Source organism: Pinus tabuliformis, chromosome 3_1, assembly GCF_031772625.1.
Source record: "Pinus tabuliformis cultivar Carrire ecotype Pingquan chromosome 3_1, CPIR1, whole genome shotgun sequence".
Taxonomy (NCBI): domain Eukaryota; kingdom Viridiplantae; phylum Streptophyta; class Pinopsida; order Pinales; family Pinaceae; genus Pinus; species Pinus tabuliformis.
In genome coordinates, this window is record NC_142301.1 from 392,207,193 (window position 1) to 392,311,087 (window position 103,895).

General features: G+C 39.1%; 1 non-coding gene and 1 pseudogene across 1 annotated transcript; one reads left to right on the plus strand and one right to left on the minus strand.

Annotated features, from left to right (window-relative positions):
* Positions 1 to 1,994: 1,994 nt before the first annotated feature.
* On the minus strand, positions 1,995 to 80,936 carry LOC149187368 (phosphoenolpyruvate carboxykinase (ATP) 1-like; annotated as a pseudogene).
* A 7,215-nt stretch (positions 80,937 to 88,151) lies between these two features.
* LOC149187369 (U1 spliceosomal RNA) lies at positions 88,152 to 88,312 on the plus strand. Its single transcript, XR_016256616.1, has one exon. It is a non-coding gene; the product is annotated as a U1 spliceosomal RNA (small nuclear RNA).
* Positions 88,313 to 103,895: the final 15,583 nt, after the last annotated feature.

Below are 103,895 nucleotides of genomic sequence, written 5' to 3' on the forward strand. Positions count from 1 at the left end.
GAATACGGATATGGATCCGGATCCGGATACGAATACGGATATGGATCTGGATCCGGATACGAATACGGATCCATTGGATTTTTGAAAAGCCAGGATCTGGATATGGCAAGGATACAGAAAGTACAAAAATATATGATAATATTTTTTTAAATTTTAGAACATACATTTGATGTTTAAAATCAAAACCATTCATGAATCACAACATTAGAACTAAAATTATTAGATAATTTATGAATCTAAAAACCAAAATGATGCATCTTGCCTCATACAAAGATTATAGTAGTAAATACAAAATTATTGTTTCATCAATGATCAGTTTATTAATATGATATAATAGAGTAGTCCCGTCTACAAATCATGAAACGGGTCTACATCATCATCATCTACATAGTTCAACTCTACATCATGAATAGACGATCATGCGCCAGGAATGTTAAAAGTTGTTGCAGAAGTAGGAAGTGGTTGTGTAGCACCCTCAAGTAGATTAAGGTGAGTTATGGCATTCAATGTCATGTTCAAGTCAAATATCTCAAGTTCCACATCCCACATCCTACTTGGACCATTTTTATACTCTTAAGTAGAATGTGATAGAAGGCGAAGGTTGGAATAGACATATAAAAGATCCTCAGCCTTCGCTGCTCCCAATATGTTTCTCTTTACTGAATGGATGAAGCCATATGTACTCCAGTTCCTCTCAATTGATGAGGAACTGGAAAACTACAATAACAACCTCGTGGCTAGAGTTGAGAGATAAGTGCTATCTCCACCATGGAAGCCCCACCAAGTAATAGGATCCATATGCCTCCAATCATCCATGGCTAGTGGATTTGAAAAAATCCCAGTGGATTATACGAATGCTCCAAATTCCTCACATACTTCCTTCGTGATTCCAACTTCCCTATAGATTTTCCTCAAAGTTGTCTTATATCCCTGTACCACTTAAGAATCTTTGTTTGGCACTGCTCTACCAGGTAAAGACAATATTTTGGAATGGTAATATTTGGGGTGTAGAGCATACGCCAAAAGGTGTAATGGTGTGGTCATTTTGTTCCACTGTTTTGTAACTATGTCTTTCACTTCAATGTAAAATAATTCAAAGGGGTCATGCTCACTTGCCTTGATAATTTTTGTATTTTCTCCAACATACTATCTATGTTTTCATAGACTTCCCCCAAGCAAGGCATATCTATGTCAAATGCCCTGATCATGGTTAGAAATGGTTGTGTGAAGTGCAAAAGGTATTGGACCTTGTCCCACCATGCATCATCAAGAATGATAGACTTTATTCTTTGTCCTCTACCAGAAGTTGAAGTCCTCCATGATTCACAAAGAGGGTTAATGACCATTGCTTGTAATGCTCATCTGATCTCCAAAAACCTCTTTATGACTAAAGTGTGGGAAGCAAAACGAGTTTCGGAAACCTACATAAACATATTGAAAAGTAAAATTTTAAATCAAACATAAAATAAATTGAACATTAAAATTGAGAACTCATAATGCATAACATTGATTAAAAATGGAGTACCTTCAGTAGCTCCAACTTTGCAAAACTCCAATATATGGTTTGGGACATTGAGTGATTGGTGATAAACATTTGGATCTCCTTTGATGCTACATATATTTCATTGATCCACTCAATCTCACCAATCTTGGCTAGCATAAGGTTCAATGAATGCACTGCCCATGGAGTCCAAAAGATGCGATTGTATTGACCCTCCACAATCAGGCCCGCTGCTCTACAAACCTTTGCATTGTCTGTGATAACTTGGACAACATTTTGTGACCCCATACTTTTTATTGCATCAATAAGAATTGTGGAGATGAACGTTGCATTTTTTTCCACTCCACTGCAATCAATGGCCTTCAAAAACATTGCTCCTTGGGGAAAAATTGCGATAACATTAATTAAAGGGTGATTTCTTTGGTCTCTCCATCCATCAGAAACGATGGACACCCTTGTTTTTGCCCATGTATCACGGATTGATTGTAATTGTCTATCCTGATGTTAACAATACAGTGTGTACCTTTTCATACTCGGAGCTCTTGTATCCTTTTGGTGCTTCATTAACTGCTTTAATCATTTGTTGCCAATAAGGAGAGGGCACCAAATTGAATGCTAGCCCATTTGCATAGATGCAACGAGCAACATGCTCATCTGCAACTTCTCTATAATGGTTATTGAATGTTGCTTCAAGAGGTCCTAGAGTAGGCTTTTTATTAATTGTCAGAGTTGGTGTAGATGGCAATGAATACTTGGTTGTAGAGGCTTGCACAGGGATTTTTCCCTTGCTGAATTTCCTATCAGCAGCATCTTGCAAAGATGCATAAAACTTAACTTTTGCAGGACTCAAACCTATCCCAAGTTGGCCATTTGGACCATTACATACTAACACACATGTTTTAGTTTGCCTAGTGAGATGGGCCTTCACCCTAGTGTATGAGCCATTTCAAATGTTATTGCATTCACTAAATCTCCATTTGTATGAACCACCACCAGAATTTTTGCCAAGAATTTTCACATACTGCCATAAAGAAGATCTTGGATTTTTATTGACGTTTATTTCTTCACTGGGTTCATGTTGTTATGGTTCCATGTTTATCACATCTACGTTTATAATCAAATATAAATTAATAAAATTGTCATTCTCAAAACAAAGTTCTAAATTATTATTCCTATGTGTGTGTGGGGCAAAATAAAATTACAAAAAAATATAAAATTCTAAATTATTATTTTATAATAAATAATTTAAAATTTAAATAAATAAATACATAATTTAAAAACTAATAAACATATAAATATTAATAATAAGAAAACAACAACAAACATATTGATATAAGTATTAAAATAAAGTTGTAAACATAAAATATTTTTTTATTTATAAAAAAATATTTTAATTTTTCACAAACATATATTGATATAAGTATTAAAATAAAGTTGTAAACATAAAATATTTTTTTATTTATAAAAAAATATTTTAATTTTTCACAAACATATAACACAAATATAGAGTTATAACTTATAAAAATAAAAAAATTAAAATAAAATACAAACCTATGGTTATTAAAATAAACATAAATAAATTTATTTAAAATAAATAGATAAATTTATTATATATATTTTTATTGACGTCAAAATTAAATTAAATTTTTAATACAAAAAACTTACGCCCGAAAGGTTTAATAAAATAAAATTTAAAATGTTCCCCGTAGCCTACTCCCTCAACTCTGCCCAACCCACGACGCCACAGAGAGGACCTGCGGATTGCTTCCACGACGCCGCATAGAGGACCTGCTCCCATGACGCCGCACAGAGGACTGAACTCCCACGACGCCGCACAGAGGACCTGCTCCCACGACGCTGCCCAACCACGATTGCTCCCATGACACTGCCAACCACGACTCGTCTCGATCACTTCTCCCATCACTTGACTCGATTTAATAAATTAAAACATTACTCACACTAAACACTATTGCCCACGCCAAAATCGATTTCACTATCGCCCTTTTATAGAATGCCTTGCAGCTAAACTGAAGCCACGCTAAGAGTCTAACCAGGAGTAAAACAGGTAACTAAAAGTTTGATTATTGCTAACCAGGAGTAGAACGGCTAACTGAGTTGGATCGACTGTTAACTGAGGTTCTGCGTGCGCTAATGTGTTTGTTGGCTAGATCCACCTCCAAAACCCACTGGAACTGCAGTCAACCGGAATCAAATGCCCGCAACTTCAACTTTGTGTTAACTAATCGTACAGATCCTAGCGTATTCGTATCCGTACCAGTTTCGGATTTGGGGATCCGCAGTTCCACCTCTTGCCCCCCGTGGATCTAGTAACGTAGCAAACCAACAATAGGTAGGGCACACAACAATCTTGAATTTTTCCCAGATATGGTGTAACAACCGTACCTTGCTATATCTCAACAAAAGTAACAAATGTGGAATAGCTTATGAGTTTTCGATAGTAATAACACTTTAGCGTTTGTGACTTTATACCTACAAGACTTCTTAATCCAATGCTCTTCATCAAATACAATATTTTGTTTAACGTATTAAGATTGATTCTCAAAACTTTGTTCTGTAATAGTATTATGCTTCAGCCCTGCAAAGACAATTCTTTTACCAAATTTAAGACATGACTTTGCATACAGTGCTTTATGATTTGACACTTAATCTTTAGAAAACCATGAATCAAGTGGCCAAAATATTGTATTTCAATTCCAGAGCCAAGGCACCAACAATTCCTTCACAAATATATTAATGATACATAGAAATGACATTGATTTTCTTACATCACTTATGCTTTTTTCACCCTTATTAACAAACCTTCAATGCACTAGTCACTCATGCCATAACAGACTATTACGACCCCTGCTTATAGTTTAAACTGTCCTTCAAGAACCCCTTGAGCAATCCTTAAAGTTGCCTTAAGATAGCATTGATGCAAACTTGAAAGGGTTGTGAGATACTTTAGTTTTCCTTAACAAATGATCTATGTTCTTACGAGATGATGAGATAAATGACCTTAAAAAACCCTTCAAAATTTGGCATAAATGATATTCTCATTAGCCTCTTAAATGAGTCTTTGTTTAGCCTTAGAAAATGCCTAAAATAGTGCCAAAATTATTACAAAAGGTCTGCTTTGGAGGGTCGAGAAAGGAGGCAGAGATAAGCCCTAGTTTTGATGCAAATCAATCCTCGTAGATATCCCAAAAAATATGCCACAGAAATAAGCCTTGGACTACTTTGGATTGGGCTCAATTAGGTGCAAAAGTGCTCCAGAACTTGTGCGATTAAATCTTAATCCAAGCCTCTTAGACTATCCTTAATCCACCTCAAAAACCACAGTAAACCCCAGATATAAGAAGCCTTAAAATAAGGATGAAACACACCTCAAAATATTGCCACAGAAAGCTACAAAATAAACCTCTTAGCGAGCCTTAGGAAGGGGTTTGAACGACCTCAGGACCTGTGAGATTTACCTCAGAGGGAGCCTAAGGAAGTGGGGGTGAAAATAGCCCTCAGAAGGTCTAAAATAGTGTGACAAAAAGATTTGCAAAAAAGGCCACAAAATGCGCTGAAACTTGCTACATACTAGCCTTGATACAAATTTGAAAAAGTGCCACAGAAGAACTCTGCATCAAGCCACAAAACAAGCCTTAAGAGTTTCGAAAGATCAGCCTCGGGATCTGCAAGATAAGCCTTCTTAGGTGCCAAAAAAGTACCATAGAATAGTCTCAGAAACAGGGTGAAGTGATCTCTGAATTTTCCCACAGATTCATCAAATATTTCTTAGATATATCCTACAATAGAGGGCCGAATAACTTCATGCATAGCCTGGAGAAGGATATGAATTTTGGACACAAAATAGCCCCCTCAAACTAGATGAATTTAGCCTCAAAATAGCTCGGATTTAGCCTGTGGATGCCTCTTCAATTTTTCCTTAGAACTCGTCCTTGCAAACTAGACTTAATCCACACAATATCTAGTGAATTCACATAGAAGATACCACATCTAAGCCCACCAAAATTGAATATAAATCGACCTCCTACTTCAGATACTCGTGATTTATCCTGACCTTGGAATTTCATAAAATAAGCATGAAAAGATAAGCTTCTTAATTTGATGTCATTGAAGGAAACAAGCTCACATATTTATAGTGGAAGAGGGGTCTTAAAAGATGGGCCGAATACCCCAACAAGTTATGTAGCTAACCTTAACTATTTGAAATTTTAAAAAGATAAATTTGAACTTTTATGGGTCGACCTGATCTTCAGTATACAAAGAAAATTTATTTTTGAAAGGGATGACATGAACCTCCTTTGGAAGTCATGTTGACACAAACTATTGCTCAATTAGAGGGCTAATTGGTCAACCCTCGACCCACACAAATAATCCAAAAATTTTTGAGTATTAATGCAAAAATTGTCTAATCATAAAACTAGCTTTAATCATCAATTACGGCACCATGACCACTCTTTTGGGGCTTCATATTTGATGAGGCATATCTCCTCATCTATAAGGAGTTCCATGGTTCGCCACCTACCATTGGAATCAGAATGACGAGGACTAAACAATGATGATGGTATTGCCTGGAAACCTAACAATATTTTCCTCCAAATTCCTCATCCAATGCAAGGCATTGCCTAGCTACTGCTTGGGTTGACATCAATGACATCCAATTTCCAACAAGATATAGTTGCACCCAAATTTCCAAATAGAGATAAAGGTAGTAAATATAAGATAATTTTAAAGACCCATGAATGCTAAGATAATTAATTGCATTGATTCCCCAACATAGGATCCCTCCAACGAATAACCCCCTGAAAGGGAGATGAAACTTCGTGTTTCCACTTGCTGCCAAGAAGTTCTGGCTATCTGGAATTCCCACAACATGTACTTAAGAGACTTTCTTTTAGCACAAGTTAGGAATTTTTCATTTTTGAAGCCACCTATCACTTGACAAGCTTCTATTGAAGGCCTTATGATGAAAAATTTCAACTATATGCTAGGAAATATTTGTATCCATGTACTCTCAAGGTCAAAAGAGGTCCATTGATCATTCAAAAGTGGGCACGACTGAAGATGATAACCCCTCGTGAAAAGACACCCAAGGATATATTTAAGCCATGGCTTTCATTATAGAAAAACATTATTCAATAATGAAGCATCAGAGCCTTGATATTGTTTGGTTTTTGACTTGTCGCTATTCGCTGCCCTGCTGAGTCCACCTTTTTTTTGTGTCCCACATCTTGTTGTCATTATCTGCCACACTGTTGAGTCTTCCCTTCATTCTATGTCTCCAATATTGTTGTTTGTTGTCTGCTATGATGTTGAGTCCTCCCTCCATCTGTATCCCCCACCTTGTTTCCCCTTTCCACCGTACTACTGAGTTTTCCCTTCATTTTATGCCCCCGATCTTACTACTCGTCAGCTGCCCTGTTATATCCATCAATTGTCGTCATTTCCCTTTGCCCCACTGACATCAGCAATTTTCCCACTACTAACATTCGCAAATTAGAGGATGAACCATTAGCAAAATTTTAATAGTTAGTTGTTAATATAGTTGTTTTGGTAAAAATATATTCAATAAAGAAAGTAATTAAAACACAATATCTCAAATAAGTCAATATATAACAGAACACACCACCAATTACCTGAACAATGACGATGAGAAACTTCAAAAAGAAATTGGATGAACTCGAGAAGAAACTTAACTAGAATGACAAAAGTTATCTGGAGCTACAAGAGAAACAAAGGGAGTTACAAGATCTGTTCAACCAAAATTATGACGCCATTCATATGAAACAAGAAAACCTACAAAATTTGGTCAATTAGAAGTATGCACAAGTTACTAATAATCACAATCAAGTGATGAAGGCTTTAATCCAACTCATGCAACCAAGAAATGACATAGTTAATAACAAGACTCTTCGAATACGTCAAACCTGACAAGCCCGTCTCACACTCCCAAGTCTTTTTGTTCAAAAGAGTACGTGGATGATCAACACAACACCTTAGTCAATCATATATTATTGTTAATTTTCCACTGCTCTATGCTATGTCAATTACTTTTTGTTGGAAATACTGAGGGGGGTGAATCAGTATTTCTTTTTCCGACTATTGTTTTACCAATTAAAATATATATATTCAGAACATAAGATGAGCAACAATAATAAATGCTTTTATTAATATAATCTTTGCAATAAAATAGATATAATATATGAGTGGTTGCAATCAATTTCGAAGCTCCAACTTGGACTTTGGTGAGGCTCCAACCTCCAGAGCACCAACTCTATTTTGCCAAGACACCAATCTTGGACTTAGGAGCACCAACTCCCAAGGATTTCAATCCTTCCATTTCCTGAGACACTAGTCCCAAAGACTTCTATCCTTCCTACTTCTGAGGCATCAACCCCAAGGACTCCAATCCTCCTTACTTCTGAGGCACCAACCCCAAGGATTCCTATCCTTCTTGCTTCTGAGGCACCAGCCCCAAGGACTCCAATCCTACTTACTTCTGAGGCACCAGCCTCAAGGGTTCTAACGCACTCTTGTCAAGGTTCATTTTATAGTAATGTTCTACTCTCAGAATTCTTCTCTCTTGAGTTTCATCTGTTTATAGCTTCATTGTAGTCTCCAAGCTACAGCATCAATGACAACCTGTCTTCTTATGAGGTAGTCTTCACAACTCTGCACACTTCCCACACATATTCTCCAATAGCCTTCATGCTTTTTGATAATGTCTTCACACAGCTTTAGTTAGTCTACTATTAGCTGCACTAAGCTTTGCATAAAGAACAACTTCTTGTTCAAGCTTATGTTCTCTGCTGGCTACTTCTCCCCTTCGACTGTCTATTGTCCTATTGGCCATTCGGCCCTCTTTCTGTTCTATTGGATCCTCTCACTGCCTCTGTCTCCTCCAGCTAATTTCCATAGCATTCAATAGCCTTCAGCAGTGCTCAACAGCATTTACAACTAAGCAACTCATTCAAACGATTCTTTATTTTCTTAAATCTGACACCCCTGGCCTTTGGCTTCCTTTCTCCGCAGGCTCTTCAGCTTCCTCAACTCTCACTTATCTTGTCAGTTTCCTCCTCAGTTGTTGTCATTCCCTTTGCGCTCGCTTGCTTCTTCAACTTCCCGGCTTTCGGTTTCCTATGTATATCCGAGCCTTCCAATATTCACAGGACATGTTTAGGAGGAAGAGAGGTCGTATACACAGAGAATACTTATTACAAGTTAAAACCTATAACAGCGCTCCTTTTATCCATCATTATTTGACATACACAGGGCTTTACAATGTAATTGACATGCCATGTCCTATCGCAATCGCAATCGGCTTGATTCTAGTCTTCTGAGCTATCGGGAGCGTTTTACATGCATCTTTGGCTGTAAAACTTCGCGTAATGCATAAACACAAATATACAAGAATATATGAGGAAAACAGGCTTAACACTTTAAAGGGCGGACTTCAAAAAAAATTAACCCGTAACTATACTGTATCGGGTCCGCAGTATGATCGCAATCAGCGCTTGTAGTCGAACAGCCCTCTATGTAGCATAGTGATGGGCGGATGCGACACATTATTAACCCATAGCACAATGTTGCAGCAGGTCCGCATGTATATGTATTGCAATCGGGGGTTGCCCTTGGTTGATGGCCGATGGCTGATGGATGCGATAAGACATTAAGCCAAATCACAATATAACATCGGGTCTGGTCTTCATCACAATCGAGGCTCAAGACTTTTCCACATAATCCATGCCTTTTCATTTTAAACGGAAATAATTTGAAAAAATACCCCAAAACACTATTTTTTACCTTTTCCTATCGGTGCACTTACCGTACGCCGAAGTCAACACACCAAGCATTTATGACCGTTGATCTAGAGTGATGAGATCTGACGGTCCAAATCAAATCGCCTTATTGGCGATCGGAGATGATTGCACTATCGGTGCACGCATTTGTGACTGTTGATCTGGAGCAATGAGATCTGACGGTCCAGATCAAATAGCCTTATCGGTGATCGGAGGTCCCAATGGACTGCACTATCTGTGCTCTACCTTTGGTCCGATGCGATATTGTTGATCGCAATCAGAAATTTACGATGGCGCTTAACACTTAACACACTCCCACTCCGATATGTTGATGCGATGTAAGTCCCGAACCCGATTGGATCCCAAAACTCCCGTGCATATATTTACAGGTTTGTAATCCGCCTTTGATAGTGTATTTTCCCTATAGCCCAGTTTTCTGCCTCCGATAGTATAAAGGCATATATACGTGAGTTTTTGGCCTCCGATAGTGTATTTGCCATGTATTTCATAGTTTTGCCCGCCGATAGTGTTAAAGCATGCATACATATATAAGCCTACGCCTCCGATAGTGTAAGTGCACATACATACATGCGTCTGCACCGCCGATAGTGTATATGCCATACGACTAAGTCTTTCTTCCTCCGATAGTGTTAATGCATCCTTTGCTCCTCCGATGGCTCCCGATAGTGTAATTTCACACATACATGTGATTTCTGCTCCTGACAGTGTATTTGCATGCATTATCTGTGATTTCTGCTCCCGTAGTGTTATCTGTGGCATATATGGCTTCGATAACTGTTAAATGCATGCATATATATATGTCTACGCTCCGATAGCGTATATAGCTCCACTCCTTTAACCCTGTATATATATATATATATAGATATACATATATATATATATATATATATATATATATATAGATATATATATTGCTCCTCTGTAGCTCCGATAGCTCTGTTTGTTGCCTCCCATGGCTCTGTTCTTCTTCGGCATATATATATTGCATATATATATATGGCTCCTCATGTAGCTCCTCTTACTCCAATGTGGATTGGCAGTGTCTTTCAAAGACCTCCTTGCATATATGAATGCCTCTCTTGCCCTGATAACCTGTGATATGCTTCGACCTGCCTCCTTTGGTAACTCCTCTTGCTTATGGCTTGGCTATCCTGATGGCCTTGCTCCTGTCTCTTCATGGATCTATTCTGCTTCCCCTTGGCTCCATATCATCATCTAGTATCTAGAATATTGCCATATTGACATCATTGACAACCTAGGTCAACACTTTTAGCCCAATTAATTTCTTCAATAGGAAATATTTTCAACAATAATTAATTCTTCCAATAATCAACAATAATTGAAGATAGAACAGTAAATGCAATGACAATAGGAAACAATCAAAAACATCAACAAGAGACACTGATTTGGTCAAAGACTAGGGAAAAACCACATAAGGGAGAAACGCTATGAAAATTTCTATTAGATTATCATAAAATGTTCAACAGAGAGTACAATGAGCCCAAATTCATAAGTGTAAAAGTCAAACTTTGACTATTCAAATAGATAAACCAATATCCAATCAATATGTGCTTCAAAAGTAACTTTAGTCAAACTGTTAAATTTGTTATATTGTCAAAGTCAACGGCAGTCAAAGGTCAAATAATTTGGCTTTGAATGCAAGCCAAAGCTCATTCAAAACAATCTTGAAATCCACAGTCAAACTTCGTCAACGAAGAGAGGACTATGGTCCATGCAGGTTTGAAATTTGCGGTCAACGGTGGTCAAACTTCCTAGATTACCTCGATTTTTGTGCCAAAAAAGTGGCCTACCCAAACAAAAATTCTCCCATAATATTGAAGTCAAATCAATGTCAAAATCACCCAAGTCAGTGTTGGTCAAAGTCCTCCAAACAGAAATGTCACTATTGCAGTCAAAGATGCTAAGAGACTAGGCACGCATGAGAGAGAGGAGGTTGCCTGAGACCTGTACGAACCAATTCGAGCAAGAGAGAGAAGAAATGTGTGTTGTGATGATGTCCAAATGAGCTCGAGGTCACTTGTATTTATATGTGTTGGAGTAGGGGCAATTTGTCCTTAGGCCGACCTTGACAATTTGTGTACTTCTGGGCTTGACTTCAAAAATACACTTACCCTTATCCAAATTTAGTGCTTCAAATGTCAATTTTGATCCTCTCAGAAAGTTGAATCTAGTCTAATGATTGGAATTTGTCAGTGAGTTTCCAAATTAACACTCCCTCTCAGCTAGGGAGAAATTCCAACTGCATCATGTGATCATCACAAGTATCCTGTCATCAAATCATGTCCCATCTCTGCTCAACTCTATCTATTGAATTGTTCTCAAATCTAAAGAAGAAGAATCATAGGGGAAATTTAAGTACCACCCTCTATATCGAGCAATAGGCAAGATAAAACTTACCGATCAAGGATCACAACCATCCTATTGTGCAACCAATGGGTGAGATACCACTTGTTATAAGAGGTAAGGATCACATCCATCCTATTGCCTACCGATCTTCCCAAAAATGACCCTCAAGAGTTATGTGGTAGAAAATCTGCATCATAATCTGAGCTTGGGTGAGATACTTGATTCACCAAAGGTAAGGATGACACACCCCAAGCCTCCTCAACTCGTTGGCGAGATGGGGAGGGACAATCCCAAAATTCCTTGACTTGTGAGTATGATTCCAACTAGGGTATATTCTGCTAGACCAAGATAGGGGGAGATACCCAACTTGTCATAATAGACAAGAATCACACGCACCCTATGGGTGAAAATATGGGAGAACCTAATGCAAGAGTAGGGATCGCACACACCTCTTGTCCGAAGATCCCTCAACCCCAAGAGCCCTCAACACTCCATTGTTGGAATTTCTAATTCTAACCCGTTAGAAATTCTTCCTGTACTATCTGGTTTATTTCACCTACTTGTTTAATTACTTAACAAGTTATTTAACCATATAAATACTGAAAATAAACACAAGTACAGTCTCAACATCTACAAATCATCAACTGAAAGAAAACAAGCACACAAGTGACACTGTTATTTTTGGACTAATGTCCCCGGAAAAACCCAATGCGAGAAAACTGGTGCAGCTATTCTGAGGGTTATATTATTATGATGTCTATCTGAGTACAATTGGGAGCCTAAACTAGCTCACCTGATAGAGAAAAATATACGATAGCAATACCTCTATACCCGGAAATAGGTATTCAGAAAACTTGTCCCACGAAACCCTCTCTGGCACAACTGATGCTCAGCTCTGGCTCTTTTGGCCTCTACGCCAGCCTTCTGTTGACCTGAGTCAACCCTAGGACTCTCTGCATTAGCCCTCTGAGGCTCTGTGCAGCCTCTGGGGACCTTTTCATCACTCGCTTTGCCCTCTACTTGGATGACGCGGTCTCTCAGGGCTTTGCACTTCCTCTACTGGGATCTACGTAGCCTAGACTGACTGTTGCTATGGATCTCTCCCCTTCTGTGTTTGTCTCCCAATATTGTCCCTGCCTCTCTACCTCATACTCACTGCCCCTCGTTGCTAATCATTGATTCACTTTTTCTTAGCAACCCCGCTCTAACAAAATGAATGATTGATCACTCTGGTATGTCTTCTAACTGACCCTCAAGCCTCCTCTTATACTTTTCTTTCTGGTCCTTTAATGGCAGAGATTAAATCTCTAATCAATGGCTAATATTAGATTTGGCTTGATCCATGACTTTTGGAACCTTCTAACCCAGTTTCATATTAATACCCATTAATATTTTATTTTTCCTAAGTTTAGACTTAGGAACTCCATTAAAAATATTAATTATTTTAATATCTCCCAAACCAGTTAGAATCTGCCCAAACCATTTCTTTGTATTAGAGATCTCATGGGCTTTAGCCTCTCCACCAATTTACATGGCTAGAGCACATCCGATGCTACCCCAAATCAACACTCCCTCCTAGCAAGGACTGTGCTCTAGTAATACTCGACACTAAGCATCACCCTGATTATCCGGCTTCGGTCCCTATCCTGATACTAGGCACAGAGTAGAGGTCAGCAATAGCGCAGTAGATTCAGAGGATCAGCGCAAAGACTAGAATCAGTCAATTCTAGCATTCACATGGTATCATGTCGAACACATCTAGTTCAGTAATTTTAGATGTTTTTCAGTTGCTTCTCTCAGCAACTAAGTTGTAGTATGGATGCAGTGTTAGCAATGGCAATGCTAGCAGCATAGTAGATGCAGCATTTGAAAGGGAGTTGTAGTACAGATGTAGCATTGGCAGTGGCAGTGTCAAAGGTAGTAGTATAGTTGCAGCAGCAACACAATAGTTTGTGGATAGCATGTCAGACAGTAGCAGCACAGAGGACGATGCTTTAGAGTCAAAGCAGTATGCAACAATAGTATATTGCTAGAGCACATTCCTTGCTAAGAGGGAGTGTTGATTTGGGGTAGCATCATATGTGCTCTCGGCCACAAATTATGTAGGGAGGCTTGGGTACATGCATTCCAAAGAGCCGATAAACCGTTTTGGGAAATTCCACCCAAAGACGATTTTATTAAAATAATCAATATTTTTAATGGAGTTCCTAAGTCAAAACTTAGGAAAGTTAAAATATTAATGGATATTAATCTAATTGTGGGTGTAACTTCTAGAAAAAGAGAGAGAACAAGTCAAAACGATCTGAGCCTTTGGTTAGGAGTTAATCTAGGTCATTGGTTGTCCAACAGAAAGATATAAGAAGGGGATTGAGGGTCATTTGGAAAACACACCAGGAGAGACCAAGAATTCGATTTTCTGAAGTGAGAATTTCTCAGGAGAAAAAATTCGATTGAGGAGATTTCTTGCAGTTGAGGGGTAGGGATAGCTTTCGGAGAGAGTGATTTTCTCAGCCAGAGAAGCATCAATAGAGAGAGGCAGAGAGTAATCCAACAATGGTAGTGCTGAGCTAAAGGGGTTAATGTAGAGCCACACAGAGGCAGCGCAGAAGCCAGTGAGGAGTTTGAAATTTGCAGAGGGATTTTGAGTTTCAGAAGTTGAGTTCTGGGGTGTGAGACCGAGAGGCAGAAATCAAATCTCCTAGGCAGCAAATCAACCAACCAGAGGATTAATGTAGTCCCCAGAGAGCTTGACGTTGGGCTGACGCAGATACTGCTAGAGGCAGCCAGAAAATCCGGGGGCAATCAGTCAGGGGTTGGATCAGTCAGGATTTCCAGTGATAGTGTGAGGTAACCTCACAATTATTTTTTCCATTATTTCTCTCTGTAACTGAATAACCTTGTGAGGTATTTAGAGATGTATTAAGAATTTTCTACTGCTTAATAATAATAAACCCTCAGAGTTGTTGCACCAGTTTTCCCACGTTGGGTTTTTCCAAGGACATTTGTCAAAAAATAATGGTGTCCTATGTGTTTGTATTTCCTTGCTCAGTTTCTATGTTTCAGAATCGTATTTAATTTGGTGTAGGTTTCTTCAGTAATTTGCTTCAATATCTTAAGAAGAAAGCTCCAATAAGTTTGTAATGTAATTGGCAATCTAGGTCAAGTAGATTCAGCTGGTTATAGTAGGATTCCTAAGATTTTTAGATCTAGGAATTTTCACATGGTATCAGAGCTTTTGATGTGAAATAGGAAGAGAAGATCTAGCACTGAAGCATGGGCCAACTTGTTGCAGCAAGAAGCAGTTTGAATCCCCTAGGGATTTCATAGTTCTAGTCATAAGGGTTATATTTTCGAATTTGTCTCTCTTTGAGTGATTCAACAGAGAGGTAAGACTGTCAGATCAAGAATTTTCCAAGGCAGAGGAAGCCACGCAAAGCCTTAGCACGGACCTAGAGGGATGCAATTTTCTACAAACTGAGTGCTAGGAAGAAAAGTCATCAGAAGAAGGAAGTAGATTGCATAGTGAGGGAATAATTCCTCAATGGTTTCTTACAAAGGAAATCATTATTTCTCATTTGTTTGGTAGGAGAGGAGTAGCATACTTACCAGCTCTATCAGGTTGTACGTAAGCCAGCCTAGAAGCTATGCAGTAGGGAGAAAGAGGGAGTTGTTCAACAGTTTTCAGAGGAGATGGCAACTAGTGGATTCAGGCATCAGGACAGGTTGGATGGAGCATCCAACTATGTCATCTGGAAGGCTAAAATGTCTTTCCTTCTAGATGATCATGCCCTCAAGATGTGCGTCGATAGTGTGGTAGTTGAACTTGCGGATGCAAATCCGCTAAAGAAGTACAAGTCTGAGATGGCGAAGGCCAAGAGGATGATCTTGGATGGATTCAAGGATCACGTGGTGTGCTACGTTGCTAGCAGAGTGACTATTAAGGAGATGTGGGATGCCTTGGCCACATTATATAAGGGATCTTCCAAGCAGCGGAAGATGTACTTGGAGAAAAAGCTGAGATCTGCTCAGATGCAAAAGGGAGAACGTGTGGATCCCTTCCTCGCGAAGTTTAAGGAAAACTGTGATGAGTTTTCGATTGCAAGGCATACATCTCGGGATTTAGAGTTAGTTAGACTGGCCCTAAATTATGTCTCAGATGGGTGGCAAGTCTTTGTCAAGAGTATCCTAGGCAGAGCAGCATCTCCTTAATGGGATGAGATGTGGGAAGCTCTAAAATAAGAGGAATTGAGAAGAGACCTAGTCAAGGTCAAACTTGACGAAAGTAGCAGCAGCAGTGGTTCGAATCCCAAGGAGGAGGAGGAGAATGCAGCCCTTGCATTGAAAGGATAGCAAGGGAAACAGAGATGAAAGAAGGATGTCTCCAAGGTGAAGTGTTTCAAATGTGGCAAGATGGGCCACTATGCATCCTAGTGTCCTTTGAAGATAAAGGGAAAGGATGAGAAGCATGATCCTAAGGTTGCAACCTCGAAGATTGAATAGGAGGAGTTCGCCATGACAGCTGAGATACCTCCAGGAGGGTGGTGGGCTGATTTGGAGTTGTAGTTCGAAAGAGCTACAGATGGGCAAGATCCTTGTGGAGTCCACCTCTCTAATCAATACCTTGCTACGGGAGCCCAGATCAGTAGTAGGAGGATGGACTAGTGTCGGATGGTGCCGACGAGTGTCAAGGAGATAGTTGTAGTGGCTAGGAGCATCAGAGACTGAATAGCGTAAAGCAGAGTTGGCAGCAGTGTAGATGGCACAGAGGAGAGGTCAACAACAACACAGTAGATTTAGAGGGCCAGTGTAGAGACTAGAAGCAGTTGTTGGAAATAATATTGAGAGGGGGGGTGAATCAATATTAGCAAGTCAATAATATTTCATTTCCATAGTTAGATTCATATACACTACTGCAGTTAATGGAACTTGCGTGTATACGCAACTGTATTTAAGGAAACTAGCGTATATCCTACAAACTTATGATTCAATTAATTTATCATATGTTGATCTTTACTCAGTGCATCAGAACCATATAAACAGTAACCAAGTGCAGTAAAATAGAACAGACAATCACACACACATGAACACAAGATATAAGGTGGAAACCCAATGTGGGTGAAAACCACCTGCTACAATCGTCTCTATCTTCTTTTAATAAGAAATTTCTTTTTACAATTTTTGTACTGGTGCAGTCTTATACCAGTACGCAGGCTTCTACCTGCAGAAGGCTACAACCTTCTCTCTATCTCTAGCTTCTCTTGGAAGGGAGCTACAACCCCCTAACTCTTGTACTAGCTGATATGTTTACTAGTACGTAGGTGCCAGCCTGCAGAAGGCTACAACCTTCTCTTTTCTTCCAGGGACCACGTTTCATAAATTTTCAGACTGAATCCATCAATAACATCATTCAAACATCAAATACATCTGCATCAATCAATCTCCTTTGTACTAACCACAACTGAATCAATCAATCACTTTTCAAAATGTTGTAATGATCCGGATTTAAACAGGAACGCAACAAATTACAGAGATAACCATATACACAAAGATGCAGCGGAAATAATACTTCATTTCATTAATGGAAAATACTGAAATATGCTTACAAACAGAAATGGAAATAAACTAGCTAGGGCGATGGTAGCTTATCTCTGAGAAGAGATGTGGTGGCTACATGCCTCTGAACTATGTTACAATGAGGCTCGAAGGCCTATTTATTGTTGAGAAACAATGGAAAAACCCTTAACATTCCAAAACCTAACCCTAGGAGATGAAACGCCAAACTGTGGGCCCCGTTTGGGGGTAAGTTGGTACATCAACTTCCCGGGGTTGTAACTTTGGCATATGATCTCCGTTTGACGCGTACAATAGCTCATTAGAAAGATCTATCCGAGCACTATCATTGTTGGAACGGGCAACACCAGTCCATTCCATGGACTCGTGTTGCCCCTGGATTCCCCAAAAAACGTCGTTTAGGGCCTCAAAACGGCTCCGGAAGTTTAGGACCCGAAAAACTGCTAAAAATAGTAAGTTGTGCTACAATTAAGGAAACTGAAAATGCTGAGAAAGACAATGGTGGGGGTCCAGGTGGACTTGGCAGCTGGCCACCAATATCCACCTGGATCATTCCTCCCCCCTTAGGAAGCAATGGTCCCCATTGCGTTGAGCTCCTCCATGAGATGAGGAAACTTCTGCTGAACTTGTTCCCTGGTGAGCCACTTGCCCTGCTGAAGGAGTTGGCCCGCTTTGACAACTCGATACAGTTGGATATTCTGTTGGCGAGTGTTCTTGATCTGTGTGTCCATGATCCGATCAGTTGTAGCTTGTTCCATGCAATCTGGATTTAATTCTGTGGGTTGGAGCTGTTCTGCAATGTCGGATGTGTCTAGCAATGGTGGAAAGTATGGCCGAAGGCGATCCACATTGAATACTAGGTGCAGGCCAAGGAATGGGGGAATGCTGCTCAAATGCATTGTCTCCCATAGCCTTAGTAATGGTGTAAGGACCATATCGGAGTGGTCTCAATTTCCGATAGGCTCCAGTAAGGCGTTCCTTTTGCAAATGCAACCAGAATTTGTCGCCCACCTGAAACTTGTGTGGCACCCGATGTTGATCATGTCGCTGTTTGTACTTGGCATTTGATTTCTCAAGAATGTCATGGACCTGCTGGCGAATATGTTGGATGCGTTCAATGAAGCTGGTGGCCTTATCTGTTTCGGACTGGACATGAGCTGAATTCATGTCAGTAGCTGCAAGTGGCATGGCCACATCAATGGGGCATAGTGGCTGGAATCCCAAACCCACCTGAAAAGGGCAATGGCCAGTGGAGCTGTGAAGAGCTCGGTTGTAGCTGTGCTGAACATAGGGGAGGCTCTCGTCCCATGTGCGTGGATGCTTTGAGTTATACATGCGCAGAATGTGCATAATCATCCTATTGACAACCTCTGTCTGGCCATCAGTTTGAGGATGGAAGGCTGTGGATTTCGTGAGTTTGGTGTCCAGCATTGACCAGAGACTGGACCAAAAGGTGCTGAGAAACCGACTGTCCCGATCTGAGATGATAGACTGTGGGATCCCAAAGTGCACCCACACTCGTTCAAAGAAGAGTTTAGCAGTGGCTTCTGCTGTGATATTCTTCTTGCAGGCCATCATAATGGCCATCTTTGAGAACCTGTCGACGACCACAAAAACACAGTCATTTCCATGCTTAGTGGAAGGAAGGCCTGACATGTAATCCATGGAGATGGATTCCCAAGGTCGACTAGGGGTAGGCAATGGGGTATAGAGGCCTTGCTTCTTAATGGTCGGTTTGGCAATGGCACAGGCAGTACATGATCGGATGTACTTCCCAACATCCTACCGAAGATTCGGCCAATAGAAATAGTTTTCCAGTACTGCCACTGTTTTCTCGACCCCGAAATGCCCAGCAGCCCGACTGTATTGTGCTTCCCAAATCATCTTGGCACGCTCGCTTGAAGGAACACAAAGGTGACCGAGGTGGCATAATAGGGCATCTTGGAGGTGAAAATCTGCAACCTGCCGACCCTCCAAGAGTGTCTGGTATGTGTGGTCGAATTCTGGGTGGCTTTTGTAGAGAAGTGGCCAATCAGAAGTCTCGTGCCCGCAAGAGTTGAGCACGGTGGTTAGCGCCATGATCGGTGGTCGACTGAGGCAATCTGCAACATTATTGGTGCTGCCCTTTTTATACTTGATATTCAAGTGAAATTGTTGCAGGTATGTAGACCACTTCTGATGGCGATCATTCTGCAGTTTCCCTTGGGTCTGTATGAACTGCAGAGGTCGGTGGTCTGTGTGGATGATCGTTTTCTTCCCCAAAATGTAATGCTTCCATTGTCGACAGGCTTGTACAATGGAATACATCTCTTTATCATAAGTGGGTACTTCCGGACTATGTCTGAAAGTGTTTCACTGTGATATGCCACTGGATGTCCATGTTGAGTAAGGACTGCCCCAATAGCATAGTCAGAGGCATCTGTCTCGACCTCAAATGGTTGTTGTAAATCTGGTAATGCGAGCACTGGTGCCGTGCAGAGGCGATCCTTCAACTCCCTGAATGCCTCCTGTTGAGATTCAGACCAAAAGAATTTTGCTTTCGCCCCACCCTTGGTGACTTGACTCAAGGGCCAAGAAATATGAGAAAATCCCAACACAAACTTGCGGTAGAAGTTGGCAAGACCTAGAAAGCTGCAGAGCTCTGTTAGAGTGGTTGGAGAGGGCCAATCCCGAATGACTTGGACCTTGGCTGGATCGACATGCACCCCCTGTTCATCAATGATGTATCCCAGATGCTGAACCTCGGTCATGCCAAAAGTGCATTTCTCCAAATTGGCACATAGCTTGTGTTGCCGCAGTGTTTGGAGAACCTGTCGGATGTGTTGGAGGTGCTCTTCCCAACTCTGGCTGAAGATCAGAATGTCATCCAAGTATACTACTACAAAGGAGTTGGTGAATGGCCGCAAGATGTCATCCATTAGCCTCATAAAGGTTGCAGGAGCATTCGTCAATCCGAAAGGCATGACCAACCATTCGAAGAGGCCCTCCTTGGATTTGAAGGTAGTCTTCCACACATCTGAGGGTTCAATTGGTACCTGGTGATATCCTGACTTCAGATCGATCTTGCTGAAATATTTCGCCCCCTTTAGTTGGTCTAGGAGGTCATCAATCCGCGGGATCGGGTACCTATTACGGACAGTGATCTTGTTCAACGCCCGATAGTCAATACAGAGTCTCCACGTCCCATCCTTCTTCTGTACCAACACTATCGGGCTCCCACAGGGTGAAGAACTCGAACGGATGTGACCTTTCTGCAGGAGCTCCTGAATCTGCCTCTTGATTTCATTGTTCTCCAGAACGGAGCGCCGATAAATTGGTCCATTGGGTAGCGGCGCACCTGGGGTCAGATCGATGGAGTGCTTGACTTGACAGTGCAGAGGAACCCCTGCCGGGGAGGTGAAGATGTCTTCGTACTCCTCCACAATCTTGTCCATCTGTAGCTGCCGTGCAGAGGGACCCCGTTTGGAGGCCGCGGCCACTGTCTTCTTCTTCCCTTGAGGGCATATCATCAAGAAAACAAATTTCCTGGTTTTGGAAATGATCTTACTGCATTGTTTTGCAGTAATCAAAGAAATGGCGGCAGGTGGTGCTACCTCTGGTATCCTGAACAACTTATTTCCCAATGTAATAATAACAGCACGGGGCCTTGATTCATACACAGCATGTCGCTTCCACAAGTATGGTTGTCCTAGTAATACATCACAAACTTCAAGGGGAGCAATGTCACACAATACCTCGTCCGTGAAGGGCTTGATGTTGTATGGAAGGCGACACTGCTGGCTCACGCGAAGATCTCGCCCTTGGTGAAGCCACCCAATGGTGTATGGTTGTGGATGTGCTGTGGTCGGTAAGCCCAACCGCTTCACGACCTCTGCCGAAATGAGGTTCTTTTGACTCCCGCTATCAACAATGAACTGTATCGGGGAGCCCTTTACCCACATCTGGGAGTGGAAGAGACGCTCCTCCTCCTCTGGATCTTCGGGTTCATTTTTCTGGATCTTTGCGGTAGCAACAGTGGCGCTGGGATCCGCATCAATGATCTGCTTCCCTTTTTCATACCCCTTATCGGGTTCTGACTCAGAGTCGGAACATGCATCTGATTCTGACACCTTTAGCTCAGCCACCAGTGACTGCTTGGCCCGACACTCACTTGTGTTGTGAGTGGAGCTCTTATGGAACTCGCACCATTTTCCAGTGTCCTTTCTCGGCTTCGCGGCGTTGCTCTTTGCTTGCAGCTTCGGCTGGTTGTCTTGGGTTGTCCCGCCTTGGCTTTGTCCTTTGTTCTGTGGTTTAGGGGCACCTTTCCCCTGCTTTGGATTCGCAGATCCAAAGTCTCGCTTCTTTTGTTTAAACTTCTGCTCGACCTTGACAGCATACCGGTATGCTGCGCCGAGCGAGGGGATGTTTAGGAACTGTATTTCTTCCTGGATGTACTTGTGCAGGCAGCCACGGTATTTGAGTATCAAATGTTGCTCCGAATCCTTGATACCCAACTTTGTGCGAAGGGTATGGAAAAGATTGGTGAACTCCGGCACATCTTGGTCCCTTCCCTGCCGCAACGTGGTCCACTTTATGTATTCGTCCTCATAGCTTCCGACAGGGTAGTACTGCTCCTTGATGGCCAACCGGAACGAATCCCAGGTGGGTGCGGCTGAAAATAGTGAGCCAGTACTTTCATCCTTCTGCTCGCAGTAGGTTTCCCACCAGTCCTTGACGTGGGGGGCTGCTTTGAGAAGAGCAAAAACAATCTTTTCCCGACTCGAAAATTCATGAACAGAAAAATAACCCTCTAGCAGATTTAACCATTTATCTACGGCATCGGCGTCTATCTGACCCTCGAATATGGGGATTTCAAAATTAACTTGTACCTTAAAGGGTGTGGCGTTTCCAGAGGAGCTGCTGAAAGCCGATGCGCCGCTTCTGGGTAGCCGCTGAAGGATCTGCGCAAAGCTGTCCATCATCGCGTTCCGTTGTCGCTCGAGCGCTTCTTCGAGCAAGATTTTGATGGGATCTCCTGCCCCCTCGTCTTTCTTCTCGTCCGCCATGGGAGGCTGTCGGGATTTGCGAGGCTGGTCTTGCAAAGGTTCAACCAGTTCAAGCCCTAACTCCTTATATCCCGACCTTGTTGGGGACATGCAAAGAAAAACAGAGAAAAAGCAGACCGCTCTGATACCACTAATCCGGATTTAAACAGGAACGCAAAAAATTACAGAGATAACCATATACACAAAGATGCAGCGGAAATAATACTTCATTTCATTAATGGAAAATACTGAAATATGCTTACAAACAGAAATGGAAATAAACTAGCTAGGGCGATGGTAGCTTATCTCTGAGAAGAGATGTGGTGGCTACATGCCTCTAAACTGTGTTACAATGAGGCTCGAAGGCCTATTTATTGTTGAGAAACAATGGAAAAACCCTTAACATTCCAAAACCTAACCCTAGGAGATGAAACGCCAAACTGTGGGCCCCGTTTGGGGGTAAGTTAGTACATCAACTTCCCGGGGTCGTAACTTTGGCATATGATCTCCGTTTGACGCGTACAATAGCTCATTAGAAAGATCTATCCGAGCACTATCATTGTTGGAACGGGAAACACCAATCCATTCCATGGACTCGTGTTGCCCCCGGATTCCCCAAAAAACGTCGTTTAGGGCCTCAAAACGGCTCCGAAAGTTCAGGACCCGAAAAACTGCTAAAAATAGTAAGTTGTGCTACAATTAAGGAAACTGAAAATGTTGAGAAAGACAATGGTGGGGGTCCAAGTGGACTTGGCAGGTGGCCACCAATATCCACCTGGATCATGTAACTAGAATAAAGTAACCAGAAACAGTAACCAGAACCCAGAACACTGTAACAGCAACCAGAAGTAGCTAAAGCATATTTTATGAGGTATATGCTACTTCAATGTGTTGAACCTGCACACATACGCACTTTTCTCTAGGCGAACCTGCATACAGATTTGCAAATCAATTTTAAGATGTATACGTTGTTTTGATATGCAGAACCAGCGTGTATACGTGCCTTTTCTAAGGTGAACCTGCGTACAGATCTATAAATGATGATTTAATCTTACAACAATTCTAGACTTCAGTTATACCCAGATCATCATATTTATAGTCTATAACATGCGCCAGTTATTCAGATAAAAGATCAAAACACACAAAGATACTTCACTTCAAGATTTAAGATCTTGACCCATCATTAGATCTTATCCTTCCTCAAGTGCTAAGGTTCATCCTTGATTCAGATCCAGCTGTGCAACATAACCTAATAACTTGTATTCTAGATCTTTCTCTTCATTAGATATTCAATGCATGAGTGTCTTTGCCTAATGATCTTCTTCTCCTCTTATAGTCTTAGGCCTTACTCAATACCATGGACAAAAACCACTTGGAACCAATACCTTGGACCAAATACCTAGGGTCAACACTTCAAATAGGATACCTTAGACCAATACCATGGATCAAAATACCATGGACCAAATACCACGGACCAAAACTAAGTTTTCCAACATCTATGCGCCTTTCCTTCTGTGAAAGTGCGTGTGTATGCCATATGCACCTTTTAGTCTGTGAACCCACGTGTACACGTGCCTTGGTCAATGAGGAACTTGCGTATACCTCTCTTTCTTCATTCTGAGAGTCTAAATTATGATTTGTCATCTGAGTGAGTTGCCATCAACGACAACACATGTGTCATAGTGCCACATCTGTGTCATAATGCCAACAACAGTCAGTTCCAGCATTCACGTGGTATCATACTGAACATAGCTAGTTCAGTAATTTTGGATGTTTTCCAATTACTTCTCTCAACAACTGAGTTGCAGTACAAATGTTGTGTTAGCAGTGGTAGTGCTAGCAACATAGCAGATGCATCATTTGAGAGGGAGTTGTAGTACGGTGTAGCATTGGAAGTGGCAGTGTCAAAGGCAGTAGTACAGTTGCAGCAGCAGCGCAGTTGTTGGTGGATAGCATGTCAGACATTAGCAGCGCAGAGGATGATGCTTCAGAGTCAGAGCAGTATGCAACAACAGTATATTGCTAGAGCACATTCCTCGCTAAGAGGGAGTATTTTTTTGGGGTTGCATCAGATGTGCCCTAGGCCTCAAATTTTGCAGGGAGGCTTGGGCACATGCATTCCAAAGAACCCAGAAACTAGTTTGGGAAATTCTACCCAAAGACAATTTTATTAAAATAATTAATATTTTTAATGGAGTTCCTATGTCTAAACTTAGGAAAGTTAAAATATTAATGGGTATTAATCTAATTGTGGGTGTAACTTCTAGAAAAAGACAAATATCAAGTCAAAAATATGTGAGCCTTTGATTAGGAGTTAATCTAGTTCGTTGGTTGTCCAATAGAAACATATAATAAGGGGATTGAGTGTCATTTGGAAAACACACCAAGAGAGATCAAGAAATTGATTTTCTGAAGTGAGAAGTTCTGAGGAGGAAAAATTCGATTGAGGAGATTTCTTGAAGTTGAGGGGCAAGGATAGCTTCCGGAGAGAGTGATTTTCTTAGCTGGAGAATCATCAACAAAGAGAGGCAGAGAGTAATCCAATAGTGGCAGCGCTAAGCCAGAGGGGCTAATGCAAAGCCACACAGAGGCAGCACAGAAGCCAGTGAAGAGTCCAAAATTGTCAGAGGCATTTCAAGTTTCAAAAGCCAGGTGTTGGGGTGTGAGACTGAGGGGCAGAAATCGAATCTCTTGGGCATGTAATCGACTAACCAGAGGATTGACATAGTCCCCAGAGAGCTTGACGCTAGGCTGACGCAGATATTGTGAAAAGGCATCCAGAAAAGTCAGGGGAAATCAGTCAGGAGCTAGATCAGTCAGGATTTCCAGTGATAGTGTGAGGTAACCTCACAATTCTTTTTGTCGATATTTCTCTCTTTAACTGAATAACCATGTGAGGTATTCAGAGATGTATTAAGAATTTTCTACTGCTTAATAATAATAAACCCTCTGAGTTGTTGCATCGCTTTTCCCGCATTTGGTTTCTTCGGGGACATTTGTCCAAAAATAACGGTGTCCTATGTGTTTGTATTTCCTTGCTCAATTTCTATGTTTCATAATCATATTTAATTTGATGTAGGTTGCTTCAGTAATTTGCTTCAATATTTCAAGAAGAAATCTGAAATAAGTTTGTAATGTAATTTATAATCTAGGTGAAGTAGATTGAGTTGGTTGCAGTAGGATTCCTGAGATTGTTAGGTCTATGAATTTTCACAAGGATATAGCTTCAAATTTGTAACGCTGCTACTTAGAATCCCCCTCTTCAACATTCACAATACTGAGAGTCTCCTAGTTAGATTGCTTAGAATGATATATGAACCTACTTTGTTGTTAGATCACTCTGAGCCTTAACATCTTCCTTGGTACCTATAGATTCATCATGGCCTTGCAACTTCACAAATATTGAGAGCATGACTGTTGATATTTCTTCATTCGCATGTTCTTCTTGCTTTGGTTTTATTCTCCAAATCTTCTTGTACTTGATATTAGAGTTCTCCTTCATGGAAGATTCAGTCATGTATCTACAATCCTAAGTTGTACGTCCAAAGTTATGGCATGTGAAGCATTCATTATTGAACCTGAATGATAGAGAAATTTACGTATGCTTTTTGTTGAAGGGGATATTTGGACATTTGTCTTGTGTTCCTGCAAATTTGTTTCTAGAATTTTGATGATGACCTTGATAATCACCCTTGTCATAAAATTTGCAATCCCTAGCCTAGTGCCCAAAGTTAGTACATGAAAAACAATAACCAAAAATTATACTAGGGTGCCTAGATGAAATGACTTTCCTTGATGTTGTGGATTTCTAAAGACGTTCTTCCTTGGAGGAGGTTTAGTTCTTTGCTTATCATCATAACTCCTTTGAGAATCAACACTTTCAATCTTCTGTTGTCTTTCACTTTCATTTGGCCTCTGAAGGATGATGACTTTGCTTCAAGCTTCTATTGAACCTTGCTTTGTTGGTGATCATAACTAGTACCTTCCCTCCATGGAGCATCACCTGCCTATTTTGCCTTCATATTTAAGCTAGCAATTTCCTATTCATTTTCAACAATGATATCATTCTTCCTTTCGACATCTTGAAATTTCTCCCTTTTCCATTCCTTGAGCTTGTTAATTTCATCTAGAGATGAAAGTTCATTTTTCTTTTGACTACCTTTTGCCTCCTACTTCTGAACAGATCCCTTTAATTGGATTGTCAAGTTTTTCTCTTTCTCTTCTGCTCCCTGCACTTCAAGTCCTAAGAGAACAACTTCTTCTTCGAGTATCTGATTTTCTAAGAACACTTAAGGCATTAATCAATTCTCTTTCCATGTCCATTATTGTTTCTTCTTCTTCATCTACTTTATCTAAATCATCATCATCATCTTCATCTTGACCTGCAAGCTTCTTTGAGTAGATATTTTGAAGCTTCTTCCAAAGGATTTTGGCTGATGAGCATTGATCCACTTTGGCTTTCACAAAATATGGCAAAGCACTTAAAATGGCATTCATGGATTTTGAATTGTACCTTTTTGATTCACTAGTAGATGTATTTCCAGAAACAATAGAATGTCGTACATCATATCCATGAGCTTTCAAATGGAATTCCATTCTGAATTCTGATATCATATTTTGTTTCATCGAACTCAGGAGTTGGACCAACCTAATTCTCTTTATTAGCGATAACATATTTTGAGACTACTGCAATACAATAGACTTCCTTTGATAATTTGGATGCATGCTTCCTTGACTTTCCCATTTCTAATCTCCTGAGATCTTCCTTACAATTGTTAAGTTGCCACTGAAGGAACATGCTCTGATATCAATTTTGGAAATACTAAGAGGGGGGTGAATCAATATTTCTCTTCAATTAGTTAATTTTTTAATTCATAGAGCATTTATTATCATTAGCATTAGATCAAAATGGATAATCAACAACACATCACATCACATAAATAGTACACGAGATTTTTAGGTGGAAACCCTTTCGGGAGAAAAACCACTAAATGCTTTTAATATATTTCTTGAAACTTACATCAATAGAAAGCGCAAACTTCCAAGATTTACAACATTGACTAAAGGGGGCATCAACCCACTAGTTTATAGGCTCCAACCTGAAAGAATCTCCAACTCCCTGATTTACTAGCACTGACTAGGCGTTGAGAAATCTAAGGGCTTGATATGTTAATGATTTCTCTTTCTTAGATAACTTCTTGTGAAGTATTTTTATATTTTCCTTATTCAAACAAGAATTTTCATATATGTATTAGTGTTAACTTGATCAAATAGCTATCATAAATAATAAACAAAATAAAAATAACACAGGATATAGGCAACAACTAGGACAAACACCTCTCCAACCGTAGAGGAAAACCCACGATAATTCTTCTTATAGAATCTTCACTTGACAAAATTTCCAAGACCCATACAAAGACCCTTTGACCAAAGTGTCTCCAAGATCAAGGCTAGAACCTTTTGCTATTGTTTTCCTCTGATCTGTTGTTCCATGGATCAGATCTACAACTATAGATAGCTTTACTCCTCCTTCCTCCAAACTCCACTTATCCAAAGTAGTTCACTTGCCCAGTTGTTGTCCTCAACGCTAGTCTTGAAACAAGATGATCTACTTCCTAGATGGACTGATAAATAACCCTTGTAGCAGACCTAAAAATGTCTCTATCTTCCCACGTGTGAGTGAGCTGCTTAGTCTAGTAACCTCCTCCTTGCCTTGATATGCTAGGAGCTTCCTTCTAGACCAACAACCGAATTCTTTTGGCCTCAAATCAACCCTTATCACGAAGATGACATAGGACTATAGAGGAGCCCTAATGTGACCTACTCCTTTGCACGTGTGAGAGGTTTAGAGCTCTTATAGCCTCCTAAACCTTCGCTCTACTTACCTCTGCTCTTCAAACAAATCATCACTTCATATAAACCCAAGATCGAACTTTTTCCTTGATGATGAGGACACATAGGATGATGCCCTAGCCTCGCATGTGTGGACAAAATCCCTGTGGTTATAGATGACAGAACAAACCTCATTGTTGAACTGTGGCCCCTTGAGATGACCCTTTCTTCACACCCTTAGACAAACTTCTTCGCATGAGAAAGAGACTGAACTGATGTGTTGAGAGTGTCTCTGAATGAGAGAGGGGAGACCCTTATTTATAGTCTTCTTGACGCTACTTAGTAGGCCGACATGACTTGTCTTTAAGCCGACTTACATAATTATATAACCGACATGAATACAATATATTTTTGCTGAAATTACAATTTTATTTTGATCTTCGCTTGAAGGAGACTTTTACTAGCCATTTTTTCTTAGACTTGGAGGAGACATTCCACATGGTTCCGCCTTTGATCTTGGAGACACAAACTAAATACTTTACAAGTGTAATTAATTACATCAATGACACAAACCTATCACCTAGCCTGGAGCTCTCAATGGGAGCTATTACAAATACATTTTGAGCATGAAACCCATGACTCAAATTTACAAAATATTTTGCTTGATATAATTTACATCATTTACAATTGAATGTGTCATTATGAAGACTGAACCTAGTTACACTTTCTTCAACACTAGTAGGCTCCAACCCCCTTGTTTATTAGCTCCAACTAAAAGGATGCTCCGACACATTGGCTTTATAAGCTTCAATTCAAAAGATGCTCAAACACTCTGCACAGGCACCAACCTACCCTAGCACCACCCTGTCACCTTGAAGTGTTCTCATGCTCCAACCCAATGTTGCATGAAGCGGGGACGTTTTTTGGAAGCGGGGATGTGGAAGCATCATTTTCCAAAAATCTAGGAATCAAAGCATACTTTTGCATAAATCAAGATAGATATGGCATCCGTGATTCCATTGTAGTTACTATTATGTAGATCAACCATATATATTCTAGCAATTACAAACACATATCAAAATTTTAAGCATATTATAAAACATAAAACATAGAGCATATTATGATTATCTAGCAAGTGAGCAACTGTCAACATTTGTCATGTCCAAAATTCAAATAATAATGTTTACAAAATATGTCACTTGGTCACCGCCAAGACAAAAAAGGTTCAAATTCACAAGCCTACAAATCTAATGAATAATCTATAACAAAAGTAGTAAATTATGAATATATCTACTAATATCTCCTCCTTCCACCACGAAGAGAACGTGGCGGCAAGCCTCCACGTGGTGGCAATGAAGAAGATGGTTCCTGTGGAAGTTGTGTCAGTGGCACTGAAACTAATGAAGACGAACCCCCTGCTGTTGGTGTTGAACCATGGAACCTAGGAACCAAGGGACTAGATGGGGATGGCATCTCAACACGATCATCATCATCCTAGAATCGCTCAAAAAAATCATACAAAAAAAAAACACTAGTTAACAAAAAAAATTAAAAACATGAATTAGAGAAATGCTTTATAAGGAAAATTCATACCACAGTGGACATACCTAGATAAGAGCATCCTCCAATTGCTCTAATCGGAACACTCCATCCTCCAAATTGGGTTCCTCTGGATTCTTGTCCCAATTCTTAAGGTCTTTATTAGTCTTGGCATCATCACAGTAATGGGACAACAATCGCAAGTTGTAATGAACATAAACCAAGCTCTCTGCCTAGTCTAAACTTAACCTGTTCCTTTTAACACTGTGGATGAAAGAATAAGAGCTCCAACACCTCTCTGCATAAGAAGTGGTTACCACCTGTGATAGCACCCGCAATGTCGAAGTCTGTAGAAGTGGAGTAGCCCCTCCATGCATGTTCCACCACTCAAGAGAAGAAAAAGTCTCTCGATCTCTAATTGCATGCATGCTCCCAAATGGACCAGTGTTAAGCGTATAGTTGCTCAATTGTCTCTGTACCATAGCAGCCTCCTCCTCATCAGGGATTAATTTACTCAATGCAATCATATATTTTTTGTGAACCTCTTGATCTTGGTGTGGTTTTCTCCTGCTCCCCCCCCAGGTGCTAGTGTTGAAAGCCATAATGGATGATAGTATTTAGGTGTCAAAACATATGCTAATGCATGCAATGGAACATTTAGCATTTCCCATCGGTTTTCCACCTCTGCACAAATATAATTGTACAAGGTGATATCTCTAGGCTCAACAATGTCTTTCATCTGCCCCCACATGCTATCCATTTGCTCATACACCTCCCCAATTATTGGTCGATTTGAATCTCCAAACTTGATCATGTAATAAATTGGTTTGGTGAATTGAAAAACATATTTAACCTGTGACCAAAAGTACATGTCAGGAATAGTTTCCGTGGCTGCATTAGCACCATCTCTATCAGTGTTAATTTCATCCCATGTTTCAGCACACACCATATTAGTTAAAGCTTGTCTCACCTTCACTAGCCGCCTAAAGGTGAGGTAATAACTGGCAAATCTTGTCTTTGCAAGTTTAAGCAACTGCAACTTGGAGTAAGTTCCATAGAAGTAGTTTACCCTTGTATTCCCTGTGATGAATTTAATGAGTTGCTTCTCTCTCCTGTAAAGCTCATTAATCCACCCACAATATCGTGCATCAAAAGGTTCAATGCATGAACCAGGCACCCAAACCAAAAGATGTGTGGATGAATATGCTCAATAATTTTTTATGTTGCCTTATAATTTGTTGCATTATCTGTGATCACTTGAACCACATTATTCGAACCAACATCTTTGATTGATTGCATTAGGATATCTGCAATGTTTTGTGAAGATGCACTGGTGGAGGAGGAGTCATGACATGTAATAAATACTGCACCACTAGCAGAAACACCAAGAACATTTATCAAATGTTGGTTTCTAATATTTGTCCACCCATATGATACAATGGATACCCCACAATCTACCCACTCATTTGTAAAATGTGTCAAAGCTCTTTAAACCTTTGCTTTTTCTCTTTCTAATAACAGTGTTCTAGCTTTCTCATAGTTGGGGGACTTGTATCCTTTGGGGTTTCATTGATGGCCTTTACCATTTCATGCCAATAGGGAGAGTGAAGCACATTGAATTGTACACCACAAGCACAAAGAAATCGGACTATCTTTCCATCCACATCATCCCTCCCAGCAACATTAAGGAAATCCCCTATTGTTCTTTTACCTCCAGAGCTTCTAGAAGTACCATGAGGAGATGAGTTACCAAATCTAGAGGTTGCACTTGATTCAGAATGAGTTTTGTTTCTTGCTTTTTTGTTGTGCAGCCTCCTCTATTTGGATGTATTTTATTCTTTGTTCAGAAGAAATGTTTGGGAAAATTTATATCCCCACAACACCCTTTTTATCATCACTGTACATCACCCCACAAAGATTCCTCCTCACACAGGTATATGAACCACTAAATGGTTTTCCTCCATGACAACCATGAGGGCACAAAAATTTGTAGCTTCCACCACCCTTTCCCCCTTCAATTTTGGTCGCATAGTTCCACAAGGGTGTTAATGCAGCTTTCCCCTCTAGTGTTTCAGTTTCCCCTTCAGGTTCAACTTCATCCCCTTCCTCTTCAAACCCTTCCTTCTCATCATACATTGGGTCACTCATATTGGGACCACTATCCTCTTGTGATTCTTCCCTTCTATTCCCACTCCCCCTTGCCATCATTAAAACCAAAAGTGGAATGATACATAGAAGCCAAAAGAACACCATCTTGGAATATGGATATAGGTGGTGGACAACCTGCAAGTAAAGGAGCAAGTAGAAACAATGGGAAAGAGTAGGAGAGGGAGGAGAAAAATACAAAAAAATGTCAAAAAAATAAGGGAGTTTGGGGTTTGCGCTCACCTCTTTAGCTCTTGTAGATGAAGTCCTCCAAGCTCCTCCTCCTTCTCCTGCCTCCTCCTCCTTCACTCCTCCAAGCTCTCCTCTCTTCTCTTCTCTTCTCTTCTCCTCTCCTCTCTTCTCTTATCCAACTCTCATAAACTCAATGTGAGTAAATGAGGGATGAATGGGGGCTTTAATCCCTTCATTCTTCACCCTAACCCAAGGTGGACCCAGCCCAATAAGCCAATTCACACAAAAATAAAAAAATAAAAATAAAAATAAAACACAATTTTTTTTTACGAGCGGCAAAAAAAAAAAAAAGGAAGCACGTATACAATCGTACGTGATCCGTACGATTCGCCCTCCAAAGCGCGGTGCTTCATATGGCCGAAGCGTCGTACGAAATGTGCTTTGGAAAAACTGAAATGCGCTTTGGACATATGCTTCCAAAATTTCCAGGAAGTGTGTTTATCAGTCCGAAACGTGTTTTAGTTTTTCCGAAGCGCATTTCGGATGGCGCTTCCCCCACGCATCCGTACGGATCACGTTTCGGGGTTTAGGTCTGTGGGGGGGGACATTTCCTGGAATACTACTCCAACCTAAAGGAGACTCCACTCTCTTCTTTGCACCACCCTACTCAGCAAGCCACCACTTGCTTTGAAGGCTCTGACCTTCAACTCAGTACAATGGACCATGTTTCATATATTTTCGGACTAGATCCACCTAGCACAAGATAAAGAACATCAAATCAATTTGTTGACTATGTCAATTTGCAATACTAGAACAAGGTCATCAACAACAATAACAACTCTCTCTACACATCAAAGGGATCAAACCCTAGTTGAAATATATAGAATCAACTAGGTACCATAATTATGGTTAGCATCTCTAAACCATGGTACATCATTAACATCAAATAATCACCATTATTATGGTCAATTCCTTTAACCCGTGGTATATAAACTAGTCCTGGTTCACCATCATCCTGGTCAATCTCTTTGACCCATGGTGAAACCCTAGGACACACTCAATCCATTTGAGTAATCCTGGTCCCAAATCCAACAGCCTCATTCTAGGCCATGATGCTAAATGGGATCACTCAACCTATCTGGAGAGTAATATTGAGCCTGGTTTTAAAAGGCTCCTACTCAACTCTATGGTTAAGTAATTTTGGGCCTCTAGGACCATTCTTTCTAATCCTAGTCAACATATTTTACCCAAGAAGAATGATTTTCCTCACTGATGGTATCACATCAACACTCCCTCTCTCTAAGGGAGGCATTCTCAACAGGTCCAAGCTTGTCCTTGAAATATACAAACTTTTCTTTGGATAGAGGCTTTGTGAGAATATCAGCTAGGTGCTCATCAATTGAGATGTACTAGAGCTTCACTTCTCCCTTCTACACCATTTCATGAATGAAGTGGTACTTGATATCGATGTGCTTCTACCTATCATGGAAAACTGGATTATCTTAAAGCTTCACACAATTTTGATTGTCACAATATATCATGGTTTCTTCCAACACTTCATCAAATATTCCTTAGAGTAACTTCTAAAGCCACACTACTTCACAACTCACTAAATCAAATGCTATATACTCAGCCTCGACATTGTTGAGTGCAATAGATGTCTGCTTCTTGCTCTTCCAAGAAATAATAATAAATCCAAAACTAAAGCAACCCCCATATGTACTATTTTTCTCTTTTTCACTCCCTGCCCAATCAAAATATGTATATCCCTGAAACTATATATGACCATTTGAGACATATCTCAAAAAATAATTAATTATACCACGTAGATATCTCAATACATGCACTGCTACAATCCAACGATCATGTCTTGGTTCCACCTAGAACTAGCTTGGAATGTTCACTACAAAGAAAATATTCGACCTGGTATTAATCAAATACATTAAGGAGCCAATCAAATTTTCGTACATGGATGGATCTACCAAATCTAACTTAGTCTCTCAACTTCTTAGAGTAGTCACCATGGGAGTTTCCATAAATTTGCAGTCCATCATTCAAAAATTCTGAAGGATCTTGATGATATACTTTCCTTGACCAAGGAATATTTCACCAGGATTCTGCCATACTTCTAATCCCAAATAGTAGTGCATCGAGTGAAGATCCTTCATATAAAATTTATTAATGTTCTAGTGTTATATGCTTAACACAATCACTTATTCCAATTACTCTTCAATTAGAAATCAATTTCCAATAAAATTTCAATCTTCCAGCAACAATAAGAAATTGTAGATAAAATAGTAAATCAAATGCATAACAGTAGTAACATTTGTAACCAGTCCTAGTCAACGGTCAAATCGTCGAAAATACTCAGTGAAGGAAACATAAAACTTGATCTCTTTAGCTCAGTCAAATTCGGTAAAAACAATCCCATAATATGCCTGTAAAATTTGTCAATTTCAAGGTCAACCTTGGGGTCAAAGGGAAGCTTTAGGTCTGCCATCAAACAAGGTCAAAGTGCCCAGAAAAATTATGATATCCTTGCCCCTGAATTCGACCTCCAAGATAGATCCAAAAACCCAAGTCAAACCATGCCTAAAATAAAAAAAGTCAACAATGGTTAAAGACCCTATTTTTGTTGCTACAACATCCTCCAAATTTTGGGCTATATCTAAATTTTGGAGCCTGATTTGACCTTGCAAGATTTTGTTCTAGTAGAAAAAGACATATTATGCATATCCTCTAAGTTTTCTAGTCCCTTTGTGAAGAAAACCTAAGTGTCGTCTTATGGTATGGGAAGTGTCATACATTGTGAAAGCAGAGTTATGTTTCACTTCAAGAGTCATATTTGGTACCAGTGAGTCCTATCTATTATACGCACATGTATTAGACTCATTCCAAAAATTTTAATCATTGTTGTGTCAATGTCTTCACTATCATCGCAAAGTGTATCTTAAGTGTCACAATTGGGGGAGATTGTTGTTTTGCCATCACATAAAGGGGATCATGTTGATTCTGGGTGCCAAGTGTTCAATGTTGTGTCTTCAATTGTCTAAGTGTGTGATCATGTTTAAGTCTTATCCTAGTTTCATATCTGCCTCACTGATCCCATACTTACTCAAGTTCTAGAAAATCTCATGCCCGACCAACCTAGACTCACTCAACCCCTTTGAATTGTGCATTGTGTAGTTGTGAGCCTCAGTCATGCATCCCTCCCTCCTAGAACTACACAATCGGCAGTCACTTCCTCCAAGGACTGCGCATTGCACAGTCACAGTGCTCAAGAACTTCCTCCTTCTCTCTAGAACTATGCAATCTTACCTCCCATTCAGTCTCTTTCTATGTATTGTGCAGTTTTAGTCAGCAATATGTCTCTCTATCTATCTAAATTGCACAATTGCACAATTCATTGGCCTAGTCTCTCTCTTGAACTATGCATTGTGCATTCATAGTGGACACGCCTACCTCCCTATGACCCTCAACTACACAGTCTTTCTTCTCAGGCCTCCAGTTTTTACACATTTTGTAATTAGAATCATCAGTCTCACATGCCTATCCTCTGGAACTACGCACTGCGCAATCCATAAGCCTTCCTCTTTGTCTAGTATCCAGCTCCAGGTCAATCAATGGTTCTCATGAAGAAAGTTATACTAGGATATTTATGGACTAATGTTGTCTTGTCATGGGTGAATTTCATCTGCAGGTATTATACTTTCACATAAAAAGATGATGCTCAGAAAGGAGGAGAAGGAGACTATGCTAGAAGACACTTATGAAGTTGTGAAGACAATATGATCATTGAACAAGAAGATGAAGGGGCACTATATTGCGACAAAAGTTGAAAGACCAAATCATAATGAAGACTCCCTATATTCAAGAATTTTGGAGGAGGAAGAGGAAGAATATGCACCATCTTTCATGAAGACACAAAGATAGCAACAAGAGAAGAATCTTGACATTAACACATCACCATCAAGTCCATGTGTTATGAATAAAATATATATAAAAAAATAATATAAATAATGATAGACATAAAAAATGATTAATTAACTAATAGTTAGTATTGAAGAGGCATGCTCTAAGTACATCACTGTTTGTGAAGTGGTACCTGCCTAGGCATATAAGCAGGCCCTTGCCCTCATTTCTAATCATCTCACTTGTATTCAAATATTCTTATATATAATTACTTGTCCTACAATGGATGTCTTTGTCTTCGAAGTGACCTAAATATTACTGCATATACGAACTTTGTTCGTTACATTGATATCAGAGCATTCCTCTGAGTATACGAACTTTGTTCGTTACATTGGGCTCAAAGCATTCATCTAGGTATACAAACTATGTTTGTTACACCATGTCATCGATGTCAAGTCATGTCTTGTCAAAGTGTCATCTCAAGATTCATATGAGTTATCATGTGCCACCTCATTTGTGGATATAATTATGTAATTTTCAATAAAATGAGAAATGTAAGTATGTGGAAGTCCAAACATCACTTATAGAATGTGAAAATTCATGTAGAAGTCAAAGGGCCTCATGAGAATTCAAAAGTCATGAGGGGAGCTCAAGAGTCACAAGGGAGGTGAAGAGTCACTTCATTCATTATATATACACCCTCATAGCTCAAGCAAAGGACTTTTCACCTTGGCTTCTTCTACTAGGCATTAGAGAGGAAGATGTTTCATTTGGAGAGCAAATGGTGGCTTAACGCTCCACTATTGGAGCTAGTGGTGTTCATTGTATCGATGTATCTTGGAACTTTCTCTTAATATCGTAAATGTTGTATGACTATTCTTTGAATGTTTGCAATATATGTTGTTGTTATTTTGTACTAAAGAAAATGAACTATTTCATTGGCTTTAGTGCTCACTTTGTTGAATGAGATTTTTATTTGTTTTAACGATCATTACTTCTATTTAAACTATTTCGTTAGTTGATTAATGATTCTTTCATATGTATGTGCATGTGTCTTTATTAAAACAATAGTAATAATTTTCTCTTAAAGACTCACTTTCATTTCCTTCTCGTGAAATAACCTTGATACATTTTGCAATTGAACATTTCACAAGGCATACTCACTTGTTCATTCAAAAGTACATGTACATTTCTCTCTTGTGCTAACTATTTGCATCAAAGGAAAATATTTAAGAATAATGGAATTCAAGCCATATATCCAGAAGGACTCCTATACCAAACAGTGTGAGGTTCATATCGAGGAGAACCCTTGTATGTTTGCGGGTTCCAAACCATCAGAATTATGGCACTAAAAGGAGGGAAACCACCTTTTTATGGTTGATAACTCACCACATCCTAACAATTCATCTTCCGTGCAAGGTAGTAAGGCACCCAATTCCACTCCAAATCATACTCTTGAGGTTACAGGGGAGACTTCTCATCTTAATCTAGGACAAGCTTTTGAAGTTACCTATGATCAACTCCAGACACTTTAGCCTATTACAAGTTAGTTTGCAAGAGTTCTCTATTTACTTCTGGTTGCTACTATTCTTCCTCATAAGCCTATACAAAAAGAAAAAACTCGCAGTGGTGTATTGGTTTCTTTAGTGGAAGATTTGGTTAGTGCCACCCTTGAAGAGTAGTAGATTCTAGGGAAATACAAACCAGCAAGGGGAACTTCCACCTATTGAGGAGGATTTAGATGGTGACGAGCTGGATTTTCCTTTCTCCTATGAAGAACAACCTGATTATAACGAAGATTTGAACAATGAAGAATAAGCCGCTTTGGAATTAGAAGGTGAGGAGGAAGAAGAAAAATAAAAATGGTTGATCAAGGCTTGGATTGGATGGCCCAAGGGCTACTTGCTCTTTCGGATAACCTTCACAGCATGCCTAAAAACCTGGAAAAGTTGCTTTCAAAGTTCGATCCTGATAAGAATACTAAGGCCAAAAACCATATTGATAATTTCTACATGCGTTTACAAATGCTTGAGGTACATTTTGATGACGTTGCTTGTAGAATTATTTCATACACTCTAGAGGGTAGAGTGCCAGTATGGTATCACATTCTCCCAGCCAATTCAATCCATAGTTGGAGGGATTTTAAGAAGTTATTTTTGGAAAATTTTGTTGATGATATGATTCGAACTTAAAAAGGAACACAAAAAATTACAGAAATAATCATAAATACAGAGATGCAGCAGAAAAACACTTCATTTCATTAATAGAAAAATATTGAACTATGCTTACAAACAGAATGGAACTAAGATAGCTCGGGCGATGGTAGCTTATCTCTAAGAAGAGATGAGGCAGCTACATGCCTATGAGTTGTGTTACAGTGAGGCTCAAGGGCCTATTTATTATTGAAAAACATGAGAAAAACCTATACAACCAAAACCCTAACCCCAGGAGATGTAACACCAAGAGTTTGTGGGCCCCATTGGGGTTAGTTGGGCAGCCAACTTCCCGAGGTCGTAACTTGGTCTTATTATCTCGATTTGGCATGTACGATACCTTGTTGGAAAGGTCTCTCCAAGAACTATAAGTTTCCCCGCAAGCTCTTGCCTATGGTTATGGGCCTGCAGCAAACCTAAGAAAACGTCGTTTAGGGGGTCAAAACTGCTCCGGAAGTTCACGACCCAAAAAACTGCTAAAAATAGTAAATGTTGAAATAAACAAGCAAACATATGAAACTAACTAGAGGGTCTATGTGGAATAGGCAGGTGGCCACCAATATCCACCTAGATCATGATAAAAGTCTTTCCATGTTGTTAAAAGAACTAGGTAGTCTTAAGATGGGGGACAGGGGAAAAGTGAAAGATTTTAATTAAAGATTTACTCGTTTATTGAATAAGTTCCCCGTAGATGTGCAACTGCATGATTCTATCACAAAAGACTATTATATAGCTACCTTGCTATCTAATATTTTTGTTATTGTTATAAGAGCTGCAAAGGATACTCTAGTCTTGAAATTTTGTAGGAGTTATTGCAGTTGAAAAGGACGTGCGTTCTATTGGAGCCATTGAAGATCCTGAAGATTCTAAGGACTCGAAAGAAATTGGTAAGAAAACTTAAGCCTCTTCCACTAAAGCCAAAGAGAAAGATTCCTTTGATATGGAGAGCTTAGCCAAGTCCTTGAAGTTACTCACTAACGAAGTATTTGAATTAAAGAGAAGGTCAAGTGAGGCATCTACCAATAGTAGTTTGTTTAAGCTGCCTTTCTTCAAGAAGAATAACAATAACCAACCAGTTAAATCTGCTCAGAGCTCTAATTCAGTGTTTAATGTTGAAAGTTGGGGAATGGATAATTATTGCACTTTCCATCAAGAGAAGCATTCACAAAAAACATGTCCACAATGGAATAATAGCATGATTGTTATGATGACTAACTTCATAGATACATTGCTAGCAGATGAGCAGCCTGAGCAGAGTGAAGAAGCAAGTGAACCTACCGTGACTAAGGAAAGTTTACGTGTTAGACACTCAGTGAATACATTTGATGCCATATATAATAATTGTAAAAAAAAAGCGTTGATGAACCTCCAATGAGTGAAGCTCCTCCTTAGCAAACAACTGGTCGTTATAATTTGAGGAGCAAAGGACTTATTTCTGAGGAAGAGCTTAAGAAGCAATTGTTGAGAAGGATTATACCACCTTCTAATCCAACTTAGAATTCGCAAAACAAGTCTAGAAGTGCTCCTCCTTCTAAGAACACTCCCACAATAACAAGAATAAGTCCATCACTCTGGAAGTTTCTGTTGTCGCCAAATTTGACCTCAATTTGAACTTGGCTCTTTCTGTCGATTCTGCCTTGTGCATCCCTCTCCATATGACTTCCTTTTATATTCTATGACCAAAAACAGCTCCCTCAAATATTCATATTTACCCTACTACATTAAGTTACATTAGTCACTATAACTTATAGAAATTATTATTATAGAAATTATTATTGCATTAAATAAAAATTTGAAATCCTAATCTTAAATTAATTTTTGCATTAAAAACTTTATAGCTATAAATTATAATTATAATTATCATTATAATAATATAAAATTAAAATTAAATAAATTAAAAATAAAAATAAATTAGTTAATATAAAAAATAAAAAATAAATAAATTTATTATTATTAAAATAATTAAACATTAAACAAATTTTAAATAAAACAATATTACCTATAAATTAAACATTCTGTAAATAAAAAAAATTAAATATTAAATTAACAAAAATACAATTTAAATTAATAAATAAAAAATATCAAAAATTAATTAATGAAGATATATATATTTTTTAAAGCACTTACCCATCCTAATTATAGAACCCACCGACCTTCCATTGATATTCTCACCCGCGTTTCATATAACAAGAAAGTTATAAATAAAGAATTAGCATAGTTTTATGCTCCCTCCTTTTCATAAGAAAGTAGGTTGGAGCGTAATTAAATCAAACATATGGTTGAATATAATATGCCGTTTAAAAAACATAAAACCCCACACTCCCTTTTCCCATGAATGGATGGTGTGTGAAGTTAACCGGTGGGCAACGAATATAACATTCCGTTATTTATATTGTTGAAATTTTTTTAGTTACCTAGTTGATCTTCAATGTTAAAAATGAATTTTAAGAAGTAAATTCTTACCAACTCTATTGTCATAGTGGTCTTTATTTACATTTATGTCCTAAGCTTATAAACACTATATATATATTTTCTTGGTGCCAATCAAGTTAAAGCTCAGTGCATTTTTCTCTATTCTATGAAGTTAAAATTTTCATCATAAAAGATGAAGATGATGGTATTAATGAAATATGACACAAGAGGTACTCAACCATAAGTCCCATTAACATCAATAACCACCACAAACCAAAGGTGGTTTATCTTATGAAGTTATAATTTTCATCATAAAAGAAGAAGATGATGGACCCTACCCATTATAGGGGTATTCCATTAACATCATATCAATAACCACCACAAGCCAAAGGTGGTTTAAAATGCATGACAACAATACCTAAATATAAAGAAAAGGTTCATGTGTTATCCCTATGACCAGACTATAGAGTCAACTTGCTAATGCTACCTCCATGTCCAACATTGACATCTAATAATTGAAGATAGAAAGTTGATGCACGGTAGCATAACTAACAAGTGACTAAGGGTCATTATGTTAACTTCAAGGGATCTTTCAATGTTAAGATAGAAAATTGATGCATGGTAGCCTAACTAACAAGTGACTAAGAGCCATTATGTTATCTTCAAGAAAACTTTTAATGTTTAGCTAAAACCCTCCGACCAACTAACATATTCACTAAGTGTGTGAATAATGAGTGAAAACCTCTTAATAACTTGAATGTTCTAGCAAAGAAGAAACCATTATTAGTATAGTGTTTTCTTGAACAATTGGAATGCCTCCAAACATTCTTCTACTACAAATAATATATTATTATTGATTATACTCCAACAGTCCCATGGAGTCATTATCCATCATTAAATTATTGACAATATTTAGATGACTTCTATGTGCCTTGAATTTTCAATGACTAGGTGCGAATTCTTTTTATACACAGTTTTAGTTTTAGGTCAAGTCAAGTTCATGAGCAGTCAATCAAATACTAGAATAGATCTATATTAATCTTGTAAACCTTTATTTATAAGTACAAAGAGATAAAAAATAAACCTTGAGAAAAAACAAAATGTGTATCTTAATTATTTTAATCATTTATAAATATGGGGTTGACATAAGTAATTCGCAGAGCATTATGAAAAAAGAGAAACCATGGATTTTAAGACAATACACACTATGAATTTAAGAAACCATGGACAAGAGGACATAATCATTGCTACCACTTTAATAAACCCTCTTTAATTAAGAAGAAATAAAAACAGGGTGAAACGAAATGTTACTACTTGGTACACTTCACTTTTGCTATGTAGAAGTCCATGATCTCATAAACAACTTCCAAGAATGCAGACTCACTCCATCCAGACAGAATTGCTTCCTTTGCCTCCTCTACAATGTTCTCAATCACAGATGACTTCTTGAAGGACTCTCGAGTCTCTACACATCATACAGGCAATCTCATATGGAGTAAGACCTACTAATGCACTCTTAAAATTAAAATCACACATAATGAGTTAATTCAATTTAATATAAATACACCATCAATAAAAACTTCATATATATATATATATATATATATATATATATATATATATATATATATATATATATATATATATATATATATATATATATATACACGTAAATGAATTATACATAAATAATTAATGCAGTGCCGAAACAAGTAGAAAAAGTAGCTTGAGACTCCTTTATGTCGTCCTCTGTGCCTATTACCTGTCCACCCATCCATATTTGGAACATCGTATAAATATGTGCACACCATCACGATCAAAATATATACACAAGCACACAACTTCATCCAATAATACAATAGGAAGAGGTTCCAATATTACAGTAAGAAGAGAATCCTTAAAGGTTATGTGTGTATCAGTTATGTATATACCAGGGTTGCGTATCCACTAATAAAGTGATACATCATATGGGGCAGAGTCAGTTTTCTAACTGGTGGCAAAACACCAAAGGGGTCACAAACGAGCAATATCACATTTTTGGGATGAGGGCCCATGCAAGGTATTTTTGTGTTGGGCATATATTCGATCGAATAAGATGCCCTTGTATTCTCTAGAAAAGTCAAGCGTCGTGAATATCAGATAGAAAAATACACATACCATGAAAAACAGTATTTAGCAGTCATGCACTATCTGTGGGTGTCATAATTGTTTCATTCACATAAATTCACAAGGGATGGTGTCTTACCTGTGACTAATTTGTCAGCATAATCAACTTCTCTAGTGTGCTCGTCAAATTTCCAACACTACAAAATAAATGGTGTAAATGAAAATCCCGCTTGATTTTTCTGAACTACTCAAAACCACTGACGTTAATTAAATAAAGCACATATTTGGTGATATTATACCAGTCCCAAACTTGATGGTGTTCCAGATGTCAAGCTCCTTTTCCCACGAGAGATCTATGCATTTGGCATAAGAACCTCCTTCAATATTAGACACGTCATTTTCACTCCAGTAGTGTTCATCATCTCCAATCAGGAACCTGTTATGATCTGTCGACAGATTGGTCTTACTAATACCTGTAATAGAAATATTGAAGTGTCAACAGTTCGTGAAATTTGGATGAATATGTTTGCCCTGGGATAGAAAAAAAGAACACAACTTGTGAATCTCACGAGATTTGCAGCTCTCTTGTTTGATTCACAATACCTGATAATCCAAAAAACATGGCGACATCCCTGTCCTTTCCCATATTACAGCCAGAATGCAAGGAAAGAATTTGTCTCTTTGGCATAAGATAGTGCATCACGCCAAACAAACCCTTCTTCATTTCTCTGGCATAATGCGTACACAAAAAAACTATTTCTCTCCTACAGAGATTAAGGTCTATGTTGGTGGAGGATGTCATGTAGTGAGTGTAACGGTTACATGGGAATTGGGTAGCATTGTATATCGTGAAGTCTAGGATGGGACCTGTGATCACGAGCAGAGAGTATGGAAGCATGACAGTAATTAATACTTACATGTTGTGCATGAAAAGAGCGTGATATGCACACGTTGAGACAATTATGACTTTGATTCGATTCTCAGGATCATAGTTTAGGAACTGCTCATTCACAAAGACCTACCATTGATAAAATTAAACAATGATTCTATAATGCGGAATAAACATAGAATCGAAAACTTAAATGCCCAAGAAAAATACCTCCGGCCATTGATGTTGCTCTTGCTGCAAACCAAACTTTCATGTTACGCTTCCGCAGTCCACTTCCTTTCTTGACTGAAAACAGCACTCCAACTTCAATCCAAACTCATTCACTGCAGGATTTCTACAGCTTGAAAGCGGAAAACCCTTACGGTGTTGTAAGAGGTTGCACTCTGGACGCAAGTCAAAAATAGAGAATGCTTGGAGGAAAGAATGTTTATTAACATAAATGTGCATTACGTAACACAAAACAAGGTGGATAACTATGAGATAAAGTCATATTACAGAACTTGCATATATCAGTTGACGCAGAAGTGAAATGGAAAAACAAAACCCACGTAATTGATGGCCAAGAATATTTTACTCAGAAGCGGGGTCACCTAACAATGAGGAGCAGCAATTGTTGTCTTGTTTTATCCACGCCTAAAAATATCGTAACACAATCTTCATGCAAGCAAAAAGAAAAAGAATACAGAAAATCTGAAGGCACTTCCAAGCTCTTCTCTCTCAACTTGATGGTGTAAAACTGAAAGGGATTGAGATGCAAGCTTGGGGACCAAACAGAAATATATATAGCCAAGCGTCCATCAAGCTTTTGTTGGCTATGTGTCAGGTGTTCCACAGATCATGGTAGAGAACTCCAGATGAAGTAATGGACCACTTCAGAAGCTCCCAACAAGAAATTAATTAACTGGAGTTGATTTCCGTAATTTAAGGAAATTACTACAGTTGGTTTCCAGAAATTAAGGAAATGACTGCAGTTCACTTCCATAATTGTAGTTAGCAGTTGGGAAAAATTAAAGGAGCTTAACATTCTCCCACTTGGTCCATACTTCCAATCTTAATGTCTCATCTTAAAACCCATTGATAATCTGTATTAAGTAATAGATACATGAATCATGGCGATAAGTCCTCTAATGATGAGTATTATCTTCCATGTATTACTATGTATTTATTCTTATTATAATTTATGTGGAAACAATTTCTTCATGAATAAACCTTATGTTTATTCTTGGTCCTTCTTAAATGAACTTTCTCAAATCAACTTAAGGTGCACATAAATATGAGAAAAACATCACAATAATTAATAATTTCATCAAAATAACATTGTCCATACAATGAGAAACTACATAATGGAACCAAGTCCCATATTCATTACATGATCCGTGAATTTAAACAGTGGCATGCCCTTAGTCAAAGGATCAGCAATCATCAACTCAGTGCTGACGTGTTCAATGACCACTTTCTTTTCTTTAACACGTTCCCTTATAGCTAAATACTTAATGTCAATGTGTTTATTTCGACTCCCACTTTTGTTGTTTTTAGCCATAAAAACAACAGCTGAATTATCACAATATATTCTCAATGGCTTAGAGATATAATCCATAATTCTAAGCCCAGAAATGAAACTCTTAAGCCATACACCATGTAAAGTAGCCTCAAAACAGGAGACGAACTCGGCTTCCATAGTGGAAGTGGCAATCAAGGTCTGCTTGGCACTCCTCCATGATACAGCTCCACCGGCCATCATAAAAATGTATCCTGATGTTGATTTGCATGAATCAACACATCCAGCAAAGTCAGAATCTGAGTAGCCAATTACTTTCAAAGTGTCTGTCCGTCTATACATAAGCATGTAGTTTTTGGTTCCTTGAAGGTACCTAATTACTTTCTTTGCAGTTCTCCAGTGGTATAAACCTGGATCACTCAGAGATCGTCCCAACATTCCCACAACAAATGCAATGTCAGGTCTTGTGCAGACTTGAGCATACATTAGGCTTCTGACAGTAGAAGCATATGGAATGTTCTTCATTTGTTACCTTTCAAAGTCGTTCTTCAGGCATTGGTTCAAATTGAACCTATCACCCTTCACAATGGGAGCTACACTTGGTGAACAATCCTTCATCCGAAATCTCTCTAAAATTTTATTAATATAGGTTTCCTGTGACAGACCCAAGATGCCTCGAAATCTGTCTCTATGGATCTTAATGCCAATGACATAAGATGCCTCACCCATATCCTTCATATCAAAATTTTTAGAGAGGAATTGTTTCACCTCATGTAGAAAACCCTTATCATTGGTTGCTAGCAAAATGTCATCCACATATAAAACAAGAAAACAAATTTTACTCCCACTGACTTTCAAGTATCTACATTGATCCATAATGTTTTCTACAAAACCAAAAGAAGAAACTAGATTATGGAATTTCAAATACCATTGGCGGGATGCTTGTTTTAAACCGTATAATGACTTCTTGAGCTTGCAAACCAATTGCTCACCATCACTAGAGGGGAATCCTTCAGGTTGTTTCATGTAAACCTCCTCCTCTAGATCTCCATTGAGAAAAGTCGTTTTCACATCCATTTGTTGCAACTCCAAGTCAAAATGGGCTACTAATGCCATAATAACGTGCAAGGAATCTTTCTTAGATACAGGATAAAAAGTCTCCATGTAGTTGGTTCCTTCTTTCTGAGTGAATCCCTTAGCAACAATTCTTGCCTTGTATCTCTCAATGTTGCCCAATGAGTCTTTCTTTGTCTTAAAGACCCATTTACATCCAATGGTTTTTGCACCATTAGGCAACTCAACAAGATCCCAGACTTCGTTACTCTTTATGGAGTTCATCTCTTCCTTCATGGCATCGTACCATAATTCTGATTCTTTGCAACTCATGGCTTGTGAAAAGGACTCGAGATCATTTTCGGCTCCAATGTTGTAGTCAGATTCTTGCAAATACACAACATAATCATCAGGAATTGTTGATCTCTTTGGTCTAGTAGATCTTCTTAATGTTGTACCATCATCTTCCTGAGAAGTATGTGGTTCAACTTGTTGTTCAAAAGTTCTTGGCAACTCTTGAACTACCTGATCTACTGGAATGTTGTCAGCAGCTTGTGGAACTTCAACAGTTGGTTGTTCAACACCAGTTTATACTTGAGGGGTGTTATGAACAATAACCAATCTATCACTTGAGGTGGAAGGTTGAAACTTTGAATGATCCTTCTCAAAAACTATGTTCTCGGTTTGATCGCTCCCACTGATCAAGTCATTTTCAAGAAACTTTGCATTTCTTGATTCCACAATCCTAGTGCTGTGAGATGGACAATAAAATCTGTAACCTTTAGAACTTTCAGCATATCCAATGAAATACCCACTAATGGTCCTTGGGTCCAGCTTCTTCTCTTGTGGATTATAAATTCTCACTTCAGACGGGCATCCCCAAACGCGCATATGTCGTAAACTCGGTTTCCAACCTTTCCATAATTCAAATGGCGTTTTAGGAACATTCTTGGTTGGAACTCGGTTTAATATATACACTGCCGTCTTAAGTGCTTCAGTCCACAAGGATTTAGGAAGATTGGAGTTGCTAAGCATACTCCGCACCATGTCCAATAATGTTCGGTTTCTTCTTCCTGCTACACCATTCTGGTCGGGTGAACCAGGCATGGTGTATTGGGCAACAATCCCATGCTCTTGAAGAAATTTTGCAAATGGCCCATGTGCTTTTCCATCTTCTATGTATCTACCATAATATTCTCCACCTCTATCTGATCTCACGATCTTAATTTGCTTGCCGCATTGTTTCTCTACTTCGGCCTTAAAGATCTTAAAGGCATCTAATGCTTCGCTCTTTTTATGGAGCATGTAGAGATACATATATCGTGAGTAATCATCTATAAAGGAGATGAAGTATCTCTGACCATGTGAGTCCATGTCTGGACTACATATATCAGTATGTATGATCTCTAATATGTCTGAACTCCTATTGGCACCTTTCTTTGACTTGTTGGTCTGCTTTTCCTTTATGCAATCCACACAAGTCTCAAAATCAGTAAAATCCAGAGTATTAAGTACCCCTTCATTTACCAATTTTTAATTCTTTCTATGGAGATATGACCTAGTCTCCAATGCCATAATTTAGAGGAATCTTCATTAATAACACATCTTTTAGTGCCAGTGTGAACATGCATTGAATCATAAGTGACATTGTTTTGTAAATTAATGTAGTAAAGACCATTATACAAAATACCATTCCCAACATAATCAGATTTATAAAATAGACTGAAAGATTTTTCTGAAAAGTTAATGGAATATCCAAAAGGTACAAGCCTTGAGACTGAAATCAAGTTTCTAGAAAAACTTGGAACATTAAAGGTCTTTTCTAATTCTAAAACAAAGCCACTACTTAAAGTTAAATAACATGTTCCTATAGCTTCCACATGCGAGCCCATCTTGTTTCCTGATAAGATGCTTTGCTCACTTCCCACCGGCTTCCTTAGGTTTTTCAAACCTTGCAAGGAATTCGAAATGTGAATTGTTGATCCAGAATCAATCCACCATGTGTCAATATTGACGTTAACCATATTAGATTCATAACAAACAAACGAGATTAAATTACCTGTATCCGCAAGCCATTTCTGAAATTTGGCGCATTCCTTCTTCATGTGTCCCTTCTTTTTACACAAGAAACACTTGGAATCCTTCTTGATATCGGCTTGGGGAGGTACTTTACCTTTCCCTTTCCAATTGGCTTGAGATTTTCCCTTTACACGCGTTGCCAGCATTGCACTTTCTCCCAGTTCCATCACCAGTCTCTCTTCCTCTTGAACACACATGGTCATGAGTTCATTAATTGACCATTCATCCTTATGTGTGTTGTATGAGATTTTGAAAGGTCCGTATTGGTGCGGAAGGGTGTTCAGGATGTAGTGCACCAGGAAAGATTCTGATATTTCAACCTCGATTTTCTTCAATTGAGCCACAGTGTCGCTCATCTGCATGATGTGCTCGCGCACACCTTTCACACTAGTGAGCCTTAGGGATGAGAACTTCATGATTAGGGTGCTTGCTAGTGCCTTATTTCAAGTGACGAATTGATCATCAATGGCCTTTAGCAAGTCTCAGACCTTTTCATGATGATCAACGGAACCACGAATACCAGCTGAAATTTTAGTCTTCATGAACATCATGCTTAGGTGATTAGATCTCTCCCATCGTTCATAAAGCGTGATGTCCGCTGTAGTGCCGGTATTAGTGAGTGTCGGTGGTTCATCTTTCCTAATACCATAGTCTATGTCCATCCACCCCAAATGAAGGAGAACCCTCTCCTTCCAAACCTTATAGTTATCTCCCTTAAGTTCAGGGATATCACAACGAATTTCAGAGAAAATTGCAGATTGTACAACTGCATCAAAATTAAAGATCACATGCTTATGTTAAAATTGAGGCCTAAATAAAACTTCATGTTTTACCAATGTAAATCATGCTCAAAATTGAATCTAATGACATAAAAATTGCCTGTGGGCCAAATTTCTAATTCAAGCAGATTCAATTATTCTTTATGATAGAATTTATCAAATTATTCACTTAATTCATAACTCTAAGAGTATATTATGATGATAATTTGATATAAATTCTATCTTAGTTTTGAACTTTATGATAAAACTATTGATTCATAATTCCTATGGGTAAGTTATGAATATTTTATCCTAATTACATAAATATAATAAAAATTCCTATGGGATAAAATTTATTATATTTAGTCTAATTAATTACAATTTAATGTCTAAATAATCTTTATGTGATGTAACCAATCATAATATATAATTTTATTTAGTTAGAGATGTTGTGGCTATTCTCTAATTAATTAAAATTATATGGATCACTAGACATTATTTCTTACATGAATTTCATAAACAAAACTATGCACAGTACTTCACATTTCATGCTAAGTGAAATGACATATACACAGTTTAATATGAAGCAATTTAAAAATATGAAAAGCGGAAACAATTACCGCACTGACGAAACACTTAAAAATTTACTTATAAAATTATAAACAAATCTTAACCAGAGTAAAAATAATGTTTCGTGAAAAGAATAAGTCAAAATGACATTTTAATTTTATTTATTTATTTATTATTTTTTTAACTACCATAAATGTCAGCGTTACTGTAAACAACAATAATAATTCCTATTTTTACTTAATTAAAAACAAATTGTACAATTAAGTAAAACACACGAAATCAAGAAACTCCAAAAAACCCTCATTTTAATGGGAAACACCAAGGCAGAGATAAAATAGGTGCTCTGATACCAAATGATAAAATTAAACAATGATTCTATAATGGGGAATAAACATAGAATCGAAAACTTAAATGCCCAAGAAAAAATACCTCCGGCCATTGATGCTTCTCTTGCTGCAAACCAAACTTTCTTGTTACGCTTCCGCGGTCCACTTCCTTTCTTGACTGAAAACAACACTCCAACTTCAATCCAAACTCATTCACTGCAGGATTTCTACAGCTTGAAAGCGGAAAAACGTTACGTTGTTGTAAGAGGTTTCACTCTAGACGCAAGTCGAAAATAGAGAACGCTTGGACGAAAGAATGTTTATTAACATAAATGTGCATTACGTAACACAAAACAAGGTGGATAACTATGAGATAAAGTCATATTACAGAACTTGCATAGCTCAGTTGACGCAGAAGTGAAATGGAAAAACAAAACCCACGTAATTGATGGCCAAGAATATTTTACTCAGAAGCGGGGTCACCTAACAATGAGGAGTAGCTGCCGCTGTCTTGTTTTATCCACGCCTAAAAATATCGTAACACAATCTTCATTCAAGCAAAAAGAAAAAGAATACAGAAAATCTGAAGGCACTTCCAAGCTCTGCTCTCTCAACATGATGGTGTAAAACTGAAAGGGATTGAGATGCAAGCTTGGGGACCAAACAGAAATATATATAGCCAAGCTTCCATCAAGCTTCTGTTGGCTATGTGTCAGGTGTTCCACATATCATGGTAGAGAACTCCATATGAAGTAATGGACCACTTCAGAAGCTCCTAACAAGAAATTAATTAACTGGAGTTGATTTCCGTAATTTAAGGAAATTACTGCAATTGGTTTCCAGAAATTAAGGAAATGACTGCAGTTCACTTCCATAATTGTAGGCAACAGTTGGGAAAAATTAAAGGAGCTTAACAACCATTCCCAAAACATAGCATCCATCAAGACAATCAGATTAAAAAATAAGATAAACAAATAAATCATACAATCCTTTAATTTCATTCTGCAGAAATATATATTCAATGAATATATTAGTCTACCTTCTCCAAAGAATTGAGATAATCTACAACCCTTTCTCTGTTGACTAGGAATGTATGCTCGTCCATCTCGGTATTCGAAGATCCCCTGCATAAATAACCAAAAGAGTGGAAAAGGATGCTTAGTTTTCAAAACCTTGCTCACTGCGTAATCAACCAAAACTCAAACATCCCCCAATTTGACTAATAGCTTCTACATTCATATTCTAAATAATGGTGTCCCATACTTACTTGCCCCACCATAGTTCAGCGTCGGTCGTCTCATCCATAACAACACGCTTATCTCTAGGAGAGCGTCCAGTTTTGGCACCCGAAAGTGTTTCCAGAGCACTAGTCGATGTAATGAATGAACCTTTCTCATATTTTAATGGTCTGTTTGTATAGCTCTAGCAAGATTCATATTCACACAGTAAAGCCAATCCCAACAAAACCTAAAAAGGAAAAAATATTAAAATAGACTAAATATGACATTCCAAAAGCTTAATACATACAGGCAAATACAGTAACCCCAGATAAAGTAACAAAAAAACCAAAATCTTGTTAACATTGAAAATCCACTCGCTCAGGAATGAATTATTGTTAAAAAGAAGTGAATAATTTTCATCTACACAAACAGGTCGCTAGTCATGAAAGAGTCAGTGCAGATTAGAACACCGATATTTAATCGCTCAAAACCACCAAAATATGCACGAACAAAACCCCTTCACATTTTAAAAAATAAATATAAATATAAAGAAAAGTGGTGCAGACACAAGATCAAAACCAAAGCCTTATATAGCTCCAGAAGACTTTACTGTCATACATCAAAGAAACTGAAAAGCAGTTGAAAAAGTAAAGAGTGCATTCCGAAGCTTCAAAATGCCCCCCGAGAAAATTATCTTCTAACATCTCTAATTCTATTGCCTCATCCATGAAATATTGTTCGACATCTAAAATATCGTAGCCTCAACAACGAAATATGGTTCAAAACATAGCCTCAACAACGAAATATGGTTCAAAATGTGAACATTTTTCATCTACATTAACATATCTTTTGATAGTGAAGGTTCCAAATCAGCTCAGCATAGCGTTTACCTTTTATAAATTTATATATCCATAATTCACACTCTCACTATAACCCATATATATATATATATAGATATATAATTTTGTCTCATAACACCCTTCCGCATAAAACATCATCCCATGTGGGTGAGTGAAAACCCATAAAACTTAAAACAGAGGATTTCATCACCATAAGTAATGTCTAGGCACACAATAGCCATTATGGCAATAGATTACTAAAAGTCCAAAAGAGTTTTGTCTTAAGGTCGCTACTATGACCCACTGCAGGGAGAATACATCCATAGTCGTTGAGAATCAGATCATCCATTGAAAAATCCCAAGTCAAATTATTCATATCATATTTCTGCACTCGGTCATCGATGAAAATACACTATGCTCAAGAACAAAGCACCCTTGAATATAGATTTATATATATACACAATGTAGCTACTATGACCACCAAGGATTCTCCTTATAGTAATATTACAACAAGAAAGAAAGAAATGGATATAATAACGTCTCAAATCTTATCGATTTTAGGGGCTTTCATGACAGGATTGGCCTTGAGAATGGCGAGGTGGTCCGCGGTCTTGTAGTCAAAAGAGTAGTAATGCATATCAGAGTACATTTGTTGAGCGCAGAAAAGGTCACCACAGCAGCACTTAAAGCCCGCCATCCCCACCTGCCTGTTGCACTCAAAACACCTCTTCTTTCTCTTCCTCGGTTGTTCCTCCTCATCCTATTCATGTTTCTCCACCTCTCATTCTTCTGAGTTGGATGGGGTAGTGCCAATGGTTGTCTTCTCTGTTGCTACTGCTTCCAGCATCGGGGCATCGCTACTTGAGGGAAATGACACTACGGGAAGCAGAATCGATGGTTGCTCCACATTCAGTTGCTGAAGTGTCGTTTGTTGGGGTTTCAAGTGAGAATAAAAATAAGGTTGTTTGTCGTTAAGCTCTTTGTATCACTTGGAGAAAAATTTCATAGTGGTCGCACTCCCAAAGAAGGCGCAATTATTCAAGCAGTGAATAGGCCCTTCCGACACTTGTCTCCCACTCCCTTCCTCTTTCATTTTTGACCTCTCCTGTGACACCATTTTCCAGATGCTACTACTTAAGCCCAAGTCTGAAGGCGCAGAAAAGCAAAAGAAAAACCCTGAGATAACTTCTGCCAAATCGAGTCAAGCCCTTCCCTCAGCCCTCCTCCTATGCAAACAGTTTCACCAGAGAGACCTCGAGCAGAAGAAGAAGAATCGCAGAGAAAATCCTAGCAGATTTTTTTTTCAAGCTCTCTGCCCATAACTAAAATGCCCTCCATTCTGCCCGCCCGTAACTGAAGACCGTGACAAATACAGTTAAACACATGTCAATGAAGTGGAATAGTTATTCCCACTGTCGATTTGTCTCATTGCACTACCACCCAAGAGATAGTTGTCAAATTATATTGAGAAGGGTAGACGAAATTTGGCGGTGCACTGATTTAAAATGAAATGAAGGTCTATCAGCCTAATTAACCTATGTATATATATATATATATATATATATATTGAAATTGTAATATTATATATAAAATTTTAATTTTAAACTTTATATTTATATATATTATGTTATTCAGACTTTATATAAGATTATATTGTTAATGATATTTTAAAAAAAATATTAAAATTTTATATTAAAATAAAAATTTGAAATTTATAATTAAAAATTTAAGACATATATAGATTTTAGATTATATTCGTTTAAACTTACAATTTTATTTCTAATGGTTGGATGGAGATTGTGCAGGCATACATTCAGTTGCAACATGGGAGGAGCATTGAAAGAAATTTATCAATGACTTTAATAATTTGAAATTGTTTCCACATTGAATGTTCTGGAAAATCAATTTATGTATTACATATAGTGTATAACCTAATGTTTTCTTATAGTGGAAAGGATTTCATCAATTATTACCTAAGGTTTTCTCATAGTTGAAAAGATTTCACTAGGTTTCACTTCAGATAAAAAATAAATTTCATTAATAAAGGTACGTGAGACATATTATAAGGAAGAAATTATTAAGGGTATGTTTATAGTTTGACTTCATTTTTCATGATGTTTTATATTAAAAAACTAATTAAAGTCTTTTTCTTTCTAATGCGGGAAAACTATTTTAAAGACTTTTTAATGTGAATGATTTGAGAAAATCAATTAAATTAAACGATATGAAGAGAGTTAACAAAAAGTTACGGAACTAATTCTAGAAATTATTTTATTTTTCTTTTAATTATACGAGCAATTGTGTTTCCATTATCAAACATTTATGTATAAAAAAAACTCTCGTTATTCATTTGCAGGGGATTCATTCAATAATTTATGAAAGAGGCTTTGGGAGAAAGGACTCACACTTGGGAAAAGTCTGCCTACCCCTGATGTATAGGCTAGATCCATGAGGAGTTTGTGATGTAAAGTGATACATTTTTTAATAAATAATTCATTTTCATTTTCTTTATTTACATGCACTCTATTTATTTATGTCTACTCTTTTTATTTATTTTAAATATTCTGATTTAATTTAGTGACTTATGAACCAAACTTGATCAATTCATGTTTCACTTAACATTTACTTGGTTTGTTGCTTTCTAGGATATGCATATTATCTGGAATGATGAGATTGAGAAATTTATTCAGTCTATTGTAAATTAAATATTATAATGGATAATATTAAATATTTTCTTACAATAATTCATAAGGAAATTACATTAATCAGAATATTCATTTTATTTCTATTTTTACGTGTTCTTTTACTTAAGGTTTACTAGTTAAACGTATAAGATCTTTGATTTAGCTTGATTAGACAGAGAATCTTGTGCTCATAAATTGATTTAATCTTTTTATTCATGCCTCATATGCCTGCTTAGTTTAAATAATTTTCAAACTAGTTTATCCTTATTTATTTATTTTTAAACTTGGTAGATCCTTCTTTTTCATTATAAAATAAGTAAACAAGTTACAAACATATAGATCCTGGTTAGGTGGTCTCAACTTGTCCAACAAGAAACCAATTATGTTGACCACCTAACTGCATCATAAGTCATCTAGTAGCAAAAAATACTTAGTCTATCTATCCAAGCTATATAAACTTGATTGTCATGTCCACAACCATATTCTAGCTGTCTATACATATATATGACTGCAAACTGTAAATTAAAAGTTATCCGCATGGAAACTAATCAAAAAAAGACTAAGAGTTAGCATTCTACTCCTCCTGCTCGGCAAAAGCCGAAGCCACCGGGGCCGGATCTTTTGCGTTAGAGCCTGGAAGCTCAATCAGCACGAACATGCATGGGAAATATTTCTCTATACGATCTAGGCAGCCATCCTATTTCTGAAATTGAAATTGCAGTTTTTGAAAGTCTTGATTATAATTTGGAAAGTCCTGGATAGCATTCATCCAGATTTTCTCCATTGCGTTGCCCACAATGCATTTCATGAGCCTATATAGATAAATGGATTGTTTGTATTGTGTCTCTTAACCTTTGGTGTGTCTCGGGTCCAGAATCGGGATCTTTCAATCCTCCGTGTTCGATGCCTCCACACTCACTTGGCAATTAATATCTCCCTCCCATTCTGGTATGAGCCATTTGATTTCCCCTCTGGTGACACCCCCATACATAGTCACCGCTTCCTAGAACAAGTTGGCCATGGGCTTTTTGCCACGACATTCGCCCGCGGTGTTCGACTCATCCTCAGCCTCGCTCCCCCGTAGTCTCTTCCCGCAGCCCTTGGTAGTCATTGCTTGACCCATAGCCTCAATACCCTTGTACCTTTCTCCCACCTTCAGGTGTTTTCCAGAGACAAACCTCTATGCTTTTCTCGGCCAAGGAAAGTTACCTCTCGGCTGACCTATTATGGGAACAAGAAACCATAATTTCCAAAATGTTAATTTATGTATTGCCTTCATCCCAAGGTTCTGCCAATGCAACAAATCTGTCACCCGTGATTTATGCGCATAACCCCTGAGCGTAAGGAACCTCCACCCGAGACTCCCAAGACGCCCCTACATGACCCCTACCTTACTCATGTTATGATTGTGGTCTTGGAAGCGAGGTGCATGGCCACCCACCAAGCTTGTAACCCAGAGGCCAAGCCTGCAGGAACCACGCCCCTCATCTCTTGTGCCCCTTGTTAACTACCTCTACCCCCATTCCCCCTGACTTAGCCTCCACATAGCGTGACTCTGATCCTTCCCGTGATACGACACTTGAACCCCATCCCATACAAGACACCATGCTCATAGCTTACTAACCATCCCCCTTCCCAGTAGCTGGCCTGGCCAGCATTCCCTACGTGTCAATTCCCCCATTGCAGAAGACCCTGTTGGGTGCCCATAATACTAGTGATTACCCCATTACTATTGTAGTTATACCCCTTATTTATATTGTTGTGCCACTACTACCCCCATATTGTTATTTCTGTGCCCTATAGAATCCCTCTATTGTTATTTTTGTGGCTTTATATTATTATTGTTAGGTCGGCTGGATTATATTGTGACTCCTTAGACTCCTATATATAGAAAGGAGGTTTTGTCATTTGTATCATCCAAGAATTGTTCATTTATGTAATGTAAAGTAGGTTGCCCCCTCGAAGAGGCTGAATTCTAAGGCGTTGATCTTTATTTTCTATCTTTTCTTGAGCTGGTTTCATAACATTTGGTATCAGAGCTTTGGATTCTAGGGTTTCGCTGCTCCAAACAGGTCATCGTGGCATTTTCGCTATAACTTTTTTTCTGTGACGTTTCAGAAGTCGCAAAAAAAAACCCATTTGAGAAGAAATTGCGCTGAACCTTGGGTCCGAATTTCAGATCTTTTCGCGTGATATTTGCGGAGATATGCTCTGAGGAAGTTGGTCTTTTTACGGACTCCTGAACTACATTCAAAACAGGTGACCTAGGGAAAATCGTCATAACTTTCTCTCTGGGGATCGGATTGAAATTTCATAAAAAGGTACAGAAAGAGGACGGACTGTAGTTTCTTGTATATCTTTTTCAGAACCAAAGGTCGAAAATTGTACACGTGGCACTTCATACAAGTTAACTCTTCTGGAAAGGTCTATAATCAGGTCATCTTGGGAGATTGTGCATAACTCTTTCTTGGAGAATCCAATTTGGATCAGACTGGTGGCATTGGAAAGAGGACACAGAGAGCTACTATAGGTCACAATTTTAGAACTAGATGATTGAAAGTACAGAGATACATCAGAGGCAATATCAAGCTCCTACAAAGTGAAAAAAGGTGTGTAGATTTTTTTAAATTTTTGCTTAAGCTTGGTTTGAAAATTTATTTTGAAGGAATTCAAAGGGCATAGTAGAGCATTATTATCGGTAACTGATGTCCCGAGGAAAGAAAATGCAAACACCTAGTAAGGAACCTCAAAGCTCTAGCATGACTCATGAAGAAGAGGAAGAAATGCAACATGATATATCAAAATTACAAGACCAAGTGCAACAACTCTCCCTTGCACAAAAAGGAACAGAATCTAAGATGGATGGTTTAAAGAAAGGTGTAGAAGCTAAGATGGACTGTTTAAAGAAAGGCATAGAAGCTAAGATGGATGGCATGGAAGCTAAGGTGAATGGCATGGACGCTAAAATTGATGGCATGGATGATAAGATGGAAGAATTGAAGATAAATATGAATAAGATGCTACAAGAAATGGTCACTAAGGGTGAAAGAGTACTAAAGGAAACTCATGATGAGAACAAAAGAAATGTTAATCATGATTCCATAGACTCTAATGTTGGATCAAAGACTCACCATGTTCCAAAAATCGATATGAGGAAGTTTGATGGCAAGGATCCCGCCACATGGATATTACAGATGGAGCAATTCTTCGATCTCAATAATGTGCAAAACACACAAAAGGTACATATGGCAACTTTATATTTGGAACCAAATCAATTTGTATAGTATCAATGGCTTTGTTCTCGTAAACAGTTTATCACTTGGGCAATTTTTACGGAAGAATTGATAGCACATTATGAGGATACAAAAAGCAACACTTTTTTTAGCCAATTGATAAGTCTCAAACAAAAGGGTTCAATAATGGAGCACAATGAGGAGTTCCAAAAATTGAACATAAGGGTAAAAGATATTCCAGAGGAGCATAGGATTGATGTGTTCATAGGGTCTTTAAAGGATAATATCCAACATGATGTGCGCCTTTGGGAACCTGATTCATTAGAGAAGGCATTCAGGTTAGCAAGAAAAATGGAAAGCAAAATTATGGCAACTAGGAAGCATACCATTCACAACTATAAAGACGGAAGTGTTGTTGCCCATAGTCTTCCACAACCTACAAGGTTGACACCACAACAATTGGAAGAAAAAAGAGCAAAAGGGCTTTGTTACAATTGTGATAGCAAATACACAAAAGGTCATAAGTGTGGTGAGAAGAAATTATTCTACATAGATTGTCAAGAGGAAGAAGAAAAGGAGCAAGAAAGGTCAAAAGAAGAGGATATATTCCAGGAACAAAGCCTAGATGAAGAACAAATAAATCCGGCCATATCTTGTAATGCATTGGCGGGAATTACCACTCCTCAAACCATCAAGATAGAAGGACAAATCAAGAAGAAAAAGGTAATAGTGTTGATTGATTCAGGAAGCACCCACAATTTTATTCATTGTAGGGTAGCAAAAGAATTGAATTGCTTCCTATATCCAGCACCAGAGTGTCAAGTGATGATTGCAAATGGAGGAACAATAAATTGTTCTGGAAAGTGCCATAATATCAAGCTATCCATGGGAGAATATGTATTGACTAGCCCAATGCTTTCCATTCCAATGGGAGGTGTTGATGTTGTACTAGGAGTCCAATGGCTACAATCCTTGGGTACAATAGCTTTTAATTTTCAAGAACTTTTCATGAAATTTTCTGTGGAAGGAAAGGAAATTGAATTAAGGGGTATTGCAGGGAAACCAGGAAAGATAATCAGCTCTAATGGCATGACAAAGCTTCTAAAAAAGGAGCAAAGAGGTGTAATTGCACAATTATGTTCGCTAGATGTTTCCACATTGGAATCATCTATTTCTCCAGATCTCCAAAAAGTCCTAGACAATCATTCCAAGGTATTTGAGACTCCCAAAGGTCTCCCACCTATGCGTGATCATGATCATGCTATTCATCTGATTCCAGGAAGTGTTCCTCCAAACATCAGGCCGTACAGATATCCATATGTCCAAAAAAGTGAAATTGAACGTATGGTTGCAGAAATGCTAGAAGCTGTTATAATTAAACCGAGTCAAAGTTCTTTCTCAGCTCCAGTAGTATTGGTGCACAAGAAGGATGGATCATGGCGCATGTGTCCAGATTATAGGGAGCTCAACAAGCTCACTATTAAAGATAAGTTCCCCATTCCTGTCATTGATGAATTACTGGATGAATTGCATGGATCAATTTACTTCACCAAGTTGGATCTTCGTTCGGGATATCATCAAATCAGAATGAAGATTGAAGACATTCCGAAAACGGCATTTAGAACTCATGAGGGTCATTATGAATTTTTGGTCATGCCTTTTGGCCTTACCAATGCACCTTCAACATTTCAAGGTTTGATGAATTCAATTTTCAAACCATTCCTTAGAAAATTTGTGTTAGTATTTTTTGATGATATACTAATCTACAGCAAGTCTTGGAAGGATCATGTTGAACATGTTGACAAGGTGCTACAACTATTGGAGGAGAAATAATTATATGCAAAAAGATCCAAATGTTTCTTTGGAGTCCAGGAGGTGGAATATTTGGGTCATATTGTATCTCATGAAGGAGTTAAGGTAGACCCTAGCAAAATTAAAGCCATTAAGGAATGGAAAATCCCCACATCCATAAAGCATCTGCGAGGATTTCTTGGGTTGACAGGGTATTATCGCAAGTTCGTTAAGAATTATGGGAGAATAGCAGCACCTCTAACAACATTATTGAAGAAAGATTCATTTTCATGGACTCCGGAAGCAACAAAGGCCTTTAAACATCTTAAAGAGGCAATGTGCCAAGCACCGGTCTTAGCTACACCGGACTTCACAAAAACCTTTATTGTGGAATGTGATGCTTCAGGAAATGGAATTGGTGCTGTTTTAATGCAAGATGAAAGACCCATTTCTTTTGAAAGTCGTCCAATCAAGGGAAAGTTTTTAAGCAAAGCTATTTATGAGAAGGAAATGTTGGCAATACTCCATGCACTTAAGAAATGGCGACCCTACCTAATGGGAAGACACTTCAAGGTAAAAACGGATCATGATAGCCTTAAATACTTTTTAGAACAAAGATTATCCTCTGAAGAGCAACAAAAGTGGGTCACAAAGATGTTGGCTTATGACTTTGAAATCATCTACAAAAAAGGGAAGCAAAATGTGGTGGCAGATGCACTCTCAAGAAAGGATGAGGATATGGAAGCATTGTTGTGTGCCATTTCTATTATCCAACCAGATTGGATAAACGAAGCAAAAGAGGAATGGAAGAATGACGAAGAAGTGTGGGCACTTATTCGAAAGCTACAACAAGATTCCAGTACTTCTGATACATTTAGCTGGCAAAATGATTCGTTATGGTACAAAGATCGCTTATACCTCTGTAAGAATTCCCAGCTAAAACAAAAGATTCTTATGGAATTGCACACTTCTCCCTTAGGAGGGCACTCAGGATTTTTAAAAACTTACCACAGGGTTAAGAAGGAATTTTTTTGGGATGGCCTTAAATCAGATATTCAAAAGTTTGTGGCGGAATGTTTGGTTTGCCAACAAAATAAAGTTGAAACAATTAAGACACCGGGTCTATTACAACCTTTATCCATTCCAAGCCAACGTTGGGAGGAGGTTTCAATGGATTTTATCACAGGTTTACCCAAGTCTGAGGGAAAGAGTGTCATCATGGTGGTAGTTTACAGACTTACCAAGTATGCACACTTTTGTGCATTATCACATCCATTTAAAGCCAGTACAGTTTCTACTGCATTTATGGAAACAGTTCAAAAGCTACATGGAAACCCAAAGATTATTGTAAGTGACAGAGATCCCATTTTCACTGGAAATTTTTGGACAGAATTATTTTCTTGTCTTGGTACTCAGTTAGCTCATAGCTCATCTTATCATCCTCAATCTGATGGGCAAACTGAGATAGTAAACAAATGTTTGGAAGGATATCTTCGTTGCTTTGTATCGGATAAACAGACACAATGAGTCAAATGGTTGCCTCTGGCTGAATGGTGGTATAACACTTCCTTCCATACAGCAACAAAAATGACCCCATTTATGGCACTTTATGGGTACCAACCACCATCAATCACATCATATTTAAGAGAAAATTCTAAGGTTCAGGCAGTGGAACATCACATCGAACATCAACAACAAGTCCTCCAACTTTTAAAGGATAACCTCGTGTTGGCACAAAATAGAACGAAACAACAGGCAGATCAACATCGCAGTGAAAGAAGTTTTGATGTAGGTGATTAGGTATTCCTACGGCTACAACCATATAAGCAAATGTCCCTAAAGCAAGCTAAGAAGGATAATAAATTATCACCAAAGTATTATGGTACGTACAAGGTGTTGGAAAAGATTGGTACTATGGCATACAAATTGGAGCTTCCTGCAGCTTCTCGATTGCACCCAGTTTTCCATGTTTCATGTTTAAAGAAGGTTATAGGCGACAAGCTCCCAGTTCAAACAATATTGCCAGAACTTGACGAGGAAGGAAAAATTATATTGGAACCGGAAGCAGTCACAGAAACAAGAACTCGACAGCTACGAAATCGATCAATTTCAGAGTATCTTATCAAGTGGAAGAACTTATCCGCTGAAGATTCCACATGGGAGGATGAGAATTTTATGCAGAAGTATCCAGAACTTCTCAAGCGTTGAGGACAACACTTTTTTGAAGGAGAGGGGCATGTTGGGTACCCATAATACTAGTGATTACCCATTACTATTGTAGTTATACCCCTTATTTATATTGTTGTGCCACTACTACCCCCATATTGTTATTTATGCGCCCTATAGAATCCCTCTATTGTTATTTTTGTGGCTTTATATTATTATTGTTAGGTCGGCTGGATTATATTGTGACTCCTTAGACTCCTATATATAGAAAGGAGGTTTTGTCATTTGTATCATCCAAGAATTGTTCATTTATGTAATGTAAAGGAGGTTGCCCCCTCGAAGAGGCTGAATTCTAAGGCGTTGATCTTTATTTTCTATCTTTTCTTGAGCTGGTTTCATAACAGACCCAATCGCACGACATTCTTCCCCCAACTAACGCTCCTTAAGGGCTTGGCGTCAGAGAAATTCAGGAACTGGAGTGGTCTGAATGCAATGATAATTTCCACTTCCCGACCCGTGACCCCCAGTTTTTCCAAGTATACAATCAACATTATTTCAGTTAGGAAAACTCCCTCTCGTCCCAACCCTATAATCCCCAAATGAGAGAAAAAAATGTCGAACTTAAGAGACACCCGAGCAGACCCCCTGGACCTGGGATTATTCCCGCAGACCACCTCCTCGAGCCTAATTCCCCTACCACAGCTGCTCGCCCACACAAACCCCATGCCCCCATGCAAGCCCTAGTTACCAGACCAGGCATAGGGAAACATAATGGAATGTAGGTAGAGCCAGTTAGCATACCCAATAATCTGAGTTTGGAGACGATGTATCTCCTCACCTTCCCAACATTGTTGCTCTACTTTCACCTTCGTCGCCCTTGTGCTTACACCCTCCAAACTGTTATACCTCTTTATGGTCAGTGAACTCAACTATATGCAAATGTCGCCTTCCCTCCTCCTGCTTTCCTTAAGACTAATGACGGCCACCATGCCATGCACTTCAAACGTGTGGGAGGCGATGGCACCATCACTTCTTGTCCTTTTCATTATGACAGCCTTAATGGCTCTGTCCACCAGCTCACACCCCAATCGAGGGTCTGTGTACCTTGAATGCTCTTTCTCTGGTCATTCTCCAAGATCTCCTTCAAGGGTCAAAATCGATCATCCTTAGGTTGCTTCGACCATACTTGCTCAAGAGGTGCATTTTGGTGACTGCAACCCCAGTTTTCCAGAAAATCCGCCGCTTTATTACCATCCCTCTTGACATGATTAGTCATTATATAGGTGAAGTTGTTGATGAGGTTTCCTATCTCATGGATTAGCCTTGTTGTTCTCCAGTTGTGGCTCAGCTTTTCCCATTTAGTTCCTTGATTTAATTTTTTCACTGTGTTGATTACTAGCCTCAAATCACCTTCCACTACAATATTATGGTATCCAATTTGTGTTTCTATTTGAAGGCCCTACCTTATAGCTACAAATTTTTCTTCGTTGTTACTAGCAAATCCACAGTGATCCACATATATAAGAGTGGTGTTGCCTCTGTGGTCTCAAAACAATCCTCCAAGCCCTGTTGGGCTCGGATTTCCTTTCGAGGCCCCATAGAAACTTAACTTCATAAATCCCTCTGGTGGCTCTGTGTAATAGTTAATGGAATCCATTCCCATCAAGGTTACCTTCTAGGAAGACTACGTTATCATTGTCGGATCTATGTTCAATCGTTACATTATTCTAGCCTCATGGGGTGGAACCTGCTAGTCCTCTGGATACCACTTATCTGCCATAATTATTTCTCTAATATTTTGTATGACCCCTTCCCATACGACCTCCTGAGGAAGAAGATGGTCCTTGAAGATTCTGCAATTTCTCTCTTTCCAGATGGCCCAGAGTATTGAGTTCAGTGCTAGTCCCCAAGCCCTGCTTATGACTAGGCTGGAGAAAATGCTTGCTCTCCATATGAGGATGGTTTCTCGAATGCTTTGCTTGTCTTGATCCATTCTTCCAAAGAAGCCCTCCATCTGTCTCCATTTGTGTTCAACATATGGACATGTGTTAAGTATATGTTTGAGGTCATCGCTATGCTCATTGCATAGCTTGCATAGCGACGGCCCATAGAAGCCTCTTCTTTAGAGCTGATCCCAGGTAAGAATGTGGCCTCTACACACAAGCTAGAGGAAGTAGGTCACCTTTGGCCACCATCTCCCTTCCCGTATCTTCTTCCAAATCTGGTTTTGGCCTCCCAACTCTTGGCATGCCTTTAGATTATATGCTTCGTTGATAGTGAATGTCTCTTTGGTAGTATACCCCCATCTAAGGATATCTCGTCCATTAAGAATAGTTATTTTCCTTGAATCTAACTCTTTGTCTAATTAATCCCATTGATTCGATTCCGGGGGATTTGGCCAGTCCTACTTCTCCTTCCATCTCTGCCAACCTTCCTGTGCTTAGTCTACTTTCCATAATTGTTCCACCGTATAAAAATTCCTCCCTGTTGTGTATATAAATAGATCTCTTAGGTCCTCTCTAATCAGAATTTTATCCCATTTTTTCCATGAGTCTTTCCAAAATAGAGTCGTTTTCCCATCCCTGATTTCCCAAAAGAAGTGTTGTTGAATAAGGTCTCTATTTTGGGCCACCAAATTCCAAATGGTCAATCCTTTGGGGGGGTATTGGTATATTAAGATATCTTTCATTCTGACAAGCATATTATATTTTCACATACATATTTATTTCTAGAGATCAGTCCCACCTCCCATCCAACGCCACCAAATTTTAGCCCCCATTACTTAATTTAGGATATAGGTGTCTCACAGGCCCAGGCCAGCATCCATCTTTTTCTTTGTTAAGTTTGGTCAGGAGACCAGCGCCCATTTTCTAATTTTCCTAGCTCCTCCCCATTGAAACTTCTTAAATGTTTCCACTGTCTTTGTGCACAAGGCTTTTGGCGCTGCTATTCCTGAAAGCTGATAGATTGGGATAGATTGTAAAACTGCTTTAAGAAGGATAGACTGGCCTGCCAAATTTAGCCATCGAAAAGCCCAACCACTGCGTTTTCCTGTAATTTTTTGGAGCAAGGATTATTAGTAGGAGGGATTTAGGGAGTTAACCATTAGGGGCATTCTCAAATACTTGGAAGGTAAAGTTCTAATACCAAACCCCAGGACTCGGGCTAGATAAGACTGTATGTTTCTAGGGGTATTGAAAAAGAAAATACAAGATTTTTCATTGTTGATCATTATCCCTTATGCCTCCATGAAGACAAGGAGTGCCTCTTTGATGCAACGAGCCTCGCAAAGCGACACATGACAAAAAAGCATGATATTGTCTACAAACTGCTTGTGTGTGATGGGAAGGTCATTGCCCCATATCCTTAGGCCTATAATCTAGGAATTTATAGCTTCATTCTTAAGGTATCGACCCAAACCTTTAGCCGCAATAATGAAGAGAAACGAGGGGAGGGGATCACCTTGGCGCAAGTCACGTGAGGGGTTAAAAGTTTGAGATGGGGAGTCATTGGGTAGAATGGAGAACACAGGGGAAGACGCCAAGGCCCGGACCTAATTAATCCATCTTCGATCCAACCCAAAATCTCGGAGGTCATTATTGAGGTACTCCCATCTTAGGCGATCATAGGCCTTGGAAAGGTCTAGCTTGATCATCGTGCCTAGGAGTTTTTGGGATTTGAAAGAATGCTCTATTTCTTGGGAAGTGACAAAGCCATCAAGGATCTACCTACCTTTAACAAAGCCCATCTGCTCGAGGGAGATGAGCTAAGGAAGAAGGGGCTTCAGGCATTTAACAATCACCGTGGTTATGATTTTGTATATGACATTGCAAAGGGAGATAGGTCTAAAGCCTTGGGGGTATTTCGACTTAGCGAATTTCAGGATTAAAGAAATGAAAGTCGAATTCAAGCTAGGAGATACCTTTTGGTTCCGGCAAGATTGTTCCACCACATCCAGTATATCTGGGCCTATAAAGTTCCAAGAAGCCTGATAGAATTATGCTTTAAAGTCATCTGGTTTGGGTGCCTTGTTCTTCGCCATTCCCTTCACCACCTACTCGACCTCTTCCTGCGTCACTGTGTGCATGAGGCCTAGATTTTATTCTCTTGATATAAGTTGCAAAATATTCCTCATCATCCATTGAGTAGCCTCTGAGCGATCTTGAGGCGACTTTGTTAGGATGGATTTGAAGTGTTGAACCAATAGATCCTCCATCTCCTCGTGTTGGGTTACCCAATTTCCATCTTTGTTCTTCAAGGAATGAATTTGGTTCTGTTGTTGTGTTGGATCATTTCTTTATGGAAGAAGTGGGTATTCCATTCGCCTTCTCTCAGCCAGTTGACCCTAGGCTTCTGCTTCCATAGAATCTCCTCCTGCTTCCTCCTCTCCTCCAATTGGTTGATTAATTTCCTTTCTTCCAGCGCAAGGCTATCCGTTCGCCCATGTTGGCTGATCTTTTGTTGTAAATTTTGGAGTTTATTATTCAATTAGTGTTGGTCTTTCATGATATGATTGAACTCTTTTCGATTCCATTTCTTGGTCTTCTGTTTGATCTCCTTTAACTTCAGTTGGAAGGTATGCATGGCGTTTCTACTTTTCTCCTCACTGGTGCTCCACCATTCCTCTACTTTCTTCATCAGGTTGGGGTCTTGTAACCAGAAGGCTTCAAATCTAAATGGGCGATCCTTCGGTCAAGTTTTCAAATCTATTTCCAATCGGATGGGCAAGTGATCTGAGCCCATGCATGGAAGGATCGAGGCTTTGAGGAAAATGGCTCTACTAATAACGTATTCCGAGGCCATAAACCTATTCAACCGTAAGGCAATCTGATGGGTTCCTGCCCGACGATAGTTCCAAGTGTAAATTCCATTGTTTCTCTGTAGGTTGACTAGGTTCAGATTTGCTATGAGATCCCCAAATGATTCCATCTTTGTCACAGTACGACAAATACCTCCTCTCTTTTCCTCCAACGATGTTATCATATTAAAATCCCCGCCAACTATCCAGAGATCTTCAAGGCATACCTCCCTCAGTCAGGAGAAGTTTTGTAAGAAGACCCCTTTTTCTCCTGAAATGTGAGGCCCATAAACCCTCGTCATGAGGACCCAATATCTGGATCTTACATGTAAAACTTTCCTGATAGTATCCACGATAAACTAACCCAATCCTCAAATGTTACCTCCGTTGGGTTTCCAAAGCATAGCCAGGCCACCAGCACTACCTCTAGCATCTTGGGTCATTACCTCGTAATAGTGGTTATAACTCTTTATGATTTCTTTGTGCTTGACTTTTGCAATCTTTGTCTCTTCAATTATTATTATACTCAGCTTGTCTTTTCTCAATCTCTCCTTTAGGCGCCATTGTTTTCCTCTGTTGTTGAGGCCTCAGACATTCCAAGATGTAATTATCATTTCAAAGGTTTATTGAGTTGGTGGAAAATCACTGACAGTGGCACCACCCTTCCCGAATTTACTAGCATTTCCCCTACCATTTGAATGGACTCACTCAAGTTCTTCCTGCCTCATTTCTTTCCTCCTTTCCCCTGCGATCCTTGATCCATCACTTGGCTTGCTTGGGATCTCAAGTGCTCTGGTTGATCTACCCCCAGCATGCCCTCTTTGGCCTGATATTATTGAAAAGTATCCTTGTACAACTATTTCTGATCTTTTGGGATAGAACTCTCATCAAGGTGTCACCATTCGCTTAGTAGTCATTTCATCACTTGTTATTTAGTGCTAAGGTATTCCTTCTAGCTGTCGATCTCCATATTGGCTTGGTCCACTATTTGTAGGGATACTTATTTTTCTTGTGGTTTCGCTTCTACTTTTCGTTTGGTGTTGCTCCCTCCCCTTAGGGGGCTTGGTTTGGTTTATGGGCCCATGTTCATCACAGGGGTTTCAGCACTTTCCTCGTCCTCTTGTAGAATCTCAAAGCGATTATGATTGTGGAGGCCCTTTCCACTTGTTCCCTAATTAGGGTTCTGTGAATTTTTCTAAGTTTTTTTTTTCTCTGGACTTCCTGGAATGCTCTGCATCTTCTTTTGCTCTGTTCTTCCCACTGGTGTTAGGACATTCTGGTGGTTCTTTCTTGTTCAAAGGGCATGCACGAAATAGATGTCCATGTTTATGGCACTTGCGAAATCTAAAAGGTATATGCTCGTAATCTAGAGGTTGTTGCCATAACTCATCATGGTATTTCAGATCTATGAATTCCGACAATGGCTCTATTATGTTCATATAAATATATATTTAGGTGTAAGAAGTGTAGCTTCCCTTTCTGGTGGATTTTGCAACTGTTACACAGTAATTTGTCACCATTGGTCACCGTCCCTGTTACCCCTTTCCTGCACTTTGAAGAACTCATTTCGGGACCTGTGAGCAGTGACATAACTTGAAAACACTTGCATTATGTTCACCTAAGTATGGACTTCATATGCCTTGGAGACATCTCCTGCAGAATATCCCTAAAAAGTCCCTTTTTTCCATTAGCGTGGATCCACAGTGTATTACCTGCGCCAATGAGGGAAATTCTCCAAAGAGGGTGCGCCCATTGGTGCTCTGTCTCAGAGTCTTACCCGCGCCAACCAAGTTTGGAAAAGTTTGTTAACAAACGCACGCTCGAGAGTTTTTTCCTTTCGACTCATGTGGCTTTTCAAGGATAATGCCAATCTCATGGATGTCGAGATTCATCGTATCTCTATCCACAATAGCTTTTCGAGGATAATGCTTATCCCATGAATGTCTGGATTCATTGTATCTCTTCCTCCTCCTCCATCTATAAAAGCTTTCTCTGGTGCATTTGACAAGCTAGTTTTGAGCATAGGGAGAATGATACTGTCAGAAGTCTGAGAGATTGTTGTTGAGTCTTATTTGCATTCATAATCAAAGAGAGAGAGAGGCTTGCTCCTGATCCTGACAAGCTTTGCAAGACATATGTAGCTGATCACCTAGCCAAAGGAGGATTTGACGTCAGAACTTCGGTTGTATACTCCTTTGTTGATTATCAATAATAAATTACTATCATTATGGTTCCATTCTTGCTGTTCATTATGATGATGATTGAATTATATCTTTTCTGACCGATATATAATTGCATCTATTGGATTTTATGCTTGTATTCGTGTCGTTCTTTGCATGTGCAGGTGTCCATTCATGGAGATCGTGAGGATCGTGACCAGCCGGAGCAAAGGAACGGGAGTGTCAACTCTTCTACAACACCAGTGTTGGAATCCAAGTAGGTTCTCGTAATCCACCTTTAATTTGCAATTAGGAATCTGCATGATAGCATTGTTTGATTGTTGCTAGACCCATTTCGAGCTAGTGGGATCGCCTCTATCCGCAGAGGGGATTTACCTCTCCAACAATTACAGAGGTGATCCCACTAGCCCGAAATGGGTCTAGCAACAATCAAACAATGCTATCATGCAGATTCCTAATTGCAAATTAAAGGTGGATTACGAGAACCTACTTGGATTCCAACGCTAGTGTTGTAGAAGAGTTGACACTCCCATTCCTTTGCTCCGGCCGGTCACGATCCTCACGATCTCCGTGAATGGACACCTGCACATGCAAAGAATGACACGAATACGAGCATAAAATCCAATAGATGCAATTATATATCGGTCAGAAAAGATATAATTCAATCATCATCATGATGAACAGCAAGAATGGAACCATAATGATAGTCATCTATTATTGATAATCAACAAAGGAGTCTACAACCGAAGTTCTGAAGTCAAATCCTCCTTTGGCTAGGTGATCAGCTACATATGTCTTGCAAAGCTTGTCGGGATCAGGAGCAAGCCTCTCTCTCTCTTTGATTATGAATGCAAATAAGACTCAACAACAATCTCTCAGACTTCTGACAGTATCATTCTCCCTATGCTCAAAACTAGCTTGTCAAATGCACCAGAGCAAGCTTTTATAGATGGAGGAGGAGGAAGAGATACAATGAATCCAGACATTCATGGGATAAGCATTATCCTCGAAAAGCTATTGTGGATAGAGATACGATGAATCTCGATATCCATGAGATTGGCATTATCCTTGAAAAGCCACATGAGTCGAAAGGAAAAAACTCTCGGGCGTGCGTTTGTTAACAAACTTTTCCAAACTTGGTTGGTGCGGGTAAGACTCTGAGACAGAGCGCCAATGGACACGCCCTCTTTGGATAATTTCCCTCATTGGCGCGGGTGATACACTGTGGATCCGCGTTAATGGAAAAAGGGGACTTTTTAGGGATATTCTGCAGGAGATGTCTTCAAGGCATATGAAGTCCATACTTAGGGGAACATAATGCAAGTGTTTTCAAGTTATGTCACTGCTCACAGGTCCCGAAATGAGTTCTTCAAAGTGCGGGAAAGGGGTAACAGGGACAGTGACCAATGGTGACAAATTACTGTGTAACAGATGCCCCCTAAAGCATGAGGCCCGAGAGAGAGAGAGAGGGGTGAAATGCTTTACAAGAACACATGCAGTTGCCGCCAGAGAATCTACATAGAGAGATACAACTGATAGCTCCAGTACATGATATATGTGGTATGGGCGCAACCATCCATAACAGAGTACATAATAATCTAGATCCATGGTATGGGCGCAACCATCCATAACAGAGTACATAATAATCTAGATCCATGGTATGGGCGCAGCCATCCAGTGAGGATCGATGAATAGACTCGGGTATGGTCGCAGCCATCCAATGAATGAGTCATGTAACAATAATCCACAAAATCACAGCCTGGATTCCAACAAACAAAATCCAAGGTCTTGCGCTCCATCTCGACCCGAACAAAAGTACAAGTTCAAGCATGTGAATACATGAGTTGAAGTCGAACATGCACGAACATCATCTGATTACCAGTCAATAATGAAAACTGTTAACAGACGCGAGAGGTACCACCAATAATGACAATGGCCCTCAAGGTACTATAGGTACAATCTACAGCGTGTGAATCAGTGAGCTGGCATCGAACACCCGTAGAATCATTCGATCGGAGGCCAATGATGAAAACCTCACGTCGAACACGAAGAACCTGCCATTGAGGCATGCAGGCTCCAAGGCACCGGAAGGGAGTCTCTAGATCAGCTTCCTGGATAATGAGCTGAAGTCGACAGGAAGTGACCTTGATCGAAGGTGGGCCATAGTGTTTCCCACATCATCGACATGAGACAGAGAAAGAATGTTGTGGTGGATCAAAATTATGTGAGCTATCAGAAGGAGGTTGTTATTCTGCAGAGGTCAACTTCTCTTGAACATATCAGCGGCACGACAATGGAATTGGCAGTATTTGACATCAATGGATCAAAGGTCATGATGACGAGGCAATGAGCAGATGAGAGGTCAAACAGGATTACCCAAATCCACGGAGGCAAGTGAAAAATGAGATGAGATATCCCCACCCAGACACGAAAGCAGACAAGTGCCATGTTCAAGAGCGACATACTGCCGACACGACAATAATTATGGTTCCATTTTCCCCCACCATTTCTGGCGAGTACCCCAGTTATTTTTATTAACAAGCTTGACGGGGATAGCATATGCTTGTAACGTCATCTCGACGGACTCCAATGTCATCAAATTTTAACGAGTCTGACAAAGGAAGAACTCGGCGTCTTTTCATGTTTAGAGAGTTTGAAAAGACAGCAGAAAAGAAAACTCCAAGGGTGTCCTTTTTCATAAAGTTGTGTCTCTCGAGCCCGAAAAAGTATAAAACAATGCTCGAAAGAACCGCCCGACCATTACGATCGAGGAGTACTTTTCATGAGTAGTGATTTCGACCTGAAAAAGTAAAAAAGCGATTGAAACCACGTCGCTTCGTAACCGTTAACGAACCTGAAATGACAAGGGTCCGACGATCTTTTCGTTTTTTACACGGTCGGAAAAGAGTTTAAAGACGACCGCCTCTTATTTACGTTTAACGAGTCAAGAGGGATAACTCGACGATCTTTTCATGTTTAGCAAGTCAAAAAAGAGCTGAAAGATGACTCAACAGTGACTTTTTCGTGTATTTACCGAGTCCGAAAAAGTATAAAATACAACTTGTTTCACCATCGAAGTTGCGTAAAAGACCTGTCGCTGCACAAGAAGCAAGCGTAAAACCCATCTTCGACCAAAAATATATTAAAATATTCAAAAAATAACTTTTTAAACCTAAATATAAGTCAAAAAGTTTATAAATATGGTGAAAATGGTAAAAAATAGAATTACTTTTACTTTTTACCTCTTTGAATAGTAGCAGTGGTCTGTTTGGGGAGCGAACTTCAAACGGTGATTACAGCCAATCCGTGCAACCATTCGGGATTTCGTCGGTTCCAGGTAAGAGGCGCTTCCCTTAGCTCCATTTCCATACATTTTTTTCGCATTTTGGCTTCCTGATTGAGCCTCTGCAAGGAGGATTTCAAAATTTAGGGCCGCACCCATTGGCGCGGGTATCCGGCACGGACCCGCGCTAATGGGGTGATTTTCCTAAAGGGGTCGCGCCAACCGCGCAACCTAATTTTTTCTTTGAAATTTCCCATTGCATTTTAAATTTGTCTGGATTGTAAGCTTACCAGTGTTCTAATAATGATTTATTCATCCTTGTGGGCGCAGGAAAACAGTCAAAATGGTGGTGGAATGGAAAGAAAGGGAACATGATGCCGTAGATGCCTTGGCTATAGAGGACGAGGGATGCATGAACGCCTTAAGAGACTGTGGTCTCAAGAAATTCTTCCTCACTTCTTACCTGCGAGCTCAGCCCGAGCTATTGCAGTTCATAGTTGACGCTTGGGATGTTGATGACCAAGTATTTCGCTTACGGGACCAAACATTAGAGCTTGACGTGTCCGATGTGTATTTCATTACTGGGTTATCACGGAGAGGGGCGAGTCCCATCTTGACCGGAAGTAGACCTTCCGGGGAGAAGATGGGTGAGGTGATGGCCCGAGTGTGTCCAGGGGCACAATTTGGGAAAAACAGTGCCAAGGTGGATATTGCCACCGTTCGGGACTTGGTTCTCAAGGTGATACTGTTCACCATCACTCGTGCAGCCGGGGTACAGGCGCCCCATGAGGCGAGCAAGAATCATCTGCTACTAGCGACAGAATGCCTCAGCCCCACCATTTTTTACTGGGCTACAGCGGTGACCACCAATATCAAAAGGCAGCTTACAAAGTGTAAGCGGGGAGGAGTGAAACAGTTCGGGTATGGCTCAATTGTGGTGTCGTTCTTCTTGGAACGATTACCCATTTTTCAGATTCAGGGAGCTATAGTGGCTGATCCATTTCCACGAGAGCCTAGGATGGCTCGCTGGGCAGCACTGATGCCCAGAGGAGGAGGGGGCCAGCAGATGTCCTAGCGGCCCGAGTTCTTTATATGGCTCCGCCGTCAGCTGATTATGGTGGAGGATTGGCCATACGCGGGGACTAATTTCACCGGGGATCCAGACCTCCCACTGCCAAAGGGAGAGGAGTGGGACGAGGAGTTGGGTATGATCTCTTTGTTTTTTGATGTTTTATGTATTTTTTTTGTTTTTGTCAATACATGCATGTTCTGATGACAGTTGTATGTATATGCAGAAGTTGGCCCAGAGCGACCAGCAGGCTTGTCTCATGTAGTGCGAAGGGTCCAACCCATAGCTGACCCTCAAGCAGAGGGTGCCATGGGGGAAGAGCTGGTTCAGAATCTCGAGGGACTCACTCGAGGGATTCCGGGTTACGCTAGACTGGCGGATGTGCCCTTTGCATACCAGAGGCACACAGTGGGGGTGCCGAGTCGTGTCCATCGTCTGTTGAGACGATTGGTGCGCGCGGTGACGTGCTATCATGAGCACCACCGCGATTAGACTTCTAGGCTTCTTTTATGCATATTTTTTGAGGGACATGTCGTCTCCGGATGTATCAGGATGAACATGTATTATTTTTTGAACTATATGATGCACGTGGTGCAAACATTGCGACACACATATATATACATATGCCTATTTCTATGGTTTTATTATTATTGTGCTTTATATGCTTTCTTGCATGATGTTTTATCTATTACGCAAATGTCTATCTAATACATGGTTAGCCAATGCATCAGTTAATGTGTTCAATTGTCTTGGAATATGCTGATATGTGATAAAATCAAAGTTCCTTTCTAACAATCTCACACGTAAATACAACCTTAAAATGTGATGGTCTCTGACGGAATATTGCCCGTTGAGCTGGTGGACGACAAGTTGAGAGTCTAGGTTCACTACCAATGCACGAATACCGAGATTGATTGCTTCAGCAAGTAGTTCAATTACAGCACAATATTCGGCGACATTGTTAGTGGTACGGCCCAAACACACACCTTGAAGATCTATCAACTCGCCATGAGGATCATAGATCACCCACGCCGCAGAGGACAAGTTGCGAGTACTGCGGCAGGCACCATCAGCGAAACCAACATAAGGTGCATCAGACATCTGCACAAGAAGCGAAAGACACAATAAGCGGCAATCATGCCTTCAAAGCTAAAACACACACACAACACACCTGCTAAAGTACATGTATGTACAAAATAAAGTGTACAAGCATCACGCATAGTACTTTTTCAAGTACAGCCCGTTTCGGGGCTTCCCGAGAGGGTTCCCTTCATAGTCAATTAGCTCGTAGGCCCCTTTTTGCAAAACTTTCTTGACAATGTAAGGACCTAGCCACATAGGCTCGAGTTTTCCTGCTCCCAGCTTATCGTTTGCCTGATCGTATAGCAGGACTAAATCTCCCTCAACAAAAGAACGTGGATGGACAGTCTGATCGAAGTGAGTCTTGACTCGCTTCTTTTTTGTTTCGATGGCCAAAGAGGCTAGGCGATGGGTCTCATCTAGCTGTTCCAAGTAAAGAAGGCGTTCTTCTAACGGAGTAGTGTTGGGAAGTAGCTCGACAGCCAATTTTAATGAAGGGATTTCGCACTCGATTGGAAGGGTAGCCTCCAGTCCATAAACTAGTTGAAATGGAGTGAAACCGGTGGCATCCTTCACTGAGGTTCGGTAGGCCCACAAGGCAGGGAACAACATCAAATGCCAGTTAGACTAATGCATGCCAACGGTACGCTGAAACATTGTAACCAAAATCTTGTTGATAGCTTCAACTTGGCCATTGGCCTGAGGGTAGTATGGAGTCGAACTATCGTGCTGTAAGCCCAGCTGGGTTGTTAGTTCCGTCATCATATGATTACGGAAATGCTTCCTGTGATCAGTGACGATGGCTTGAGGGACGCCGAATCGAGAGATAATGTGGTTGAACAAGAATTGCGTCGCTGTGTGATCGTCTTCAGTTAATGTAGGCATCGCCTCGGCCCATTTAGTGAAGTAATCGACGGCAACGATAATAAACCCATGCCCCCCGGCCGAGCGAGGGTTACAGGTCGTATAATCAATGCCCAATTTTGCAAAAGGACCGACGGTGACAACAGGGTGCAATGGAGCGGGAGGTGCTCACATCTTCCGCTGGTATATCTGGCACTCATGACAAGAGCGGACGGCAAGAATGCAATCCTTAAAGATAGAGGGCCAAAAGTAGCTAGCACGGAGGATTTTTTGGGCAGTGGCATATCCGGACATGTGACCACCACAGGCGTTAGAGTGGCAGTCATTCAAGACACGCTTAGCTTCCTCAAGAGTTAGACATCGGTGGAGAACAGAATCGGCACCGAGGCGATATAGTGTGTCCCCAATGATACGGTATGGTTGAGACTGATGACAAATCCTTCGCCGAGCGTCTTTGGGCACGCCGGGGCGAAAGGAGGACGTTTGCAGATATATGATGATATCCTCGTACCAGGGATCGAGGGTGCTAATGAGAAACAAAGTCTCATCCGGAATATGATCCTCTGAGTGAGAGGGCAGGGAAGAAGATGGCAAAGAGCAAAGTAACTCAGTGAATACAAGGGATTGCTTAGACTTGGCAGTGGTAAATTCCAAGTCGAACTCTTGGAGGATGACAATCCACTTTGAGTACTTGCCCCCCAGCAACTGGCATGACAAAATGTACGTCATGGGGTTGCAATCAGAAACCACGGTGGTAGTGCGCAGGAGAATATAGCGACGGAAGCGTTGGACAGCAGAAACGACGGCTAAAGCCAACTTCTCGACATAAGCATATCGAGTTTTCGTGTCTAAAAGGTTGCGGCTGAGATAATATACAACATGCTCAGTGTCATCATCGTCAGTTTGAACAAGAACCATGTCGATAGTGGTGTCGGCGGCAGCCAAATACAGAATGTAGTCGCGATGATAGTTCGGAGGGCGGAGCAATGGAGCAGAAACAAGGAGACCCTTGAGACGCACAAAAGATTCCTGAGCGATGGTATCCCAGTGAAAAGGGACATCTCGCTTTAGAAACTGTGTGAAACCTTTAGCCACCTCGGCATAGTTTGGAACGAAACGTCTTAAAAAGTTTGCTTTACCCTGCAAGCTTTGAAATTGCTGTAAAGAAGCAGGGGGAGGAAGATTCACAATAGCCTCGACTTTAAGGGGATCCAAACGGATGCCCTCTCGGGAGACGATGAACCCGAGAAGTCGGTCGGATTCAACGCAGAAGACACATTTGTGAGGATTGAGTCTGATACAGTAGTGTCGGCAGCGAAGAAAGATATCGCGAAGGTGAGTAGGGTGGTCCTGACGTTTAGCTGAATGAGCTGGTAGATCATCCAGGTATGGTTGTACAATGTGGCGAATGTCATGAAAAGCATAAGACATTGCACGTTGGAAGGTAGCACCGGCATTTTTGAGACCGAAAGGGAGTTTCTTATAGGCAAAAGTGCCCCATGGACAGATAAAAGCGGTTTTGTGTTGATCAGCGGGAGCAATATTGATCTGGTTATACCCAGAAAAACCGTCCATAAAAGAGTACATTTCGCTTCCGGCACACTCGTCAATAATTTGATCAATGAATGGTGTGGGGAAATTATCTTTAGGACAGGCCCGATTAATATCACGATAATCGACACAAACACGGATGGTCCCCTATTTTTTAGTCACAGGCACGATGTTGGAGACCCAATCTGTGAGTGGGATAGGGTAAATAAAACCAGCTTTAAGAAGCTTTTCCACTTCCGCCTTAATAGTTGCAGCCTTGCGGGGGTGTACAGGGCGTAAACGTTGACGAACAGGCTTAGCACCTGGGTACGTGATTATCTCATGCACCACTATGCTAGGATCAATGCCAGGCATTTCTTCGTAGGACCATGCAAAGACGTCACGAAATTCGCGAAAAAGATTGGTATAGAGTCGAATCTCCTCCGGAGTACAAGTGACTCCAATGTGCAGATGTTCGACAATCCCTGGGTTCGCAGAGATGTTGATAGGCTGGGTTTGCGTGATGTTCGCCATATTTCCTTCAGAGGACACTTGATAAACTTGGATAGGTGTTTGAAGGGTTTGAAATGGGAGACAAGGAGCAAACCGCTCGAGACAAGTAAGCATATCCTGATGGGCAGGGAGAAACGAGGAACGATGGTGAGAATCATGCCAAGGAGGTTCCTCGGGAGACATAGTCTCAATAATGGCTTCGTCAAAAGGGAATATTTCTTTTAAAGGGTCCGAAGAAATCTCATCTCCAAGCCATGAGGATGGAGCGAACGAGTTGGGAACCTTGCTCGAAGGAGCAGGTTCAGAAGAGGGGGCCGATGCAGCAATGATTTTGACGTAGTTGAGCTCAGCAGGACTCAACGGCATCTCATCGCCCCAAGATTCTACTTGATCAGTGGGAGGAAGGATCCACGGATCAGAACGAGTAGTAATCATATTGACAGAAGTGATGTTAGGAGGTGGGAGTGGAAAAACACCCATGAGGGCGGGATCTTTGAAAAGCCCGGCTCCCAGACTCTCAGATGATTTGGAGGTATGCTCCACAAAAGGGATGTTGCCTTCAGAAGAGGAAGCGAAGAATGTCAGTTGGTCTACGGTAACAATCTTCCCTTGATGAGGTAAACAGATGATACGAAACAAAGATGAAGCTACAGCTTACATCGCATATATCCAGCTACGTCCCAGAAGGAGGTTGTAGGTAAGATTAGCATCAACAACTTCAACTTCCATCTCGACTGTCTTCCCTTCCAAAGATATGGGCAAACGTTGGAGTATACCATAAGGACGGGATGCTCTTCCATCAAAAGCTTCCAAGGTGGTGGGAGACTGGCTTAGCGTCGGAGAACCAATAGCTTTCCAACAGGCAACATACATGATGCAAGTTGAAGGACCTTCATCAATGACTGTACGATGAATCGTTTTGGAATTAATAATAACCTATATGAGGAATGCGATTTGGTGAGGCAGTCTCTGCGTATGGCATTCCAAGTCAAAAGTAATCAAATCCGAGTCGGTCGGGTCTATGCCACCGATAGCCGATAACAAGGACTTCCTCTGAGAAGGGCAGCTCTGGAGAACTTCTAAAGCGGACATAGCCGACGGAGTCTGAGCTAAGTCCTCAACAATATTGTAGTGTTGTGCATCACGAGCATTTGGGTTGTAAGAAGATTTCCGGAGTACTCCTTTTGGAGGGGGTCGAATAGGCGTTTCAGTGCTAGGTCTCTCGATGTGGAGCGGGCCTGAACTGAACGGAGGAGAACTAGAGGGGACCTCAGGCTCTTTCCCGGAAGACGACGAATATTCTTTCGTTCGAGTACTGATGTGGACAGGTATCGTCCCAGCCATAAATACTTGGGAACCGAAGGAAGAGGGAGGTTGAGAGGGGTCAACGACCATTTGAGTTTGTTGCGAGGGAAAGGGTTCTTTGAGCACTGCAGGAGTCCCAGGGGCGCCTTTCAACAAACGACTAACTTCGGACCGCCTAGGGCAGTCTTTGGTATAGTGATCTTCATCACAAATAAGACAAGGATACTTGGGTTTGCGCTTGGCACCTTCCTCGGGTGGAGGTTTAGGGGAGTCCTATTTAGGTCGATCTGGCTTATTCTTCCCTTTTCCTTTCTTCTTTCCTTTTGAGGCTTTGTCTGCCGTGGTGGATTGGATGACATTGACCTCGGAAGTAATATTTGAAGTGGGTGTAACCTGAGAAGTGTGTTCATTCGAAGCATTTGATTTTTACTTCCCAGGGTTCGCAGAATTTTTCTTTGAGGACGAGTTAACAGAACCAATAATACCGTCAACAGTTGGTGTTGGCGGGGCTTTGGATGTTCCTGGTCTCGGGGCATCAGGAAAATAATCATACAATATACCAGACTGAGAATAAACCAAGTCAAGGTACTGAGCGCGCGCGATAGCTTGCTCTTTAGTAACACACGCCCCCATGGCAATGTCCCGGGCTATTGGAGGAACGAACGAAGTCGTAAACCAGTCGGTAAGAAGTTGGTCGGGAATCCAAAATTTGATCATACGTCTACGCCGTCTCCATTCATGGATATGATAAGAGATATGCGTAGTTGTTGTCTGTCTTAAGGATGTCAGGAGGTGTGTACCCGTTTCATATCGAATGGGCAACTGAAAATGAGTGAGAAATGCCATAGCCAACGAGTTAAAATCCTGAAAGGATCCGCGAGTGAGCTCAATATACCACTTAGCTGCAGAGCCAGTGACAGTCCTTTGAAAAAGGCGAAGCCGAATTGAATCATCAAGCCATGAATTGGATGAACACCACAAGTGATAGGTCATGACATGAGCTTGAGGATCTTCATTAGCTTTACGATCGAATTTGGGACAATCACCGGGAATTTTTGTCGGAACCGGAGGCCAATACGGATTATGGAGAATGGGATCATTGGTCAGTTTGGACACATCCGGTAATTCTAAGGTTGCTAAGAAAGGTAACTGAGGATTGAAGGACATCTGGGGCTGCTGGTAGGATGGAGCACCAGGGTTCCAACCCACTGGTGGTTGCCCCCATGGGCTTTGTCCGGATGGATTTGGCCCCATAGGGTTTTGTCCGTAGGGATTTTGGTTCTGCCCCCCAGCGTTCCATGGATTACCAAACTGTCCTGCAGGAGCACCATACGGTTGTGGATAATTCTGATAAGGATTTGTCTGCAGTTGTTGATAATTTTGATATGGGGCAAACGAAGGTTGCCCTTGGGGTTGCTGGTAACCATAAGGTGGCTGGACTCCAAACTGAGTTTGAGAAACAGGCTGAGTTTGATAGACTGGTTGGGATTGAATTCCAACTTGCATTTGAAGACCGGATGGGGTCTGGGGTCCAGCCTGGGGCATAAAACCGGGTTGAGCAGTGCCAGAAGGATGTCCTGTAGGTTGGGCTATCTGGCCGGAAGGATAACCTAGTTGATATTGAGGTTGGCCCACCTGCCCAGAAGGTTGCATTTGCTGGGGGTGGAGTTGTTGTTGCACAACTAAGGGTTGTCCTGACGGACCAGATGGCCGAGTGGGCTGGGCAGTTGGTTGGCCTGATTGGATCTGAGGCTGGCCGACTTGCCCAGGTGTTTGGCTATACTGGATGGTGGGTTGACCATACGGTTGACCAGCTTGTCCAGATGCTGGACCATACTGGACACTAGGTTGGTTTTGTTGAACATTCGATTGACCAATTTGTCCAGTAGGATAACCTTGCTGGATACCAGGTTGGGCTTGTTGAACGGAAGATTGACCTGAGTTACCAGAAGGTTGAGCATAAGAGGTGAAAGATGGACCACCAGAGGCCAAAGGTTGTCCCTGGAAGGGTTGTCCTTGTTGGCTCCCAGGTCGCCTTGTGTAAGACTTTTGGTCTTGATTAGGTGGTCCTTGGGATTGCGCAGACGATACTTGGCCACCATGATAATAGGTGGGGCCCCAATCAATTGACAATGGGACTGAAATCTCAACAGTAGGTTGAGACGACAAAGGCCTACCAAGATGTGATAAATACTGGTCGTATGGCCCCTCTGCTGGGACGTTTGACGCAGGATCAAAGACTCCGAATATAGAGGCCGAAGGACCACTAAGAACGGGAGTCGAAGAAGCTACACATACCGTTGGAATGGTTGGGATTGAGGTAACAGACGTACTACGACTTTGTGGAGTAAAAGGCTCCGTGGTGGGAATAGCGAGTTGTGACCAAATAGAACTCGTGGAGGGAGTTCTAGAAGACATAGCATCCTGTAATGATTTATAGCCTGGAGGTAGTCTCCCAGTGGTAGGGGTACTACTAACAAGTATAGGTTCCGTTGCGGTGGGAATTTCACCGCTCGTCGCAACAGATTCTTCAGTTGAAGTAGGAGATACTTCCTCCATATCGGAAGAAAATAGTGGTGCCAAAATACGAGGGGAAGTGTATTCCCAAAAAGGGATACCGTCTTCAAAAGGTTCCCAAACAGGGTTCCAATGAAACTCGTAAGTCTCGTCGCCTGGAGCACGAGAATTAATCGGTTGTATACTCAGAATAATAGGAAGAGTTTCACTCACAACCGGTATCTCGGCAAAGGATGAAGACGAAATTGGTAATTCCACCAAGATGAAAAACTCACAAAATCCTAGGGAATCTAACGAGACAGGACCCTACTCAAGCTAACACAAACAAGATCTAACCGGGTAAATGTGAATCGTGGCCGAATAAATTTTAAGACAAAGGAACTGAACTTGACCTTTTCATGTTTTAAGAGTCGAGAAAAGGACAAAAAGATGACTCTAGTCTCCTTCGAATATTTAGTGAGCCCGAAGTGACAAATGCTCAGGTGAACCTTTTCTTTTAGGGAGTCCGAAAAGGGTCAAAAGTGACTACTCTGGAGAACTAGGCAAAAGGTTTACCAAAAAATCCGTAAAATTGCATATACACCTTAGCAATCAGATGAAAACCAAGGACTTCTCGTACGGCAGTCAATCTTCCCGAATGTTGTGTTCAGTGCATTACGGCTTGTAAGGCGGCAGACACAGCTTCCTGTGGATAAAGGATGATAACCTAGTGGGGTCTCCACATATACTCGATGGTACGTGGGAGCACAAATCCGTGCTAGACCACTATCGAGTCACAAAAGGAGGAATCACCCAACCATAATGTGAAACAACAGTGACTAGGTTTAACGACACCGGAACACGTCTCTAGCCTAGACCTCTAGATGTATGCGTTAAGTTCCAATGCGTTTTTAGATTCATTCAGTTCATTTTACAGTTGATCTTTGATTAGGTTTCAGTTTCCAGGTCCTACCGTATGTAATCTCTCACAATTTCCTAAATGCAAGCTATATGCCAAAATATATCATTCCATTCGATGAGTGCTAACTACAGAAGAGTTGAGATTTTTCAATCAAACAAAATGATCATCAAACAATCAGTAATGACTCTAATGCAGCTAATGGCAATAAATGAAACTTTTTTCTTTCTTTTTTTTTAAAAAGTGACTAATCGCTAATAACAATGAAGAACGTTAATTTCCATTAACTAATGCAATGCAAAAAAGATTGTTTGTTTTTCTTTTCAATGGCAAAATGCACTTAAACAAATTTTGAGAGATAATAACAAAGAGTAAAAAGACAAATTTCACTCAATGAAAATAAGACAATCTTTCAAACCAAGAAAAAATCACAAAAACCTCAATGAGCTATGTGATCTAAGCCCAAACGAAGCCAAGTGAAATCCAAACGGAAAAAAGATAGATTGCTCAAAGCACACAATAAAAAGTTTTGACAACCACTAGACAAGTGAAAAAAACAGCCAAGAAGTCTACTGGACAATCAAAGAACCAAAAACTCCCACGGAAGGCTCGATGTACAAAGCCACTAGATGCTCTAGGGCTGAGATATGAAATCGATAGAAAGAGGCAAACACCCGAAGGATGAAGGTCAAAAACCAGTCAAACAAAGCTCTGACACACTCCAGTAGTTGAAAAAGATGTAAAGAGACAGAAATCCAAGCTCAGAAGGCTTCCAAACAGGCAAACTGGAAAAGTTCACAGGCCTGGCGCGACTGTCAGGCTGTAACTCGCGCTATTAAGGTATTAGCGCGAGTTGATTTTGTGCAACTTGCGCCCACTGGCGCGACTTTCAGGGAAAAGATCGCACTAATAAAGTTTGCTAGCTTAAAAATAAAAACAAGCAGTCCAGGGTCTGATCGACAGTATCCAGACAGACCAGGCAGCAAGAAACAACTCAAAAATCCAACCCAGAAAGCTTATCTAAGCAAGCAAACAAGAGAAAACCAAAGTGCAAGACAAACTCCAAGTTGTTCGGTTCGTAAACCAAACCGGAGATTGACTGAAGTGGCATTGATCTACTTCGCTAATGTAGAGCAATAGCGTTTCGAAGGCTACCTGGCCGTACTTCAGGCTCCATCCAAAGTTTACGAATCAAACAACAAATAGCTTCCCCAGTGGAGTCGCCAAATTGTTGGAGAGGTAAATCCCCTCTGTGGACAGAGGTGATCCCACTAGCCCGAAATGGGTCTAGCAACAATCAAACAATGCTATCATGCAGATTCCTAATTGCAAATTAAAGGTGGATTACGAGAACCTACTTGGATTCCAACGCTGGTGTTGTAGAAGAGTTGACACTCCCGTTCCTTTGCTCCGGCCGGTCACGATCCTCACGATCTCCGTGAATGGACACCTACACATGCAAAGAACGACACGAATACAAGCATAAAATCCAATAGATGCAATTATATATCGGTCAGAAAAGATATAATTCAATCATCATCATAATGAACAGCAAGAATGGAACCATAATGATAGTCATCTATTATTGATAATCAACAAAGGAGTATACAACCGAAGTTCTGACGTCAAATCCTCCTTTGGCTGGGTGATCAGCTACATATGTCTTGCAAAGCTTGTCGGGATCAGGAACAAGCCTCTCTCTCTCTTTGATTATGAATGCAAATAAGACTCAACAACAATCTCTCAGACTTCTGACAGTATCATTCTCCCTATGCTCAAAACTAGCTTGTCAAATGCACCAGAGCAAGCTTTTATAGATGGAGGAGGAGGAAGAGATACAATGAATCCAGACATTCATGGGATAAGCATTATCCTCGAAAAGCTATTGTGGATAGAGATACGATGAATCTCGACATCCATGAGATTGGCATTATCCTTGAAAAGCCACATGAGTCGAAAGGAAAAAACTCTCGGGCGTGCGTTTGTTAACAAACTTTTCCAAACTTGGTTGGCGCGGGTAAGACTCTGAGACAAAGCGCCAATGGGCGCGCCCTCTTTGGAGAATTTCCCTCATTGGCGCGGGTGATACACTATGGATCCGCGCTAATGGAAAAAGGGGACTTTTTAGGGATATTCTGCAGGAGATGTCTTCAAGGCATATGAAGTCCATACTTAGGGGAACATAATGCAAGTGTTTTCAAGTTATGTCACTGCTCACAGGTCCCGAAATGAGTTCTTCAAAGTGCGGGAAAGGGGTAACAGGGACGGTGACCAATGGTGACAAATTACTGTGTAACAGCAAGCTTGAAAAAATTCCTTCCAGGATCTCTGGGTCCCAAAATTCAACTAGCAGAGAAAATAATCGAACCCAAATAGGGGAGGCTGGGAGCTTTTCCTAATCTAGCTTGTAGCATTCCTCCCAGTGCCTCATAAAGAGTCATGTGTTGTTGAAAAAGTAGGGACCTTCTTCAAAGACTCATTCCTTGCCTTCCAGATTGGAGAAGATTATTGTGAAGAAGCCTTTAGCTCCCAGTTTCAGCTCTATATGGCCTTTTGGATGCCATTTATAGTGGGTCCATTTGACCAGATCCTTCTCTGCTGGCCAAACCCCAATAAACTTGCATATTAGGGCATGGTCTTTCATTTATTTCATGTACGCTTCCAGTTTGTTATTATGTATTATGAATCTTGGATTTTTCGTGGCCCTGGGTAGGCACTGACCCCTCATTTGTTCTTGTCATTGGGCACCAAGAACCAGAGGAACATTGTCGCTAGGCACTGACCCCTCATTTGTTCTTGTCATTGGGCACCAAGAACCAGAGGAACATTGTCGCCACCTCCTTGGTGACCCGTCGTTCTGGTTCTGTGGTTGATTGTTTCTCCCGCTGCTGCATTCTTGTAGGAGGGGATCTCTGCCCCCCCTGTTGTCGCACTCATTTCTCTGTCATCCAGCATGCTCTTGGTAGATATTTTCGACCTCTTTGCCTTTTGTGAGATTACGTTGTGGAGGCTTCAGGGTTTGTAAACTATAACCATAGCCATAATAGTCATTCGCACTCCTTAGTTTCTCCTTATTTTATTTTCCTTTGTTTATTTATTTTCTTTATGATTCACTGTGGTTTATCTCTGTCTTGATAAAAATTGATAGGTTTATAAGAGGCGTGCACTTTATTAATATGTTTTAAACTTTATTAAACACATTTAATTACTAATATATATTATTGGTGGAGTAAATATGTTAGTTATTTATTTGGTGTGTTATTCATAAAGTAATTTTATACATGATATTAATTACCTTACGGTTGCATTCGAATAAATGACATTATAATCAAGAAATGGAGATATTCTAGTTTTATTTTTATATTTTTTTCATATGTGTTTTCTTTAATGTAGTTTGAATTGTTTATTTTAATTGTATACTTTATTATATATTCTAATCATGGATCCTATGTTTGCAGTTATGTTCCTTTTCCAAATCTAAACCAATATCTTTCTATGCATTGCGTAGTTTGATCCAGGTGGATATTGGTGGCCACCCGCTAATTCCACTTGGATCCCCTCTAGTGCTTCTTACAGTTTTTTTCAGTTTCCTTAATTATAGCACAATTTACTATTTTTAGCAGTTTTTCGGGTCCTAAACTTCCGGAGCCGTTTTGAGGCCCTAAACGACGCTTTTTGGGAAATCCACCGCCAGCGGTTTTTTTGATAAAAATCGTCTTTTTCGTCGTAGTCCTCGGAGAGATCTTTCCAACGGGCTATCATGCACGTCAAACGGAGATAGTACGACCAATTCGCGACCCCGGGAAGTTGATGTACCAACTTACCCAAAAACGGGGCCCACAATTTGGCGTTTCATCTTCTAGGGTTAGGTTTTGGAATGTGAAGGGTTTTCCATTGTTTCTCAACAATAAATAGGCCTTCGAGCCTCATTGTAAGAAAGTTCAGAGGCATGTAGCCACCACATCTCTTCTCAAAGATAAGCTACCATCGCCCTAGCTGGTTTATTTCCATTTCTGTTTGTAAGCATATTTCAGTATTTTACAGTAATGAATTGAGGTATTATTTCCGCTGCATATCTGTCTTTATGGTTATCTCTGTATTTTATTGCGTTCCTGTTTAAATCCGGATCATAGTTTTAGTCAACAATCTCTGCCTTTTTCTCTCTAAACTGCACAACTGCAGAATCCAGTGGCCCATTCTCTCCCCTAAGCTACACATTGTGTAGTCACAATGGGAACACCTACCTCATTGTGACCCTCGAATGTGTAGTCTTGCTTTTTGGCCTCCAATTTTTGTGCATTGTGTAGTTGCAGTCATTAGTCCCTCGCTCATGTCCTTTGGAATTTTGTACTGCGCAATTTGTTAGCCTTCCTTTATCTCTAGTACCTAGTTCCAGGTCAATGAATGGTTTTCATGAAGAAAGTTAGACTAGGAGATTTCCAAAATGATTTCATCTTGTCCTGAGTAAATTTCATCTACAGGTACTATACTTTGACATGACAGGATGATGCTTGAAAAGGAGGAGAAGGAGACTATGCTAGAAGACATTTATGCTAGAAGGGACACTAGATTGTGACAGAAGTCGAAAGACCAAATCATAGTGAAGACTCCCTATATTCAAGCCTCTTGGAGGAGGAAGAGGAAGAATATGCACCATATTTCATGAAGACACAAAGATAATAGTAAGAGGAGAAGCTTGACATTAACACATCACCATCAAGTCCATGTCATCAATGTTAAGTCTTGTCTTATCAAAATGTCTTCTCAAGATTCATATGAGTCATCATGTACCACCTCATTTGTCGATATAATTATGTAATTTTCAATAAAATGAGAAATGTAAAGTATGTGGAAGTCCAAAGGTCACTTATAGAATGTGAAAAGTCATGTAGAAGACAAAGGGTCTCATGGGGATTTGAAAGTCACAGGGAAGCTCAAGAGTCATGAGGGGAGGTTAAGAGTCACAAGGGAGGTGAAGAGTCACCTCATTTGTTATATATAGACCCTCATAGCTCAAGCAAAGGACTTTTCACCTTGGCTTCTCCTACTAGGCATTAGAGAGGAAGATATTTCTTTTGGAAATAAAGTGGTGTCTTAACGCTTCACTATTGGAGCTAGTGGTGTTCATTGTATTGATGTATCTTGGAACTTTGTTTAATACTTGAAGCTCATTGAGACCACACACTTTCATGTATATATCGTAAATGTTGTATGACTATTCTTGAATGTTTGCAATATATATTGTTGTTATTTTATACTAAAGAAATTGGACTATTTCATTGGCTTTAGTGCTCACTTTGTTGAATGTGTGTTGTATTTGTTTTAATGATTGTTGCTTCTATGTGAACTATTTCGTTAGTTGATTAACAATTCTTTAATATGTATGTGCATGTGTCTTTATTAAAATAGTACTAATACTTTTATCTTAAACACTCACTTTCATTTCCTTCTGGAGAAAGAACCTTGATACATTTTGCAATTGAACATTTCACAAGGCATACTCACTTGCTCATTCAAAATTACATGTACATTTCCCTCTTGTGCTAACTATTTGCAACCAAGGAAAATATTTAAGAATAATGGCAGTCGAGCCATATTTTTGGAAGGGCTCCTATACTAAACGGCGTGAGGTCTAATTGGGACTTCATATTGGGTAGACCCCTTGTATGTTAGTGGGTTCCAACGCTGTCAAAATTCTAGCGCTAGAAGGAGGGAAACCACCTTTATGGTTGATAACTCACCACATCCTAATCATTCATCTTTTGTGCAAGGCAGTAATGCATCGAGTTCCACTCCAACTCATACTCCTGAGGAAGGAGAGACTTCTCACCTTAGTCTAGGACAAGCTTTTGAAGTTACTTATGATGAACTTCAGACACTTTTGCCTATTACAAGTCATTTTGCAAGAGCTCTCAGTTTACTTCAAGTTGCTTCTATTCTTCCTCGTAAGCGTATACAAAAATTAAAAATCACAGTGGTGTATTGATTTCTTCAGTGGAAGCAAATTTAAATTGTTGAAAATATATAATCTAAGTGTTCCAAGCGTTTTAAAAAACAATAAATCCATTTATATATTCAAAAAATGCAATTTAACTTTTAGAAAATTGTGATATTCCCAAAAACTATATTTTCAAATTTCAATCAATTAAATTCAACTCCTTTACACCTACTCAAAATTATTGTAAATTATTCACATGGTAGGATCCTATTCCAACTTAATATGCATAACAACACACTATTATTTTTTAATTAAGAAAATGAAAATTTGTTAATTTTTATAAAATCCCACATGCAAAGCGAGGACGGACAGAATGGAGTAGGGAGGAGTATAAAGGTGGGGAGATGGGTATGAATAAAACATACATACCTGGGCGGGGTGAATCGGTTATCAAGAAAGCCGATGGCCTAGGAAGACCACTTCTCCATTGCACTCGGGTGGGTGGTCTTCTTAGCACCTCCCGATGTGGAGAGTGCACGTCATAATTTGTTGCTGCGGGGGTTCGCGTACGCGCGGCCCCTACCAAATCTATTTCAAATAAAGCTTCATGACTCTGTGTAACTGTTGAGTTTTATTTTTGATGTGCTCAGGTTTGCGCGGCCCCCCCACCAAATTCCATTATTAAAGCCTCAAACCGAGCGTTTTAACGGTTGATTTTCTTTATATGTTGGTATATACAGTGTGTATGTGTACTGAGAACAGGTAAAAGCTAATGGATCATATATATACCTATTGTAATATACAGCTTGTTATGTGAGAATCAAAAATGCAATATTTGTTTATTATTTTTGCTCTGCTCTCGATTGTACGCAATTCTTTTTTATTGTACATGTGAATAATTTTCAACCTGCAAGATTATAAATTCTTTTATGGTCTTCATTCGTCTGGGTAAAATTGTGCAGTGCAGTAAACCCACTGAAACTGTGTTGTTAAATGTGCACCACGGACATGGACATCTACAGTTTGGGAATTTTTAGTGACTTGCATTAATAGTTTTATTAATTTCGGAGTTTCTAGTGACTTGTCTGATGTGGGTTTGTAATTAATTGTTTTATAATTAGATTATTATGTTTTTTTTATGTTAATTTTGTCTAGGAATGGGTGGGAATTATAAATTTTTTTAATGGTAATTGAATTATAATATTAATTTCAATTTCATGTTTTTTTGGGTTTATAGGAATTACTTGTCATGATTTTCAACAATTTCAATTTTTCACCACACAAGTTAACATGTCATGTTCTCAAAGAATAGAATTCCGGTGGAGGGGGCTTAAATCCACTAAACTATTGTTGTTTGACATGAGAATTATAAATTTGAACTTTAAAGTTTGCATAATTAAAATGGTGCACAACATTCATGAGAGTGCTAAAATGAACTATCCAAACAACATTCATGAGTGTTGAATCTATTTTTTTTGAGGAAAGAAATCAACCTCCCTCTCAACTCAAGGACTAAAGTGAGATTGTTGGTACCTTGCCAACCCACACGTGTACTAGGCTCGAAGCCAATAAAACGATATCCATAGTCACAATGCCACATTAGGCTCAAAGCCAATACAACAATATTCATAATGGCAAGGATTTCTACATGGGCGGGGAAGATCACATCCATTTCGCCCAACCCCCAAATAAACCATTTTTTTTATGAGGAATAACCCATTTCTTTTTTTATGAGGAAAGAAATCAGCTTCCTTCTCAACCCGAGGACTAGAGTGAGATTGTTGGTACCACGCTGACCTACAAGTATATTCATGTAACAACAATATTCAAATCTCAACGTCATTACAACAATATTTATCAAAGCATTATAACTCATCCACGAGGAAGTGAATACAACAATATTCATAATCTCAATGTCATTACAACAATATTTATCAAAACATTATAACTCATCAGATTAATAGCGAAAATTTCAACATAAGCGAGAAAAATAACGACAATTTCCCCAACCTCAAAATAATCCAAACTAACAAAATTACTGATTCTGTTAATATCTTAAAAATACATTTTAAACAACTAAATATTATAATTCAAAAAATTTATACCCAACTTAAAAAAACAAAACAAACAAACAACCGTGAGCTACATTCTTAAATTATTTAATCTATACATATAAATAAACATAACAAATTATCTCGTAAACATGGGCATATGAAGGTCATCGTCTTGACTTTAGAAGAGAAATGACAAAACACAGTGATGTTTACAAAGGAACATTAAGAAATGTTTCTTGGTTTCTTCGACTTTTTAAGATAATGCCAGCCTCGTATTAATTTTGCCTTGAATTCACTGCTTTTTTCTTTGGAAAAGAGATTTTTGCTTACAAAATGTAATAAATGTTTAATTATTTATAAAAAATAAGGAATGAAAACTTAAAACTTTACGTTAAGATTTTAACCTTAAAAATATTTTGCCATAGAAAAATAAGTAAAATAAAGTAATTTTTTTAATTAAAAATAGTTATTATGTTACTTGCAAGTGATATTTAACCCGGGTGTTGAGTTATCTTTTATTTGTGCCATGATTTTTTTTATAATTCCAAAGTTTAAGGTTCATTTTCAATTTTTTTAAAGCTGATGTAGGCCCACTGTCATGGTAATAATCATTTTCACATGGTATATTAAATATAAATTGTTTCCTATACTATTGTAGTTTTTCATTAACGTCGGTAAATTTGTTGTGTTAAATATGCTTTATATTGAGTGGTACGAGCATTTAATAGATTTTCATCCACTTTGATAGATTGCAGACCAAGATTTAATAAAAAACATTATTCCTGTAATTTAACATTGTTCAATTGGTTTGTAAGGCAACAAATTTTTATCAGGTGACTAAATCTTCAAAGTCGATATGTTTACTGCATTAAATATGCTTTATGTTGAGTGGTAGGAGATTTTAATAGATTTTCAACAACGTTGATCACAGATTAGAAAGCAAGATTTAATCAACATTGAGAACTGTAATTTTACATAGTTATATATGTTAATTGAACTGTGAGGACCAGATATAGTGTTTTAAAAAATTAAGTCACGCATGCCATAGGTTGCTACCCTGATCTACAAGGACATTTTTTTCATCATTCTGCACCTATGCCCTGCTGAAGTGAGAATGGATCTTAATACGCTCGATCCTTGCATGCAAGTTACATTGCTTTCAAAGAATATATAGGCTCCATTCATCCATTTTCCTATTTGTCTATTTTCGTATGTGGAGTTCTTTGTCCGCTACCTGTTTTCGGCCATCTGCAAAAAAACCTAGTTGCTTTAGTTCAAATAGAAGTCCTCACATCTAAAGTCATATGTTGTGGAGTTATTGTCATTATCATCTCTACTCGATATTGTTGCTTTCAGGAATTTCCCTGTATTATTTTTATCTTTAAAAGTTTCTAGTTTTAAAATCACCATTTAAAACTATTGTTGGTTTTTCTCGTTACTGCTATTACTACTTTGTTTGAGAGCCTTAATAAAAAAATATGGATTGTGACCTACGTGCTCCATTCATCCATTTTCTTGTCTGTCTATTTTCCTATGTGGAGTTCTTTGTGTGCTCCCTGTTTTTAGTGGCCATCTGCAAAAAAACCAGTTGCTTTAGTTCAAACAGGATTCATCAAATCTAAAGTCATATGTTGTGGAGTTGATTGTCATTATAATCTCTACTTGATATCGTTGCTTTCAGGTATTTCTCTGTATTATTTTTATCTTTAAAAGTTTCCAGTTTTCAAATCACCATTTAAGTATTTTGTTGGTTTTTCTCGTTACTGTTATTACTACTTTGTTTGAGGGCCTTAATAAAAAAAAATATGGATTGTGGCCTACGTGCAACAAGCAATTGAAGGTATCGCGAGGAACTTGTGCATTTAGCGTACCAATGGATTGTGTGCCTGGAGAAAATTTCACGGCTTTCTGCGTGGAAGCACTAAGATTAGGTATGTATTTCAATTGTCCTCTAGTAACAAGTTGAATTTTGGCCTGTTCATGTTTTTATGGTTGAGGCTTTGCAATAAATAGGTTAAAAAATGAAATTATGAAATATAGAATATGCGGAGAAAAAAAATGATCAGGAGTGGATAACAAAGGGTCATTTTCAATTAAAACATGAACTACAATAAAACCCTATAGGGTCTCAGTAGCATGAAATGTAGGGATCTTTTAGCATTACCTTGTAGCATTAAGTGTCACCTTTCAGTCAAAGAATTGCATATATCAAGTCATTGAACTTCGATGGAAAGTCAGTTTCCTATAAGATGCAAAGCGGAAGAGGAAACCCCAATGTGAACATGGGTTCGAGTGAGGTTGCGTGAGAGCCGAAGTTGACTATCCCATTCTCCAGGTACTCCTCGAGAAGCCCAAATTAGAAGAAGAAATTCCTTTATAATTATAGGAGTTGATCACCCCTGAAAAAAAGAACTAGATCTGGAGACAAGAAAAGAGAGCATTAAGTAAGATTGGGAATATTGCAATGCCTTGAAGTAGGATTAAAGGGGTTAAGCTCCCTGGTGCTATGAAAAGGAGGAACCCTATTGAAATGAGGGGTATGGGAGTTTACGTGAAAGCGTTGAGAGTGAGTATTCTGAAGAACTATGCAACTAGAAGCAGAGTTAAGCTTCTCCAGATCAATGGAGAAAAAAAAAACCAAATTCATAAATTTTAGCTTGTAACTATGAACTTTCTTACCCTCAGAAGGAGTATAACCATTGAGCCTGGTGTCTTGAATCCTCACCAGAGAAACCTTGTAAAGAACCTATGAATTTGTTTGCAACACAAGGGAGGTTCCTATTAGCATTGAACCTCTTCACCATTCTACGTAGGGTTGTTCCTTTGTGATGGCCCATTGAAGGAAGCTTTGCACTTTCATGATGATATGGACACAATGAAACCCTTTGAGGGACATATGCTTCCCTTTTTGTGTCTTTCACGGACTTGGGAACTTTAAATATGGACACAACAAACGAAAACTTGTTACGACGATGGGGCCAATGGGGACACCCTTAAATATAATCAATCCATTCCTTTTCACTAACCATCTTCTTGAGTTTGTGCAGTATGGTAATTGTATCATTTATCTGTGCTACAACATCCGTCTATCATCACTCTTGGAATCTGGTTCAACATCTGGCTCTACATCGTGCACTGCAACTCTATAATAGATTGCTAAAAAATTCACTTTATATAGATCTAAAAATAATTAAAATTTTGGACAAATATCACTTGCTTTATGAGTCCAATCCAACTTCTACAACTAGATGAAACCAAATCACACTATAGAGGGGCCCTTCCAAGGGAGTAGAGGAGTTTGGCAATTCTAGAGGTACTTGGAAGTAGGACTAGTTAATCATTGAGAGCACAAATGGAGGGTACTACGAAAGCAACCTGAAATAATGAGAGACAAAAGCGTTATGTTAGGAGAAGAACATTTCACTTTCCAAGATAAACTTAGTAAATTTACTTAAGAAATGGTAAGTAATCGATACCTGTTATGAAGTCCTTGACAATCATGGCATTTCAAGACCTGGAGACAAAGGGTTATAATTAATATAACTTAAACAATAATGGATATGCAATGTCATCATATGTAGAGGGTTGGACCCTTGTGGGTTGTGACTACAACATACCCATAAAAAAGTAATAGGGGAATTAAAGGTATAGGAGTTACCTGGGAAAAGGGGGGAAGACTCAGAGGAAAGGTCGTTGTCGAAAAAGGAGGTAAACCCTGAGAAACCCTCATGAAACCCTTCAAGAGTAAAACAAATTTTGTAAGATGGACAATCGAGAAGAAGATTCTATAATAAAACCCTTGTTAGGGTAACCAACCTCTAAATAATATGTACATAGGAAACATAACACATACAATCTACGAGTAATGTGAATAGGGGAAAATAAAAATGAAAATGGGGATTACCTACATGATTATGGGAGGAATCACCAACCCTCTTAGCAAATTTTGGACCTGTATCAGAAACAAAAAGGAAAACAACAGAACAAGGCATTAGTACACCTTGAGTCTTTACGAATTGAAAAAAATTGTCCATAATAAAATAGAAAGGGTAAACAAGGTTGAACTTATACCATTACCTGAGAGGGCTTAGTGTTTAAACTTCTAGTGGAACTGAACAACTACACTAGCCCAAACCTTGAACCGATCTAGTCATCAAATGAGAAAAAACTAATGTCAAGACAACATAACGTCTATTGGAGCTGATATGTCTCGGGGACGAGGGACAAAAGAGGTCGATCAGTTCTATGGTCAAAGTCCCCAGAAGGAAAAGAGATAAAAATGTATGAGAACCTACACACTGAAACCAAATCGTTAGAGCCATGAATATACAAAAAGAAAAAATAACCTGTTAAGAGAAAAAAAATCAATCAGAGTACAATAGAACCAAGCGAATTAGACTCTAGAGGAGTAGGTTCTAACAGATTAATGATAATTTATGAATAGCAAGATCCCTTACATGCATTTGAGTAATCGAACATAGTTACAATGCCTCTCAAAACCTAAGTGACGATGCCTCTGTATCAAACCCTAGTCAGTGACAATGAGAGAGAGATAAAACAATATACATAATGCAATCCAAATGAGTATCCTTACGTTTTGGAGGAGGACACCTCACCACCATTCGATGCGAAGGAATAATCCAAACCATCCACATGTGAGGAGACATATGCACTTGACTAATATCGCGACTCGTGAGCCTCAATTCCCTTGGGTGGTAGGTTCTTTATTAACTTTAAGAGCGATGGATTTCTACTATATTTTGTTTAAGTGTGTGCGCGCCACAAACCTTATGTAAGGAATTAAAATCCACCCTTATTTAAAGAAATATAATCCATTGCATGTGAAAGGTTTGAAAACAAATTGAAGGTTTAACAATATGTTATTACCATTGATGGAAATCATGCATTAATATATATTGGATTTCAACATTCATTTCTAACTCAATCCTCATGAGACATTCCATCAATGCATTAAAATATATTGGATTTCAACATTCTTATCTCTAACTAAGTCCCCATGAGACTTCATAAGTACTTCTAACTAAGTCCTCGCGAGACTGCATAGGTACACATCTTTCAAGTATCCTCCAAGGAGCCAATCAAGACAAGAGTACCTTTGGGGTTAGGCTTCTCACAAGGCCCAAGTACCTTTGCGTTAGGATTATCACAATGCCCAAGGCTCATAGATAATTAAGTGAGCAATTTAAAAGATATATATATATATATATTAAGTAGGATGGGAGGTATGTTACATTTTCCACCATTTGATCCATTAATAGAAGTTGATTTTTACTACAATTCTCTCTTTTCAATATTGTATTTATATTCTCTTAACAAAATTGCATTTTCTCTTATTTCATTCTCAATAAAATCCAAGTCACTTTTAAATGCAAGTCCTTTATCTCATGAGTATCCACTCATAGGGATATATTTCTTTATTTTGATTTTGAGATTTATAACATGTCATTAATGAATAAAATGTTAGTTAAAAAATGTTTTTGAAAAAATCTTGATGATAATGTCCATATCAAATAAAATGTTAGGTTAGATGCTCTAAAAAATCAAGGCAAGAAATGTTAGATTAGAAAGAAAAGAAAACAAATAAATTCTCAAAGTGAGCAAGTCTAAATGCCACTACTTTTTTTGCAAAATAATGGTTGTGTGCAGTTTGTCTAAATGCCACAACCCATGACAGTCAAACAGTTTAATCTTAACTGCTTCATGCTTTAAATTTGATGTTATAGTTAGTGAATAAAGATCTGGCCAAACGGTTTAATCTTGGCAGATCAATAGTTAGGTAGAGAATAATAAGGTGCTCATCAGTTTAATCTGAGCCCTTGGATTGATATAAGGTTAGAACTAGATAGTTTCCTACTTTAAAAGAAAATGAATAAGCGTTTGCTAATTTAAATGCACCTATTAAGTGAAGAAAAAATGAGAGGGTAAGTAAAGGGTAGATAGAAGAAAGGTTGCAGAAGATGATGATTGATTGGACAAAGCATACACTTGTCATGTTTTATCATATGTTCTATGTCCATGAGGCAGTTACACAAAGCAAACAAAGGTTTACAAAGTCAATTAATTAACTTCCACATTCATTTTACCCCTTTACTTTAACTAATTTCCCGGTACTTAAATCCTTTAAGTCAAAATAGGTTCAGAGCATTTCTCTGACTTTTGGAGGGACCGAACCCTCGCCTAAATGACTTAAGGACAACAAATACCAGATTCCCCCTCATCAAAAAATTCATCCTCATTCATTCTCATTTTTACTATTTTTCCTTCCCACCTTCATACAGTCCATATTCACTCATTTTTCATAAAAACCTTTTTTTTTCTAAGGTAAAAATCCTTTCTACCTAGGAAAAGTGAAAACCTATGTAAAATCCCCTTTTACCCGAAAAACCCACAAAAATGTGTTTACCCTAAGTATTGATGCATATATATGAAAAGCAAATAAACTCATAAAAAGCATAATACTTAGTATTTTCCCCTTTTTGCATATATTTCCCCTTTTCCGCTATATTCCATATTAACACTAACTTATGTATTAAACCCTTAAGATTTCCCTTTCCCATATAAATATTAACTCCTTTATTAAAATACCCCGAAAACCATAAGTTTATAATAAAACTATGATATATAATATATCGCATCGGCGGGTCGCAAACTTTATAACATGCAAGCATTACTCCCCGCATTGCGAAACTCCGATTGCGATATGCGATGGCAAGTCTGGACCCGACCCAAATATATGTTACAGTTCACGCCACATCGCATTTGCCCCTCATCGCAAGTCTCGCTAATAAGCATTCCCCTCCGCCATTGCGAAATGCGATGGGCGATAAGTCCGAACCTAACGCAGTATATATCATAAACTATCGCCATTTCGCATCCGCCCCCATCGCTCCAATGTATACACCCTCCGCCCTTTGTGATATCCAATATCCGATGGACCTGGACCTGACTACATTTATCAGCCCGATTTTATAAAGTTTCAAATCTACCATACATTGTTTTGTGAAGGATTTATCCGTTAAAATGTTTTTATGATTTTAACGAAGAACCAACTCCGATTGCGATAAGCGATAATCCCAGACCCGATGCATTTATCTGCCCGAGGTTATAAAATTTCAAATCCGCCATTATGTGTTTTGCAAAGATTTCTTTGTTAAATCGTTTTTACGATTTAAACGAAGAAATAGCCTAAACCTCTATTTAACCACTAATCTTGGTTTTTAACCATAATAAAGCCATTCTCGCCATAATTAATCACCCAGACCCTCCATACTGCTCCTTCACTCCACCATCATTTGATCTAATCCATCCAAATCCAATGGCCCTCGGTAAATTTTGGGTTGACTCTCTATACGAGCATTACCCACCCGAAAAGTGGTATTCCACCGTCCTTCCTTGCTACGTGTCAAGCTCATATCATTTCGGGTGACCCCTTCCCAAAACCACCCATGCCTTATAAGCGGTGCGATGAAAACCGCCTTCCGCAAAACGACAAAATGGTTACTATTCACTATCGTGCCATATTTCAAAGGAAAACTGTTTTTCCCGTTTAAACGCCAAAATGACCATTTTTCCTTTTTTTTGCCTGTTTTACACAGCGAACCCTCCATAAGCCTCTGCGACCAAAAAACCATCATTTTACCTTTAGATATGCCCCAGACTCCTTCCAATAGCCTTTAAAGCTCAATAAAGCCATTCATGACCGTCTTTGTCACCTTGTTTTTCTTAAATGATTTCTGTGTTTTGCAGGTGAAGACTGTTGTTCCAGGTTTACAAAGAAAAGCCTGTGTACAGTTGGAGGACAAATATGAAGACCATATCAAATCGCTTCACCCTGTAACATAAAATCCAAAGCAATTTACTGTTGAAAAACACAGTAAAAATCTGAAATCCACTGTAAGGAAAAAAGGATAAATAAAGGTTATTTAGCAGGGTGAAAGCATATTAAACAGAGTTTAAAGAGTATCAGGTAAATATTAAATGAAGGAATCGGCCAGAGTAAAAGATACGAATAATCTAGCAGCTTAATGGACAAAATATCAGACAAGCAAAGCCAACACAACCTGAATAAAAGGGATAGCAAGAAGCAGTTCAATAGTTGCCCCTATCTTTTTGCATGAAGATCTTTTCCTTTCCTAGAATAGATCTTAATTAGTTTTAGGATATTTCTTAGTTTTATTATTGTATAAATAACTGTCTTCTCGATATATTAATGGTTCAGAGTTCAAGATTCATAGTTCATTGCTTGTAAAAGTCTTGACTGTTAATGCTACTTTGAACCTGGAAGCCACCTTTGAAGGAAGCTTTTACAGACACTTGATGTACTTAGTCTTTCTGGAACCTTAATACAAAGCAGGGGATTTTGAATCTGGTTTTACACAGTTTGAGTTATCCTGTAAGTTTTTCTAGTTTTCAATCATCATGTTTTTCTTCATATGCTTATGACTTACAGAGATATCTAGGTAGGAACAATTTGCGTTTCAATTGATTCGTATAAGCTCTTGAAGTGATCATCTATTAAGAGATTGGATTAATGCAACTGTCTGTGTAGTTAATCCCCTCTAATCAATAAATCATCAACATCTTGTGTAAGCATTAAGTATACTGCCTTGAACCTTTGGAACGTAGTTTAGAAGGTTTTCCAACTTATGATTGTTCTGTTTTACAGTGTGGAAACTGTGATAATCATATTTTTTGTTGTCTTCTACTCACCACTATTTTTTATCTGTATCATTGTGTAATGCTTTATAGCAGCCCTTTGTTGAAGTATTAATATAACCCAAAGGATCAATTACTTTAATTCTACATTTGTCTTCATTCATTGGTCTTCCAAAAACTTAAACCAAAAAACCCCAAAACAATTATTTTAGATGCTCTAGCATTGGTGCTGACCTACTACTATCTCAAAGGTACAACATATATGTCAACTAATTTTTTTCTATTTAAATAACTCTTGTAGCCATATAAATTAAATGACTAGTAAATCCAGATAGGCATCAATCCATAATAAACATTAAAGCACTTACTTCATAATACATCTCATGTTGTTAAAATTTAAAAGATCCTAAAACTAACTAAATTATTATTATTATTATTATTATAAAAATAATTAATATATAAGTTGACATATATACATTTAAAAAATTGTTGTGCAACCAACTCACAAAATAGAAGAAAAGATAGATCAATGACTTTAGAATAAGCCTCTTCGAGGGGGCAACCTCCTTTATATTACACAAATGATAATTCTTGGATGATTCAAATGACATAACCTCCTTTCTATATATAGGAGTCTAAGGGGTCACAATATAATCAAAGCCGGCATAACAATAATAATATAAGGGCACAACAATAACAATAGTGGGCTTCTATGGGGCACAATAACAACAATGTGGGGACAACTCGGGCGCAACAATAACAATAAGGGGCTACAATGACAATAGTAATGGAGGAATCACATGACCTAACATGCCCCTCCTTCAAAAAGGTATTTTCCTCAACGCTTGAGTTGTCTTGGATGCTTCTGTATAAAATGTTCATCCTCCCATGCGGAATCTTCAGCGGGTAAGTTCTTCCACTTGATGAGATACTCTGAAATTCATCGATTTCCTAACTGCCGAATTCTTGTTTCTATGATTGCTTCAGGTTCCAATATGATTTTTCCTTCCTTGTCAAGTTTTGGCAATATTGTTTGAACACGGAGCTTGTCACCTATAACCTTCTTTAAGCATGAAACATGGAAAACTCGGGAAGATGCAGGAAGCTCCAATTTATATGCCATAGTCCCAATCTTTTGCAACACCTTGTACAAACCATAATACTTTGGTGATAATTTATTATCCTTCTTAGCTTGCTTAAGGGACATTTGTTTCTATGGTTGTAGTCGTAGAAATACCCAGTCACCTACATCAAAACTTATGTTGATCTGCCTGTTGTTTCATTTTATTCTGCACCAAAGTGAGGTTATCCTTTAAGGGTTGGAGAACCTGTTGTTGATGCTCGATGTGACATTCCACTACTTGAACCTTAGAATTTTCTCTTAAATATATTGTGATGGACGGTGGATGATATCCATAAAGTGCCATAAATGGGGTCATTTTTGTTGCAATATGGAAGTAAGTGTTATACCATCACTCAGCCAGAGGCAACCACTTTACCCATTGTGTTTGTTTATCGGATACAAAGAAACGAATATTCCAAACATTTATTAACTATCTCAGTTTGCCCATCAGATTGAGGATGATAAGATGAACTATGAGCTAACTGAGTACCCAGACAAGAAAATAATTCAGTCCAAAAATTTCTAGTGAAATGGGATCTCTGTCGCTTACAATAATATTTGGATTTCCATGTAGCTTTTGAATTGTTTCCATAAATGCAGTAGCAACTGTACGGGCTTTAAATGGATGAGATAATGCACTAAAGTGTGCCTACTTGGTAAGTCTATCAACTACCACCATGATGACACTCTTTCCTTCGAACTTGGGTAAACTTGTGATAAAATCCATTGAAACCTCCTCCCAACGTTGACATGGAATGGATAAAGGTTGTAACAAACTCGGGGTCTTAATTGTCTCAAATTTATTTTGTTGGCAAACCAAACATTCTGCCACAAACCTTTGAATATTAGATTTAAGGCCATCCCAAAAAATTTGCTTCTTAACCCTATGGTAAGTTTTTAAAAATCTGGAGTGCCCTCCTAAGGGAAAGGTGTGTAATTCTAGAAGAATCTTTTGTTTGAGTTGGGAATTCTTACAGAGGTATAAGTGGTCTTTGTACCATAACGAATCATATTTCCAGCTAAATGTATCAGATGTACTAAGATTTTGATGCAACTTTTGAATGAGTTCCCACACTTCTTCGTCATTCTTCCATTCATCCCTTGCTTTGTTTATCCAATCTGGTTGGATGATAGAGATGGCACAAAGCAATGCTTTCACATCCTCATCCTTTCTTGAGAGTGCATCTGCAACAACATTTTGCTTCCCTTTTTTGTAGATGATTTCAAAGTCATAAGCCAACATCTTTGTGACCCATTTTTGCTACTCTTCTGAATAAAATCTTTGTTCTAGAAAGTATTTAAGACTATCATGATCTGTTTTTACCTTGAAGTGTCTTCCCATTAGGTAAGGTCACCATTACTTAAGTGCATGTAGTATTGCCAACATTTCCTTCTCATAAATAGCTTTATGTAAATAGTTTCCTTTGAATGGATGACTTTCAAAAGCAATGGGTCTTCCTTCTTGCATTAAAACAATGCCAATTCCATTTCCTGGGGCATCACATTCCACAATAAAGATTTTTGTGAAGTCTAGCATAACTAATACTGGTGCTTGGCACATTGCCTCTTTAAGATATTCAAAGGCCTTCGTTGCTTCTGGAGTCGAAGAAAATGCATCGTTCTTCAGTAATGTTGTTAGAGGTGTTGCTATTTTCCCATAATTCTTAAAAAACTTGCGATAAGACCCTGTCAACCCGAGAAATTCTCGCAGATGCTTCGTGGAAGTGGGGATTTTCCATTCCTTAATGGGTTTAATCTTGCTAGGGTCTACCTTAACACCTTCATGAGATACAATATGACCCAGATATTCCACCTCTTGTACTCTAAAGAAACATTTGAATGTTTTTGCATATAATTGTTTCTCCTCCAATAGTTTGAGCACCTTGTCAACATGTTGAACATGATCCTTCCAAGACTTGAGGTAGATTAGTATATCATTAAAAAATGCTAACACAAATTTTCTAAGGAAGGGTTTGAAAATGAAATTCATCAAACCTTGAAATGTAGAAGGTGCATTGGTAAGGCCAAAAGGAATGACCAAAAATTCATAATGACACACTGTTGAAAATAGAAACAAGAAATGATAAATATAGAAGTGCTAAATTTAGTACTGCTATAAATAGCATTTCAGGATACCTTCCTATTTTAGTTAGTCCCTAAACTAAAATAGAGAAGTAAAAATTCAAATTTGATCTTAGCAGTTGTTTGTAAAATAATTAATTAATTCACCTTCAGTTAATTAGTTGTAGAAAATCAAACATGAAGTCTATGTGGGGACATGCAACATTTTCTCCATTGATTGAGGAATTTATCCATCAGTTAAAGAGATAAGGATGAGTTGTAATTAGTTGGCTCAGTTAACTGAGTCAAGTCCAGTTAGATTAATTCAAACAGTTTGTTGAATTAATTGTGAGTTCAGTTAGTTAATGCATGCATGCATGTAACTGTTGCACTTCAGATAATTGAATATTCTCTCATAAATAACTCATGCATGTCAGTTCAGACAGAGACCCAGTTGAGATTAGATGGAGGGACAATGTACTATCAGTTGCAGGAATATTCCATTGTGAATATCTCTTGCATGCAGAAGGAATTCTTTCCTTGAGGATTGCGCAGTTACTTCTTCAGTTTTTGTGAGTGTGATGAGGCAAATTCACACATGTGGCATCACTGGACCCCAAGAAAAACTGCGCAAGGAAATAGGAGGCTTGGAGGGCTGAGGAAAGGCATATCTCTTGTCTACTTAGTCTGTGAGCTGTATTGTTTGATTGCAGAGAGAGTAGGATAGCTTGAGAGCTGATTCCTTTTGTAACTTGAACATATCTCCACTTGTATAATAATACAGAGATTGGGGTTTTAGGCTGAGGCTTTCCTCGGGTTATTTCTTCTATGTTATGTGTGATTGATTTCTCATTCTTAGTTATATGTGTTCTCATTGATCTTGCTCATATTCAATTAAGCTTCCGCAAAGTTTGTTGTAGAAGTAGATCTTGTATTTTGCTTTAGTACATTGCATAATCTGTTGATCTACAGAGGGAATTTCTACACCCTCATGAGTTCTAAATGTTGTTTTCAGAATTTCTTCAGTCTTCATTCTGATTTGATGATATCCTTAAGGAAGATCCATCTTGGTGAAGTAAATTGCTCCATGTAATTCATCCAATAATTCATGAATGACAAGAATGGGAAATTTATCTTTAATGGTGAGCTTGTTGAGCTCCATATAATTCGGACACATGCGCCATGATCCATCCTTCTTGTGCACCAATACTACTAGAGTAGAATAAGAAATTTGACTAGGTTGAATTATACCAGCCTCTAGCATTTCTGCAACCATACGTTCAATTTCACTCTTTTGGGCATAGGGATATATGTAAGGCCTGATGTTAAGAGGAACACTTCTTGGAATCAAATGAATAGCATGATCATGATCAGAATAGGTGGGATGCCTTTGAGAGTCTCAAACACCTTGGAATGATTGTCCAAGACTTTTTGGAGATCTGGAGAAATAGATGATTTCAATGTGGGAACTTTTAGTGAACATAATTGTGCAATTACGCCCCATTGTTCTTTCTTTAGAAGCTTTGTCATATCGTTAGAGTTGATTATCTTTCTCGGTTTTTCTGCAAAACCCCTTAATTCAACCTCCTTTCCTTCCTAACAAAATTTCATGAAAAGTTCTTGAAAATTAAAAGTTATCGTACCCAAAGATTGTAGCCATTGGAATCCTAATACAACATCAGCACCACCCATTGGAATAGAAAATCATAAGACTATTCAATACATATTCTCCCATGGATAGCTTGATATTATGGTACTTTCCAAAGCAATTTATGGTTCCTCCATTTGCAACCATCACTTGACACTCTGGTGCTGGATATAGGAAGCAATTCAATTCCTTGGCTATCTTACAATGAATAAAATTATGGGTACTACTTGAATCAATTAACACTATTACCTTTTTCTTCTTGATATGTCCTTCTATCTTGAGAATTCGAAGAGTAGTAATTCCTACCAATGCATTACAAGATATGGTTAGATTCATTTCTTCTTTCTCTAGGGTTGATTCCTGATGTATATCATTTTCTTTTGACATTTCTTATTCCTTTTTTTCCTCCTCTTCACAATATATGTAAAATAATTTCTTCTCAACACACTTATGACCTTTAGTGTATTTTCTATCACAACTGTAGCAAGCCCCTTTACTTTTTTCTTTTCCAATTGTTGTGGTGTCAACCTTGTAGGTTGTGGAAGGCTATGGACAACAACACTTCCATCTTTATAGTTGTGAATGGTAGGCTTCCTCATTGCC